General features: G+C 41.0%; 2 protein-coding genes across 15 annotated transcripts; one reads left to right on the top strand and one right to left on the bottom strand.

The window, feature by feature from the left end:
* Nucleotides 1–33,201: 33,201 nt before the first annotated feature.
* On the bottom strand, nucleotides 33,202–118,788 carry LOC129707992 (mucin-2-like). Of its 14 annotated transcripts, XM_055653528.1 has the most exons (68): nucleotides 118,653–118,788; nucleotides 116,970–117,023; nucleotides 116,508–116,582; nucleotides 116,136–116,364; nucleotides 115,055–115,172; nucleotides 111,556–111,634; nucleotides 110,932–111,023; nucleotides 107,582–107,783; nucleotides 107,316–107,441; nucleotides 106,489–106,609; nucleotides 106,266–106,404; nucleotides 106,044–106,136; nucleotides 105,887–105,959; nucleotides 105,661–105,798; nucleotides 103,587–103,742; nucleotides 102,368–102,462; nucleotides 100,662–100,788; nucleotides 98,319–98,565; nucleotides 98,170–98,228; nucleotides 97,982–98,061; nucleotides 95,298–95,446; nucleotides 95,063–95,201; nucleotides 91,189–91,293; nucleotides 90,887–91,075; nucleotides 88,671–88,910; nucleotides 88,419–88,575; nucleotides 86,648–86,773; nucleotides 84,769–84,910; nucleotides 80,648–80,679; nucleotides 79,352–79,426; nucleotides 77,716–77,757; nucleotides 76,993–77,046; nucleotides 76,409–76,459; nucleotides 76,029–76,076; nucleotides 75,777–75,839; nucleotides 75,238–75,285; nucleotides 74,872–74,913; nucleotides 68,788–68,841; nucleotides 67,968–68,018; nucleotides 67,588–67,635; nucleotides 67,336–67,398; nucleotides 66,797–66,844; nucleotides 66,025–66,075; nucleotides 65,607–65,654; nucleotides 65,369–65,431; nucleotides 64,666–64,713; nucleotides 63,779–63,829; nucleotides 63,358–63,402; nucleotides 62,805–62,867; nucleotides 62,320–62,358; nucleotides 61,829–61,870; nucleotides 61,392–61,439; nucleotides 59,047–59,100; nucleotides 55,478–55,513; nucleotides 55,000–55,059; nucleotides 53,328–53,701; nucleotides 51,422–51,593; nucleotides 51,067–51,296; nucleotides 47,844–48,027; nucleotides 46,464–46,677; nucleotides 45,124–45,299; nucleotides 42,396–42,465; nucleotides 42,139–42,245; nucleotides 41,990–42,021; nucleotides 37,545–37,655; nucleotides 35,268–35,319; nucleotides 34,184–34,289; nucleotides 33,202–33,574 (listed from the first exon to the last, which is right to left on the bottom strand). In XM_055653528.1, the coding sequence occupies exons 1-68, from the start codon at nucleotides 118,699–118,701 to the stop codon at nucleotides 33,406–33,408; spliced, it is 6,963 nt and encodes a 2,320-aa protein (XP_055509503.1). In that variant the 5' UTR covers nucleotides 118,702–118,788; the 3' UTR covers nucleotides 33,202–33,405. The 14 variants fall into 14 exon arrangements, with proteins under 14 accessions (XP_055509503.1, XP_055509504.1, XP_055509505.1 ...); XM_055653529.1 differs by lacking the exon at nucleotides 62,320–62,358; XM_055653530.1 differs by lacking the exon at nucleotides 63,358–63,402.
* Nucleotides 118,789–123,731: 4,943 nt separating this feature from the next.
* On the top strand, nucleotides 123,732–126,107 carry dnajb12b (DnaJ heat shock protein family (Hsp40) member B12b). The gene has a single exon (XM_055653563.1). The coding sequence runs from the start codon at nucleotides 125,054–125,056 to the stop codon at nucleotides 125,534–125,536; it is 483 nt and encodes a 160-aa protein (XP_055509538.1). The 5' UTR covers nucleotides 123,732–125,053; the 3' UTR covers nucleotides 125,537–126,107.
* Nucleotides 126,108–144,179: the final 18,072 nt, after the last annotated feature.

Raw genomic sequence — 144,179 nt, 5'->3', positions numbered from 1 at the left:
AAGATAAGCTATCAAAGTAAGATGAATTGAACACCTCAAGGCGCAGTGGAAACAATCAATAGGAATGTCCGAAAGGTGACTGATGGAACCATCGTCACCTGGGTCAGAAAGCACTTTCAAAATCATCATTGAAACATCTGAAAAAAAATGTCCTGTTGACCACATGTCCTTTCATAAATAAGCAAATTACACCACATTTTATACTTAGCAAGTCACAGAAAGAGGACATTCGGGGTTTCTCGCACTTCCAGCAAGGTAATACCGTCGTCCTAATCACCCTTGCCTTGTTCTCTTGCAGCTCTGAAACCTATTCTCTTCTAATTCAACTTCGCCTTTTTGTTTTCTTTGTCGTAACTCACACTGAAGGGCAATTTAAATAACCTACCAGCACATTTCTGGTATGTGGACAAAGCCATAGCATGTAGAGGAATACGACAATGTCACATGAGGAACATGTGACAACTGTATGAGCCACTCACCACCAGTAAGACTTTGGAGGGGTGTCACCAGCATTGCCTCTCAGATATCCTTTGCACCGAATGGGAAGATATCCGCACCAATGTAAACATCCTCATCCTCACTTCTGTCAATCTCAAAGCAGCAAGGATACTCATCCATCAATTCTGCTGGAACAAACAGCATGTTAAATGCTTATTTTCCCCCAAAAAATCTTCTTCGCTTGTTTCTTTCATGTTCAGTGAGCCTATGATCGCCAGAAGAGATGGGATAAAAACAAGCCAGAAGTGTGTTTAAAAAACAAATATAGGCATCTGAAGCTTCAATTGTGCCACATCCTCCCTAATGGTTCCCTGCATTGAGAACATGTTGCAGGAAGGAACTGCAGATGCTGGTTTAAACCGAAGATAGACATAAAATGCTGGAGTAACTCAGAGGGACAGGCAGTATCTCTACCTAGAAGGATGGGTGACATTTTGGGTTGAGACCCTTCTTCTGACTGAGGGTCTCTAGCCGAAAAATCATCCATTCCGTTGGGCGGGTGTAGGGGTTGGGGGGGGTGAGGGGTGTGTGAGCAGGGGGATTAGTGTGTGGGGGCGTGGGGGGGGGGGGTGTGGGTGGTTCTGTGGGCGTGGGAGGGTTGTGGGCTAAGGGTCGAGGGGGGTTGTAGGGCGGGGAATTGTTGGGAGGGGGGTTGTGGGGGCAGGGGGGGTTGTGGGGGGGGGGTTGTAGGGGCGGGGGGGTTGTGGGGAGATTGTTGTGGGAGGGTGTTGTGGAGGGGGGATTGTGGGGGAGGGGTTGGGTTGGGTGGGGGATGTGTGGACAGGGAGGTGTGGGCGGCAGGGTGTGTGGGGGGTGTTGTGTGGCGGAGGGGTGTGGGGGGGGGTGGTGTGTGTGGGGGGATGGCTGTGTGGGGGGAGGGGGTTGTGGGGGGCATGTAGGGGGGTGTGAGGGGCAGGGTGTGTAGGGGTGTATGTGTGTGGGGGGGAGTGTGTGTATGAGGTGTGTGTGTGAGAGGTGTGTGTGGGCGGGGGTGTATGTGTGTGTGCGGGGGGTGTGGGCAGTGGGGATTGTGGGGGGGAGGGGTGTGTGGGTTGGGGGGAGTTGTGGGGGGAGAGAGGTGTGTGGGCAGTGGGGAGTGAGCTCAGAGAAAAGAAGGGGAAGAGCCATGGGGGGGGAGGAGGGGTTTCACGGGGGAGGGGGGGGGGGGGAGGAGCCAGCGAGGGGGACCAGAGGGGTAGTGGCTGGAATTGGCCGTGCAATTTGGACCCACAGTGGGCGCTGGACGCTGGTCGTTCTCCTCCGCCGGGATGAGAGTCTCCGCTTTCCGTTTGGCTACATCGGCCACATCTCCGACTCCGGGCTGGGCTGCTGTTTGGGGTGGGGCTGCTGTTTGTGGTGGGGCTGCTGTTTGGGGCGGGGCTGCTGTTTGGGGCGGGGCTGCTGTTTGGGGTGGGGCTGCTGTTTTGGGCGGGGCTGCTGTTTGGGGTGGGGCTGCTGTTTGGTGGCGGGGCTGCTGTTTGTGGCGGGGCTGCTGTTTGGGCGGGGCTGCTGTTTGTGGTGGGGCTGCTGTTTGGGGCGGGGCTACTGTTTGGGGCGGGGCTGCTGTTTGGGGTGGGGCTGCTGTTTGGGGTGGGGCTGCTGTTTGGGGCGGGGCTGCTGTTTGGGGCGGGGCTGCTGTTTGCGGTGGGGCTGCTCCATGGGGCAGGGCTGGGCTGCTTGGGGCTGGGCTGGGCTGCCTCAGGTCCCTCTGAAAGTCCGGTTGGAAACCGCCGCCAGCCACCCTCAGCTCCACTAAAGACGCGATGGCGCAGGAAGGTCGGACCGTCCCGGGAAGTGACAGGGCAAGAGACTAATCCGCGCAGCGCCGACTGGCAGGAGAAGAGATCGATCTGAGCACGAGCGGTTTTTAAGATTTTTAAACCTCGCTAACTTTTACGACATGCAACTGATCGGAATGAAAATTGGCGCACTTGCAGCACAGGAGAACGGTGAGTGAACTGGTGAAAAATGTGTGTGTGTGTGTGTGCGCGCGTGTGCGTGCATGTGTGTGTGTGCGTGCGTGTATACATGTGTGTGTATGTGCGTGCATGTGTGTGTGCGTGTGCGTGCGTGTGTGCTTGTGTGTGTGCGTGTGCGTGTGTGTGCGTTATGTGTGCAGGGCTGCCAACATTGGGTGAGAGCTGAGAATGAGAAATTGCTAGGGGGCGTAGTGACCGAGGGGGGGAGGGTGTGGGAAGGGGGGTGTATCCCCTCCCACGGTAGGGTGCTTTTACATTTTTCAGGTTGAAATTGTGCAATCTGGTGCATACTGTTGCGAATCTTTTAACTACACTTGAATGCAACATTTATGCTTCAAATTGGATTAGGTATGAATTAGTTTAGGCTAAATTACATTGTTAATTACATTCCACAGAAGAGCCAGGCTCTGATCAACAGGTGCACCACATTAATGACAGTATATTCATGTATGGAAATCAGATTATAATTCATGCTGTTATGCATATATATAGAGAAACAAAAACCTAGAAACAAGGTAAGAGGAGTCGGATTTCCATCACTGCTCTGCACAAATAAATCAATCAACCTTACTCTTTGACTATAGAAACAAGACAAAAATAATGCCACATATTCAACCGTATATGGTTCAATGAAATTAAGATATATATGTAAAACATATATATGGAAACAGGTCCTTTGGCCCACCAAGTCCACACCGACCAGCAATCTACCATACACCAGACAGCACCCATAGTCAGGATCAAATCTGGGTCTGTGGTGCTGCAAGACAGCAACTCTACCGCTGTGCCACCATGCCAACCCATTAAAAAAAAATGTCTGTAATATATTTATTATGCAGTCACGTCAATAAAGATGAAAACATGATTCTAATTTCTGCCCTTAGTTGGATTAAGTACATCTCCAGTCATTGTGTTTTATGGCTGGTTTTCAACCTCTTCAGTCTGAAGGTCTCGACCCGAAACATCACCTATTCTTTCTCTCCAGAAATGCCGCCTGTCCTACTGAGTTATTCCAGCTTTTAGTGTCTATCTTCAGTTTAAACCATCATCTGCAGTTCCTTCTTACACTCTTTGTTAAGCGAAACAGGTTCTATTCTCATAATATTATTCACCTCAACTAAGTCTTTTCCTCACCTCCGTTGCTGCAGAGAATACAATCCCAGATCAAATCTTTCTTCAAAGTGAAAAAAAAATTCCAGCCTCGCCAATAGGTTCATAAATCACCCCTGGATCCTCTCCACAGCAATTGCACCCTTTCTACAGTGTGTCATAGTCTTACAGCAGAGAAGCAGGCCCTTCATCCCAACTTGTCCATGCAGATCAAGATGCCCCAACTAAACAAGTCCCATTTATCTGCATTTGGCCCATATCCCATTAAACCTTGTGTGTGCCTGTGTGTGCCTGTGTGTGGGTGTGTGTAAGGGTGTGTGTGAGAGAGTGTGGGAGTGTGTGTTAGGTTGTGTGTGAGAGTGTGTGTCAGTGAAGCGGCGACAACACCCGGAGTGAACGGAGACTTGGCGATGTCCGGGGAGCATTTCCCTCTCTCCCCCCCTCCACGGGAATGCGGGCTGGCCTAGATGCTCTGTGTCCAGCTAGGGTCCGGTGGAGCTGAGGGTCAGTGACCCGGGTGTCTGGGGACAGTGACCCGGGGGTCGTGCATCGGAGCGGAGCTATAGCCCAAGATTCATCCCCGCGCCTTCCGGAGGTGGCACCGACATCCCCACTCACCCGGTTCGATCCTGGCTCCGGGCCGGGGTTAAAACACTATGTGGTGTGGACAGAGCCGCTGGAGGTGAGGGTGGGAGGTGTGAGCGGTGCCTCGGGGGTGGGGGGGGCGGTAAGGCAGCATCTATCTAGTGGTAGACAAAAATGCTGAAGAAATGCTTTAGTCTGAAGAAGGGTCAAACTCAGACATAGATGCTGCCAGTCTTCATTGCCATTTTAAATAGTGTGCGATGGGCTTAAGCCATTCTTTACTGAGAACCGGCCGACAGAAAACTATTCTCATTGGTGAGTGTGGATGAGTGTGACTTTATTTATTTATTTATTTATTTATTTTTTAAAATTGAGCGTGAGAACTTCTGACATCAGCTTGAGAGCACGAGAATGTCATCAAATGCATATCTCACGCTCAATGCGTGAGAGTTGGCAGCCCTGTTTGTGTGTGTGGGTGTGTGTGTGGGGGGAGGGCGGAAGGAGGGAAGGGAGTGAGGGAAGTCGAGAAAGAAGGGAGGGAGGGAGGGAAGGAGGGAAGGAGAGAAAGAAGGGAAGGAAGGAGAGAAAGAAGAGAGGGAAGGAGAGAAGGGAAAAGAGAGAGAGGAAGGAGTGAGGGAAGAGAGGGAGAAGGCCGGCGGTGGGAGCAGATGCCGGGGTCCCTTGCGAACGCGTGTGAGCTGAGGCCGAGGTTTGTAAACATTGCTGCAAACCCCAGCCCGGCCCTCCCTGTATTTTTCACCGAGTCTCCCCGGGGAGAGAGAGGGTGGAGCCGGGGCTGTGTGCGTGAAGCACGGCGACTGGAGGGGCAAGAGTGCAGCCCTGGGACCGTGAGGCACCTCCCCTACTCCCCCTTCCCCCTCACCCTCACCTCTCCCTCCCTCTCCCTTTCCTCTACCTTCAGTCGGCGTTCCTCGGAGCCAAGCAATCGGTGCCACTGGGGGGGGGGGGGGGGCAGCATCGGCAATCATGTCACCCCATCCCACCTCCCCACAATGAAAATCTCGAATGTTTTTTTGTAAATGAAACCTCTCCCCTATGCCACACCCCACTATGAAAACCACAATTTTTTTTGTAATTGCAATCTCACGTTGGGGGCAGCGTCGGCACTCCACGAAGCCAATCAATCATCCCTACGTTGGGGGGGGGGGGGGGGGGTTGCCGGCAACAGGGCTAACCTCCCCCCCCTCCCACCCCCCAAAAGGAAAGGTCCGCAATAATTTTTTGTAAATGAAAACTCTCCCCCATTCCACCCCCCGGGAATGGAAACACCCACATGGGGGGGGGGGGGGCATCATCGGCGTCACCTCCCCCCCCCCCCCCCCCCATTCCCATCCTCCTCAAGGAAAGTTATGGAATTTGTTTTTGTTAATGTAACCTTTCCCCAAGGATCTGATTAAAACTGATTTTTTTTTAAATCTCACTCGCTCCCTATGTGGAAGCTGGTGATCCCATTGTGATGTCATTTTGGGCTGGAAGACTGTTCACGGGCACTTTATGTAAATGTGATCCCCTTGTGATGTCATAGCTCCAACTGCCACTGCTGTTCTTTCTCAAACTGGATTTTGTAAAGCTAAAATTTTGTGAATAACTTGTAAAATATACCATCAATGAACAAAACTTGTAGAAAACACACAGAGGACAATTGTGAGTAAGGGGGTGCAAAGATTGTAGCTATCGTGTACCGTTTTGGAGTAATGTCAGGATCTCATCACTCAATCACTCAAGACATCCAAACAAGATGAGAGTTTTAGTAATATATAGATGGTCACTATCTCCTAGAGGTTCCTTTACCTTAAGCTCTCTAATCAAATCCGGTTTGTTACAGAACACCAAACCCAGAATTGCCTTTTCCGTAGTAGCCTCGATTATAAGCTGCTCTAAGAATCCACATTTTAGTCGCTATACAAATTATTTCTCTTCCAATCCAGTGTCAACCTTATTTTTTGCTATGTGCATACGGAAGTGCCAACTGGGAACTCGAGTCTTGTGCAGTTTTCTGAGATCATACTTTTTATTAACTATATTGAAACATGAGGGAATATAGCTCTCCATTGGATAGCGGGGATGAAGTCATTTTGCTCATTAATCTAGCAGCTGTCGGCTGGTTTCTGGATTATATGTTATGTAGCCTGATTTGTTCATGGACTGTGCACTATTCTGCTGCACATTACTAGAACTTGTCCCTTACTACAGGTGTTAAAACAGTAAATCTGCAATAACAAGGATTGAAAATAAATGGAATTAAAGCAATGGAAATTTTAGCTTCAGGTTAAATAAAATATTTTCCCAAACTTATTGCCAAAGATGATGCTGAACTTAAAATGTAATTAATTTTTATACATTACAAAGCTCCGATCACAATCAGTGAGGATAGGAGACAAATTATCCTTGATGACAATCCTCAACACTGGTGCTCCACAAGGTGGCATTCTCGGCCCCCTTCTCTACTCCTTAAATATCCACAACTATGCAGCCAAGTACAAATCCAATTCAATCTACTCATTTGTGGATGACTATTGTGGCTGGATATCAATAATGAAGACGGCGTACAGGAAGGAGACTGAGAACCCCATGACCAGGTGTTAAGACAACAACCTTTCTCTCAATGTCAGCAAGCCAAAGGAAATAGTGACCAACTTCAGGAAGCTAAGCAGCACACATACCCCATTTGCATTGACGGCAATTGAAGTAGAGATGGTTGAATGCGTTAAGTTCCTAGGAGTAAATATTACCAGCAACTTGTCCTGGACCACCCATATCGAAGCTATGGCCAAGAAAGCACACCACCGCCTCTAATTCCTTCGAAGGCTTAGGATGTTCGTCATGTCCCCAACAACTTTCCACAACTTCTACTGATGTACCTTTTTGGGATTCTATCGGGATGCATCACAGCATGGTATAGGAACAGCTCCATCCAAGGCCGTGAGAAATTGCACAGACTTGTGGACGCAGCCTAGTGCATCACACAAGCTAACCTCCCTTCCATTGACTCAGTTTACACTTCCCGCTGCCTCGGCAAAGCCACCAACATAATCAAGGAAGAGTCTCACCCCGATCACTCCCTCTTCTTCCCTCTCCCATTAGGCAAGTGGTCCAGAAGTGTGAAAACACACAGCTCCAAATTCAGGGACAGTTTCTTCCCAGCTCCTATCAGGCTATTGAACCATCCTATCAACAATTAGAGAGCGGTCTTGAGCTATTATCTACCTCACTGGAGACCCTCAGGCTATCTTTAATCACAGTTTACTGGAGTTTATGTTGCACTAAATGTTATTCCCTTTATCTTGTATCTGTACACGGATAGCTCAATTCTAATCATGTGCAGTCATTCTTCAGACTGGTATCATGCCAGCTTTTCACAGTACCTTGGTACATGTGGCAATAAACTAAACTAAACAGGATTAGAGATTTTGCAGAGTCATGTAAGGTCATGTCCAATTTCCCACATGCAATGTATCGAGATGATCCAGAATACACTGTACAGATCCAGGATTGCCTCTCGCTATATTCATGTGATTATCGATGAAGTTGATTAATTTGGAAGGCAAGTGAGATGCAAAAAGAAATCCCAAAGCTTGTTCTGGATAATGAGCTAATCATGCTGTCAGATATCAACTTTCTCAGATCAGACTTTATTGGTATTTAACACCATTAAGATGCTCAGCTTTCCAAAAGTTGCATTAGCTGGGCAATTAGGTTGATTGATTCTCTTAAAATGTAACTGGTATATACTGGAGCCTGAGGCAGCTCACAGCACCATCAAAAATGTGTGGTGACAACAATTATATTTAACATTTAACACTATAATTTTAGATGCCAAATGTTTTATCTTTGTACATTTACTTCTAATAAACATAAATTAAAAATAGATTAAAAAAAACATTGGTGGTGAGACTGTCATAATTAAGGTAGAACATTCCTTTCCAGGTAAACTATGGCTTCTATGATGTGAATGGCTTCAGCTTCAACGTTATATACTTTGGATTAATTGTCAAGAACAGGCCATTTCTGCTTTGATCTCTCCCCAATCCAGCTGATCTTCGATACCTTGTTATAACCTATCGATTTTCATTCTTGCTCTTGTACAACCAGCAGAGAATGTCAGGAGCTCCAACATTGCGGAAGGATTGACCAGCCCGGACGGGGGGCCCGATCATCCGGCGCGGTTGACCTGACATCTCCCAATGCAGGAGCCCATCGCCCCAATGCGGAGGGCCCGCCACCGGCTATGGGAGTCAAAATCATCCCGTCAACGGAGGGCTCGAGGCCCCCAACCGCGGGAGAGCTAAGGGAAGAAATTTGAACTTTTTTTCGCCTTCCATCACTGTGAGGAATGTGGAGGAGTCACTGTGGTGGATGCTCATGTTAAAATGTGTTTTGTGTGTTCTGTTGCTTTTTATTTGCATGATTCAGTTGAAATTCCACGTATGTTGCAAAACATACTTGGCTAATAATGTATTATTGTGATTGATTGAACTTAAAGTGTTGTGCCATCATGCTCTTCCTTCGAACAACAAAACACATTTGATTTTGTTTAAAAATACAGTGTGGAAACAGGCCCTTTGGCCCACAAAGTCCACATCGACCAACAATCATCCGTACACTAGTTCTATCCTACACTCTGGGGACAATGTACAGATGGCAATTAACCTATGAAACCTGGATGTCTTCGGAATGTGTGAAGAAACCAGAACACTGGAAAATCCATGCAGGAGAATGTACAAACTCCGAACAGACAGAACCCATAGTCAGGATCAAACCCAGGTCCCTGGTGCTGTAAGGCAGCAACTCTACTGCTGAACAACTGCGCCACCCCTATTCTATCCCATTCAAGTGACAAGATATTTTGAGATGGCTTCTTGGAGTTAATCTGTTCAGAAGAACTCTGTGCACTCCCCAAGGAGAGAAAGCATCTGATTGCAGTCAGTTGGATTGCAGACAACGGTCGGTGGGGGCGCTGTCAACTCTTGTCAATTGACTAACAATTGACATGAATTGTTAGTCAATTCTACTTTTTTTGTTTTTTTTAGTATGTTCAAATGTTTGTTTTAATGTCTCTCACTGTGGCTTGTGTATGTGGGGGTGGGGGGTGGGGGGACCGCTTTCGGTCGCCTCCACCACGGAGAGGCGACTTTTTGCATGTTTCCTCCCTCGCGGCCTAACACCAATGATTGGTGCGGCCTTTCCCGGAGACGGGCCCGGAGCTTCAGCAGCGGGCACAGCGTAAACATTTCATCGTGGTGCTGGCGCGGCGTCCGGAGCCTGGGATCCCTCGTTGGGGACCCCGGAGGAGACGAGCTCCGACCGCCATCCCACGGCTTACAGCAGCTTGAAGCTGCGGTCTGCGGTGCTTCTAGCCGCGGGCGCAGCGGGGACTTACTACTTACCATCCGGAGCGGGATCCCTTGCCGGGAATCCCTGGAGAAGAGCTTCCTCCGCCGGCCTGCAGCCTACGTCATCTTCAACCTGCGGTCACCGGTAGGGAAGCACCGATTTGGGATTTACCTTGCCTATGTATTTGGCTGCCCGCAGCGACGACTGCGGAGATTTATGGTCCCGACCACGGGGAAAAATGGAGGAGGACTGACTGAACTTTGTGCCTTCCACCACAGTGATGAATGCTGTGGTGGATGTTTTGTGTGAATTTTTTTATTGTGTATTGTGTTCGTTTTTATTGTACCGCTGCTGGCAAGTTTATTTCACTGCACTTCATTGTGTATGTGACAAATAAATCAGACTATTGACTGACTATTGAAACTCATTGACTAAGAAAATATCTGAGCAGCCTGGAACATACATTCATAATGAGGAAATGACCATTGCCATTCATCAGAAGCCATGTCAGCATTGCAGCACTCGTGACACAACTGTCTGGTGCAACATTTAAGGTAGAGTGCAGTTCAGGATATAATCTAAGGCATGAATCATTCCAGGCAGATGCTGAATTGTTGACATCAAATCTCTCTGGACTGAGCTGGGGCCATGGACAGAGGAGCAACAGCTGCATTCAATTAATGGGGATTGGATTGGATTGGCCCACCTGCACCTCATCATCACCACTCCTTAAAACCCAACGCAGTTCCTTCTGGGAGGGTAGAGGTTCAGATAAGTCTTGGATGACCAACATGTCAGCTTTAATCAAGACTGAGGTACTGGGATAAGCCGAAGATCACCAGTCTCCTCATATGCCCACAGACAATGAGTGATAGTCCATATGTGGACCTGGACCTTCTTGTCACTATGGTATTTCACTGTAAGTAATCCTTATCACATGAGTTCCCCCTTCCATGAGTGTGATGGTGTAGTCATTGATGACCAGGTGTCATCCTCTTTATTGGTCTGAAGACCAGACAGTTGTACAGCATTGAAGCAAGTTCTTCAGCCCACTGTGTCTATGCTGACCATTGTGTCTGCCTATACTCATCTTGCATGTCTATATTAATTCCATATCCCTCTCTGCCTTGCTCATTCAGGTAACTTCAAATGTATTGGAAATGTTGTTTTTGTTCCTATCTCAAGCACACAGGTTTTTTTTAAAACATTTTAAGCCAAAAGGGTATCAAATGATGAGATAGGAGTTAATTTATTCTTGGAGTCAGAGGAAGTTGCAAGGTCCTAAATGAGTACCTTGTGTCAGTATTCACCAAGGAAAAGAAAATGAGGTGATCAGTGTGCAGTATGCTAGTATGCTGGGACAGTTTGTGGGGCTGAAATGACTAACTAGAGATGGCTAGCATGGCTTTGACCAGCAGAGCCAATTAATTAATGGAAGAAAACAACAGTTTGCTGACAGCGTTGTTAATGTCTTTCTTTTATCATTTGTTGATGTCAGTTGTTTTGTTTTTTTAATTTATAACCAAGATGGTTGAGTTTTGTACAAATGGCATTGGTCCAGAAATGTACACTGTTAATTTATACGAATAAGTACCCGGAAAGCTAGGTCCCATAAACAGACATGTGTCCTGAATTTGCTGGCTGTGGTCCACCAGTGATTTCTCAGCTGTTCCCTACCACTGAGCTCCACATGCATTGATTTTAAATCAATAATGTTTGTTTTTAATTTTTTGACTTAAGAAAAATTAATTTATATTTTTTATTTATTTTGATTACTTTTTAAAAGGTTCTACAAGTCAAGGACAGCTACTGAAGTTGAGGTCATGGCTTTGTCAACTGTGAAAATATTTTGATGGTACACTAAAGGAATACAAGTGACATAATTATGGAGGTTAGGATGATTACTTATGTGATTATTATACTTCTGGCACCAAAACACATGGTACTTGAGGAACTCAGCAGGTTAAGCAGTATCTGGACAGATGTAGGGTCTTGACCTGAAATGTTGACCTTCCATTTGCCTCCACAAAGGGAATTCTGTTTGACCCACTGATTTTCCCCCCAGTTTTTCACTTTACATTCCAATACCTGCACTCTTTTATACTCTTCATACTTCAGCACCAATATCTTGCTACAAGAATTGGGCCATCTATGATTGACCTATTTCAAAATTTGACAGTTTACATCTGAACTACCTTCCAAAAGGCAGTGCATATATCATGGGACTCTTTCCTAACACAATGTCTTGAGATATGAAACATTCGGGTATTGAGCATAGAACAGTACAGCACAGGAATGGGCCCTTCGCCCACACTGATTGTGCCAAACATGACACAACACAAAACTAGTCTCCTGTACCTGACCTAGTTCCCTCCATTCACTGTATATTTAAGTGCCTATTAAAAGCTGCTTAAATTATCTATTATATCTGCCTACAGGCATTGACCAAATAGGAAAAAAAAACACTCCTTTAAACTTTTCCCTCTCACCTTAAAGCTATGCCTGCGAGTCTTTGACATTTCCACCCTAGGGAGAAAGGTTTTGCCTGTCTACTCTATGCCTCTCATAATTGTATTAGGTCCAGCCTTCCTAATAGCTAATACCTTCTAATCCAGGCAGCATTCTGGTAAACCCCTTCTGCACCTTTTCCAAAGCCTCTGCATCCTTCTTGTAATGGGGTGACAAGAACTGCACACAATTCTCCAAGTGTCCTAACCAAAATCTTATAAAATTGTAAAGTAACTTCCTTACTCTTATACTCAATGCCCCGACCGATGAATGCAATAGACAATAGGTGCAGGAGTAGACCATTCGGCCCTTTGAGCCAGCACCGCCATTCAATGTGATCATGGCTGATCATCCCCAATCAGTACCCCGTTCCTGCCTTCTCCCCATATTCCCTGACTGCACTATTTTTAAGAGCCCTATCTAGCTCTCTCTTGAAAGTATCCAGAGAACTGGCCTCCACCACCTTCTGAAGCAGAGAATTCCACTGACTCGCAACTCTCTGTGGGGGAAAAAGTGTTTCCTCTGTTCTAAATGGCTTACCCTTATTCTTAAACTGTGGCCACTGATTCTGGACTCCCCCCAACACCAGGAACATGTTTCCTGCCTCTAGCATATCCAAATCCTTAATAATCTTATGTGTTTCAATAAGATCCCCCTCATCCTTCTAAACTCCAGAGTGTACAAGCCCAGCTGCTCCATTCTCTTAGCATATGACAGTCCCGCCATCCCAGGAATTAACCTTGTAAACCTACACTGCATTCCCTCAATAGCAAGAATGTCCTTCCTCAAATTAGGGGACAAAAACTGCACACAATACTCCAGGTGTGCTCTCACTAGGGCTCTATACAACTGCAGAATGACCTCTTTGCTCCTATACTTGACTCCTGTTGTTATAAAGGCCAACATGCCATTAGCTTTCTTCACTGCCTGCTGTACCTGCATGCTTACTTTCATAGACTGATGAATAAGGACCCCCCCCCCCTCCAAACACCCCCCCCCAGATCCCGTTGTACCTCCCCTTTTTGCAACTTGACGTCATTTAGATAGTAATCTGCCTTCCAGTATTTGCTACCAAAGTGGATAACCTCACATTTATCCGCATTAAACCTCATCTGCCCACTCCCCCAACCTGTCCAAGTTGCCCTGCATTCTCATAGCATCCTCCTCACAGTTCACACTGCCACCTAGCTTTGTGTCATCTGCAAATTTGCTAATGTAACTTTGAATCCCTTCATCCAAATCATTGATGTATATTGTAAATAGCTGCAGTCCCAGCACAGAGCCTTGCAGTACCCCTCTAGTCACTACCTGCCATTCTGAAAGGGGGCCGTTAATCCCTACTCTTTGTTTCCTGTCTACCAAACAATTTTTTTAATCAATTTTTTAATTATGGCATTCTTCCCCCAAGACCATGTGCCATAATTTTGCCCACTAATCTCCTATGTGGGACCTTATCAAATGCTTTCTGAAAGTGCAGGTACACCACATCCACTGGCTCACCCTTGTCCATTTTCCTAGTTACACCCTCAAAAAATTCCAGAAGATTAGTCGAGCATGATTTCCCCTTCGTAAATCCATGCTGACTCAGACCAATCCTGTTACTGCTATCCAAATGTGCAGCTATTTCATTTTTTATAATTGACTCCAGCATCTTCCCCACCACTGACATCAGGCTAACTGGTCTATAATTCCCTGTTTTCTCTCTCCCGCCTTTCTTAAAAAGTGGGATTACATTAGCTACCCTCCAACCCAAGGAATTGATCCTGAATCTATAGAACATTGGAAAATTAACACCAATGCATCCACGATTTCTAGAGCCACTTCCTGTAGTACACTGGGATGTAGATATCAGGGGCTGGGGATTTATCAGCCTTCAATCCGATCTGTCTACCCAACACAATTTCCTGCCTAATGTGGATTTCCTTCAATTCCTCCGTCTCCACAGATCCTCTGGCCACTACTATATCAGGAAGATTGTTTGTGTCCTCCTTCGTGAAGACGGATCCAAAGTACCTGTTCAACTCATTTGCCATTTCCTTGTTCCCCATAATAAATTCACCTTTTTCGGTCATCAAGGGTCCAACTTTGGTCTTAAATGATATTTTTTCTCTTCACATACCCAAATAAGCTTTTACTAATCACCTTTATATTCTTGGCTAGCTTACCTTCATACCTCATCTTTTCTCCCAGTATTGTATTTTTAGTTATCTTCTGTTGCTCTTTAAACATTACCCAATCCTCTTGCTTCCCGCTCGTCTTTGCTATGATTTACATCTCTTTTATTTTTATACTGTCAGCCACGGTCGCCCCTTACTCCCCTTGGATTCTTTCTTCCTCCTAGGAATGAACTGATCCTGCACCTTTTGTATTATTCCTAGAAATACCTGCCACTTTTGTTCCACTGTCATCCCTGCTGGTGTATCTCTCCAGTCAACTTTAGCCAGCTCCTCCCTCATGGCCCCATTGTCCCCTTTATTCAACTGTAAAACTGACACCTCTGATCTACCCTTCTCCCTCTCCAATTGTAGATTAGATCTGACCATATTATGGTCACTACCTCCTAATGGCTCATCAATCTCAAGTTCCTTTATCAAATCCGGTTCATTACATAACACTAAATCCAGAATTGCCTTCTCCCTGGTAAGCTCCAATACAAACTGTTCTATCCATCACAATGGCACTTTATAAAGCCCCTTTCTTGGGGTCCAGTACCAACCTGATTCTTCCAGTCTACCTGCATGTTGAAATCTCCCATAACTGCCACAGCATTACCTTTGCTACATGCCAATTTTAACTCCTGATATAACTTGCACCCTATGTCCAAGCTACTGTTTGGGGGCCTGTAGATAAGTCCCATTAGTGTATTTTTACTTATTAACATATGGCAAGCATACCATATGATTTCTTTAGCATGCTTTCTGCTTGTGTTGCCACATTCAGGGAGTTGTGGACTTGGAATCTACGATCCCCTTGCGTTCAAACTCCCAAAATGCAACACCTCACACTTACTTGGATTAAACACCATCTGCAATTTCTCCACCTTTTTTTGCAGCTGATCTGTATCACTGTATACTTTGTCATTCTTCCTCACTATCCACAACTGTGTTAATTTATGTGTCATCTGCAAATTTACTAACCAACCCATTTACATCCAAGTTTTTGAACATCTATTTATAAATTTTCTACATATAAAAAAACACAGTTTTCAACATATACCCCTGTAGAACTCCACTGGTCCCAGACATTCCAGCCAGAATAACAAACTTCCGCTACCTCCCTCCCTATGAACCTAAGCTTGTTTCAGCACAAATATCATAGGCTGGCCACTGCCATCATATGTAGGACCCACAGCATTGCAAAGATTCTAATACATCAAAGTCAAAGTATCCTTTATTGTCATTCAGACCTTTTGGTCTGAATGAAATTTCATGCCGTGCAGTCATACATATAATAAAAATATCAAAAACACACAATAAACATAAATTTAACATCCACCACAGTGGGTTCACCAGGCACCTCCTCATTGTGATGGAAGGCAAAAGTCTTAAGGTCTTACTACAGCAAGGAAAACCAAGGACAAAGGTATAAAGTTTTGAAAAAGTGATATTGTGGCAAGACCAAACATGAACATTACACAAACAAAGACCAACTGACTGTCAAAATAACTTTAACTCAATGTCTGCAGTATGCTATTTGCACTTTTCTATATTGCACCTTTTATTATTGCACCTTAATAACATACCTCAAAATTTTACTACACTCTGGCACACTGTGAATATTTTATATAATGTATATGTCCATTGTCTATCTTTATTGGTATATAGTCTGTCTGTGTTATAAATATTACTTGCACATTTGGAGTTTGGGGAAACGCAATTTCAATCCTCTGTGTAACTACTTGTTGCATTATTTGAATTGACAATGAAGTTTACTTTGACTTTGTATAAAATCATTTTATTGTAACAACAACATTTAAACTACATTTGTTTCTGGTCGAGGGCAAACAGTTTTTGAGCTCTTGTTAACGTGAAGAGCACCAGCTGGACAACTGTCAACAGCCCATGCACGAGCTGTCACGTGACAGGGTTCCGGGCTCTGACCAGGATTCTGTAATACGCAGTTTAGCCACCAGGTGCCGCTACATGCCCCCCACGCCCCAGAACCAGAGGAAAGAAAACGAGCGGGAGTCTGAATAATGCGGCCGGACCACGTGGACACAGGGCCAGTGAACGGGCACCACAGGCGCAACAGGGAGAGGCAACAGTGGGGTGCGGGAGGGACAGCGGACGACCTCTATGTCGGGGCTGGGCCACCAACACGGGCTATCAACATCAAGATGAGCAGGTTTCAGACAAGCTACCAAAACGACATCCTGCTGGCCCCCGATGTTCAGACCGAAAATCGTGACCTCCGGCTGCAACACCCGGAAGGGACCCTTGTAATGGCATTACAGCAGGGTCCGGAGCAAGTCCTTGAGGGCAGACGGGACACGGGCAGTGGCAAATCCATGGTGAGAGGTCGGGACAGGGGCAAGCTTGCCCACCTGCTTGTGAAGGCGCACAAGCACAGATGAAGGGGGGTGTGGGATTGCAGTTACATTGGAATTGGCCTTGATTTTACAGAATGGCAGCTGGGTTCAAGGGGCCGAGAGGGAAAGGGAGAGGGAGAGGGGAGGGAGAAAGGATGGAGTGAGAGAGGTTGGGAATAAGGGAGGCCCTCGTACTTGCCTTCTGCCGGCAGTTGTTGGAGGTAAGGAATTAAGCGACTTGCAGCACGCCGACCACGTAGAAATATCTGATTGAATCGGCGGTAATGTGTCTAGCCGGAAACTGGACCTCGATGTGCTGGAACCATACTTGACGTTGTGACACCCAGAAAAGGGGCAGCTTTAGTGAAAGTGCGTTTTGTTGGGCCTGGTTGGCGTCGAAGCAATTGGCTGCGTCCATAACATTGGATCCAAAAACATTCGGATCGATTGGGTCACCAATGTAGCAAGACCAAACATGTAGAGTAAAATTGTTTTATTGTAAAAAGAACATTTAAACTACATGTTTAAGAAGAAACTGCAGATGCTGGAAAATCAAAGGTAGACATAAATGCTGGAGAAACTCACCGGATGAGGCAGCATCTATGGAGCAAAGGAAATAGGCGCGTTTCGGGTCAAGACCCTTCTTCATACTGATGTGAGTGGTGGTGGTGGGAAGAAGAAAGGAAGAGGCGGAGACAGTGGGCTGTGGGAGAGCTGGGAAGGGGAGGGGAAAGAAGGAGAAAGCAGGGACTACCTAAAATTGTCGGTCAATGTTCATATCGCTGAGGTGTAAACTACCCAAGCGAAATATGAGGTGCTGCTCCTTCAATTTGGGGTGGGCTTCACTCTGGCCATGGAGGAGGCCCAGGACAGAAAGGTCAGATTTGGAATGGGAGGGGGAGTTGAAGTGCTGAGCCACCCCGAGATCAGGTTGGTTTAAGCGAACCGAACGGAGATGTTGGGCGAAGCGATCGCCAAGCCTCCGCTTGGTCTCGCCAATGTAGAGCAGTTGACACTTAGAGCAGCAGATGCAGTAGATGCGGTTGGAGGACGTGCAGCTGAACTTCTGCCACACCTGGAAAGATGGCTTGGGTCCTTGGAGTCATAGGGGGAGGTAAAGCGACAAGTGTAGCATTTCTTGCGGTTGCAAGGGACAATGCCAGGAGAGGGGGTGGTTTGGGTGGGAAGGGATGAATTGACCTCCCATTCTGAATCTGACCTTTCTGGCCTGGGCCTCCTCCATGGCCAGAGTGAGGCCCACTGTAAATTGGAGGAGCAGCACCTCATATTTTGCTTGGGTTGTTTAAACCCCAGCGGTATGAATATTGACTTCTCCAATTTTAGGTAGTCCCTGCTTTCTCCTTCTTTCCCCTCCCCAGCTCTCCCCCAGCCCACTGTCTCCGCCTCTTCCTTTAAAGTACATCGGTATCTGGTCGAGGGAAAATGTTTTTTGTGCTCTTGTGATAACTGTTAACTGCCCATGCACAAACCTTGTCACGTGACAGGGTTCCGGCCTCTGACAAGGGTTCTGTAATACGCAGATTAACCACTTGGTGCCGCTACAATATAAAGTTAAATTCAGAATTGATCTGAAGACATGTTGAAAATATGTAATGAGAATGTCAAAATTGACAGTTTTATATGCACAGAATATGCAAGATTATACCATCAATTTGAGCAACGCGTTGGCATAATTAAGAAAGCTTCAGTGCAAGGCCTGTGCTATTTGCAACTAATCGGTTGATATCACCCAAGGCCTGCTCCAGTGGGTCATAGATCACCTCACATCACACAAGACTAAGCCGATCCAATGTGTTGATGACTGTCTTCTGTATGCTGTTGCCTGCCATTTTGTTCCTGTGTATTGCTTCTTCAGAGGCTGCAGGATGGCTGCAAGGTATGAAGAGGTAGATATGGCAAATATCCATGTAGAATAAATAGTTATGAGTCAATAGGTGCAGCTTTAATTTGCATTATCTCACCAAGAACAGTCTGGGCTGGTTGGCTGAATGTAAATTAACCTTTGGGAAATTTACCCTGCTGCACAAGAAGGGTGCAGAGTAGAATAGTGGGAACTATAGGCCGGTTAGTCTGACTTTAGTGGTTGGTAAGATTTCAGAGTCCATTATAAAGGATGAGGTTATGAAGTACTAGTAGTTCATGATAAAATAGGCCAAAGTCAGCATGGCTTTGTGAAAGGGAAGTCTTGTTTGACAAATTTGTTGGAATTCTTTGAAGAAGTAAATGGCAGGATGGACAAAGGAGTCGGTAGATGTTGTTTCGTTAGACTTTCAGAAAGCCTTTGATAAAGTGCCACTCATGAGGCTGCTAAGGAAGATGAAAGCCCATGGTATAAAATGGCAGATAGTACCATGGATAGCAGGTTGGCTGGATGGCAGAAAACAAGGTGTGGCAATAAAAGGGGCATTGTTTGGTTGGTTGTAGTGACTAGTGGGGTTCCGCAGTGGTCGGTGCTGGGACTGCTACTCTTCACGTTGTATATTAATGATTTGGATGAGGCTTTGTGGCCAAGTTTGCAGATGATTAGAAAATAGATGGAGCAGCAGGTAGTGTAGAGAAAGCAGGGGTTCTGCAGAAGGACTTGGACAGGTTGGGAGAGTGGGCAGAGAAGTGACAGATGGAATATAGTGTAGCAAAGTGTGGAGTCATGCATTTTGGTATTAGGAATAAAGGCGTAGACTATTTTCTAAATGGGGAGAGAATCCAGAAATCGGAGTTGCAAAGGGACTTGGGAGTGCTCGTGCAAGATTCCCAAAAGGTTAATCTGCAAGTTAAATTAGTAGTAAAGAAAGCAAACTGAATGCTAGCATTTATTTCAATAGGGCTTGTATTGAAAAAACAGGGACGTAATGTTGAGGCTCTAAGGTGCTGATAAGGTTGCATTTGGGAAAATTGTGAGCAATTTCAGGCACCATATCTGAGGAAGGATGTGTTGGCTCTCGAGAGGTTCCAGAGGAGGTTTACAAGAATGATCCAAGGAATGAGTAGGTTAACCTATGATGAACATTTGTCAGCACTGGGCCTGTACTCGCTGGTGTTTAGAAGAATGAGGGGGGACATTGAAAGATACAGAATAGTGAAAGGCTTAGATAGAGTGGATGTGGAGAGAATGTTTCCACTAGTGGGAGGGTCTAGGACTAGAGGTCATAGCCTCGGAATTAAAGGATGTTCTTTTAAGGAGATAAGGATAAATTTATTTAGTGAGAGTGGTGAATCTGTGGAATTCTTTGCAACAAGGCTTTTGAGGCCAAGTTAGTGGATATTTTTAAGGTAGTGATAGATAGATTCTTGGTTAGTACAAGTGTCAGAGGTTATGGAGAGAAGGCAAGAGAATGGGGTTAGGAGGGAGAGATAGATCAGCCATGATTGAATTGTATAGTAGACTTGGTGAGCTGAACGGCCTAATTCTGCTATCACTTATGACCTTATGAATAGTAAAATCAGAAATGTATTCTCATGGCAAAAGGTAGCCAGGAGGTTCTTCCTTGGGAACCTAATGCACTCCACTGGGATAGAGCCTCAGTCATCAGCTGAAGGGCAGTTGTTGACTCTCATGGCAACCTCAAACGCCCTTGCACGCTGTATCTTTGTGCCGTGGCAACAGAGCTGAGGTTGTGTTGCAAGACTCAGCCTTTGCATGACGTCTGCTTGTCATCATTGGAAGATGAGAGATTAACCATCACTGCACAATGATGAAGAATAAGCGGTGAAAAAGAAGTGCCCACCAATTCCATGAATGCAAGGACTTTAGTCACTGCCTAAAGCCATGTCATGGTGAGGAGATGATTCCTGCATGCTGGTAAGAATGCTGGATAAAGGGATGGGAAGTGCTCCAGACTGTAGGGATGCGCATGCATATTAGAATTTCAAATCATAAGAGATTATAAAAGTCAAATGGAGCATTAAAGAAGGATTAATTATGAGCATTCCAATGACCTCCTAGATGGTACAAACCAGAATGCCCCTTGCATCTCTAATGATCAACATTGAAACAGCGAGTTATTCTGCTACTTTTCCTAAACATTTTGCTAATGTTGGCATGTTGTCAGTTTTCTTCTCCAAGAGAAAGGGAAGTGAGTGCCTGTATGTGATAGTCCTGCCTTCATTGAACAGCCTACCAACATGGTGAGCCATCATTGAGTATGGCTGTGTGATGTTGTTGTGAGGCAAATGACTCGGGAAGAAGTCCCTTTAGATAGTCGGGATAAAGGTGCAAGGCTCATTGTGCAGTTGGTAGGAGATGTGATTCGATGATTTTTCTTCTTCATTTGTGAGGTTATTACATTTTTTGTGGCTATACTTTGGGGCTTGTGTGCTCACATTCAACTTGTCTCATTAAGTGTAATTTACATTATATCTAAACTTTCTGGCCACAATACGAGAAGAGGCCATCTCTTAACTTAATCTTGTCATCTTGGAAGTATGAGTTTTTCTTTTGTTCTTGATCAGTCATCACTTTCTACAAAATTGAAAGATCTCGTTCTTGCCAACTGTAACCAGCAAACTTTCCCTTTTAACACTTATAGGCATGCCTGTTCAAATCAAGTGTTTCATTATCATATATACCAGCAGTGGAATTCTTACTTGATGTAGCTTTACAGGCCCATTAATGCAATAACACACAAATAAATATACAATTATGTGCTATTACATTAAGGACAATATGTGTTCCTGCATTAATGGTCAGGTAAAGCTGCAGCAAGTAAGAGGCTGTAGAAAGTGGTAGACACCACCAGAGGTGAGTAGGCCCCTCCAGGTCTCGAGGCCCTAAGCTTAAGCTTGTCTAGCTTATACATAAATCCGGCCCTGAACGGAAGCCAGGGAAGTACTCAAGAGCTGAAGATAGCACTTCCACTGATTAGGCAGTACTTTGGCATATTCCTGTTCTGCTGATGCAAAGTAGGAATTTAAGCAGGATTCTAATCGGCTCCACATTTAATAGCAGTAGATGATTAATTTACACCAAAAAAGTCAATCCTTCTAAACCAGGAACTGCAATGTTCTGTTGAGGCTTTATGCTCGGGCACTTGCCTTTCCAGCTGCCAAGAAGATGTAAGTTTGCTAACTTTGATGCTAACTTTGATGCATGGAGATAATTGGCCACTATTCCTCGGGGATCATGGGGGGCAGCAAACCAGAGAAACATCTGCATAGTGAAATCTACTGGGGAAGTAGCAGAACTGGGAAAAAGACTAAGCAGCCACAGGTCAATGGCTGTGAAAAAGCTACTTATTTTAACCACTAAACCAGGTTCGCTTCTTAATAAACAGACACCACACAAACTGTTTGGTAGACCAGTTCAAAACTTTACTTAACATCGGCCGATGGAAGGGAGGGAGAACTCCAGTCAAGTGAACAACACAGACACTTGACTGTGCTCAGCCAGCTCCTCTGAACAACAGAATTACATTGCCTTAAATAGGGTTTTTTGTCCCCTTAACACCTTCCACAGACATTAATCATATCAGAGGTACAGGAAAAGGTTTCCACAGATTGCATCACATCAAAGGCCTTTTGTTTACATGGTACAAGATATACTAACAACATTGTCCATTTGCTTTATCTCCAAATAGACCACCCTAGCTCTTTTCTTGCTGGAAGTCCTCTGTCATTTGTTCTTGGTCCCTCATAAAAATAGGTCATTTTCCCTTTTAACAAAGATGTGACTGGCTTATTATGGACTTCTTTTATTGCCTCCTCCCCACAAAATATACATTGGTCATTTGGTTATATGGCATCTTACTTCAAAAGAATCAAGTCTAGCTGAGTTCTCTCTGCCTGTCACTTGGGAGACCAATGTTATAGGATTCCACTGATTATCTCACACACCCCCTGCAACCAAAGTAGAAAATCGGCTCTAATTTGACACCAAAATAATAAGCTGTAATGCTCGGGCACCTGCCTTTCCAGCCCAAGAAACCAATTTAATATCTTCTTATATTTTTAACTAAAATTCGGCTTCATCAGCTGGCCTGACTTTGACTCCCACGTTTGAACAAGCATTTACAGTGTTGATTTACTTGGGGTATCAGCTTAGCTAGGATTAATTTTCCTCTGAGAAATGTAACTTGGCATAACTGGTCCAGAAAATACACTTCAATTTCAAAGAGAGGAAACAGGTTGCAGCATGCTGGGCAGAAGATAGAGAATTGAACCAACTGGATTTATTTTGCATGAGGCTGGTGTGGACTTCACAGGTTTCATGGGCATGTTCTATATTATATTATGACATCTTAGGAAAAGGTCTTCAGTTAACATCATTCAATCAATTAGTGATATATTCAGTATGGCTGTAAAGTTATGATTTCAAGAAAATTACTTGGCTTAAAAAGACATTGTATTTCTTTCCCAAATAAATAGGTGAATGATCACAAATTTGTATTTGGTCGCATACAGACACTTCAACAATAGGCCACTCAGAGCAAAGGGCATAATTTTTAATAGGTCAATATTTTCATGACATTTTGTGTAGTATGATATTCTTTTTACACATGACTTTCAATTTTCACATTTAAATTAACATAATCAGAGATGCTGGGGGGAGTTGGTGGGAATGTGGCGGGAAAAAATTGAAATAGTATAGGCTTAGTACAAATGGGTGTTTGTTGGCTTGTATGGACTAGAATAATAAATGAAAGGTACTGCCAACTCATGACCACAGGATATAGTTTGCCTCTAATTACATGGGTGTTCACTTTGTGCTGTCTAGACAACTACATAATCCTCAAAGCACATTTGATTTGCCATAGTTGCGTAATAGCAAAGAATTCAGTAACACAAAATTTGAGATCAATCGCTCATCATTCAAACAACTTCTCAGAATATGCTGCACAAATAGAGCAAAAGCATTGATCTAACAGAATATCTGACTGGAAAGAGAAATTCTTCAACCAATTAATCATATTCTACTCATTACAAACATTTTATTCTTATTTTTTATGTTTTTCCATGTTAGTATAGAAACTCCACACAATATTTTGTTCTTCCACAAAGGCTACCACCAGGCTACTAGCAGATGGTTTTCTGTTGTCTGCAAAAATACGAATTTCCTCTCAAAATGACAGTGATGGATTTGTGCCTTTAGTGCACCACAGACTGCTTGGTACTAACTGGTGTAGCTGTAGACATAGAGTGATGCAGTGTGCAAACAGGCCCTTTGGCCCAACTTGCTCACATTGGACAACCCTACTCACAGCTACTGGACAACCGTTACACTAGTCCCACCTGCCTGCGTTTGATCCATATCCCTCAACATAGCCTATCCATTTATCTGTTTAACTGTTTCTTAAATGTTGGGGAAAGTCCCAACCTCAACTACCTCCTCTGGCAGCTTGTACCATACACCTTCCACCCTTGTGTGAAAAAGGTACCCCTCAGATTCCGATTAATTATTTTCCCCTTCACCTTAAGCCTATGCCCTCTGGTCCCAAAATCCCCTACTCTGGGCAAGAGACTGTGCATCCACCTGATCTATTAATGTATTGTGGAATTTATTAAGAATTTATGTATAAGTTATGTTTTTGAGTCAATGAGTGTGTGATGCTACTGCAAGCATGTTTTCATTGTACCTGGAACTCACCGTATTTCTGCATATGGCACTCAACTTTTTTTTTGGGGGGGGTTTTTTTCCTCTCTCAAAATAACCTTAATTAATCTATCAACAAGCTGACTCCATCTGTGACAAACTGGACCTCAGGTTCCCCTTTAGTCTTTCCATCCTACCCGTGTCCTTTGTATAACTTAAAATTATTTTGTTTTTGTCCTTTTCCCAGTTCTGAGAGGTCTTTGACCTGAAAGACTAATTATGTTCTCTTTCCACAGAGGTTGCCTCACCTACTGAGTGTTTTCAACATTTTGTTTTTTCGTACATGGTTTGTCCAACCTCCCCTCGTGGGTTGAAATATGGAATTCGGGTATAATTCTGGTAATCTTACTGAATTCGATGTAAAATCAATTTAGACTTTCTATCTTTTGTGAGACCCAGAACTGCTTTTCTGGTGCGGTGAGGCCTAAGGTGTGGTCTAATTATGCTTTTTAGTATACCATTTATACATTTGAATTCCTGCCCTCCAGTACTGGTGCGTCGCAATCTGGTGCCATATCATAATACTTCTAGGAAAGCTTCCAATTGTAGATGACTTTAATTTCCAGAATATTTTCAAGCAAACTTCATTAATTGAATGTGGCATGTCGAGCAATAGAGTCATATGTCATACAGCATGGAAACTGGTCCTTTAGTCCAACTTGCCCACACCAACCAACATGTCCTACTCTAACCCTACCTGCCTGTCTTTGGCCCATATTCATCAAAACCTATCCTATCCATGTACCTGTCAAATTGTTTCTTAAATGTTGCAATAGTCCCAGCCTCAACTACCACCTCTAGCAGCTCCTTCCATGTACTCATCACTCTTTGTGTGAAAAAGTTACCCCCTCAGCTTCCTATTAAATCTTATCCCCTTTCACCTTAAACTCATATCCACTGTTACCAATTCCCCTACTCTGGGCATGAGACAGTGCATCCACCCGATCTATTCCTCTCATGATTTATACACCTCTATAAGACTGTACTCGACTAAGTGGGATCTGTTGGGTCCCTGTCACACAAGAGGCTTGATCCCCCAATGCAACCTGCTCCCCAACGCAATATTCCACCACTAACCCATTCCCCCAATGCAACCTGTTCCCCAACGCAATATTCCACCACTAACCCATTCCTCCAATGCCATTCCACCACCCACACAGAGACCCCAACTGCACAGGTGTGGCTCATTTCCATTCATCTCCCAGCACTCCTCCCTATCCTCTTCACCCTACCTGTTCTTTCTCCTCTACTCCTCCCCTCCCCAATCCCTTCTTCACATCTCCCTCCCTCTCCTTTCTCCTACCCTCAGTCACTCCCTCCCCCCCCTCCCTCCCTCCATCTCCCCCCCCCTCCATACCCCCTCCCTCTCTATTCCCTCCATACCCCCCTCTTATCCCTCTATCCCCCCCCCCTCCACTCTCCCACTCTCCTCATCATCTCCCACACTCCCCCTGCCTTCTCCCTCCCTACCCCATCCTCTCTCTCAAATTCCCCCACTCCCCAGGATTTGGAGGTTGCTGCTCCTCTGACCGGAGGCCACGCCAACCGGAGGCCATACCGGGCAGAGAAGGGCGCTGCCCATGACAGTGAACTTGACCATTTGGTGTGGTGATGGTGCAGGAAGGAGTGTTGCCGTCTTGGCGGTAACTGACAGGAGAGGAGACAAATCTGCGCAGGCGTGGTTTTTATGATTTTTAAGCCTTAATAATTTTTAAAATTTACCACCAATCATAACAAAACATGTTGCATTTGCAGCGCAAGAAAATGGTGAGTGAGGTGACAAACGATCGTAGCATTATTGTGTACGTTTTTTACGTAAATATAAAATCAACGCAATCCAGAAGATAACAAGATGATTTTCAGTTATGTTAGAATTGGAATTAGAATTTCCTTTATTGTCATTCAGACCTTACGGTCTGAACGAAATTTTGTGCCTGCAGTCATACATACAATAATACAATAATAAACAACAATAAACACAAATTAACATCCACCACAGTGAGTCCTCCAAGCACCTCCTCACTGTGGTGGAGGCAAAAATCTTAGGGCTGCAGTCTCTTCCCTCCCTCTGCGCTGAGGCGATACCCCACCGGGCGATGGTACAAACAGTCCCGCGGCTCACCGAACTACGGAAACGGGCCGGCTCAAACACCGCGGCCCGGGGTGGTCGAAGCTGCCGCCCTCCAGTCCAGCGGACGCAGCTGCTGGCCCGCGGCTGAACCCCGGACTCAGGTCACCGCCGCCAGAAAGCCGTCCTAGGCACCGGAGCACCGTTCCAGCCCCGAGCCGGATCGCCCTGACGGGAGCGCCGTACCTCCCTCGAGCTGGGCCGCTCCGACGGGAGCGCCGTTCCACCCTCGGGCTGGGCCGCCCCGATGGGAGCGCCACAGCTCCTCACGGGAGAGTCTCAGCCCCGCGCCAGGCCACCCTCACGGGAGCATCACAGCCCCTCACAGGAGCGCCGTTCCAGCCCTGAGCTGGACCGCCCTCACGGGAGCGAGCCCAGGGCAAGTCCTGACTGGCTCTGCCTCCGGAGTTTCGAGGTCGCCAGCTCCGCCATTAGGCCTCAGTGCAGACGGAGGCAGAGAAGGGGGATACGACAAAAAAGTCGCATTCCCCTGAAGGGAGAGACAGCAAGCCCCGTTTCAACCCCCCCACACACATAAACACAACCTAAAAACCAAAAACTTAACTAGACAAAACGAAAAAAAACAACACAAAAAAAGTAAAAACAAACGGACTGCAGGCGAGCCGCTGCTGCCAGGGCAGCGCCGCCACTTCTGGACCAAGTGGGACCCATTGGGCCCCGTACCCGACACTATAATCCATCACTCATCCGTTCCCCCAAAGCAAACCGTTTCCACCACTCGCCCAACCCAATAATCCACCATTCACCCATAGCTCCCACGGGAGGCCTGGTCCCCCAATGCAACCCGTTCCCCAACTTAAGATTCTACCACTCACCCATTGGTTCCTGTCACACGGGAAAGCCTGATTCCCATTGCAACACGTTCACCAACATGAGTTTCCACCACTTACCCGTCCCCCCAACACAACCCGTTTCCCCACTCACCCATAACCCCCAACTGTGTGGGTCATTTTTAACTTTAAAAAAATGTAATTGCACTAAGTTTTAAAGTGATGTAAGTGCCACTGACAAGGCCACCTTTTGTTATCCAAATCTGATCATTAAACTTTGCTGTGCTGGGTTAGGCTGGCAGATTCTTTCCCTGAAGGACATTTGCTGTGAACCACTCAGTCTTCTGGGATAGAAACATTGTAGCCAGTAGGACATAGTGATGTCATAACTGCCTAACTGCCAGTGCAGATTTAAAGAAATCCAACTTTTAAATTTCACTTTAAAACTATTAAATCTCTCCCACTACGTTCTTATCCTTACAACAATGTAAAAAAAACTCTCTGAATTTATGTCTTGGCAGCAGGGATCACATTGAGATACCATTTTCAGTTTTTGAAATGTTCACTGCAGTGTGTGCTTGAGATCCCATTGTGATGCCAGTTTTGGTTTTAGGAATCTTCACGGCAGCTTGTGTAAATTTAGACCCCATTGTGATTAGACAACTGTGAGGTGATGTGGCAAATGGCTGGGAAGGCAAACGAAGGCTGCAGCAGAAAAGGTTCCCCAGTCGTCTCGGACTCCATGCCACTGGATCCTGACACATATCTGTCAAGAAATGTGCGGTGGCCAAAACTGAACACAATACTCCAAATGTGGCCTCACCAACACCTTGTACAACTGTAACGTAGCATCCTAACTTCTATACTCAATAGATAGACACAAAGCTGGAGTAACTCAGCGGGACAGGCCGCATCTCTGGAGAGAAGGGATGGGTGACGTTTCGGTTTGAAACCCTGATAGAAAGGCCTGTGTAGGAATGGGAAGAAAAATTAAAGTGTCCCTCAACCGAGGGGTCAGGTTGGTTCAGGCGTGCTGAGCAAAGGTGTTCCTTGAAACGATCGCCCAGTCTGCGTTTGGTCTCGCTGATGTATAAGAGTCCACATCTTGAATAACGGATACAGTGGATAATAATGGAGGAGGTGCAAGTGAACCTCAACCTTACACATAAGGCCTGTCAGAGTCCGTGGACAGATTTGAGGGAGGATGTATAGCAACAGGTATTGCATCTTCCAGGGGAGGGGGTGGTTTGGGTAAGAATGGGTGAGTATAACCAGGGAGTTTCAGAGGGAAGGTCTCTATGGAAGGTGGAAAGGGAAAATGTGGCTAGTGATGGGATCCCGTTGGAGGTGGCTGAAATTTCGGAAGATTATGTGTTGTATGTAACGGCTGATGGGGTGGAAGGTAAGGACTAGGGAGACTCTGTCTCTGTTGTGACGAGGTGGAGCAAGGGCGGAGTTGTGGGGTACCGAGGAGTGAGGGCCTCATCTATGATTGGAGAGGAGAAACCCCATTCCCTAAAGAATGAGGACATCTCGGATGTTCTAGTATGGAATGCCTCATCTTGGGCGCAGATACGGCGTAGACGGAGGAATTGGGAGTAGGGGACAGAGTCTTTACAGCAAGCAGGGAGGGAAGATGTGTGGTCGAGATACTTGTGGGAGTCAGTGGGTTTGAAATAGTCATCCGTTAATAGTCTATTTCCTGTGCTGGAGACTGTGAGAACAAGAAAGAGGAGATGCTCCAAGTCAATCTCTTCCTGAAGAGACTAAAGAAGATTCATCTGTCTCCTCGGATTCTGGTGAACTTCTACCGCTGCACCCATCGAGAGCATCCTTACCAACTGTATCACAGTATGGTATGGCAACTGCTCTGTCTCCGACCGGAAAGCACTGCAGAGGGTGGTGAAAATTGCCCAACGCATCACCGGTTCCTCACTCCCTTCCATTGAGTCTGTCTAAAGCAAGCGATGTCTGCGAAGGGCGCTCAGCATCGTCAAGGACTGCTCTCACCTCAACCACAGACTGTTTATCATCCGGGAGGCACTACAGGTCTTTCCGTTGCTGGACCAGCAGGTCCAGGAACAGCTTCTTCCCTGCAGCTGTTACATTACTCAACACTGTACCTCGGTGATTGCCAATCACCCCCCCCCCCCCCCCCCCCCCCCGGACATTCCTCCACCAGAATAAAATTGCACTACTACGACTGTATGCACATAAATATGTTTATTTATTGCTCATATTCTATGTCGCTCTTCTAGGGAGATGCTAACTGCATTTCGTTGTCTCTGTACTGTGCACTGCACAATGACAAAGTTTGAATCTGAATCTGAGACGCTCCAAGTCAATTTGAGTGCAGGGTTATAATTGGTAGTGAAATTGATGAAGTCCATGAGTTCAGCATGGGTACAGGAGGTAGCACTGAAGCAGTCATCAATATCACGGAGATAGAGTTTGCGGATAGAGCCAATATGTGCCTGGATAAGGGATTGTTCAACATACCCTACAAAGAGGCAGGCATAGCAGGGGCTCATGCAAGTGCCAATAGCTATGCCTTGGACTTGGAAGAAGTGGGAGAAGTCAAACGAGAAGTTGTTGAGGGTGAGGACCAGCTCTGCTAGGCAGAATAGAGTAATAGTATAGGGAAATTGGATGGTTCTGCGGTCTAGGAACAGACGGAAGGCTTTTAGGCCTTCCTGGTGGGGGATGGTGGTGCAGTGACTGAACGTAAAGATGAGGGAATGGGGGCTCCAAAAGCGGAAGTCATTAAAGAGACGAAGGGCATATGAGGTATCTTCAACATTGGTTGGGAGAGATTGGACCAGGGGGGGATAGGATGGAGTCGAGGTACGTGGAAATCATTTCTATGGGACAGGAGCAGGCATAAACAATGGGTCTGCCAGGGTGCTTGTGGATTTTGGGAAGAAGGTAAAACGGGCTGTGTGGGGCTGCAACACGATAAGGTTGGAAGCTGAGGAAGGCAAACAGCCTTCTAGAGAAATAATCTAGAGGAATATCTATTATCAGAGAGGTCTACTTTGATTGATGACCTTTTGGTAGCTTCTGTAACGGGTCCTGATTTTAAAGAAGGGCACTATCTCCTTCATATGCATGGTGGGTTACTGCAGATAATGGACCTATGACGGCAGGGAACTAGATGTAGGATTGCGCTCAGCTACCGTGCAGACCTAGCCCTCCAGAGCAGTATGGACTGCAGAAAGAAACCAGGCGTTTAAAAATATAAAGAACGCTATGGTTACTGCTCCGGCGCTGCGATTGCCAAATTATAATAAGACAAGAGTGTTGTGCCTACAGTGGCTTGCAAAAGTATTCATACCCCTTGAACTTTTCCACATTTTGTCACGTTACAACCACAAACGTAAATGTATTTTATTGGGATTTTATGTGATAGACCAACACAAAGTGGCGCATAATTGTGAAGTGGAAGGAAAATGATACATGGTTTTCAAATTTTTTTACAAATAAAAAAAACTGAAAAGTGTGGCATGCAAAAGTATTCAGCCCCCTTTACTCTGATACCCCTAAATAAAATCCAGTGCAATCAATTGCCTTCAGAAGTCACCTAATTAGTAAATAGAGTCCACTTGTGTGTAATCTAATCTCAGTATAAACTGTTCTGTGAAGGTCTCAGAGGTGTGTTAGAGAACATTAGTGAACAAACAGCATCATGAATCCCAAGGAACACACCAGACAGGTCAGGGATAAAGTTGTGGAGACGTTTAAAGCAGGGTTGGGTTATAAAAAAAATCCCAAGCTTTGAACATCTCACGGAGCACTGTTCAATCCATCATCCGAAAATGGAAAGAGTATGGCACAACTGCAAACCTACCAAGACATGGCCGCCCACCTAAACTGACAGGCCGGGCAAGGAAAGCATTGATCAGAGAAGCAGCCAAGAGGCCCATGGTAACTCTGGAGGAGCTGCAGAGATCCACAGCTCAGGTGGGAGAATCTGTCCACAGGACAACTATTAGTAGTGCACTCCACAAATCGGGCCTTTATGGAAAAGTGGCAAGAAGAAAGCCATTGTTGAAAAAAAGCCATAAGAAGTCCCGTTTGCAGTTTGCCACAAGCTATGAGGGGGACACAGCAAACATGTGGAGGAAGGTGCTCTGGTCAGATGAGACCAAAATCAAAGTTTTTGGCCTAAATGCAAAACGCTATGTGTGGCGGAAAACTAACACTGCACATCACCCTGAACACACCATCCCCACTGTGAAACATGGTGGTGGCAGCATCATGCTGTGGGGATGCTTTTCTTCAGCAGGGACAGGGAAGCTGGTCAGAGTTGATGGGAAGATAGATGGAGCCAAATACAGAGCAATCTTGGAAGTAAACCTGTTAGAGTCTGCAAAAGACTTGAGACTGGGGCGGAGGTTCACCTTCCAGCAGGACAACGACCCTAAACATACAGCCAGAGCTACAATGGAATGGTATAGATCAAAGCATATTCATGTGTTAGAATGGCCCAGTCAAAGTCCAGACCTAAATCCAATTGAGAATCTCTGGCAAGACTTGAAAATTGCTGTTCACAGACGCTCTCCATCCAATCTGACTGAGCTCGAGCTATTTTGCAACGAAGAATGGGCAAAAATTTCAATCTCTCGATGTGCAAAGCTGCTAGAGACATACCCCAAAATACTTGCAGCTGTAATTGCAGCGAAAGGTGGTTCTACAAAGTATTGACTCGGGGGCTGAATAATTTTGCACACCACACTTTTTAGTTTTTTATATGTAAAAAAATTTGAAAGCCATGTATCATTTTCCTTCCACTTCACAATTATGCACCACTTTGTGTTGGTCTATCACATAAAATCCCAATAAAATACATTTACGTTTGTGGTTGTAACGTGACAAAATGTGGAAAAGTTCAAGGGGTATGAAAACTTTTGCAAGCCCTGTATATCCCTGATGAATCCTAAATATCACTGACCTTGCTGCCAATATTTCCCAAGAAAACTGTTATTTTTACGAGGATGTTTCCATAACCGGCTTCCGTCTCTGCATTAGTTATCTTTGCTCCACTATGGGATCTTTGGTGCAGAGACGGAAGCCGGTTACGGAAATGGGGACTAAAATTACCCATGAACCTGCCCATGACTGTACTACATCTTTTTCGTCGAGTGATCTATCTTGCTCGCTATAGGATCTTTGCTCTTGAGGATGTTTCCAAGGCTGGAAAATTACAAATATTAGCAAGTTTGTTCAGACTTTTCGATTTTATTTGTTCATTTTGTGAGGTGATTTCACTGGCAAACCCGGCCGTTATTGCCTATCGCTAACTGCGTTGATCAAGTTGTGAATCACCTTCATATACTGCTTTCTCTTGAACAAATCCTGTTGTGTTGGCATTTCCAGGATTTAAACATGCCAGATTCTAATTATTGCTGGAAATATGAACTCACGGAGGAAGTTATTCTTCCTGTCCATTTTATTACTCTTTAAATTGAACTCTTTCTTCATTATTGTGCTTTTTAATTGCATACAGAACTTGTTTGATGACTGTTATTTTTCACTTTGTCTCCACTGTACCATTCTCTCCTATACTGTATTTTTAATTCTTTCAGTCGTTTCTGAGACCTGAGTTCAAATAACACTAGCCATCTCCATTAACAGAATGTAACCCATATGTATTATAATGCAGAAGAAATGTGTTAGTGTTATCTCGATGTCCATGAATTTTAAACCCAAATCATGGAAGATGTGTAAAGCCTAACGGTAAAAATAAATATCAGATACACTGAGACAGCTATACATTTAGCGTCTTTAAAAAGCACACAATTTTAGGTATAAAAATCCTTAGGAGTTTCTCAGAGGTGTTCTTCCCTGCCAATTAAAGTAACATCCTTTAGTTTTCCTTCAGTCTTCAATTAAATAATATGAATGGTTACTGAAGTACTGTCTTTGAGAAGCTTGAGTAACCTTTCTGGTCTGTTAAATTCAATAGAGTGACCCAATTAAATGTAATTAACTGGAGATTTGGCACTGTCATTGGGACATGGCGTAGATAAATGTAAACGTTAAGAAAATTACATTCTCTCCTTGATGTACATATGAATTTAAAATAAACAGATATTCATGACAAAAGCAGTGAATCATATGCAGAATTTTTATTTATTTTTCGTTTTGCATTAAATGATCATGTGGATGAAAAATAAGCTCGAAAGATATATTGTAAAAAGCCATGCAGTTAGGAATAAAAGACACTTAGGATTTTTCAAATTTCACTAAGTAATCTTTGCTTAAAAGTAATAAACAGAGGTTAACAATTAAATTGGCATTCAGTTTAAAATTCCATTTCACGGTGTACTACTTTCACAAATAGAGCACTGACATGTTTTTGCAGAAATATACGAGTACTGTTTACTCGATCCATTTCCACACGCCAATGTTACTTCCTTTGTTTCAGTCGTTTGTTCTTCACAGCACTCACAGTTGTGTTTCATTTTATCTATTGTGTAGTCAAATCTAAAACGTAAGACCATCACAATAAAAATCAATCAGTATCATATGGCATCTTATGCATTTTAATTACAACAAAATGCCGCAATTTTCAATGGTATCATGCTGCTGTGGGCCATAGCCTTCATGCATTGCCATAAATATGTAAAAACAAAGTAATTTTAACAAACAAAAAGGTCTGTACTCTCAAAGACAAAGTATGAAAATAATCTAATCAGTATTAAGTTAGCATTATACCTATTTATCAAATAATATCGGTTTACACCATCACTGAGCCATTACTAAGCTCACAAACAATTTTTCATGACCTCTCTATCATTAATACAGGAGGTGTCACCACTGCCTTTTCACTTGCTAATTGAATGGTGGTTGATGATATAAGGCCAGATTGGTGAGTTTTGCCAGCTTCCTGGTTCTTGCTCCATCCTACACCATCATGGTTATGTTTTCTTCAGGAAGTGGTAGTGTGAAGCAGTGTAAATTGGGGAAAATCATATTTTGTAGTAAACACCATCCCCAACCTTTCTCTGAGGTCGTATTATCTCAGTATTTTTTTTTTTTGCTCCATGATGCATGATTCTATTTAACTATCACAAGATTCTTAAATTTACTTACATGGAAAATGAGTTGCAATTTCCTTGACATGAATTAAGTTCAACTGTTGCAGTACAGTTATCCTTAATGATTGTAAGCGATTCTGGATGAACTTTGCATAGTGTCACTGTTGGGAAAAACATGGAAATTAGAGAATTCCACCATTTTATGTTATAAAAACATGTAATTGGAACCAGATTATCTATTTGACATGTATCTATTGACAGGCAGACAAACAGATGAGCTAACAGACAGAAGATGTGAAAGAGACACAGGTTTACCTTCTCAAATAACATATTAAAGTTATTGTCATGCGATACAGTAGATGAAGGCATAATGTTTACATTTACTACTATTATTCGAGCTTAGAGCAGAACTGAACAATGAAAGGCCTGTTCCTAGATATTGATATGCAAAATAAGTTTTCATTGTTAGACTAGGAGTCTTTGTTAAAAATCTAGTAGGAATGTGCAAAGATCTGACAGTAGTAGGACAGAACTTCGGACTAATAATGTGTGCCACAAGCCCAGGTGCAACTCAATGAAATTAAATGTGAATCAGCTGCATCAAATATTTGTAAAATTGATGTCAATATTAACTGAGCATTGAATGTTTTTTTTAACCACCATGCAAATGTGCACTGAGACCTTTGAAAAATATTCATTCACAAACTAAAAAAGTAAACTGCAGACGAGGAAACAGAATATCCCAGTGCATTGACTTTCAAAGCAGTTGCTATTACCCTTGGCTTGGTTGTGGGATGTTAAAAACATATCACTGTCCCCTTTAAATGCTACTCTGCATTCTGGAAAGCTTAATATTATTGGGTCATAAAGCAAACCCATTTGGTTAATGTGTGTAGCCTGAGGAAGTTTGAAATCCACTGCTCTGGTAAACTTTCATGCCCTGGCAGCTTTATCATCTAATATCATAGTTGGCAAAAAAATCTGAGCAGTTCACAGCTTCAGGTACTTTTGAAGTTTGGTCCCTGTTGTGAAATCGGAAACACCTAACATAAGTATGAAGAGATCTAAGCAGGATAAACATTCTGCAGGGGAAATATATTTTTCATATAAATTGCAGTGCTCAAAATGTGACTTCTTACCTCGCTGAGGGCAGTAATAGCAACAGTGACGGTCATCCCATTTTTTGTCAACCTAAACGTACAGGAAAAATGAATTGTTATTTCCCATATTATTTAACTATCAATCATGGTATGCTATCATATTGTAAACATGTAATTTTGTGCAGAACCAGAGGACAAAGGTTTAACGCGAAGTGGAGATTTAATTGGAATCTGAGGGTTAACATTTTCACACAAAGGGGGTTGGATGTATGGAAGAAGCCGCCAGAGGAGGTAGTTGAGGCAGGGACTATCCCAACATTTAAGAAGCAGTTAGACAAGTACATTGATAGGACAGGCTTGGAGGGATATGGACCAAATGCTGGCTGTTGGGACGAGTGTTGCTGGGATATGTTGGCTGGTGTGGACAGGTTGGGCCAAAGCACCTGTTTCCACACTGTTTCACTCTTTGACTATAATTACACACAATATCCAACCTTGGGCAATAATGCCACTGTAACCATAATTTTTTTTAAACATTTGTTTTAGAAGATAGCTAAATGAATATTTATTCCAGTTAGAGTCACTAGAAATAGAAGCAAGGAATTGTTATTGGACTAAATACTGGTTAGACTGAATTTGGATGTCCAAACTTTTAGACATTTAACAACACTTAATTTTGTGCTTTTTTAAGTTGGATCCTGGATTCTGCTGCCTATCTTATTTAATCAACATGAAATTCTAATTACGCATGTTTTAGAATTTTACTTCAGTTTTTTCTTTCTTTTGCATGGCATGTCATTTATCATATGCTCAGTAATTTTAAGTAGATATTATGACAGATTAATCATATTAAAACAGTTGTAGAATTACGTACTTTATTTCTAATCAGTGTCGGTAGTAATTCTTCCCAAAAGTGGATTAATATAGAAAATAACTGTTTCCAATCTCGCCAATGCAATTTTGCTCCAGTTTCAGTTAGCAGCCCATTCTGAACATGAATGGCAGTTAGCATCTTGACATGAATTGGCATATGGCAGAATTTACATGAATTGCTGTGAGAGGGGGCTATTTTACATACAAAATAAGTTGGCATTTGAAGGAGGCTTTATCAAATATAGGTAGGGATTATGTTTGCCCTATTTTGATCCCATAAACTTTTGGTTTCCAATAAATAAAAAAAGTCTTTAATGGGTCTGATAGTTTGCTTTTTCACATTGACAGCATGGCAGATTTAGTTTCACTTCATGTCAAATTAAGTATTTTGGTTTCACTGTTGGCTAAATTGAGATTGGCCAATATTATTTTATGTGTAACATAGCAAGCAGAAAGTATTTATTACATTGGGCTACTTAAAACCTTAGTCACTGAGGTGAAAAAAAAAACTGCATGGTAATTCTTATAAGGTAGTGGTTTAGAATTCTCATATAGATGAGATTTAGCATTTATTTGCCCCCTGCAAAGGCATGTTAAATGGTGGCTGTGTGGCTGGCCAATGAATGTCTTAACCCCAGGGCCTTGTTTTGGTATATATTGGTGCCCAGAGCCACTGGTGAACCATGCCACTCAATTAAAGATAGCTGCCTTACATGATAATATATTTATCTTGCCCAATGAAGGAAGCAGTTGGGTCTTACATCACTGTTGGGCCCTTTGGGTTGTGGGAAAAGGAGAGCATGAGAGTGGGAGCTATTTAGGGAAATGGTTAGTTGCCAGTTTTGTGATCGATGATGAGGGCTGAGGTACAGGACCCCTGGGATCATTGGCTTCCTGGCATCTGTAGATGATCAGAGGACTCTGATTGCCAATTGGTAAGGTAGGTTTGGTCATGAGAAGATAGCAAACATGAAGGGTGGAGACAATAGGTTATTATTAATGTAGGGTAGTGAGGGACAGGTTTTGTGGAGAAGGGGTGTAGTTGAAGGAGAGTGGAAAATATATTTAATGGGGTTTTAGAGGCAGACAAATCTTTAATTCATGCCAAAGCAGGCTTCATAGGTCCATTGAAGCCTGCATCTGCTTGAGTGAACTCTTGGGATACACCTCAGAAGCATTGAGGAAAATTGAAGGAAATCTCCAGAAATGTATTCAAAATGTATTTTTCCAGAAGAATTTGGTCATGTAGTGCAAATGACCATGGTGTTTTGTTGAATAATTTTTAGTCAAATGTTTTAACCCACCCAGCACCTAATCATTGTTTAGAATGATTTTCATGTTCAATTAATTTTAAACAAATAATTATGAAAAGAACAAATCAATATTGCAATGTGAATGTACATCATGATACATGGAACCTGCTACAGTATAATTTGTACAAACCTCATCACAGGTTGAATTATAAAAGCATGATAATTCTGTCTCTATCACCGTGCCTCCTGAACATCTGTAGTAAATACATGTATTATTTTGATCAGACCATTCCTCACCATCCTGAAAAACAAAAGCAGAAATATCAGCGATTGTCAACCTGAGTAGCAAAGAGCTCTCTCAAAGATGCTATGTGGGTTGTGACTGTAAATATTCATGAATTCACATTCAACAGCTCCACTGATTGCCAAAGAAGCCAACCTCAACTGAAGTATTAGTAAAATAATTACAATTATTTGCTGTGGGTTGCGGTGGAAAAATCAGCTATGTTTTTCTGCTGCAAAGTAATGTGTGGATGTCAGACAAAAAAAAATGGATAACTCTGGTATAATTCTCCACATCTTGTTACCATCAGTCAAACTTCAGATATGAATCTTGATCTTTATCAGAAGATGCTGCAGGGTAGGTACTGGCTTTAAAGTAATGCCCCTGCATAAATGAAAGCATTGTGAAAACAATGATTGCAGATTGATAACTGCAACAAAAAAATTGGAAAATATATTTAGAAAAAATTGTGAGAAATTCGTTAAAGCTTTGGATTTCAGCTGAAAAGTGATATTATGCTTTGAAAATCAGTTCATGTTTGAAAGTAATCATTGGCAGGGCATAGCATCAGCTATAACTTATATCTTATTTAGAGTATGCTTTCTTTGCCCAAATGTTCAGCAATAATTCCAGGAGAGTACTTAAGGAAGTGATTATTCTTAATTAACGAACCAAGCTATTCACCATCAGAACTCCTCTGCAGCCAGATCTGGATCAGCCTCTATGTGTTTATCCACAATGTTGACCCTCCGCCACAGATTGTACAATAATAATTGGTAAAGTAAACCCTGGTTGATTTATGAATAGCAGTTTACTCAGGAATTTAATCATGGGTTTTCTCGTGCAGTCAAATTCCGTGGTTAAACCTACGCTGAAGGGATTCACACAATTTCAATCGTGGTTGGACAGATTGACACTGAAGTGAAATCTGAAGCAGCAACATCAAGAAAATTTAGAAGATTATTCAGTGAAAACAGATACTGTACATCGTGTGAGGATCATCTACAGAACCATCTGAATGATCTGTATCTTCCAGCATCTGAATTTAACATCAGTTTTGTGACTGATGTTAAATATAGGATTCTAAATGAAAGAGATACAAAATTGGATATGGTGCAGAGTTTTGTGATAATGCTGAGGACACAGACCCCTTGATCTAAAAGGAGTGCAGAAGAGAGAGGGTTAAAAGGGAGACATAATGACAACTCAAATTACAATCAGTAGATTTATGGTGTAAGCTGCAGAAGACAACAATCTGCCAATACTAGGTAGCATCAGAATGATGGATCTCCCCTTTTTTTTGGGGGGGGGGGGGGGGGGGGGGGGGGGGGGGGGGGGGGGGGGGTGTTTCAAGGATCCAGGCCAGATTTCAGATCAGCAAGTGAGAGGTAAAGTAAAGGAAAGGCAGGAATGATGGACGTAGCGGGGCAACTGGGAGAGAAATTATCAAGGTAAGAGGAAGGAAGCTGAGAGAGAGAGGAGCTCTCCCTGTCACATCCTGCCTCTGTGGAATTGCTGCCCTTTCCCAGGAACTACCACTGCATCTATACCATTTCTTGCCTGCTGCTCAGGGAAAGTCCCTTCATAACAGTTGATGGTTTTTCTACGGGCTTGAGAGAAAGAGGGGCTGTTTGAAGTACTTGGTTGGTGAAGATGGAGGCAGAGCATTCTGAAGGATAGAGATGAGGAGAGGAGAGGAGCGCAAAGTAAGGAAGAACGTCAAGTGAGAGGCTGTAGAGGTTGGTGTGAAGGCTGGAAGGAGATAGTTAAGAAGCAGGGGAAGAAGTGAAGGTCTATAGATCCACGAGCAAAACATGAACTACTAAAGGAACTCAGTGGGTCAGGCAGCATCTGTGGAGACAAAGGGGTGGTCAACTTGATATTTGCTCCTGTTTTCTAGAAGTGATCCAGCGAACGGACCAAAGTGAAGGTGAAGGAGGAAACATAGGGCAGAGGCTTCTGTACATAAACCCACCGCTGTGTATATTGAGTGCATATGTCTTGACAGGCACCTGGTTCTTGTCCACACAAATGTATGACTTAACATTCATGTATCAGGCTTGGTCCCTGTCACTTTGTGCCCCCTCCTCCAACCACTGTGTCAAAACATTACTCTGTAAGTCCACGTTGTAGCTGGGGATGCATTGGCTATCCCAAATTAAAATAAGACACAGATTGATAACTTCCATCCCTCAATATGATGTTGAGGACCTGGACATTCCAAACAGATACAGAACTGGAATACACTTTCCTAGCATTGTCCAAGCATTCAGATATCTGATACTTACATCACTGCTCTGCGGGTGTCCTGATTTGGACAGCATGAAGAATGAGGGCCATCACCATAGTCATAGCCATATAGCATGGAAACAGTTCCTTCAAACCAACTGGTCAATGCCGAACAAGATGCCCATCCCAGCGAGTCCCATTTACCTGCACCTGGCCAATATTTCCCTAAAGCTTTCCTATCCATGTACTTGACCAGATGTATTTTTAATGTTGCCATCATACCTGCCTAAGGAACTTCATCCGGCAGCTTCTTCCACATACCCACTATCCCCTCTGTGTTTCCCCTTAGCCTCATGCACTCCAAGTGCGAGACTGTCCAAGCTTTCTCTATTCCAATCATGTACCGAATTAACCAGTTTTCCCTGGATTCCATGTAATCTAATCTTGCAGAGCAGCCTAGAATGTGGAATAGCCTATGCCAATGGCCCTGTCATCATCAACCTTTTTGGTTACTTCTTCCAAAGCCTCAATCAAATTTTTGAGACACAATTTCCCACATACAAAACCAGGCTGACTATCCCGAATCAACCCCAGTCTTTCCAAATGCTTCTTCAGAATCGTCTCCAGTAACCTTCCTACCACATATGTTAAGCTTAAGGGCCTGTCCCACGTAGGCAATGTTTTAGGCGACTGTCATAGTCGTCGCAGGACGCCGAAAAACCAATGACTGGACTCCCCTACGACAATATCTATGACATGCTACAATAACCTACAACCTAGCCGATGTCCAGCTACGGCAAGCTACCGACAACCAGTGACCCTTTAGGACGTCCACCTACGACCATGCCTACATCAACCTGCGACAAGCTACGACAAGCTACGATCCGGTCAGCGACAACGGAACACTACTGAAGACAATTCAATCACCCGTACCTGTTGTCGTAGGTAGTCGCCAATGGAATTCACCGAAGTCAGCACCTGCGACAACCTACATCACTTGGCGATAACCCACGTCATCCTGGCGACAACCTACGTCATCCTGGTGACAATCTACGACAACACCTATGTCGGGAGAAGTCAAGCTATGCTCATTGGCGTCAAGCCCACTGTCGGCGAAAATCTTTTAAGATGTTGAAAATCCAGCAGCGACCAGAATGACACTACGACTCTTTGGGCGACTGAGGAGACTACGACCATACAGGCGACATCCCGGCGGCAATGTGCCAACAGCATAGTTGCCTGTAGTCACCTAAAAAATAGCCTGTGGGACAGGTCCTTTATATGTCTATTGTTTTCAGGTTTTCTTTTTAATCCTTCATTCGAGGCAAAATATTATCTACCCGCCAATCTTCCAGCACCCTACCTGTGCCATAAGAAACGATTCATATATCTCAGTTAGGACTTCAATTTCGTCCCACAATGTTCCTGGATAATCTGATCAGGCCCAGAGATTTATGTGCCTTTGGGACCAGTAAGCAGGAAAATGAACACTTTTTTAATAGGTTAAGCTATGTTATCAAGAATTAGGTTGTCTGGTGGCTCGTGGACTTCCCCTCTGAAACAAACCTTTGGTAAAGTTCATTTGGCAAGGGAGTAGAAAAACTAACTCTGACTGGGTCCTCCTCCTGGCAAAATACTTGCAGCACACAGTTGACATGACCATGTTTTGACAAGAGCCAAACACAAGACCTTATGGCAATATCCCTGATCCAGATAATAACACCTATTATATTAGATAATCATACGATTGAGAGACCACAAGAACGTCTGCATGACAATCGTTGAGTTCCAATTCAATTAGTAATTTTCAGAGATAATTTTACCAAGTCTGCGAATCCAAAACCTTCAAAGAGCTAGTTAAACATAATGAGCCAAATTAACATAATTATAATAGTGCAATTTTACTAACGGACTATATAACATCAGAGTTCATTATTTAGGATTTAAATGTATGCTCTGACCTCCAAGTAATGAATCTGGCAAATGAAATAAAAATTAAGAAGTGTAATCAGTTTCAACTATCTTAATATGTTCTCCATTCCCTTATGAAGTTTTGCCCACACAAAATAATTTTACTTAAAATAAAAGTATCAGAAAATACGAAATAATTTTCATGCACTCACATTTTTTACGTTTCCTGAGTAGTCTGTGCATCCTGTAGGAAAGAGAGATATGGAATTACTAAATTTGTGTTACCTTTTTGAGTCGCAGGAGGGCTTTAACTGAATTATAGTTTATAATTGTTTTACTGTTTTGTGGAAATATAACTTACTACTACAAGAAGGAACACATTGTGTTTCATCTTCAGATAGCATCAATCCCTCTGGACAGTAGCAACCTTCAGTAGGTTCAGTGAACACTTCTCCAGTTCTCATCAAACTGTAAATAAATATGGTTATCTGTTATGGTACTAAATATTATAGCAAAGAAGTACATCTAATATTACAAAAAAAATGTAAGTTGATGCCAGTTGATCTATACATATTGAAAACATTTTGAATAACAGAAAATATATAACAAAATACTTACTTGTCTGTACAATAATTGTGATTGTTGGTGGCACAGGGTTTATACATGAAACCATGTGGACAGGTGTAGCCTGAAAAGAAAGAAAGAAATAATGATAGGCACAAAGACACCAATCTTAATCCACATATATACATGTCTTTAGAGCTGGCCTGGGTGATTTAATATAAGTTCAGTGTGAAATAAAACTATTACCACAGAATATTGGTGTTACAACTGAAAATACTTTGGGGAAATATTTGGATTTGATTATCAGACCTTAATGGAAGCAGGAGTATCAGGCAATGTCCCATCTCTGTTCATCCAGTTCCACTGATATCCATCAGGCATGGGGGATGACAATTAATGGATAGTGATTGGATTCTCATTCATTACAGGCGATCAACATATATTTTCCCTGAATATCAGTCAATTAAAGTAAGAATGCAGGTACAGCAGGTAGTGATGAAAGCAAATGGCATGTTGGCCTTCATAACAAGAGGAGTTGAGTATGGGAGCAAAGAGGCCCTTCTGCAGTTGTATAGGGCCCTAGTGAGACCACACCTGGAGTATCGTGTGCAATCTTGGTCCCCTAATTTGAGGAAGGACATTCTTGCTATTGAGGGAGTGCACAAGGTTAATTCCCAGGATGGCGGGATTGTCATATGCTGAAAGAATGGAGCAGCTGGGCTGGGTGTGGAGTTTAGAAGTGTGAGAGGGATCTCATTGAAGCATATAAGATTATTAAGAGTTTGGACGTGTTAGAGGCAGGAAACATGTTCCCGATACATAGGGTGCGCCGGAGGAGGGAGATGGCAGCCCTGCCAGCAGTCTGTTCGTTTTTTTTCATCCTTTTTGGTATTTTTAGCGCTTGTTTAAAGTTTGTTTTAATGTTCTTCTGTTTGTTTTATGTGGGGGTGGGGGGGGGGGGGGGGGGGAAGTCGGGGGAAACTTATTTTTTTCAGGTTCTTTCCTTCCTGGAGATGTGATCTATTTTCGGGTCACATTCTCCAAGCTCTGCGGCCTACCATCGTTGGAGCTGGAAGCCGCCTCGTCCGGTCGTAAGCCCCACCGCAGGGTGTGGACTTTCCATCGGAGCGGATCCCTTGCATGGAATCGCTCCCACCACGGCCTGCGGACTTATCATCGAGGCTAGTCGGGAGCTCCAAAGCCGCAGAAGGTTCGTCCAGCCCTGACGCGAGGTTCGATTGCCCGGCGCAGGAGAGCTGACATCCCCCCCCGATGCGGGAGCTGAATGCCTCGACACGGAGGGCCCTAACGCCGCCGGCTACGGGACTCAAGACCGTCCCATCAAGGGTGGCTCGAGGCCCCCCGATCAAGGAAGAACAACAAGGGAAAGACTTGGAACTTTATTTTCGCCTTCCGTCACAGTGAGGAATGTGTAGGAGTCACTGTGATGGATGTTTATTTTAAAATTTGTTTTTTGAGTGTTGCTTTTTTAAATTGTTTGACTGACCTGCCCAGTGAATTTCACTACACCAATTGGTGTATGTGACAATAAATGAACTTATGAACTTATGATGTTGGGGGAATCCAGAACCAGGGGCCACAGTTTAAGAATAAGGGGTAAGCCGTTTAGAACGGAGATGAGGAAACACTTTTTCTCACAGAGAGTTGAGTCTGCGGAATTCTCTGCCTCAGAGGGTGGTGGAGGCCGGTTCTCTGGATACTTTCAAGAGAGCTAAATGGGGCTTAAAGATAGCGGAGTGAAGGGATATGGGGAGAAGGCAGGAACGGTGTACTGATTGGGGATGATCAGCCATGATCACAGTGAATGGCAGTGCTAGCTCAAAGGACCGGATGACCTACTCCTGCACCTATTGTTTATTGTCTATTACTGGATTCAAAACTCTGCAGCTTTTTATCACGATAGAGGGGCAAAACATAAAAAACTTCCATCACAGGTTTATTTTCTTCAGGTAAGTCAATGTCTGATTTACTGCTTATGATTAATATTTAGGTCTGGTTGTCACAGATCTCTATTTCCTGTGAGTAAGATTACATATTTCTGCATTAACTCTCCAACGCTACCATTTTTTTTTTCAAAGTGTTTGTGTAACACAGCACAATTAACATAATATTCTTTATTCCTAATTATATAGATTTATTAGGGCAAATTTTCTTCCTTGCTATAGAAAAATAATGCCGTACTTGCATAACATAGAGGTGAACGATAGAAAGAAATGCAGTGAGTGGGGGTTAGAAACAATGCAAGTTCAATCCTGTATTTTCCCCTCTCCACTTGGCAATTGAAGGATTTGCCAACCATCTCCTTAAACCTCTGATTTTTGTTGTGTGGATAGGCCATCAGGAGTTTGCTGTGATCTTGCCACTCTCCATTATTTGATTTTGGATAAGCCCATAAGATCTCATAAGGCCCCACAGGTGGTGTGGACCAAATGTATGGGTTAAGCACTGAACTGAATTCCTAAGTTTGCCAACTTTAGAAACCATTATGGAAAACCAATGTGTCAAGGCAAAATGGTGGCATAAAATGAGGAAGAGGGTGAGAGAAAATCAAATAATTTTCTATTGAATTCGCTCAAGTAGAAATAAAAGTAAATTATTTGGAACCATGCTTATTGTATTGGCGACTGAAATAATTCTGCCAATTTGTAAAGAAAGAAATGATTTAAACCCACCAGTTCTGAGCTTTGTATATTAGTCTGAAATTATTTTTACATTGATAATTTAATCCTTAAGTGTAACTCCACAGTTCCACAATACTCACTGCATGATCCATATGTAGATTGTCTCCAGTCAACACATAATCCAAGTCCATTACATCTATAGGCAGCTGCTTCCAGGCTGGAACATTCTTCATTTGTTGCATTCCAACAGTTGTCATCCCGACATGCCTCAAAATACTCAGAAAGTGAATTGAGGGCTCTGCAACTTTTGAATGAACTGCATAATACAGACATAAAATAAGTTGTTAATTACTCAAAAGCAAAATCATTTTCTGTTGAATAAAAATATGCAGTGATGAAAAATATATTGTGTGATGAACTGGTGTAAAATCAATCTTGTTGCTTTTTTTCCAAGCATAATGATATATTTAAAAGGATTAATGTTTGTCGTAAAAATTCTGAACAATTGTAAAATCACATGTATTGTTTCATTCGTTTCAGGTATAGCTCATTTGTTAATATTCCTACTCAAAAGCCAAATTGGAGGTGCTCAAATCTATCCCAGAAACTCAAGGTTTAAACTGCTCTTCGTTACTGAGGAATACTGGGCTATTGTAGGTGGTACTTTTTGAATGAGATGAAATATTATGCTCTTTCAAATGGAAAACAATAACGGGATTATACTAGTTTCAGGGAAGGCTGCTAAAATTTTTCCCTATGCCCATAATATTTCTTTATCCAACATCACAGTTTAAAAACTTGGCTGATAAAGCTATTAATAGCTAATAGATCTTTAAAACTTACAATTTCCCATTGCAAATTCTCCTCAATTACTGACAAAGGAATCATCTGAGTTTTAATAATGGTAGGCTAAATTTGAAATAATTTGCTATATGTTTATCAAAGGTACTGTAGGGTCATCACCCAACCCTTCAATTACAGCCAATAAACATGACAGATTAAAAACAGATTTTGATTAAACATTTTCTTTCAGATGCACTGTGGTTGGTGCTGGATTAAATATGACAACAGCATAACAGAACAAAAATATTTCATTTTGTTGTGATTTGCAACAGTAGAGATAGGTAAATATTTTGCAGATGAACTTTGTATCAGTTATAAAATTAAAATCTTTAAGTTTTCTTCAGTCTATCTTTTCAGGAATCCTGAGCTATTTTGTATGATTTTCTTATATGAAACCTTGCCTCAAGAAAATGGATGGCTGGCACATTTTGACCTTATCCAAGCAGGACAGTTAAGATTGATGAGTGATTTATGAAGAAAATCTGAAACCAAGCCAGTTGATAAAATGTAAAGTTGCCCATCACAAATGAATTTGATGAAGAGTTAAGTTAGAAAATATTTACTATATATATTAAAACATGAAATATTTTTTAAAATAAATCTTTGATTTCAAGGTATGACATAAAATATTACATACTTTCCAAAGATAGCATTACACATAGGCGTCTCATATTCACATGGTGGAGGAGGAGTTGGTGGACTACAAGGCTGATATGTAGGTAGATCTGTGCAATGTTTTTTATTTGTATAAGACGTTTTCCATTCATGAGCTGTTTCAGAACAACAGTCAGTTGGCTCTATTTTCCCATTCTTTCTCATGCAATCATCGGTTTTGCGTTTAGAAACAGAACCTATGAAATGGAAATAATTAGCATTAATTAAAACAAATCCTTTGACATTAAAAAAATTAAATGATTTTTTTTGACAAATTAATGATTCAATCATTCAATAAATCAATAGTTCAATGATTTCTTGAAACTTTATTGTCACATGTACCGAGGTACTGTGAAATGCTTTGTTTTGCATGCAACCTAGTGTCGTCACATTTTGGCACGAGGCAGCAGGTTTCCCCTCCCTACCAGGTACCCCTTCTCAGCAGCCCCCTCTCTCCCTGCCGGGCCCCCGACCCTCAGCAGGTAGCTCTCGATGGTCCCCTTGCTTTCCAATTACCTTCCTCACTCTCTGGCAGAGCCTTAGTGAATTGATGGCATTTACATTTGTAAATCGGAAGAAATGTGCCATATATCCAAATATGCAAGTCCCAACCTTCCTGACAGATTCTTGACAGTATGCATACATTTTGTGCTCTTACGCTAAGAAATTTAACTGCACTTATGCTACGGAATTTGCTCTTGGATCATGCAACAGATTAAAGTTGTGTTGCAGGGAAGAAAAAATTAGCTACCATTCTATAAATTATGTATAGATCTGTTATTTTAGCAATATTTTGAAGTGCTTTTTAACTTTTTTTAAATTCAGTCCTTTTTTTATTTTTATAAATATGTTTTTAGATGCCAATATTTGACTGTTTCGATAGACAGCAAAGATGGAGGCATAGCAATCTCATCCATCAAAAGTTTCTGCAGCAGTGTCATCGAATGACCTCATCCTGACCCACCTTAAGACAAGGTAACATTGGGTCTCACTGATGCAAAACCCTTGAATGGCCTTACAGATTCAAACTATCTTGGCGCCAATGATGATTGTTGGCCCTCACTTAGCAAAATGTAAGCTAATATTTTACATCTTAATCTTTGTTTACAATGGCCATGTAGCCCATATGTACAAAAATATTAAAGTTTAGGAAGCTCTAAGGAATATAGGGAAGAAAGTAAAAACATAAAGTACACCATGTTTATGTTAGCTTATACGTCTTAATCTTGCCATTGTATCATTTCTTTGCTAGAGCAATACAAAAATGAGTGTATTATCCTGTACTCTCACCAAGCTTAACCAGTTAAAATGGTAGTCTCATTGATTGTGTTTATATTCTTATTAACAACATCCTATCTCATACCACATTGTCCTTGGAGTTTATCCTTGAAAAACATTTCTGATAATTTAATTCTGAAGTGTTTTCGCGTTGCTGTGATGACGGTTCGAATGGAAGGAATTTGAACACGTATACGGGAAAAGCATTTTGTAATGGTAAATTCTTCTGAATAAACAGGTAGATTGATAGATTCTCCATTGATTTTCACCTGCCAAGAATAGATAGAAATATGTTGAAAATCATTTGAAACCTCTACATGAGAAAATTATTATCACATTATGTCAAAGAAATTATTATAACTTTATAGTCAGTATTCTGGAAGAAAATATGACGGCCTCTGTAATACATGTTGAGTATGTTTTTGTTGGGTATAGTTTGGAAGAGGTTTAAGACAAACTTGCAGCAGCAAAAATAAAGCCTTCTAAGTTTAACTTATGGACCTGATTTTAAATTTGCAAGCAGACATTTCTGTAGAAATCCATTATAACTTCTAAAAAAAATGAATGGCTGACAATTTGTCATTTGTGAGTCAGTTTGACTCAGACCTCTGCACATGCTCTGCTAAGAGTACAAGTGGAAGGAAAGGTGCTAGCTGATCTTATCTCTTACTCGGTCAATGGATTTCCTAAAAGGTTGAGCAAAATAGTGTTGTTGTGCTGTAAGGAGGGACTCGATACTCTTTGCAGTAGAACAGTAGAGCACAGGGACAGACCGTTCAGTTCATAATGTCTGGGCCGAACATTGTGCCAAGTTAAAACTAATCTGCACGTGATCCATATCCCTCTATTGCCTGCATATTCATGTGCCTATCCAAAGCATCTTAAACAACACTAACATATCTGCCTTCATCACCATCCCTGGCAGCTGGTCTCAGGTACCCATCACTCTCATTGTAATAAAACCTGTCCCGCACATCTCCTTTAAACTGCACACCTCTCGTCTTAAAGCTATGCCCTTAAGTCTTTGAAATTTTTATCCTCAGCGAAAAAAAGATTTTGACTACCACATCTACGCCTCTCATAATTTTACATGCTTTAAGATCTCTTTTCAGCTCTGTCCCTCCAGAGAAAACAATCCGTTTGTCCAATATTGCTTTATGGCTAATACCTTCTAATCTAGGCAGCATTTTGGTAAACCTCTTCAAAGCCTCCACGTCCTTCCTGTATGTGCAGACCAGAGTTGCAAATGCGGTCTAACCAAAATCCTGTATAACTGTAACATGACTTCACAACTCTTAAACTCAGTGCCCCAACTGATGAAGGCAAATATACCGTATGCCTTCTTTACCACTCTATCAACTTGTGTTACCAATTTCAGGGATCTATGGGCTTGGACCCCAAGATACCACTGTATATTAATGCTGTTGAGATCTTTCCCTTGACATTCCGAAGAGCACCACTTCACATTTGCTCAGATTAAACACCATCTGTCATTTCTACGCCCATTTCTGTAGTTGAATATCCTGCCGTATAGTTTGACAGCCTTCCTCACAGTCCGAGACTCCAGAAACGCTGGTGTCTTCTGCAAACCTTCTCATTAATCTGTCTACATTAACTTTCAAGTCATTTATATATCCCAGCCTACCAGCCTGTCCTTATGACTCAAACTCAAGTTTATTGAGGAGTTAACAATGATTAAAGAGGGTAGGATGGTGAATGTTGTCTGCATGGATTTTAGTAAAGCATTTGATAAGGTCTCCCACAATTATTAATTTAGAAGATTTAGATTAATGGGCTTCATAATGACTGATTTAGAAGAGTAAGATGACTGGCTTCATCTTGACTTGGTTATATCGATTCAGAAATGACATGAATAGAAGAGTGAGGATTTTGGTAGAAGGACATAATTCAGGCTAGATATCTTTGACCAGTGAGGATTTGCAGGGATCCTTACTGAGACCTTTGTTGTTTGTGATATATACGAATGATTTGGACATAAATGTCGATGGCTTAGTTTGTAAGTGAGCAGGCAACATCAAGAATGCTGGAGTTGAAAACTGTGAGGAAAGCTGTCAAAGTATATGATGGAATATCAATCAGCTACAGAAATGAACAGAGAAATGGTAAATGCAGTTTAACCTTAGCATGTGTGAGATGTTGCTCTTTGGATGTCGAATGTATGGCGGTATATGGTTGATGGCAAAACCTTTAACAATATGATATGCAGAGGGATCCTGGAGTCCGAGACCATAGCTCGATAGTGTGGCAAATAAAGCATATGGTGTACTTGCCTTCATTGGTAGGGATTTTGAGTGTAAGAGTCAGGAAGTCATGATGCACCTTTATAGAATTTGGTTAGGCCCCATTTGGAGCATTGTGTACCATTCTGATTGCGATATTACTTGAAAGATGTGGATGCTTTTGGGAGGAAGCAGAGGACGTTTACCAGACAGTTGTGTGGACTGGAGAGTATTAATTATAAGCAGAGGTTGGATAAACTTAGATTGTTTTCTCTGTAGCATTAGAAGCTGAGGGGAGACCTGAAACAAATACATAAAATTATGACAGGGATAGATGTAGTTGACAGTCAGAACTTTTAACCCAGTGTGGGAATGCCAAAGACTAGGTGGCATAGTTTTAATGTGAAAGGGGCAAAGATTAAAGAAGGTGTGCAGCAGATGTATTTTAATATGGAAGGTGCTGGATGACTAGAACATGCTGCCAAGGGTGGTGTGGAGGTAGAGAAGAAGCTTTTAGATAGTTAAATTGATAAGCAGGGAATGGAGCAGTATGGATTATGTGCAGAGGATGGTACTTTAGCTTGGCATCATTTTCAGCACAGATGTTGTGGGTCGAATTGTATTTGGATGATTGCAACTTGATGGGGATAGGGTGGGGTGGAAGATTGCAACCTTCACGTGGTCCGCCCTGTTTCGACTAATGCAATCAACTCGACGTGCACACACAGAAGATCAAATAGAACAAGTTGTCCTACAACTTTAGGCTGTGCACGCCACATGGAAGAAGAATGGATAGGTTGGGGGGGTGTGATCCAGCTGAGGGAATGCGGACGACTGGAAAATAATTAGCAAAACATTGGATGGCTGAAAAGACCAAGACGTCTGGAGAGAAGTCTGGAAGGAAAATTCAGGTGGGAAATGCAAACAGAAATTCAGGGAACGTATTTGATGATATTGTTAAGGAGATTTTAGAGTACTGTGGAAAGATTTCAGCGCGGAGCTTAAACGATTGATGGGATCAGGCAGGTAATATTCATAGTGAATGTACATACAGATATTAGTACTTACATCATTTTTCTTTGGTGATACATGTATGGTGGTTCCATTGTAAATAATAATTATTGATTTCTCACAGGATTTATATGCTGATGGAGGACAGTTATGATTATCAAGGATCACAGAAAAATTGTATGTTGGGATAATTTCTTCCACAAGAATGTATGAACAATCTTCATGGAACTTGTAGAATACACCGTCGAAGGTACGATAATGTTTTCTTCCCCACACATAGCATACAGCTAAAATTTAAAACAGATATTGATTTTTAGATTCCAATTGAAAAAGCAATGGAATTGCTTGTAATTATTTTTTTCTATTTGAAATTTAATGAGAAAGTAAGATGAATAGTTAAAAATATAGTTACATTGACAATCCCATTCTGAACAGCAGCCATCTTCAGTTTTGACTCTGGTAGGTTTTAATCCACTGTAACATTGTGGCTTTGGAGTTAGTTTACAGGAAACATGGTCAATTTTGTATGTTTCTTCATAAACGCAAGTGAAGGTCGCACAATTTTCCACCCATGTTTCGTTGCACTAGAAAATAATGTAAAACAAATGAATGCATCTTTAAATTTGTAATTTAGTTTGACTGTTTTGAAATAGTATTCATGTAAATGTGTTTGAGGGATATTTTTTTGATTGGTTGAATTAAATTGGTCTATTACAACAATTCAAATAAGTTATGTTTCTGTATGGTTCTGTTTAATAATGTAATTAGTGGAAAACAGCATTTTAATATTTTGATTTTAATGAATGTAATAATCAGAAGGCAGATTTTTGGACCCATAAACATAATCTATTATAATCCTGTTTTTATTTGTGTCCACTATTGGATGAATGGGACATAAAAGTGAATTCATCAAATGCAATCCATTGAATAGCACCATTATGATATTTGATGATGTGTGGGATCAAAAACTGACCCGTGATTTCCAGAACAAATGTGCCCGGCCCACGGTGAACCTTTGGAATGTCTTCCTTTGAAGCTGCGGAGGAGCATTATTGACTAAAACGGAGTTCATATTATTAATTTAGCCTTTGGTATATTTTGACAACCAAATCAAAATAATCACAATTAATAATTTAGTTTGTTCATTTATTTCAACACACTCATGAATTACATATAAGGAAGCAATGGACCATTCTATGCTCCAAATATCATCGCAGAAAAGAAGATTACTTGTATCTTTAGTCACTAAAGGGCATGTTGATAAAATCTTGGTTGGCTCTGGCCAAACCAAAAGACAAGAACTTTGAGAAGTTGTACAGAGGTTTTGTCAGCAATTGAGCTAACACAGGCAGATGATTCAGATCATAAATAGCAGACTAACTTTGAAGCTAGAAGTTTTTAGTTTAGTTTAGTGATACAGCGCGGAAACAGGCCCTTTAGCCCACTGCGACCACACCGACCAGTGATCCCCGCATATTAACACTATCCTACACCCATTAGGGTCAATTTTTACTTTTACCGAGCCAATTAATCTGCAAACCTGTACGTCTTTGGAGTGTGGGAGGAAAATGAAGATCTCGGAGCAAACCCATGCAGGTCACGGGGAGAACGTGTAAACTCCGTACTGACAGCACCCGTAGTTTGGATCGAACCCGGGTCTTTGGCGCTGCATTTGCTGTAAGGCAGCAACTCTACCGCTGTGCCACCTTGTCTAAAAACAGGAATGCTATGGTATGAAATTTAGTTCAGTGATAAGTAGCATGCTGAGATACAAACAGTTCCAGAGAGCATGAGACCATTCAGTTTTTTCATTAAGCTAATTTACTTAGTTTTTTCACCCTGATCATTTCATCTTTTTCCCTCTCCTGTCAGGCAGAAGATACGATAGCTTGAAAGCATGTACCACCAGACTCGGGACAAGCTTCTTCCCCTCTGTTATCAGACTACTGAACGGTCCTCCCATAACATAGGGTGTTATCTCATTATCTCCAACCTATCTCGTTGTGGACATTGGACTTTTTACTCTGGAACTGTATTGATACAAAGCTGTACAACTATATGCTGCCCTCTGATAATTTCCCCTTTGCACTACCTGGTGTACCTGTGTATAGCTTGATTGTAATCATATATGATATGATCTGATTTAATTGAATAGCATGCAAGCCTAAGCTACTCGCCGTATCATGGATCAAGATTAGGCAACATATTAGCATATTTTTGTTTTACCTTGTGAAGAATCATTTGAATAACTTAAGAATAATATTTGTAGTGTAAGCTTACAAAAAATCAAAATTACATAATTAATTAAATATATTTACCTTTCGTGGTGGATTTGAATCACAGTAACATTCTTCTGGTGGAGTGGTGGTGGGGACAGTTGTAGTCATGGTTGTCACTTCAGTTTGCTCACAGCAAACTCTGATCTCATAGTCATTACAAATCTGTCCCACTGCATCCTTAGAAACTGTACAAGTCAGCCCTATGTCTTTTTCACACACCACTACATCTGGTGATAAACTTGGAGGCCAATAAGTATCATTGGCGAGTTGACACTGAATGTTACTGATCTTATCTGAAGGATAGGAACATATTATTTCACGTATTGGAGCCAGCAATTCATTATCATTTGGGCTTTGTGCTGATGGTGTATTATTATTATACCAGGAAGACCATACACCAGGACAGTGGGCCTCTGTAATGGAAAAAGAGGACATCATTAGAATCACATTCGAAGAGGGGAATGATAGATATAACTGTATCAAGCTGCATTGATGAATTTTAGATAATGTCTCATTAGATGCATGCTAAATGGACAAAAGAAGGTGATTAACAGGTGTGTTGTTTCCAGAGAATGGGTGGTGTAGGATTCATTACAAGGAAGACCAATGCAAGAAGAAAATTAACAATGCTGATTTATAACAATAAGCCTCAAGATGGCAGTGGTGGAAGGTCCAAAGGAAAGTCGGTGGCTGTGAATAATCTGCCAGCTCATCTCCCGACCCTCAGAAAGCATCCTAAAGCTCTGTGGGCATTTCAGGAAGCAGGACATGGTGACCTTGGTGCATGGATGACATGGCCGTTGTGGTCATAGTGTTAGTGGAGGCAGCCACAGGAAGCCCTATAGCCAGGTGAGCCAGCGGTACGGGAATGACATGAGTGGTACTAAAATGAACCAATGGCACGGCGTGGGTCGGACCGACCACTACATCATCAACATTCTCAGCCTGTGTACTCCTTTAATTTCCTCTCTCAAGATTATTTCCCCCTAAAGATGCTTGCCAACTTTCTAACAAATGCATATGTGTGCAAATGAAGCTGCAACACAGGTTGGGAATGTTGCTAATCGTCAATGAAAAACATAATCAGTCACTTGAGGGAGAAGTGTATTCACAACCACTACATGCTACCTGAGGTGTGACTGTAGGGAGATTCAACATGTGTAATTATATTCAACAAAACTGTGAAAACATAGAAACATAGAAATTAGGAACAGGAGTAGGCCATTCGGCCCTTCGAGCCTGCACCACCATTCAATATGATCATGGCTGATCATCCAACTCAGTATCCCGTACCTGCCTTCTCTCCATACCCCCTGATCCCCTTAGCCATAAGGGCCACATCTAACTCCCTCTTAAATATAGCCAATGAACTGGCCTCAACTACCCTCTGTGGCAGAGAGTTCCAGAGATTCACCACTCTCTGTGTGAAAAAAGTTCTTCTCATCTCGGTTTTAAAGGATTTCCCCCTTATCCTTAAGCTGTGACCCCTTGTCCTGGACCTACCATGTTTGTTAATAAAGCCAGAAAATATGCTGGAAAAATTAAGTTATGATGTTAGAAATGTCCAATCAGAAAAATTGCAAAAAACTATGTGCTTACGACACGTATCTTCAAAAAACAGTACTGGAAAAAATAAAATTCTGGAGCTTAAGACATTTAAAATGTCCACTCAGTCTTAAGGTCTGCCATTACTAAAAGGCATTTGACTCACCTGTTGTGGAACTAACGGTAGGCTCAGTCGTGACAGTTGTTGCTGTTGTTGGTGTTGTTTCTGGTGAAAGAGTACAAATGAGTTTACAACCACATTATACAACTTGAGCAGAAATTGAAATGTGTAAGAATCAGCATTTATTAAGGAGCCAGTCCCAAATTATTTTGATCTTGATCACATAAACCTAATGTGAATTTATCTAGAATGTTTGTTTGGTCAATCACAATGACAGCCCCACAATCAAATGCACCCTGTTTACTAAGCAGATGATCCATGTGACAATGAATTTCCAAATCTACAGTGACATTTATTATATGGACAAACATGTAATTGGAAAAGGACACTTTTGCGAAGACATGCAATGACAGAGTTTCACAAGATTGAGGTGCATAAGTTAGAGCAAGGAATGTTGAAACTAATCATCCATGATTTCACTAATATACACATGCTAACATACTTGAATGATTCTATAACTAACCTGATGTGGTGCTTGTACTCGTCTCTGTTGTTGTTTCTAGTGAAAGAAAAGAATGACATACTCAACAAAGGCAACCAAGTTGAATTGAAACCCAGTTGAGAAACGTTTAACAAGACTTGACAATAATTGAGTAGCTGGCACAGTTCATTAAAACATTGTACCATATGTATTATTTTCCTAATCATAAGATTATTGCAAGGCAATTGTCTATAGACAATCCTGTTTATATCAATGGGACGATGGTGGACAGTCAAAGACTTCAAATCCCTGGGCGTCCATATTTCCAACTATCTTTCCTGGACCCAGCACACTAATGCAATTATAAAGAAAGCACATCAGTGCCTCTACTTCCTGAGAAGATTACGGAGATTCGGTATGTCAAAAAGGATTCTGTTCAATTTCTACAGGTGCACAGTAGAGAGCAAATTGAATGGTCGCATCATGGCCTGGTTCGGCAACTTGAACATCCAGGAGCGGAAACTACTGCAAAAAGTTATGAACACTGCCCAGCCTATCACCGACATTGACCTTCCCACCATCAAAGGGATTTATTGGAGTTGCTGTCTCAAAAAGGCAGCCAACATCATCAGAGACTCACACCATCCTGGCCACACACTCATCTCACCACTGCCATCGGAAAGAAGGTACAGGAGCTTGAGAACTGTAACATCCAGGTTCAGGAACAGCTTCATCCCTACAGTCATCAGGCTATTAAACACTACAAACTCATAAGCTCTGATCTACAATAAACTATTATTATTATTATTGCACTGTTATTGTTTGTTTATTTCAGTGTGTATGTGTGTGTCTCATTTAATATATAATTTAATATGATTCCATATTCCGTTGTGCTGCAGCAAGTAAGAATTTCATTATTCTATCTGGGACATATGACAATAAAACACTCTTGACTCTTGACTGCTACAGTTCTTTGTCTTTGTAATTCAACAGATGAGTATTTCAGCGTCAACAGGAAAAATATTGCTGTAAAATTATTCCAGAAACCTCAGGCTGTATGGCCAACTTTGACTGTATGTTAATCAGAACTGCCTAACCTTGCACATCCACACCACTACTAGTATAAATGGACTTGGTTATTGGCAAAGAAAGAAGTGGTCCTTTTCTGAAAAATATTTGACCTTAAATATAAATTTGTGTATACTCAAATTAAAATAATGACATTGCATGAGGGAATATGCATCATGTGCAGGCAGCTGATATTAATTTATCTTTTAAAATGTTCAGCAGTAACATTGCGGGCTAAAGAGCCTGTTCCTATGCTATGTGTTCAATGTGCTATGTATACTTAATGGATGCCACATATTTATTTAATATGTCTGATTTGTTCAGAATCATGTTATTAAAGGCCATTTAATTAAAGGATGATAGGCTTAAATAATTTGAATATTATCCTGACCTATGTTCAATAATATTACTATTCTTAAATGCCACTAAGCTTGATATACACAGTTTTTAAAATGGACTCACAGACCCTAGCTGTGTAATATTGACCCATTGACTTATTTCAGTGCTGCCGTTGACAATCTTTTGCTCTTAATGCACCAATTATAGATTTCATGGAAGTTCAACCGTGTTTTCCAAAGACTGCATGGTCTGGTTCTGTCTGTCTGTCTGTCTGTCTGTCTGTCTGTCTGTCTGTCTGTCTGTCTGTCTGTCTCTCTGTCTGTCTGTCTGTCTCTCATCTTATTTGTTTGTTAGTTTGTAAGCATGCGTGCGTGTTCTGGAAACTCCACCAAAACAGTACACAATAGAGCTATAATTTTGGCCCACCTTACTCACCATTGTCCTGCGGTGTGCATTAGCCAAGTTTAGTTCTGATTAATGTTATATTTTACAAGTTATTGACATTTTAAACTTTACAAAAACACTTTTCCACTTGCCCTGCCCATTAGCCATGTTTGACATAACAACAACGTCACAATGGGATTTTAAACTTTAAAAATTCACTTTTCATTTGCCCTGCCCTTTAGCTGCATGACCGCACGTGCGCAGTGGGCCCGGTATCTGCGCATGTGGATTTTTAAATAACAAAGTCTCCCCGCGCGTGGGCATTGGGCCTGGTCTCCCCGCGCGTGGGCATTGGGCCTGGTCTCCCTGCGCGTGGGCATTGGGCCTGGATTTGAAATAGCCGTGAGGCTGAGGCTAGGTCTGTGCGTGGCGGCGCTGCTGCTCTGGCCCCTCGGGGAAGGAGAGGAGCGGGACCCAGGTCAAGGACTGGGCCTCCCCCTCCCCCAGCTCCAGGCTGCTCGGCCCGGCCACCCGTCAGCCCCCACCTCAAATACAACTACATCGCTGATGTGGAGGAGAAATCAGAGCCGGCGGTGGTTTACATCAAGATCCTGGGGAGGTGAGAAGAGGGAGTATGGATGGAGAGGAGGGCAGTGGGGGGGGTAGAGAGTGGGTGATAGAGGGAGAGGAGGGCAGTGGGGGAGGTGGGGAGGGTGATTGGGAGGGATAAGAGGGAGAGGAGGGGAAAGAAGAGAGATGGTGAAGAGGAGGGGGAGGGAGCGGTGGGGAAGAGGATAGGGGTAGGTAGAGGGATGGTGAGGTAATGGAAGAGGGGAGGGGGAAGAGAGAGGAGGGGAGGGGGAGTGAGTGGAGGATGCAGAGGAGGTTTGTGGAGGATGGGGAGAGGGAGGATAATGGAGGAGGGGAATAGGGGACTGAAGAGAGAGAGTTAGATACATTCACATTGATCTTATATTTTACATTATTGACATTTAAAACTTTAAAAATATCGCAGTCGCGGTCCCACTTGCCGGCTGCGCCTGCTCAGTTGGGTGAGGGTTGCCGTGACTCGCGTCATAACGGGGGTCTCTGGCCTCATAACTAGACCAAGTGTGGACCCATTGGGCCCGTTTCCCCGACACAATATTCCACCACTTACCCATAGCCCCCAACTGCACATGCGCGGCTGACAGGTTCCCGTTTAGGAAACTGAATGGGTCCATACTTGGTCTAGTTATTACAAATAGTGTGTGATGTGTTTGCAAACAATTAGCATTTGTGTTCCATTTGTCCAAAAGTACCAGACCCTCACTTGCGCAAAATGTGCTGATTCTAATCACGCTTTAAATTTAACAAAGTGCTGAACAAGGAACTGCAGATGCTGGGTTACACAAAATGACCCAAAGTGCTGAAGAAATCAGCACGTCAGGCAGCATCACTGGAGAAAGTGGATAGGTGATGTTGCGGGTCAGGATCCTTCTTCCGGTTGGAGAAGGAGCCGATCCTAAATAATACATATCCATGTTCTCCCTAGAGCCAGCCTGACTCGCTGATTACCTCAGCACTATGTGTCATTTTGTGTAATCTAGCATTTGCGGTTCCTTGCTTCTGTTCCTCCACAATTCCTAAGATTTTTGAAGATTACTTTATAACTTGGTATAATTGGATTGAGCCAAACATTGAAATCTTGACATGTACATTTTCGCCTTGTACATCAATAATGTAAGCAAAGAAGCAAGAAGAGGAAAGAGCAGATGTTAGAAATGTTGACCGTGTTGTCTTAAGATTTGCCACTGTTTACAGTGAGTGGTTTGACTCGCCTGTAGTGGTGGACTCAGTTGTGCCAGTTGTTGAAGATGTTGTTGGTGTTGTTCCTGGTGAGAAAGTAAAATGCGTTTACAACTTGAGAGTAGGCTGAATTTTATAAATATTCCATGACGAAATTTAGATTTAAATTTAGAAATTTAGCCAAATTCTGCTTTGTGTGCTTTACTTATCATTTTCTTAGGATGGGATCCAATAAATTCTGAACTTTTCAGTGCATTTTTATCCCCCTCCACAGTGATATACAGTATATCAAATAGATTGAAGGGTGAACAAGAAAATATACATTTCTGAAGACAAATATTGACTTCTGTTCTTTCAAAAGTTCACAGTGCTAATGCACAATACATTGCAACACATCACTATTTTACTAACTAGTATGTATCCTGAAATATAGACTAACCTATCCATGAGCAAACGCTCTCAGATTTAGAGTAAAAGTCTGCTGGGCAAAGGGAAGAGTCTTTTCTCTCAAAAGGCACTGCTGCTGAAATTCATATCCATGTCTATTGAAAGCTCAATGCTCCTTAAAAAAATATTGCTGACAGTCAGAATGTAGGCCCCTTGCAGTCAGAAACAGGTGAGTTGATCATGGGGAACAAGGATATGGCAGACCAATTGAATAACTACTTTGGTTCCGTCTTCACTAAGGAAGACATAAATAATCTGCCGGTAATAGCAGGGGACCGCGGGTCAAAGGAGTTGGAGGAATTGAGTGAAATCCAAGTTAGTCGGGAAGTGGTGTTGGGTAAATTGAATGGATTAAAGGCCGATAAATCCCCAGGGCCAGATAGGCTGCATCCCAGAGTACTTAAGGAAGTAGCTCCAGATATAGTGGATGCATTAGTAATAATCTTTCAAAACTCTTTAGATTCTGGAGTAGTTCCTGAGGATTGGCGGGTAGCAAACGTAACCCCACTTTTTAAGAAGGGAGGGAGAGAGAAAACGGGGAATTACAGATCAGTTAGTCTACCATCAGTAGTGGGGAAACTGCTAGAGTCAGTTATTAAAGATGGGATAGCAGCACATTTGGAAAGTGGTGAAATCATTGGACAAAGTCAGCATGGATTTACAAAAGGTAAATCATGTCTGACGAATCTTATATAATTTTTCGAGGATGTAACTAGTAGCGTGGATAGGGGAGAACCAGTGGATGTGGTGTATCTGGACTTCCAGAAGGCTTTCGACAAGGTCCCACATAAGAGATTAGTATACAAACTTAAAGCACACGGCATTGGGGGTTCAGTATTGATGTGGATAGAGAACTGGCTGGCAAACAGGAAACAAAGAGTAGGAGTAAACGGGTCCTTTTCACAATGGCGGGCAGTGACTAGTGGGGTACCGCAAGGCTCAGTGCTGGGACCCCAGCTATTTACAATATATATTAATGATCTGGATGAGGGAATTGAAGGCAATATCTCCAAGTTTTCGGATGACACTAAGGTGGGAGGCAGTGTTAGCTGTGAGGAGGATGCTAGGAGACTGCAAGGTGACTTGGATAGGCTGGGTGAGTGGGCAAATGTTTGGCAGATGCAGTATAATGTGGATAAATGTGAGGTTATCCATTTTGGTGGCAAAAACAGGAAAGCAGACTATTATCTAAATGGTGGCCGATTAGGAAAAGGGGAGATGCAGCGAAACCTGGGTGTCATGGTACACCAGCCATTGAAAGTAGGCATGCAGGTGCAGCAGGCAGTGAAGAAAGCAAATGGTATGTTAGCTTTCATAGTAAAAGGATTTGAGTATTGGAGCAGGGAGGTTCTACTGCAGTTATACGGGGTCTTGGTGAGACCACATCTGGAGTATTGCATACAGTTTTGGTCTCCAAATCTGAGGAAGGACATTATTGCCATAGAGGGAGTGCAGAGAAGGTTCACCAGACTGATTCCTGGGATGTCAGGACTGTCTTATGAAGAAAGACTGGATAGACTTGGTTTATACTCTCTAGAATGTAGATTGAGAGGGGATCTTATAGAAACTTACAAATTTCTTAAGGGGTTGGACAGGCCAGATGCTGGAAGATTGTTCCAGATGTTGGGGAAGTCCAGGACAAGGGGTCACAGCTTAAGAATAAGGGGGAAATCCTTTAAAACCGAGATGAGAAAAACTTTTTTCACACAGAGAGTGGTGAATCTCTGGAACTCTCTGCCTCAAAGGGTAGTTGAGGCCAGTTCATTGGCTATACAAACATGTTTATGATTTTAATTGCAAGCACTGCAGCCACATAGCGCCAGATACCCGCTTGCTATCCTTATTTCCCATGCTGTCTGTGTGGAGTTTGCAAGTTCTCCCATTTACCATGTGAGTACACTCCTGGTGTTTGACAGATGTTGTTACTAACCTGATGTAGTGCTTGTCGTGGTCCCTGTTGTTGATGTTGGTGTTGTTTCTAGTGAAAGAAAAGAATGCTATGTTCAACCAAGGCAGCCAAGAGGAATTGGTAAGCAGTAAAGAGACCTCCAACAGGAATTCATCAGCTGGTACATTTTAATAAATTGTTTTAATTTGGACATTTCCTTCATTGTAGAATCAAGTGGGAGGGTATGCTTTGCTGTTACATTTCTTCATCTCTGTCAATCCACAGATGGCTATTTTGCTGCCATCTAGAACAATCCTACACTCTTGACTCTTCGATTGCGGATTTCATGTAGAATTTACAAGGCCCTTCTTAATTCAGAAGTTGTTCTACTATTTGCCCAGTGACTGTTATGATTTTTTTGCGGCAACACCATGAACAGGCAAGAGGGAAATGTAGAGCTTCACATTAACGCTACTTACCTGATGTAGTGCTGGTAGTTGTCTCAGTTGTTGGCGTTGTTTCTTGAAGAAAAAGAGAGAGTTTTATTCAACCAATGCAGCTGAGAAAAACTAGCATGCAGTTGAAAAACCTTCAATAGGAATTTATTAAGCCGGGAACTTTCATCAGAATGTTTTATCCTGTTATTTTCTTCATTGCAGATTAAAGTTGTAGGGCCTACTAAACTTTTACCTTTCACTCTTTGTCAAATCAGCAGCTGAATATTTCAGTGCCATCACAAACAATTACGCTCTCTTTAACTGCAGCTCGAATATGTCTTTCAGAAATTGCACCTGATCAGGCATTTAGTAAGATTGAGTTGGCACAGTTGTTTAGCTGGTAGAGCCGCAGTGTTATAGTTTAGAGATTTGTCGCCTATCCTGACCTCGGGTGCTGTCTATGCTGGGATTCCACGTTCTCCGTTTCACTGCCTGTGTTCCCTCCACATTTTTTAACAGAGGATGATCCTAACCTGATGTAGTGGTGGTCCCAGATGTTGATGTAGTTGTTTCTAGTGAAAGAAAAGACTGTTATGTTCATCCAAGACAGCCGAGGAATTGTTATGCAGTTAAGAATCCTTCAACAGTAATTCATCAACTGGCACCTTTTAATAAAACATTTTACACTTGACATTTCCCTGATCAAAGAAAAAAACTGGGAGGATATCTTATGCTGCTAAATGTCTTTATCTCTGTCAACTGGCATATTAATATTTCCCTGCCATCTTAAATAATCCTGATCTCTTGACACATTGATTGTGAATATCCCTGAACATCGAACCATGTCTTCCATAAACTGTATGGCCTTCTTTATGCCATGATCACTAACAATATAGTTGCACGATTCATGCCAAGAATGTAAGCGAAGATACAAGAATGGAGCCTCAGAGCTGATGTTGGAAATGTAGACACATTGTCTAAAGATTAGGCAATGTTTACTCATAGTGGTTTGACTCACCTGTTGTGGAACTGGTGGTAGACTCAGTTGTACCAGTTGTTGAAGATGTTGTTGGTGTTGTTGCTGGAGAGAGAGTACAAACATGTTTACGGTTTTAATTGCAAGACCTGCAGACAAATAGCGCCAGAGACACGGATTCTATCCTGGTTTCCCATGCTGTCTGTGTGGAGTTTGCATGTTAGAAACATAGAAACATAGAAATTAGGTGCAGGAGTAGGCCATTCGGCCCTTCGAGCCTGCACCGCCATTCAATATGATCATGGCTGATCATCGAACTCAGTATCCCGTACGTGCCTTCTCTCCATACCCCCTGATCCCCTTAGCCAGAAGGGCCACATCTAACTCCCTCTTATATATAGCCAATGAACTGGCCTCAACTACCCTCTGTGGCAGAGAGTTCCAGAGATTCACCACTCTCTGTGTGAAAAAAGTTCTTCTCATCTCGGTTTTAAAGGATTTCCCCCTTATCCTTAAGCTGTGACCCCTTGTCCTGGATGTTCTCCCTTTTTCCGTGTGGGTTCACTCCAGGTGTTTGACAGATATTGTTACTAACCTGATGTAGTGCTTGGAGTGGTCCCTGTTGTTGATGTTGGTGTTTCTAGTGAAAAAAAAAGAATGCTATGTTCAACCAAGGCAGCCAAGAGGAATTGGTACACAGTTAAGAAACCTCCAACAGGAATTCATCAGCTGGCACATTTTAATAAATTGCTTTACTGTTAACATTTCCTTCATCGTTGAATCCTGTGGGAGAGTATGCTATGCTGCTAAATTTCTTCACCTCTGTCAATTAACATATGACTATTTTGCTGCCATCTCAAACAATCCTACATTCTTGACACTTCAATTCCGGATTTCATATGGAATTTAATTCAGAAGTTGTTCTCCTATTTTACGAGTGAGAATTATTAAATATTTGTGGCAAGACCATGAACAGGCAAGAGGGAAATATACAGCTTGACTTTAACGTTACCTACCTGAAGTGGTGCTGGTAGTGGTCTCAGTTGATGATGTTGTTGGCGTTGTTTCTTGAGGAAAAAGAGAAAGTATAATTCATACAATGTAGCTGATAAAAATTAGCATGCTGTTCAAAAACCGTCAAAAGGAATTTTTTTGTGAGGATGGGATCCATTAGATTCTGAACTTTTCAGTGCATTTTTATCCACCTCAAAAGTGACATACAGTATATCAGACTGAAGTGTGAATAAAAAATATATTTTTCTGAAGAAAAATATTGCTCTGTCAAAAGTTCACAGTGCTAATGCACAGCACATTGCAACATCACTATTTTACTAACTAGTCTGTATCTTAGAACATAGACTGGTTACTAACTATCCATGAGCAAATGCTTTCAGAGTTAGAGTAAAAGTCTGCTGGGCAAAGGGAAGAGTCTTTTCTCTGAAGAGACGCTACTGCTGAAAATTGTTATCCATGTTTATTGAAAGCTCAATGCTCTTTTAAAAAATACCACTGATAGTCAGAACCACAGAACTCACGGATACTTTCACAATGTGAAACGTTAAATTTTAACAGCAAAACTATGAACAGGGAAGACTGAAGTATAGTGCTTTACTTAAATTTACATTGCTTCATTTGAATGTCAAAATTAATTGGTATGCAGTTGAGAAACCTATACTAGGAATTCATGTGCAAATGTTATTGAAATGTTGTACTAAGTGTTATTTTCTTAATCATAAATACAGTTGGTGGGCATACTAGACTACTACATGTCTTTCACTCTGTAGATAGCTGGTAGAGCTGTAGCCGCATAGGGCAGAGACTCTGGTTCAACCTTGACTGCGTGCACCTTCTCCCTATTACAGGATGGATTTCCTCCAGGTATTTGATAATTGTTGTAACTAACCTGTTGTAGTGCTGGTAGTGGTCCCAGTTGTTAATGTAGTTGTTGTTTCTAGTGAAAGAAAAGAAAGCTATGGCCAACTAAGGCAGGCAAGAGAAATTGGTATGCAGTATTGAATCTTCAACAGGAATTCCTGAACTGGAACATTTGATGAAAATGATTTGGAGTTGACATTGTAGAAGAAAGTGGGACTGCGTGCTGACATGCTGCATTTCATTCTCGCTGTCGATCAGCAGGTGAATATTTCATTGCCATAAATAATCCCGCTTTCTTAGGGCATCAATTGAGGATTTCATGGATGTTCAACCATTTCTTCCAAAGACTATATGATTTACTTTATGCCATTATTACTAATAGTATGTGATGTATCTGGGAACAATGTGTATTTATGTTTGTATATCCAAAAATGACATGTTCCACAACCTGCACAAAATTTGCTTTTGCTTGTTCCTGCTGAATATATATGGAAATAAGAAGCAGTAAACACCGACTCATATTCTTCCACATTTCTAAGTTTTTCTAAGATGACATCATAACTTGATATAATTAATTTGAGGCAAACATTGAAATTTTGACATGTATGTTTGCACCATCTATCTCAATAATTTCAGCAAAGATGCAAGAAGTAAGCCAGGGAACTGATCTTAGAAGTGTTAACCCATTGCCTTAAGATTTGTCACTGTTTACAGCAAGTGATTTGACTCACCTGTTGTGGAACTGGTGGTGGACTCAGTTGTGCCAGTTGTTGAAGATGTTGTTGGTGTTGTTTCTGGAGAGATAGAGAGCACAAACATGTTTACGATTTTAATTGCAAGAGCTGCAGCCACATAGCGCTGGAGACCAGAGTTCGATTTTGGCTTCAGATGCTGTCTGTGTGGAGTTTGCAGGTTCTCCCTTTAAACATTTGGGTTCCTTCCAGGTGTTCGATATATGTTGTTACTAACCTGATGTTGTGCTTATAGTGGTCCCTGTTGTTGATGTTGGTGTTGTTTCTAGTGAAAGAAAAAAATGCTATGTTCAACCAAGGCAGCCAAGAGGAATTGGTACACAGTTAAGAAACCTCCAACAGTAATTCATCAGCTGGCACATTTTAATAAATTGTTTTACTGTTAACATTTCCTTCATCGTAGAATCATGTGGGAGAGTATGCTATGCTGCTAATTTTTTTCACCTCTGTCAATCAACATATGACTATTTTGCTGCCATCTCAATCCTACATTCTTGAAACTTCGATTGCAGATTTCATGTGGAATTTAATTCAGAAGTTGTTCTCCTATTTTCCGAGGGAGAATTATTAAATATTTGCGCAAATCCAAGAACAGGCAAGAGGGAAATATACAGCTTGACTTTAACGTTACCAACCTGAAGTGGTGCTGGTAGTGGTCTCAGTTGATGATGTTGTTGGCGTTGTTTCTTGAGGAAAAAGAGAAAGTATAATTCATACAATGTAGCTGATAAAAATTAGCATGCTGTTGAAAAACCTTCAATAGGATTTTTTTGTTAGGATGTGATCCATTAGATTCTGAACTTTTCAGTGCATTTTTATCCACCTCAACAGAGATATACAGTATATCAGACTGAAGTGCGAATAAGAAAATTTACTTTTCTGAAGAAAAATATTGCTCTGTCAAAAGTTCACAGTGCTAATGCGCAGCACATTGCAACTCATCACTATTTTACTAACTAGTCTGTATCTTAGAATATAGTCTTTACTAACTATCCATGAGCAAATGCTCACAGAATTAGAGTAAAAGTCGGCAGGGAAAAGGGAAGAGGCTTTTCTTGAAAAGGCACTGCTGCTGAAAATTGTTATCCATGTCTATTGAAAGCTCAATGTTCTTTTAAAAAATACCACTGATAGTCAGAACCACATATACTCTTGCATACTTTCACAATGAGAAATTTTTAATTTTAGGAGCAAAACTATGAACAGGGAAGAATGAAGTATAGAGCTTTACAGTTGTTGGGCATACTATACTACTACAAGTCTTTCCCTTTGTAGATAGCTGGTAGAGCTGTGGCCGCATAGACCAGACACTCTGGTTCCACCTTAACCGCGGGAGGTGACTGCGTGCACGTTCTCCCTTTTACAGTGGGGCTGGCCTCCAGGTATTTGATAGATATTGTTACTAACCTGTTGTAGTGCTGGTAGTGGTCCCAGTTGTTAATGTAGTTGGTGTTTCTGGTGAAAGAAAATAATCCTATGGTCAACTAAGGCAGGCAAGATAAATAGGTATGCAGTATTGAATCTGCAACAGGAATTCCTGAATTGGATCATTTGATGAAAACGATTTTGAGTTGACATTATATTAGTGTGTGATGTTTCTGAAAACAATGTGCGTTTATGTTCGCATATCCAAAAATGACATGATCCACAACCTGCACAAAATATGGAGGTTATAATTACGCTTTTGCTTGTTCCTGCTGAGTATATGTGGAAATGAGAAGCAATAAACTCATGTTCTTCCACATTTCCTATGTTTTTATCTATGATTACATCATAACTTGATATAATTGATTTGAGGCAAACATTGAAAATTGACATGTATGTTTGCATCATCTATCTCAATAATGTTAGAAAAGATGCAAGAAGTATGCCAGGAACCTGCGCTTAGAAGTGTTGACGCATTGGCTTAAGAATTGTCACTGATTACTGAAAGTGGTTTAACTCACCTGTTGTGGAACTGGTGGTGGACTCAGTTGTGCCAGTTGTCGAATATGTTGTTGGCGTTGTTCCTGGAGTGAGAGTACAAACATGTTTATGATTCTAATTGCAAGAGCTGCAGCCACATCGCGCCAGAGACCCACATCGCGCCAGAGACCCGCTTGCTATCCTGGTTTCTCGTGCAGTCTGTGTGGGGTTTGCACGCTATCCCTTTTACCGTGTTGGTTCTCTCCAGGTGTTTGGCAGATGTTGTTACTAACCTGATGTAGTGATTGTAGTGGTCCCTGTTGTTGATGTTGATGTTGTTTCTAGTGAAAGAAAATAATGCTATGTTCAACCAAGGCAACCAAGAGGAATTGGTACCAAGTAAAGTAACCTCCAACAGGAATTCATCAGCAGCCACATTTTAATAAATTGTTTTACTGTTGTCATTTCCTTCATCGTAGAATCATGTTGGAGGGTTTGCTTTGCTGCTACAATCGTACACTCTTGACACTTCAATTGTGGATATCATGAAGAATTACAAGGCCCTTTTTATTTCAGAAGGTGTCCTCCTATTTTCCGAGTGAGAATTATTAAATGTTTGCGGCAACACCATGAACAGGCAAGAGGGAAATATAGAGATTTATTTTGACATTACCTGATGTAGTGCTGGTTGTGGTTTCAGTTGATGATGTGGTTGGCGTTGTTTCTGGAGAAGAAAATATTATATTAAATCAAGACAGCTAGGTCAATTGGTACGCATTTTAGAAACCTTGAACCGAAGCACATGAGCTGGCACCTTTTATTAAAACATTTATTCAGGTGTTATTTTATTCATCGCATAACAAAGTTGGACTGCCTCATTTTTTTCTCTTTGTCAATCAGCAGCTGATCATTTTAGTGCCAATCCTACACAACATTTATCCATGTTCTCCCGAGATGCTGCCTGACCCGCTGATTCCTTCAGCACTTTATGTCAATTTGTGTAATCCAGCATTGGCGGTGCCTTGTTTCTGTTTCAACTCAGTTAATCCACAATTCCTAAGCATTTTGAAGATTACATCATAACCTGGAAGTTTGCACTGCCTATTGATTTCTTTCTCTTTAAACTCTTGACATGTATCATTTTCAGCCAATCCTAAAATGTAACATTTATCCATGTTCTCCCCAGATGCTGCCTGAGAAATGGTGATACTTCCAGCACTTTATGTCAATTGTGTAATCCAGCATTGGCGGTGCCTTGTTTCTGTTTCAACTCAGTTAATCCACAATTCCTAAGCATTTTGAAGATTACTTCATAACTTGGTATAAAATTGTATTGAGCCAATCATTAAACTCTTGACATGTATATTTTCACCTTCATACGTCAATAATGTAAGCAGAGAATTCAGAATAGGTAAGCCACAGAGCTGCTGTTAGAAATGTTGACCCGGTTGTCTTAAGATTTGCCACTGTTTACAGAAAGTGGATTGACTCACCTGTTGTGGTGGATTCAGTTGTGCCAGTTGTTGAAGATGTTGTTGGTGTTGTTCCTGGTGAGAAAGTAAAATTGAATTGTAAGAGTCCATAATCAGCTTCTGTATGACAGCACATTTTCATGAGAGTAGGCTGAATTTTAGAAATATTCCATGGTGAAATTTAGCAAAATTCTGCTGTCTCCTTTGCTCATCATTTTGTTAAGATGTGACTCATTAGATTCTGAACTTTTCAGTGCATTTGTATCCACCTCAACAGTGATATCTATCACTGTCTATCAAATAGAATGAAGATGGATCAAGAAAATATACTTTTCTGAAGAAAAATATTGATTCCTGCAGAGCATACATGTACCGAAGGATAAGCTAATATGATTAATAGGTGATGTTACTAACCTGATGTAATGCCAGTAGTGGTCTCAGTTGTTGGTGTTGTTTCTAGACAAAGAAAAATATATATATTTAACCATTGCCGGCAAGATGAATGTCAAAATGAATTGGTATGCAGTTGAGAAACCTTTAATAGGAATTCATGTGCTGGCACATTTTATTAAAATGTTGTACCAAGTGTTGTTTTCTTAATCATAAATGCAGTTGGTGGGCATACTAGACTACTACATGTCTTTCCATTTGTAGATAGCTGGTAGAGCCGCATAGACCAGAGACTCTGGTTCCTACTTGACCGCGGGAGCTGTCTGCGTGCACGTTCTCCCTTTTACAGCGGGGATGGCCTCCAGGTATTTGATAGATGTTGTTACTAACCTGTTGTAGTGCTGGTAGTGGTCCCAGTTGTTAATGTAGTTGGTGTTTCTGGTGAAAGAAAATAATGCTATGGTCAACTAAGGCAGCCAAGATAAATAGGTATGCAGTATTGAATCTGCAACAGGAATTCCTGAATTGGATCATTTGATGAAAACGATTTTGAGTTGACATTATATTAGTGTGTGATGTTTCTGAAAACAATGTGCATTTATGTTCGCATATCCAAAAGTGATATGATCCACAACCTGCACAAAATATGGAGGTTATAATTACGCTTTTGCTTGTTACTGCTGAGTATATGTGGAAATGAGAAGCAATAAACTCATGTTCTTCCACATTTCCTATGTTTTTATCTATGATTACATCATAACTTGATATAATTGATTTGAGGCAAACATTGAAAATTGACATGTATGTTTGCATCATCTATCTCAATAATGTTAGAAAAGATGCAAGAAGTAAGCCAGGAACCTGCGCTTAGAAGTGTTGACGCATTGGCTTAAGAATTGTCACTGATTACTGAAAGTGGTTTAACTCACCTGTTGTGGAACTGGTGGTGGACTCAGTTGTGCCAGTTGTCGAATATGTTGTTGGCGTTGTTCCTGGAGTGAGAGTACAAACATGTTTATGATTTTAATTGCAAGAGCTGCAGCCACATCGCGCCAGAGACCCACATCGTGCCAGAGACCCGCTTGCTATCCTGGTTTCGCATGCTGTCTGTGTGGAGTTTGCACGCTATCCCTTTTACCGAGCTGGTTCTCTCCAGGTGTTTGGCAGATGTTGTTACTAACCTGATGTAGTGCTTGTAATGTTCCCTGTTGTTGATGTTGATGTTGTTTCTAGTGAAAGAAAAGAATGCTATGTTCAACCAAGGCAGCCAAGAGGAATTGGTACCAAGTAAAGTAACCTCCAACAGGAATTCATTAGCAGCCACATTTTAATAAATTGTTTTACTGTTGTCATTTCCTTCATCGTAGAATCATGTCGGAGGGTTTGCGTTGCTGCTACAATCCTACACTCTTGACACTTCAATTGTGGATATCATGAAGAATTACAAGGCCCTTTTTATTTCAGAAGGTGTCCTCCTATTTTCCGAGTGAGAATTATTAAATGTTTGCGGCAACACCATGAACAGGCAAGAGGGAAATACAGAGATTTATTTTGACATTACCTGATGTAGTGCTGGTTGTGGTCTCAGTTGATGATGTGGTTGGCGTAGTTTCTGGAGAAGAAAATATTATATTAAATCAAGACAGCTAGGTCAATTGGTACGCATTTTAGAAACCTTGAACCGAAGCACATGAGCTGGCACCTTTTATTAAAACATTTATTCAGGTGTTATTTTATTCATCGCATTACAAAGTTGGACTGCCTCATTTCTTTCTCTTTGTCAATCAGCAGCTGGTCATTTTATTGCACACAGAGAGTGCAGCTCTGGAACTCCTACAGAGGGTAGTCAAAGCATTCATTATCATGTTCGCGCCAGAGACCCGCTATATTTAAGAGGGATGTTTTGTGTAGAGCATGTGGCCCTTGTGGCTAAGGGGATCAGAGGGTATCCCAATTCACGTACTGAGTTTCGATGATTGGCCAAATCATATTGAATGGCGATGCAGGCTCGAAGGGCCGAATGGCCTATTCCTGCACCTACTTTCTACGTCAGCATTTATTCAGAGAATCAGAATTTGTTAATTTATTCATCGCATAACGAAATGTTGGACTGCCTCATTTTCTTTCCAACTTTTCAATCAGCAGCTGATTCCATTTTAGTGCCAATGAAACATTACATTATCCATGTTGTCCCGAGATGCTGCCTTGAGCTGATCACTTCAGCACTTTGACATGTCAATTTGTGTAATCAGCATTGGCGGTGCATTTTCTGTTCCAGAGAATTCAGAATTCCTAAGCATTTTGAAGATTAAGCTGCTGTATAAATGTATAATTTGTCTTGAGTGATCCATTAAACTCTTGACAGTGCATTTGCCACGTCAATAATGTAAGCACAGAATTCAGAATAGGTAAGCCACAGACTGCTGTTAGAAATGTTGACCCGGTTGGTGGATTCACTGTTTACAGAAAGTGTTGACTCACCTGTTGTGGTGGATTGGTGTGCCAGTTGTTGAAGAACGGTGTTGGTGTTGTTCCTGGAAAAAGTAAAATGAATTGTAAGAGTCCATAATCAGCTTCTGTATGACAGCACATTTTCATGAGAGTAGGCTGAATTTTAGAAATATTCCATGGTGAAATTTAGCAAAATTCTGCTGTCTCCTTTGCTCATCATTTTGTTAAGATGTGACTCATTAGATTCTGAACTTTTCAGTGCATTTGTATCCACCTCAACAGTGATATCTATCACTGTCTATCAAATAGAATGAAGATGGATCAAGAAAATATACTTTTCTGAAGAAAAATATTGATTCCTGCAGAGCATACATGTACCGAAGGATAAGCTAATATGATTAATAGGTGATGTTACTAACCTGATGTAATGCCAGTAGTGGTCTCAGTTGTTGGTGTTGTTTCTAGACAAAGAAAAATATATATATTTAACCATTGCCGGCAAGATGAATGTCAAAATGAATTGGTATGCAGTTGAGAAACCTTTAATAGGAATTCATGTGCTGGCACATTTTATTAAAATGTTGTACCAAGTGTTGTTTTCTTAATCATAAATGCAGTTGGTGGGCATACTAGACTACTACATGTCTTTCCATTTGTAGATAGCTGGTAGAGCCGCATAGACCAGAGAATCTGGTTCCTACTTGACCGCGGGAGCTGTCTGCGTGCACGTTCTCCCTTTTACAGCGGGGATGGCCTCCAGGTATTTGATAGATGTTGTTACTAACCTGTTGTAGTGCTGGTAGTGGTCCCAGTTGTTAATGTAGTTGGTGTTTCTGGTGAAAGAAAATAATGCTATGGTCAACTAAGGCAGCCAAGATAAATAGGTATGCAGTATTGAATCTGCAACAGGAATTCCTGAATTGGATCATTTGATGAAAACGATTTTGAGTTGACATTATATTAGTGTGTGATGTTTCTGAAAACAATGTGCATTTATGTTCGCATATCCAAAAGTGATATGATCCACAACCTGCACAAAATATGGAGGTTATAATTACACTTTTGCTTGTTACTGCTGAGTATATGTGGAAATGAGAAGCAATAAACTCATGTTCTTCCACATTTCCTATGTTTTTATCTATGATTACATCATAACTTGATATAATTGATTTGAGGCAAACATTGAAAATTGACATGTATGTTTGCATCATCTATCTCAATAATGTTAGAAAAGATGCAAGAAGTAAGCCAGGAACCTGCGCTTAGAAGTATTGACGCATTGGCTTAAGAATTGTCACTGATTACTGAAAGTGGTTTAACTCACCTGTTGTGGAACTGGTGGTGGACTCAGTTGTGCCAGTTGTCGAATATGTTGTTGGCGTTGTTCCTGGAGTGAGAGTACAAACATGTTTATGATTTTAATTGCAAGAGCTGCAGCCACATCGCGCCAGAGACCCACATCGTGCCAGAGACCCGCTTGCTATCCTGGTTTCGCATGCTGTCTGTGTGGAGTTTGCACGCTATCCCTTTTACCGAGCTGGTTCTCTCCAGGTGTTTGGCAGATGTTGTTACTAACCTGATGTAGTGCTTGTAATGTTCCCTGTTGTTGATGTTGATGTTGTTTCTAGTGAAAGAAAAGAATGCTATGTTCAACCAAGGCAGCCAAGAGGAATTGGTACCAAGTAAAGTAACCTCCAACAGGAATTCATTAGCAGCCACATTTTAATAAATTGTTTTACTGTTGTCATTTCCTTCATCGTAGAATCATGTCGGAGGGTTTGCGTTGCTGCTACAATCCTACACTCTTGACACTTCAATTGTGGATATCATGAAGAATTACAAGGCCCTTTTTATTTCAGAAGGTGTCCTCCTATTTTCCGAGTGAGAATTATTAAATGTTTGCGGCAACACCATGAACAGGCAAGAGGGAAATACAGAGATTTATTTTGACATTACCTGATGTAGTGCTGGTTGTGGTCTCAGTTGATGATGTGGTTGGCGTAGTTTCTGGAGAAGAAAATATTATATTAAATCAAGACAGCTAGGTTAATTGGTACGCATTTTAGAAACCTGGTGAACCGAAGCACATGAGCTGGCACCTTTTATTAAAACATTTATTCAGGTGTAATTTTATTCATCGCATAACAAAGTTGGACTGCCTCATTTCTTTCTCTTTGTCAATCAGCAGCAGGTCATTTTAGTGCATATCCTAAACAACATTTAACCATGTTCTCCCGATATGCTGCCTGACCCACTGGTTACTTCAGCACTTTATGTCAATTTGTGTAATCCAGCATTGGTGGTGCCTTGTTTCTGTTCCAACTCAGTTAATCCACAATTCATAAGCATTTTGAAGATTACTTCATAACTTGGTATAATTGTATTGAGCCAATCATTAAACTCTTGACGTATATTTTCACCTTGTACGTCAAGAATGTAAGCAGAGAATTCAGAAGAGGTAAGCCACAGAGCTGCTGTTAGAAATGTGGACCCGTTTGTCTGAAGATTTGCCACTGTTTACAGAAAGTGTATTGACTCACCTGTCGTGGTGGATTCAGTTGTGCCAGTTGTTGAAGATGTTGTTGGTGTTGTTCCTGGTGAGAAAGTAAAATTGAATTGTAAGAGTCCATAATCAGCTTCTGTATGACAGCACATTTTCATGAGAGTAGGCTGAATTTTAGAAATATTCCATGGTGAAATTTAGCCAAATTCTGCTGTCTCCTTTGCTCATCATTTTGTTAAGATGTGATCCATTAGATTCTGAACTTTTCAGTGCATTTGTATCCACCTCAACAGTGATATCTATCACTGTCTATCAAATAGAATGAAGATGGATCAAGAAAATATACTTTTCTGAAGAAAAATATTGATTCCTGCTCTTCCAAATGTTCACAGTCCTAATGCACAGCACATTGCAACTCATCACAATTTTACTAACGAGTATGTATTTTGGAACATAGACTAACATATCCATGAGCAAATGCTCTCAGATTTAAAGTCTCCTGAGCATAGGGAAGAATCTTTTCTCTGAAAAGGTACTGCTGCTGAAAATTGTTATCCATGTCTATTGAAAGCTCAATGCTCTTTTAAAAAATACTGCTGATAGTCACAACCACATAGACTGTCGCATACTTTCACAATGAGAAACTTTCAATTTTAGCAGCAAAACTATGAACAGGGAAGAATGAAGTATAGCGCTTTACTTAACAGAGCATGCAGGTACAGAAGGATAAGCTAATATGATTAATAGGTGATGTTACTAACCTGATGTAATGCTAGTAGTGGTCTCAGTTGTTGGTGTTGTTTCTAGACAAAGAAAAATATATATATTTAACCATTGCCGGCAAGATGAATGTCAAAATGAATTGGTATGCAGTTGAGAAACCTTTAATAGGAATTCATGTGCTGGCACATTTTATTAAAATGTTGTACCAAGTGTTCTTTTCTTAATCATAAATGCAGTTGGTGGGCATACTAGATTACTACATGTCTTTCCATTTGTAGATAGCTGGTAGAGCCGCATAGATCAGAGACTCTGGTTCCTACTTGACCGCGGGAGCTGTCTGCGTGCACGTTCTCCCTTTTACAGTGGGGCTGGCCTCCAGGTAGTTGATAGATATTGTTACTAACCTGTTGTAGTGCTGGTAGTGGTCCCAGTTGTTAATGTAGTTGGTGTTTCTGGTGAAAGAAAATAATGCTATGGTCAACTAAGGCAGCCAAGATAAATAGGTATGCAGTATTGAATCTGCAACAGGAATTCCTGAATTGGATCATTTGATGAAAACGATTTTGAGTTGACATTATATTAGTGTGTGATGTTTCCGAAAACAATGTGCATTTATGTTTTCATATCCAAAAATGACATGATCCAGAACCTGCACAAAATATGGAGGTTATAATTACGCTTTTGCTTGTTACTGCTGAGTATATGTGGAAATGAGAAGCAATAAACTCATGTTCTTCCACATTTCCTATGTTTTTATCTATGATTACATCATAACTTGATATAATTGATTTGAGGCAAACATTGAAAATTGACATGTATGTTTGCATCATCTATCTCAATAATGTTAGAAAAGATGCAAGAAGTATGCCAGGAACCTGCGCTTAGAAGTGTTGACGCATTGGCTTAAGAATTGTCACTGATTACTGAAAGTGGTTTAACTCACCTGTTGTGGAACTGGTGGTGGACTCAGTTGTGCCAGTTGTCGAATATGTTGTTGGCGTTGTTCCTGGAGTGAGAGTACAAGCATGTTTATGATTTTAATTGCAAGAGCTGCAGCCACATCGCGCCAGAGACCCACATCGCGCCAGAGACCCGCTTGCTATCCTGGTTTCTCGTGCTGTCTGTGTGGAGTTTGCACGCTATCCCTTTTACCGTGTTGGTTCTCTCCAGGTGTTTGGCAGATGTTGTTACTAACCTGATGTAGTGCTTGTAGTGGTCCCTGTTGTTGATGTTGATGTTGTTTCTAGTGAAAGAAAAGAATGCTATGTTCAACCAAGGCAGCCAAGAGGAATTGGTACCAAGTAAAGTAACCTCCAACAGGAATTCATTAGCAGCCACATTTTAATAAATTGTTTTACTGTTGTCATTTCCTTCATCGTAGAATCATGTCGGAGGGTTTGCGTTGCTGCTACAATCCTACACTCTTGACACTTCAATTGTGGATATCATGAAGAATTACAAGGCCCTTTTTATTTCAGAAGGTGTCCTCCTATTTTCCGAGTGAGAATTATTAAATGTATGCGGCAACACCATGAACAGGCAAGAGGGAAATACAGAGATTTATTTTGACATTACCTGATGTAGTGCTGGTTGTGGTCTCAGTTGATGATGTGGTTGGCGTAGTTTCTGGAGAAGAAAATATTATATTAAATCAAGACAGCTAGGTCAATTGGTACGCATTTTAGAAACCTTGAACCGAAGCACATGAGCTGGCACCTTTTATTAAAACATTTATTCAGGTGTTATTTTATTCATCGCATAACAAAGTTGGACTGCCTCATTTCTTTCTCTTTGTCAATCAGCAGCTGGTCATTTTAGTGCCAATCCTAAACAACATTTATCCATGTTCTCCCGAGATGCTGCCTGACCCACTGGTTACTTCAGCACTTTATGTCAATTTGTGTAATCCAGCATTGGCGGTGCCTTGTTTCTGTTCCAACTCAGTTAATCCACAATTCCAAAGCATTTTGAAGATTACATCATAACTTGGTATAATTGTATTGAGCCAATCATTAAACTCTTGACATGTATATTTTCACCTTGTACGTCAATAATGTAAGCAGAGAATTCAGAATAGGTAAGTCACAGAGCTGCTGTTAGAAATGTTGACATGGTTGTCTTAAGATTTGCCACTGTTTACAGAAAGTGGATTGACTCACCTGTTGTGGTGGATTCAGTTGTGCCAGTTGTTGAAGATGTTGTTGGTGTTGTTCCTGGTGAGAAAGTAAAATTGAATTGTAAGAGTCCATAATCAGCTTCTGTATGACAGCACATTTTCAGAGAGTAGGCTGAATTTTAGAAATATTCCATGGAGAAATTGAGCCAAATTCTGCTGTCTCCTTTGCTCATCATTTTGTTAAGATGTGATCCATTAGATTCTGAACTTTTCAGTGCATTTGTATCCACCTCAACAGTGATATCTATCACTGTCTATCAAATAGAATGAAGATGGATCAAGAAAATATACTTTTCTGAAGAAAAATATTGATTCCTGCTCTTCCAAATGTTCACAGTCCTAATGCACAGCACATTGCAACTCATCACAATTTTACTAACGAGTATGTATTTTGGAACATAGACTAACATATCCATGAGCAAATGCTCTCAGATTTAAAGTCTCCTGAGCATAGGGAAGAATCTTTTCTCTGAAAAGGCACTGCTGCTGAAAATTGTTATCCATGTCTATTGAAAGCTCAATGCTCTTTTAAAAAATACTGCTGATAGTCACAACCACATAGACTGTCGCATACTTTCACAATGAGAAACTTTCAATTTTAGCAGCAAAACTATGAACAGGGAAGAATGAAGTATAGCGCTTTACTTAACAGAGCATGCAGGTACAGAAGGATAAGCTAATATGATTAATAGGTGATGTTACTAACCTGATGTAATGCTAGTAGTGGTCTCAGTTGTTGGTGTTGTTTCTAGACAAAGAAAAATATATATATTTAACCATTGCCGGCAAGATGAATGTCAAAATGAATTGGTATGCAGTTGAGAAACCTTTAATAGGAATTCATGTGCTGGCACATTTTATTAAAATGTTGTACCAAGTGTTCTTTTCTTAATCATAAATGCAGTTTTTGGGCATACTAGACTACTACATGTCTTTCCATTTGTAGATAGCTGGTAGAGCCGCATAGACCAGTTGTAGTGCAAAACATAATAATACTTTATTAGCCAAGTATGATGTTGATTCTGATTATGATACATGCCTCCATAAAGAAAAGTCCTGATCACTCAATATTTGCAATCCAATGCATAGAAATATGTAAGCATGAATCTAAGATTCCCAAAACACTCGGAATGATGCAGTTGCATCATCTTGTTGCCACCTATTTATCTATATATTTTATGTTTTATGCTGATGGAAGTTACCATCAAATACATGTAATTTGGTTATCAGGTGACTGAGAAGGTCAAAGCACTCAGAGCATTTCCCTTCCAGTTAAGAAATAGCAAGAGTGTCTTATTTGTCATATGGACCATATAGGAACTAGTACAGTAAAATTCTTGCTTGCTGCAGCTTTACAGGCACCATAGATGTATCAACAGCAAAATAAAATGTACAATAAATTACCAGTTTTTCAAAGTAAACTACACCATGATAGTGCAATAATCAAAGTGTATAGAGCATTTGCAGTAAATACATTCACAATATAGTGAACTTATAAGGAAGCTTGAGCGTCTTGAAATGTTTACAACCTTAGCAAAGTGTTCACCCAGACAGTTGTGAATCTGTGGAATTTTCCGCAACTGATGGCAGTGGAGGCCAATTCACTGTATGTTTGCAAAAGAGAGTTAGATATTGCTCTTAAAGCTAATGGATCAAGGGATATGGGGAGAAAGCAGATACGAGGGACAGGTTTAGGATGATCAGCCATGATCATATTGAATGGTGGTGTTGGCTCGAAGATCCGAATGGCCTACTCTTGTACCTATTTTCTAGGTTTCTATATTTAAAGTTAGAGATGATTTTCTTAGTAATTCAACAGCTGAATATTTCAAAGCTTGTTTTCTCTGGAATGGCTGAGGTTGAGGAGAGATCTGATAAAAGTATATAAAATTATAAGAGGCATAGATAGATAGTCCGAATTGTTTCCCAGGATGGAAAAGTTAAATGCGAGAGCGCATACAAATATTATCTTAAGGTTAAAGCTGATGTGCAAGGCAGGTACACAGGGAGCTTTGTGCTTGGAATCTTCTGTTGGGGGTGATGGTGGAGGCAAGTACATGGCTATACATGAGTTATGGATTATGTGCAGGCAGATAAGTTGGTCTTGGCATCTTAAATGTCTGGCATTGTCGAAGTTGACTTGGGTACGAGATATTCATGGGAATAACACAAACCTAATTTAAGTTTAAATTGTTAAGTCATAAGTATTCACAGTTACTGCAACTTTGCACACTGAGATTTAAGCCACTTTCATCTGGTAAAATTGAAATATTCAGCCAAGATTGTGGCATTCATTTTCAAATCTGATTCTTTATTAAAATAGAAAACTAAGATGTCTTTACCTGTAATGGTGGTTGAAGAAATTGTGGTTGTCGATGGTGTTGTGACTGTTGTTGTAGCAGTTGTGGTTGTTGTTCCTGTTGTAATAAATATACACACAATAAAGCAGGAGTCCTAATTAATTTGAGACATTTGACTAGCTCTTATTAAGCAGAAGTATAAGCATTGTTTTATATGAGGTACATTGTTTCACATGAGGTACAAAAAATGTGTTATCTCAATCAGAGTGCGACATAAATCTCCAGGTGACTCAACTGCTATTGTGCTTCATGCTGGGGAATAAAGCTGATATCCCATATCCATTTCAGGAGAAAATGCCGATTGAATGAACTGAGTCAAAATGACCAATGGGAGAAGTCAAGTTTTATTCTGTATTATTACTGTGTTTATGATTTTTTATTATTTGGTTGGTTCCAAGTGATTAATCAGATTACTGACGAACTCCAGTATAATTTGGATGGTTGCTTTCTAACGCTCCATTCCCTGTTGAGCCTGGGAATTTACATTAATATACTTCATTGCATTCAGAACACAAACAATCTGCCATGTATAAGACCACTATAGTTATGTTGGAAGTTGCAGGTGGCTCACTAAAACCCCTGCGATAATATCTCCAAAACCTATGGCCTCTACTAACTAAAATGATAACTGCAATGAGAGCACCACCACCTAAATAAATCCCCTCTCACATTTACTCCAATTGGCCTGGAAATATGGCTGTTCCCATTGCTGGATTTCTTGGCCTTAAATGTTGACTTCGCTGTCAATACTCATGCCACAAATAAATAAACAAAAACATCACAGATGTGTTGATCCTTCAAAAGAATGGGTGCATTTGTGATATGAGAGCGTGAATAAGAAGTGACATGTAGTGATTTAAATTGACATTAGCATAAACTGTTTATGGTCAAGTTTATCTGCCACAACTTCAGCAGAAGAAACACAACAACACAAGAATTATGGTATGATTATTTGGTGTGGTTCATTCCTTGTTCATGTTTATCATGGATTTCCTTGCAAACATTGATGGAGAAATAGAGAACCAAAAGATAGAACGGGATCTTAGTAGAGAAATATACAACTACTGCAATGCTATCAACTCATTTGTATTATTTTTGCTGTAGATTTATTTGATAGCTAATTAGTATTTGGAAAGTATTTTTGAAACATTCAGGTTAATTGATAATAACATTATTATTGCATTGTTGACAAGATCAATATTAATATGATCTTAAATATGATAATTAATTCCATAATTTTGGTCTATGAACAAGTGAATGCTAAACAAAGTTACTTACGTTGGCACGTAGTGATTCCATCTTGGCACATACTGTAAAACAAACAAGATATTAAAACTACAAATGACTCAAAATAGATATTTATATTAACTACATAGAGGATAGTGAGAACAGTGTAGGGAAAACTAACATGCTGGGGGCTCTTTGAGATTAGTCTCTTTATTCACCTTAATATTAAAGTATTAAGGTGGATAAATCCCCTGAGCCCGATGGAATCAATCTCAGGTTATTGAGAGAAACAAAAAGATACGATTGCAGGTACTTGACACAAATTTTATATCCTCTCTCGCCACAGGCACGATCCCAAAGAACTGGAGAGAAGCCAATGTTCTTTTGTTAAGAAGAGAAGTAGATATAGAAATTATAAGCCAGAGCCTCACATCAATGCTTGGGAAATTATTAGGAAGGATTCTTCGAGCTAGGATTTACTCGCAATAGGAAGGGAATGAGATAATTGGGGAGGATCTGCATCATTTTGCCTGTGGCAGGTCATATTTTACTAACTTGAATGAGGCTTTGAGCAGATGATAAATGAGGGTAGGGCAGGGATGTTTACATCAATTTTAGTAGGCTTCTAATAAAGTTCCTCGTGGTACACTGATCCAGAATATTAACATGCAAGGGATTCACGGTGGCTTGGTAGTTTGGATATAGAACTGGCTTATTCATGGAATTCAGGTTTGTAAACACATACAGTGGCTTGCAAAAGTATTCATACCCCTTGAACTTTTCCACATTTTGTCACGTTACAACCACAAACGTAAATGTATTTTATTGGGATTTTATGTGATAGACCAACACAAAGTGGCGCATAATTGTGAAGTGGAAGGAAAATGATACATAGTTTTCAAATCTTTTACAAATAAAAAAACTGAAAAGTGTGTCGTGCAAAAGTATTCAGCCCCCTTTACTCTGATACCCCTAAATAAAATCCAGTGCAACCAATTGCCTTCAGAAGTCACCTAATTAGTAAATAGAGTCCACTTGTGTGTAATCTAATCTCAGTATAAATACAGCTGTTCTGTGAAGGCCTTAGAGGTTTGTTAGAGAACATTAGTGAACAAACAGCATCACGAAGCCCAAGGAACACACCAGACAGGTCAGGGATAAAGTTGTGGGGAAGTTTAAAGCAGGGTTAGGTTATAAAAAAAATCCCAAGCTTTGAACATCTCACGGAGCACTGTTCAATCCATCATCCAAAAATGGAAAGAGTATGGCACAACTGCAAACCTACCAAGACATGGCCGTCCACCTAAACTGACAGGCCGGGCAAGGAGAGCATTGATCAGAGAAGCAGCCAAGAGGCCCATGGTAACTCTGGAGGAGCTGCAGCGATCCACAGCTCAGGTGGGAGAATCTGTCCACAGGACAACTATTAGTCGTGCACTCCACAAATCGGGCCTTTATGGAAAAGTGGCAAGAAGAAAGCCATTGTTGAAAAAAAGCCATAAGAAGTCCCGTTTGCAGTTTGCCACAAGCTATGAGGGGGACACAGCAAACATGTGGAGGAAGGTGCTCTGGTCAGATGAGACCAAAATCGAAGTTTTTGGCCTAAATGCAAAACGCTATGTGTGGCGGAAAACTAACACTGCACATCACCCTGAACACACCATCCCCACTGTGAAACATGGTGGTGGCAGCATCATGCTGTGGGGATGCTTTTCTTCAGCAGGGACAGGGAAGCTGGTCAGAGTTGATGGGAAGATGGATGGAGCCAAATACAGGGCAATCTTGGAAGAAAACCTGTTAGAGTCTGCAAAAGACTTGAGACTGGGGCGTAGGTTGCCTTCCAGCAGGACAACAACCCTAAACATACAGCCAGAGCTACAATGGAATGGTTTAGATCAAAGCATATTCATGTGTTAGAATGGCCCAGTCAAAGTCCAGACCTAAATCCAATTGAGAATCTCTGGCAAGACTTGAAAATTGCTGTTCACAGACGCTCTCCATCCAATCTGACTGAGCTTGAGCTATTTTGCAAAGAATAATTAGGCAAAAATTTCAGTCTCTAGCTGTGCAAAGCTGGAAGAGACATACCCCAAAATACTTGCAGCTGTAATTGCAGCGAAAGGTGGTTCTACAAAGTATTGACTCAGGGGGCTGAATACTTTTGCACGCCAAACTTTTCAGTTTTTTATTTGTAAAAAAATTTGAAAACCATGTATCATTTTCCTTCCACTTCACAATTATGCACCACTTTGTGTTGGTCTATCACATAAAATCCCAATAAAATACATTTACGTTTGTGGTTGTAACGTGACAAAATGTGGAAAAGTTCAAGGGGTATGAATGCTTTTGCAAGCCACTGTATATTGCAAAAACGCCTGATTGTTGTCCATAACTGCCTACAAGTGGCTGCACATGGTGAATGAGTTTGAATAAATAAGGCATAGGATGTGCTACATTTGTTAGGACAACGAGTATAAGAGTCAGGAAGTTATGTTGCAGATTTTCAAAACTTAGGTTAGGCTGCAGTTTTGTCGGTTAATTGGCTTCTGTAAATTGCCGCTAGTGTGTAGGACGCGAAACTGGAATAACATAGAACTAGTGTAAGTGGGTGATTCAGTTTGTTGTGGACTCTGCTGACCAAAATGGCCTGTTTCCAGGCTGTATCTCTATTTCTAGTCTCTCTTGACTCTTGTAGTTTACAAGAATGATGTGGAGGCTTTGGAAAAGGTGCAGAAGAGGCTCATCAGAATGCTGCCTGGATTAGAAGGTATTATCTATAACAAAAGTTTGGAAAAACTTGGATCCTTTGATTCTTCTCGGACATCGGAGGTTGAGGGTAGACCTGATAGACGTATGTAAACTTTTGAGAGGCATATATAGGGTAGATAGTTGGAACCTTTTTTTCCAGAGAGGAAATAGTTGTGGTGCCTGTAAGGTGCTGCTAGGGGTGGTGGTGTAACAGATACAATAGTGATGCACCACAGATACAACAGATATAATAGATATAATAGTGGTGTTTAAGAGGTTTTTAGATCGGCACATAGATATGCAGGGAATGGAGGGTTCTAGATCATATACAGGCAGAAAAGATTAACCTGGCATCATGTTTGACAGACATTATGGGCCAAAGGGCCTGTACATTTGCTCTACTGCTCTGTTATATTTTCTAAAAATTATGAGTAACCAATGGACATTAAGTCAGCAGAGAAAATGAAAGGTCAGTTCAAACTCTGAAATCATTATCAAAGCTTTTAAAGTGCAGGTTAGCGCATAACAAAGGAGAATTATGAGGGATTTTACTTATAGGAATCAAAATTAACAAAAGTAGATATTGCAGAACAAAATCACAGACGCAGTTGAAGGAAATTAAATGCTTAATCTTAATAAATCATAATGCATAATAAAGGACGAGTCGCACCCTGGCCACTCCCTCTTTTCCCCTCTCCCAAGGTATAGAAGAGTGAAAACGCACACTACCAGATTTGGGGACAATTTCTTCTCAGCTGTTATCAGGCAACTGAATCATCCTACCACAACCAGAGAGCAGTGCTGAACTACTATCTACCGCTTTGATGACCCTCAAACTATCCTTGATCGGACTTTGCTGGCTTTCCCTTGCACTAAATGTTATTCACTTATCATTTGTCTGTACTCTGTAAATGGATCGATTTTAATTGTATATTGTATTTCTGCTGACTGGTTGTATGCAACAAAAACTTTTCACTGTACATTGGCACACATGACAATAAACTAAACTAAACTGAACTGAAACTGAACTGAATATATGAAGGAGTTTGAAAACTAATGAGAATCTTGAAGTTGGGAATTAGTACAGGCTGTATTTTTTTAATTGTCAAAATATCTATTTTATAATCTAGTGCTTCAATATGAATCGAGAAACATTTTTTATTCAAGAATATAAAACTTCCATCAAAATTTGGTCATTGTCAAAGATAAATATATTTTTTATATTTATCTGGTGTGTTTGCTGTTTAAAAGAAAAACCTTTTCTTCTTTAAAGGGCGATGAAACACTAAGTGAAATCCATTACACCATTAAACTGAACAGTTTAATGTGTAAAAGATTCCAGACCCACCTTCATGACAAGATTATTGCTTTCAACATAAGAATCAAGATGAATTAAATAAAATGCTCTCTTTTGAATAATTTACCATTCTTCACAACCATTTCTTGTAGTTTCATCGGGTTGCAATATCCTTCCCTCATAATAGCATGTACACTGAGGTAATGCAACGCATTTCATTGTATTTTCATCCAAATAAGGAGCACTCTCTGGGCATTTGGCATAGCAACCTTGAACATTGAGAAGTAAAAGTCACTATAAAGATAAACAGGAACTCTGTGAATGCTGGATATTTTGAGTAACAACAGAATCAGATCCACCAGTGACAAAACTCAATGAAAACAGTGATTAAACAAAATTTAAATCCAATTCATTGAATCCAGTTAAATAAAGTGAAACACTTAGATTTTGCCACAACTGAGCCTAAATTAGGGAATACCAAGAGAGTATTGATATATTTGTTGATTTTGCATCTTGTCTGCCATCTTGTGCATGTAAGTAGGAATACCAGTCCACCTGATTCTTTGAACCGGCTCTTTTATGAAGATTGTGAATGATCTTCCACCTTGGAGTAATTTTCCAACTCTATCATCTTATCGTTTGATTTCTGTAATGTCCAGAACTCTTACAATCTATGAATAAATAGCATTATCTAACCATTTGATAGAGAACTCCAACGGTTCAGTGCCCTCTGAATGAAGAATTATTTGTCCATCTCAGTCCTAAATTGCCTGTCATTATTTTCAAACTGTGCCCTCTGGTTCTAGACTTCTCAGTCAGATAATATGTCTTCCTTGCATCCAGCCTGTTGAGCTACGAAATAATCTTGTACGTTTCGATGAAATTTGCCATTCTTCTACACTGCTGACTGTACCAGTCCTCACACACCAAGCTTGCCATCTCCTATCATTCTAGAGCAGCCCACCACCCCACAGCAAGTACATCCTATCTTAAATACTGTACATAATCACTCTAGACATGGATTCATCAAGGGCCCATATAATTACAACAAGACTCCTTTACCCCTGTGATAAAATTATTTCATTATATACAATATTTCATTTATACAATTTGTCTTCTATTCCCCCTCATTGTATTCTGATTGATAATTGGTTTCAATCCATATTTGTATATTATCTTTGATTCCTGTGCTCTTATGTTATTGACAGCAAGCAACAGGCTGGGATGCTCCTGGCAAGCAGGCTCGACTCGCCCTCTGCGGACTGACCTCGGAGGACGACTCACCCGCTGAGGACTCCGGTGGGTCCAGGAACCGGACCGAAGACTCGTTAGTCTGCCCAAAGGCTCATGGTCAGCAGGACCTCATGGTCGGCGGGACCTCAACCAAAGGCTTGGCTGTCAACGGGATTGGGAACCCGCCCAAATGCTTGGCAGACAGGATAACCGGGAGGGAGTTCCAGATGTCATCCCGTGGAGCAAGGACTGATAGGAGGGTGAACTAGGGTAATGCCTCCAGTGCCTTCAGGTAGGCTGCAGGAGGCGCACCCACGATACAAAGATGGCCGGGTGAAGAGAGGAGAGAGACATCGCGGAAACTGCTGGAGCACATCGGGCACGCAGGCGGACCGAGCTTTGGACTTTGAATAATGGTGCCACAAACAGCGTATGATATATGCAAAATGATATATGCGTGATATATGCAAAATGAATTTCACTGTGCTGTTGCATATGTGACAAATAAAGCACTAATAACTATTGACTATTGGACTTTTTCAAAAGCCTTATTGAAATCCAAATGTATTACATCCACTGGCTCCACTCATCTACTCTGTCAATCACTAACTATATTACTTATGCATTACTGATTGTTAGAAACTGGGATTCTTTACAAATCTTTATCAAAAGGTACAAATAATATAACAAAAATTAATTAATATTACATTAGATACAGTAATTTAAAACATTTTGGAATGGGTCATGAAATTTGAAAACAATCTATACGGCACCTTCAAGAATTGCCGAATACTTCTTTCCGATGAAATGGCCGGTACATGTTCTTGTTGTTATGGTTCCACACGGCTGATAGTGCCAGCTGCATTCATTGGGAGCATTATAATAGTCACAGTACACAGCTGTAATGTGAAATAGTATTTTAAAATGGTATTTTTAATTGCTCCTTTAATACACTTAAGCAAGATGATCTTTAATCTGGACTGTTGGACAAAGTCTGTCTTGGCAGAGTTTCAATCCCAACATTCACTAACACTCATCTTGTTCCTCCCCAAATGTTTTTATTGCAGTTAATAAATATTACTGGGGTAGGCAAAGGAGATACAATCATTCTTCTCTGCCCTCCTCCGTTACATAAAGTTGATCAGCAGCAACATTAGGAGTTAAGATGATACATGCATTTACTCCCAATGGCAGAGAACACAAAGAGGATGGAAGCTGGATGATGGCCCCTATTACAAATTGCAAATAAAAATCTACAAATGAACCCAATAATGGGATATTGTTCTGTGAAAAGTTCTGAGTGTGAACATTTAAAAAGTGCTGCAGTGCTGATCTGCCTTTCACTGACACGGCTGTAATCACTTGTAAGAAAAAGAGCGGTGACGATTTTGATTATTTTGAGGTCACAGATCATTCACAAGGTCGTAGAGTTCTACAGCGTGGAAACAGGCTCTTTGGCCCAACCTGCCACACCCGGTGTCAACATGTCCCATCTACACTTGTCCCACCTACCTGTGTTTGGCCCTTATCCGTCCAAACCTGTCTTATCCATGTACCTGTCCAAATGTTTCTTAAATGTTGCGATTTAATGCGCAAACAATTGCCTCTAAGTATCTTCCCCATCCTGTTCAAGAAGAGGATAGGGGATCTTATCATCCTCGAGTCACACAGTACAGAAACAGGCTCTTTGGACAACTGTGTCCACACTAGCCATCCATTACCATTTACACACATCCCTTTTTTTAATATAGAACGTGAATGTCAGAGTAACTCAACGGGTCAGGCAACATCTCTGGTGGACATGGACATTCATGTTCTCCAGAGATACTGCCTGACCTGCTGAGTTACACAAGCACTTTGTGTTCTATGCATGATTTCAGCACCTGTTCCAATTTTTTTTAATTCTCTCCACATTTCCATCAACTTCCTCAGGATTCCACAGTTTATCAAAATAGGTGGAACAATTTACAAAGGGCATTTAATCCAAAATGCAGCACATTTTGGGATGTGGATGGAAATCAGAGCACCAAGAAGAAACCCAGTGGTCACAGGGAGAACATGAAAACAGACAGCACTGGAATTTAGAATTGGGCTCTAGTCACTGTGAGCTGTGAAGATCACGCTATTATTAGCTGCAAAAAAAGGTGGGAATATGAAAAAGAAAATATTGTTTATTTGTTTGCTGTCGTTATAAATTGTGCTCAAGATAACAGAAATGAGTATCAGATTTAAATAGTGATGTTACTTGTTGGTCAGCATGTTACATGTGCAGGAGCCAGGAGCAGTTGCATTGTGAACAATTGGTGTTCTGAACTTTAAAAATGTGCTGCCGTGCCCTTGATGAATAGGACAGTAATTGTATTTAAGAAAAAAATGAGTGAAAAATGCTGATCACATGGAGGCTGGAGGTAACTGATCACTTAATGCACAAACAATTGCCTGCGTTTATTTGGAACCATGTTCAAGAAGAGGTGATGATCTCACTGTCGTAGAGTCATCCCTCAATCCACTGTGTCTGTTCAATATGCATAAGGTTACACTTACGACAAAGTTCAGGGGTTCTCCAGCGAATACAAACTTCAGCTTTATTACAAGCTTCTGCATACACAGCTACAGCAGTACAGAAACCAAGATACTTTCCCTCCATATCACAGGCACAAGCTTCTTGAATACAAGCATCATAAAATGGAATTGGATCAACCTGATAAAGTAACAGTCAGAAAAAGAATGATGGAAATGCAGCTCATTTCATATTATATATCAAATGCGTTATATCTCAAATGCATTGTCTTTTACCTTTTTATGGCACGCTTGAAAGATTGCGCTATGAATTAAGTTGCACCTCTTCTGCGCCCATGACAAACAATATGGATTGTTATCACATGGATAAATCTCATTTACTGTATCAGAGCAAAGCTGTGTGGATTTCCAGCAGTTCCCAAATTCCAAAGTGTTGGTCAGCAAGGTGTTCCCCTTTGATGTTAAGTCATCTTCAAGATCATCATTGAAATTTCCACAAAGTCCACAAACTTTATTCTTTAGCACACAGGAGAAACAAATTGATGGTTACTATTTAAAAATTACAATTACTAGTTAATACTATTCTTCGAAATAAAATAAAAATCTAACCCAGCGGAGAAAATTGGTCAATAAAGCACTTTATAATCTGTTAAAGTTGGGCACTACAAATGTGAATTTATCAATCTATATTGAATATTCAATTGCTTTTTTGTCGTGTTTTTTTTTGTCTCTATATTTATGTACAACATTCTGTGGAGCTTCAAGAGATTTTCCTGAAGTTGTGAGCAGTCCTAAATAAATACAAGTATTTAAAGTTTTTTTATGACATGAACCATGACACGATTACATAGAATAAAATAGTCCATCGAGTGATGTGGTAAAATCCCTGGTTATTTTCTAGAAACCACCAAATCCTTGGACAAGAAGTCCTCAGCATGGTTCTGGATGGATGCATTACCTTATAGATGGGGTGGTAAATATAATGAGTAAGCTTTTGTACAGATTTTTTAAATTCTAGGTTTAAGAAAAGGCTTTTATTATAGACATAAAAGGGAAAATATATAGATTTAAAATAGAACATGATTTGAGTTGGAAGGAACTGCAGATGCTGGTTTAAACCGAAGATAGACACAAAAAGGTGGAGTACCTCAGTATCTCTGGAGAAAAGGAATAGAGGACGTTCGGAATTAACCCTGCTTCATATTAATGTCTGAAGGAGGGTCTCAACCTGAAAAAGTCACCTATTTTTTCCAGAGATACTGTCTGACCTGCTGAGTTACTCCAGCTTTTTGTGTTTATCTTCAGAACAAGATTTGAGCCTGGTTTATTAAACTTTAATGAAAGCTTCCATCCTCTATTCAACTTACTGCAGCTCTCGATTCCTCCACATCTTTGCTATGTACATTTCCTGCACAGATTACTGCTGGATTGTTTACTCCTCACAGTTTAACACCATTCACATCATAATTTCTGGTTCATATGCGTACATGATTCATATATATGGTGTAGGACGGAACTGGAAATGCTGTTTAAACCAAAGATAGACACAAAATACTGTAATAACTCAGCTCTCTCCAGAGATGCTGCCTGCCCCGCTGAGTTACTCCAGCATTTTGTGTCCATTCATACATATGATTTAGCTCTGTGCCTGACAATAGATGGCAGTACAAGAAAACATTTCTGAAACTGCCCTTATTTCCTCGCTTTCAAGGAAATAATTTGCATTTTATACAGTTGATATATTCCCACGTGGATTTTGAGTCATGATCATTTCACAAAGTATTACTTTCTCACACTGCTACTTACAACCACTTGGCATTCGGCCATGTTGTAAGCCAGCTTTAAAATGACAAAGTTTTCCCAGCCTTACCCTGGCCGTTTCAGCCTCAGGTTCTGAATGCTCACTCCCATTTTAACAAGTCCCAACTCTTACTCAGCAAATCTGTTGTAAAAACAGTGAATTCCTAATCATCAACATCTAATCCAATTTTTTTTTCCACAATTTAAATTCTGACAGCTTTCCTTTCTTTTTTGAATAACTCATCCCTGCCCAATATATACTGTAGATCATCGAATATTAAGCATCTATCTCTTTGTCTTGTTTTTCAATATTGTTTCACATATATATAGAAATATATTGCCCAACAAAATATGTTATGAATAGGTAATTATATCATGTAATAGATGGAAATAAATAATTATACCATGTAATAGACGGAAATTTAGAATATTGATGTTATTGGTGTTTTATGGATTCTATACTTCAGATCGTCTAGAGTGATTCCTTCATTTACCACCAAACCTCAGCTTTGCCATCCCAGTCATTTTTCTGTGCTCTATCAAACTTTACAGATTCCTTCCCATCTGTATTCTGTGAGTTTTTATGTAAATATATATATATATGAAATGAATCAAGCTTCCCAATAATTCCAATATTGGATTATACTTTCTGTATTATTAAGCAGAAACTTTAATTTTCAATCCCCACTCACCTTCCATTTTGGATCCAATGTGATTGAAAGTCGTGTCCGTTTATCCCAAACCAAAGTGATCCCATTGGAAAATGACAGGATTAAGTAGAGTCCAACAGTGTGAATTGTATATGAATTATCTGTGCACTGGCTGTATTCAGACGACACCTCACGTACTCCAGTTGCACTCGATAAAGTTAGTTCTCTCTTCTGTAAGGATGAATTTGAAAATAAATTATTTTATAAGATGAATAATTTCCGATTAGACACGGTAACTGCATAACCTACAGTTCCTCTTATATGTAATAGATTAAAAGACGTACCCCAATCAAGATTCTGATTTCTCTTGAACATGTCACTCCATTTTCACAGCAGGGAACACTTTGTGTCAGTATTTGGAATGTACCAATCTCTCGTCGACATTTGTCCTAAGGTTAAAATATCTTGAATTAATATGTGCAATGAGAGACACCTAATTTGTCATTACGCTGCCAGTTCAATGTGGATAATTTTCCGATTTTAGAATTGTTTACACACTTTATTAGATTCAAAGAATTTCAATCACTGGAATAGTGATTTGTTTGGTGTCATTATCTCCCAAGCTAGCCATTTCCTGTGCGTTATAGTGTAACTAAATCCGACACACTTGAACAATGGTAGAGTTGCTGCGCTACGGCAACAGAGACCCAGGTTTGATTCTGACTACAGGTGCTTTCTGTATAGAATTTGTACATTCTCCCTGTGACTGCATGGGTTTTTCCTCGGTGCTCCAGTTTCCTATCACATTCCAAAGATGTGCAGGTTTGTAGGTTAAATGGCTTCTGTAAATTGTCCCTTATGTGTAGGATAGAACGGGTGATCATTGGTTACCGCAGACTTGGTGACTGTATCTCTAAACTAAACTAAACTGAACATTCAATTTTAATTTACATGTATTTCAAACTAATGAAATAAATACAATTTCAACCATATGCCTCAATCACAGAACACCACTAAGTTGCTAATATTAACCAACACACATTTTCAAAGATATATCTTCAGAAAAATGGAGATTGGAAAAATAACTTAATACATCTGCAATTAGACAGAATTGACAGTGGAAACAGCCATGTTAAATGTTATCTCTTTATCTAGAACGGTTGGGGGGAGGTTGGGGTTGGGGGGAGGGACTAGAACGTTGGGGGGAGGGACTCAAATAGAGAAAGCAAGTAGACAGTGTGTGAGGCAGGAGGCAGAGAAGGGAAGCACTCAGACCCAACATGTAGGGGGGAAAGAAGAAAAAAATAATAAACAGAGAATAAGAGGTGGTGGGGTTCTTAAATGTGTGAGCAGAGAGAGAGGGGTGTAAAATGAGGGTAGAAGCAATAGGTAGCAAGGTGAAAAGTAAAAGTGGCAGGCAGACAAATTCAGGGCTAAAATCAAAAAGGGCAACTTTTCAACATAATTGTATAAGCGGTAAGAGCGTTGTAAAAACAAGCCTGAAGGCTTTGTGTCTCAATGCAAGGAGCATTCGTAATAAGGTGGATGAGTTGAATGTGCAGATAGCTATTAATGATTATGATATAGTTGGGATCAAGGAGACATGGCTCCAGGGTGACCAAGGCTGGGAGCTCAACATCCAGGGATATTCAATATTCAGGAGGGATAGACAGAAAGGAAAATGAGATGGGGTAGCGTTGCTGGTTAGAGAGGAGATTAACACAATGGAAAGGAAGGATATTAGCTTGGAGGATGTGGAATCGATATGTGTAGAGCTGCGAAACACTAAGGGGCAGAAAACGCTAGTGGGTGTTGTGTACAGGCCACCTACCAGTAGTGGTGGAGTTGGGGATGGCATCAAACAGGAAATTAGAAATGCTTGCAACAAAGATAAAACAGTTATAATGGGTGACTTCAATCTACATATAGATTGGGTGAATCAAATTGGCAGGGGTGCTGATGATAAAGGATTTCTTGGAATGTATGTGGGATAGTTTTCTAAACCAACATGTAGAGGAACCAACGAGAGAGCAGGCTATTCTGGACTGGGTATTGAGCAATGAGGAAGGGTTAGTTAGCAGTTTTGTTGTGCGTGGCTCCTTGGGCAAGAGTGACCATAATATGGTTGAGTTCTTCATTAGGATGGAGAGAGACATTGTTAATTCAGAAACAAGGGTTCTGAACTTAAAGAAAGGTAACTTTGAGGGTATGAGACGTGAATTGGCCAAGATTGACTGGCAATTGATTCTTAAAGGGTTGACGGTGGATATACAATGGAAGGCATTTAAAGACTGCATGGATTAACTACAACAATAAAGGGAAAATAGATTATGAAAGAAAACTGGCAGGGAACATAAAAACTGAGTGCAAATGTTTTTATAGATATGTGAAGAGAAAGAGATTAGTTAAAACAAATGTAGGTCCCTTGCAGTCAGAAACAGGTGAATTGATGATGGGGAACAAGGACATGGCAGACTAATTGAATAACTACCTTGGTTCCGTCTTCACTAAGGAAGACATAAATAATCTGCCGGAAATAGAAGGGGAGCATGGGTCAAATGAGATGGAGGAACTGAGTGAAATCCAGGTTAGCCGGGAAGTGGTGTTAGGTATATTGAATGGATTAAAGGCCGATAAATCCCCAGGGCTGGATAGGCTGCTTCCCAGAGTACTTAAGGAAGTAGCCCCCGAAATAGTGGATGCATTAGTGATAATTTTTCAAAACTCTTTAGATTCTGGAGTACTTCCTGAGGATTGGAGGGTAGCTAATGTAACCCCACTTTTTAAAAAGGGAGGGAGAGAGAAAATGGGGAATTACAGACCAGTTAGTCAAACATCTGTAGTGGGGAAACTGCTAGAGTCAGTTATTAAAGATGGGATAGCAGCACATTTGGAAAGTGGTGAAATCATTGGACAAAGTCAGCATGGATTTACAAAAGGCAAATCATGTCTGATGAATCTTATAGAATTTTTCAAGGATGTAACTAGTGGAGTGGATAAGGGAGAACCAGTGGATGTGTTATATCTGGACTTTCAGAAGGCTTTCGACAAGGTCCCACATAAGAGATTAGTATATAAACTTAAAGCACACAGTATTGGGGGTTCAGTATTGATGTGGATAGAGAACTGGCTGGCAAACAGGAAGGAAAGAGTAGGAGTAAGGTCCTTTTCAGAATGGCAGGGAGTGACTAGTGGGGTACCGCAAGGCTCAGTGCTGGGACCCCAGCTATTTACAATATATATTAATGATTTGGACAAGGGAATTGAATGCAACATCTTCAAGTTTACGGATGACATGAAGCTGGGGGGCAGTGTTAGCTGTGAGGAGGATGCTAGGAGGCTGCAAGGTGACTTGGATAGGCTGGGTGAGTGGGAAAATGCATGGTAGTTATGTGGATAAATGTGAGGTTATCCACTTTGGTGGCAAAAACAGGAAAGTGGACTATTATCTAAATGGTGACTGATTAGGAAAAGGGGAGATGCAACGAGACCTGGGCGTCATGGTACACCAGTCATTGAAAGTAGGCATGCAGGTGCAGCAGGCAGTGAAGAAAGTGAATGGTATGTTAGCATTCATTGCAAAAGGATTTGAGTATAGGAGCAGGGAAGTTCTACTGCAGTTGTACAGGGTATTGGTGAGACCACACCTGGAGTATTGTGTACAGTTTTGGTCACCAAATCTGAGGAAAGACATTCTTGCCATAGAGGGAGTACAGGGAAGGTTCACCAGATTGATTCCTGGGATGTCAGGACTTTCATATGAAGAAAGACTGGATAGACTCAGCTTGTACTCGCTGGAATTTAGAAGATTGAGGGGGGATCTTATAGAAACTTACAAAATTCTTAAGGGGTTGGACAGGCTAGATGCAGGAAGATTGTTCCCAATGTTGGGGAAGTCCAGGACAAGGGGTCACAGTTTAAGTATAAAGGGGAAATCCTTTAGGACCGAGATGAGAAAAACATTTTTCACACAGAGGGTGGTGAATCTCGGGAACTCTCTGCCACAAAAGGTAGTTGAGGTCAGTTCATTGGCTATATCTAAGAGGGAGTTAGATGTGGTCCTTGTGGCTAAAGGGATCAGGGGGTATGGAGAGAAGGCAGGTACAGGATACTGAGTTGGATGATCAGCCATAATCATATTGAATGGTGGTGCAGTCTCGAAGGGCCGAATGGCCTACGCCTACACCTATTTTCTATGTTTCTATGTTTCTATCTTACCTCCAGAAAGATATATTCACAGTTGCCATCAAATTTGTATCGTTTTCCATCAAATGTTATGTAGTGACCATCTCCATAAACTGTGCAGGTCTTTGGACATGAATTATCAGTGCATTCCCATTCTCCACCATTGCATGTGCTATAATGTAGAGTATAGAGATATATCATTTTACAATTGTATGCAGTTAGTGTTATATTTTATGGGGTCATTACTCTCAGTATTTGTTTCGCTCACCATGTATTGCAATCAATGGTGATTGTTTCTCCACCACCAAAGGTTTCACTTCCAAATAAACAGGGACATCGGGATGGTTCAATGCATCCTCCAGTGGAATCCTGCACCAAACCATCAGGGCAGACACAACCTGGGACACATGGGTTTGGCTTTATATAGAAAAAAAACATTGTATCAATTGGCAGAATGAACAATATATAACATATGTAACAATCGGTTGAGGATAGGGGACAAATAATCCTCTATGATAATCCTCAACACTGGTGCTCCACAAGGATGCATTCTCAACCACCTTCTTTATTCCTTGTACACCCACGACTGTGCAGCCAAGTACAAATCTAATTCAATTTTCAAATTCGTAGATGACACCACCATTGTGGGCCAGATATCAAATAATGATGAGATGGAGTACAGGAAGGAGATCGAAAATCTCGTGCCCTGGTGTTGAGACAACAACCTTTCTCTCAATGTCAGCAAGACACAAGAGATAGCGATCTACTTCAGGAAATGAAACACTACACATACCCCAGTTTGCATTGACGGTGCCAAAGTAGAAAACTTCAAATTCCTAGGAGTCAATTTCACCAACAACTTCTCCTGGACCACCCATATTGAAGCTACGACCAAGAAAGCACACCAATGCCTCTATTTCCTTGGAAGGCTAAGGAAGTTCGGCATGTCTCCCACAACTCTCACCAACTCTCTGCAGATGCACCATCAAAAGCATTTTATCAGGATGCATCACAACTTCTTTTGGGATCAGCTCCATCCAAGACCACTAGAAATTGCAGCGAATTGTGGACGCAGCCCAGACCATCATACAAACCAACCAACCTCCCTTTTATTGACTCCATTTATACCTCATGTTGTCTCGGCAAAGCCAGCCGCATAATCAAAGACGAGTCACATCCTGGCCATTCCCTCTTTTCCCCTTTCCCATCAGGCAAAAGGTATAAAAGTGTAAAAACGGACACCTCCAGCTTCAGGAACAGTTTCTTATCAGGCAACCGAATCATCCTAGCACAACCAGAGAGCAGAGCTGAACTACCATCTACCTCATTGATGATCCTCAGATTATCCTTGTTCAGATTATCCTTGTTTGGACTTTGATGGCTTTACCTTGCTCTAAATATCCAACACACACACACACACACACACACACACACACACACACACACACACACACACACGAGGCTTCAGCGGCTTCAGCCGTGGTCCCTGTGGACGGTAATTACAGGTGTGTCGGCCCAGGTTTGCAGCCGGCGCGGAGGAGTGGCGCTGGATCCGGCTTGGCTCTGCCTGTCTCGCCGGGTTGACCTGCAGCCCTGCCTGGACTGACGGGACACCAGTCTGGAGCCGTGGAGCTGGCGCTGGTGGGTTAACAGGCGGAGTTGAGCTGGATTTAGCAACGCTTCTTCGCGCTGGCCACGGGCCTGGGCCGTCGTTCCCGTGAATCCAGGCAGGGCTGTAGGTTGGCTTGGTGGGACAGGCAGAGTTGGGCTGGATTTGGCGCTGCTTCTCTGCGCTGGCTGTGAGCCTGGGGACACCGCTCCCGTCTGACTCCCGATTTCTCTGGCCAACCTCGGGCGTGTGGGTGGTGGGTGCACTCGGGTGGGGACGGGGATGGTCCAGTGGCGGTTCAGCAGCGATTGCAGTGCCAGAGACCCGGGATCGATCCTGGCTGCCGATGAGGCGCAGGTCTTTGTCCAAGGTTGCCGAGAGTGTTTTTTACTTGTGACCCTATGACCTTGGCATGCAATTCAAGCTCCGCTCTATGATCTTTGCTCCACCAGGACGTCTCCCTCCTCCGATCACCGCGCTCTATCCTCAGTCCCACCCACCCTAATTCCGCCTCTGACCTACACCTCCATCCTCCAATCATCGTGCTAAATCATCATGGCCCCCCCACCCCATTGCCTGGTGACCGACGTCTCTCTCATCAATTGGTGCCCTCGATCAGTCCCACCCGCACTGTCTCGCGGAAAGCGGAGATTTCACCGGGTTTTAAAATCAAGATTACAAAAAATGGGGGGGGGGGGGGGGGGAATCGTCCCCCTCCTCTTAAAAACAGGAGGGGGGGACGTGGATTTCCGCCCCTGGGCCATTCGACCCTTTGAGCCAGCACTGCCATTCATTGTGATCATGGCTGATCATCCACAATCAGTGCCCCGTTCCAGCCTTCTCCCCATATCCCTTGACTCCGCTATCTTAAAGAGCTCTATTTAACTCTCTCTTGAAAGCATTCCCTTATCATGTATCTATACAATGTAAATGGCTCGATTGTATTGTATTGATCATGTATTTTCTTTCTGCCGACTGGATAGCAAGCAACAAAAACTATTCACTGTACATCAGTACACATGACAATAAACTAAACTAAATTGAAAACCGAATAACATATATAGATAATCATCACATATAAAAAAAAATCATAGTATTATCCAGTATATGCTAAGTTGGACTATAATATCATAGAATTTGTGCTGTTTGTTTTACAATATAGAAACAAGGAACTACAGATGCTGGTTTTATAACTTGTACTGAATATCATAATGTAGACTTCTAAATGGGTTGCATGTTTCATTCTACAATGATCATGTTAAATAAAATAGACTGAATATATTGTTCAATTTATAAAAGAAGATACGTAAGCACCAAGCTAGTATTTGTGCATGTTCACTTACACATGGTTTGTTTAGAGTTTCACATGTCCTCTTACATAAACTGGTATTGGTACAGTCTGAAAATTGTTTATCTTGGCAATCTAAAAAAAAACAAGGTGTTCTTTTATATACACACGTTAATTATTATTTTGATGATAAATTTAAATGTTGCACCTCAATAGTGGAAAAAAGTTTGGAAAATTATTAACCTTCTGAAATGGGCAGGCTGTTTTCATCAAGACAGGAAGGGACTCCATTCTGGCAGACACTGAGAGAAAAAAATTACATGGTATCACTTTTTTATTGTAGACAACAAATAACTGGATTCAAACTGTGCAGCACAACATAAAATGCTCACCAATTCATTCCATTTGATGTAATAATTTCACCTCTGTATGCAATGATCCCATTAACGTAACAAGGGCATTCTGATATTTGTACACATGTTGCTTTGTCGTCCATGTACGTTCCCTCAGGGCAACCACAGCCATCAACTGGAGTGTCTTGAAACTGACATGTAAAGTCAAACTTTGACAGAAATTCACAGGTGCGATTACAGGCTCTCATATTGTAATGGTAAACTTGTGTGCTGGGGCAAGTTATTGCTTGAAAGAAAAGAATTACAATGTTAGCATATGATTTTAGCCATTTGCCATATAGTGGAATGCTAATATTAAGATATTTTACGAATAAAGACACAACAAAATTATTTTATTCTCTGCAGTCACATCCAAATCAGATTATTCTCTTCTCTTGATGCCATTTTTTGATAATGTAGAGTACCCATATCTATTATGTCTATGACACCCCCTTTGCATTTGCTCTTTGATAAAATATATTTAATGTAAAATATTATTAATGATATTTAACATTCTACTGACATTATATATTGTCCAGTGCTTATATTATTTTTTTCTTTCAGTATTTTAGTTTAGTTTAGAGATACAGTGTGCGGAAACAGGACCTGCAGCCCACCGAGTCCACGCTGACCAGCGATCCCTACACATTAACAAAATCCTACACACACTAGGGACTATTACATTTATACCAAAGCCAATTAACCTACAAACCTGTACATCTTTGTAGTGTGGGAGTAAACTGAAGATCTCGGAGAAAACCTATGCAGTTATGAGGAGAACATACAAACTCCGTACATATAGCGCCTGTACCCTGGTCTCCGGATCTGTAATGCAGCAACTCTACTGCTGTTCCAACGTGCTCCCCAGTGGGAAGCTGGGTTATTAATTCATTGTATATTTTCCCCTTACATTCGTTCTCCCAAAGTGATCCATATCCCATTGTATAATTTGACAGCTCATGACTGCTTCAAAGTCATCTGCAAACTTACTAACTGACCTGTCTACATTTATGTCCATGTCATTTATTTCTATCACAAACATCATAGGTCATCAATCAGCTCCAATCCCTGAGTAATTCCACAGACCCCCAGTTGAATATTGTCCTTCCACCATAATCCTCTATCTGGTATAAGTAAATCAGTTCTGAATCCATACAACCGTCACTGTTAATCCCATGCACTTTAATCTGCTGGATCAAACACCTTACTAAAGTAGTCTTCTGTTAAAATATTGTTAGAGAAAACTTGAGATATCCCTGAAATCACATAAATGTATCAAACTCATAAGTATTATTCATTGCTAAATGAAAGTAAGTGTATATTTAAATAAGTCCACAGCCACGGCAACAAGTGAAGTATTCGTAGAGAAATTGTGTGGATGTTACTGATTTAATGGATTAATATAAAATATAATATTCAAAAGACATGCCTTGTAAATGTGGTTAAATGATGGATCAAATCTGTGATATTTATCATGCTTCAAAATAGTCTACATTAAGTGGAACCATTTTATGAGCTAGGGTTTAACTGAAGTTGATAATATTTTTAAGTAAATGGACTGTTGCTAAGACGTCATAGGAACTTTCCATGGGTATAACAAAGACTTTGTACAGACCTGATGGAAGCATTAATTCTGCATTCAAGGCTTTAATATGTTAGCAATAGATATGTTGCTTAGGGGGTGAAGATTAGATGAATATGTTAGACCCCCAAATAGAAAATGGAAATAAACTTCTGTTATGAACATGTAATTTCATAAGGTACCCAAAAATGCTGGAGAAACTCAGCGGGTGCGGCAGCATCTATGGAGCGAAGGGAATAGGTAACTTTTCCGGCTGAAACTGATGGGGGGTGGTGGGGAGAAGAAAGGAAAAAGGAGGAGGAGGAGCCTGAGGGCTGAGGGATGGGAGGAGACAGCCCGATGGCTGAGGAAGGGGAGGAGACAGCAAGGGCTAACAAAATTGGGAGAATTATGTAATTTCATAAACTGTTCCAAAAGATAAGTGTAATTGTAAAGGTGAAAAGATTAGATCAATGTAATGCTTGGAATGGTTATTTGCCCCCTCAGTGGGATAAAAATGAAACATGTTTTACTCATGTTACATTTGAAACAGCCTTCCTTATAATTCTGTACACACTGGAACAGGTGTTGCTTTTGCATCTAACTGACATATTTTCTTAAGCGTATCATGGAAAATAAAGTAAAAGTGGGGAAATGGAGTAGAATTAGTCAGCAATTATGTAATTGAATGGTACAGAATAGTTTAGCAGCTGAATGGCCTTTTCCTGTTGTAAGTGAACCGTTTCTTTCTATAACGAAAATTATAACCAAAAACTACATACCACAAACAGATCTCCTCCAGTTCATCACAACGATGCCCTTTACGGAACAAGCATGAACATATGCTTCCATTGCCGCACACACACAGTCATCGAGTTTTATACAATTACATGAAGCAGCTTTACACATCTAAAGACACAAACACAATTTGTTATAATTTTAAATGTTTCAATAGTGGATATTATCATAACTTTATAATCGTTAACCTGAATTGAAAAAAAAATCATTTAAACTTATTTCCATAAACCTAAATCTCTCAAAGTTTGTTATTTCCAACACAGGGGTGCAGTGGCACAGCTGACACAGCTGCTGCTCACAGCGCCAGAGATCTGGGTTTGATCCTGACCTGCGGTGCTGCCTGTATTGAGTTTGAAGAATCTCCCAGTGATCGCATGGGTTTCCTGCAGGTGCTCTGGTTTCATCCCACATCACAGAGATGTGTGGGTTTGTAGATTGAATGATCTCAGTAAATCGCCCCTTGTATGTAGGGTGATTAATGGTCAGTGTGGACATAGTGGGCTGAAGGGCCAGTTTCCCTGCTGAATCTCGCAATCAATCATCAAATCCAGCTTTATGTTTTACCATAAAATTGCATTGTTATGATTCATGAAAGTGGGTGGCTTTGGTGTGTCAGAATTATTGGCAGTGAAAGCCGATTTCCAAACCATGGGAAATGTTTATTCAAGTTGCAAACCATGGGAAATGTTTATTCAAGTTTATACAGTATGTAATCCCAACTGTGAGGGATACTTTATTCAAAATCTGCATAAAGGAGAAAAGTGTGAATGTAAATCGGTATTGAATTTAATCTGCGCTGGATTTGGGATAATATACAAAATTCTATCATAGAAACATATTTACTTAGAAATTTCACTTTGCATCCAAAATAACGCATTGCTTCAAGGAGAGTCAATGTCATCACACCCATTCCAAAAAATCTGTTGCAGGTCCAGACAATAATGTAAATGCAGATCTCTTGCAACGCCCAACCGAACAGAAGAATGTGGTGCTGCAAAGTATATTTGTCAGATTTGAAATCGGAAGGTTTGACTCAACATCAGAAGTAGAGAAATTGAAAACAGCATCAGGAAAGGAAGATTGGAAGCAACATTAGGAGAAGAGGATGTGAAATGTCATTGGGAGAGAGGGGTGTGGAATGGGATTAGGATAGACAGATGAAGAGTTGTGTTGGGAAAGGAGGATTGGGTTCTTCATCAAAGATCACCATCACAAAAGAGGGCAACATCTGTAAAGGATTAGAGAGAGAAGCATTAGGAAATGGGGATGAGAGCAACTTTGGGATGGAGAGTAGCTCAAGGAGAGAGGCATGGACAGCAGCATCAAAAGAGAGGAACATAAGGAGAGATTGGTGCGAAATAAAAACAGGAAAGAGGAAATCAGAAGAGTGATATTAGGTAAGCCAGCATTGATTGGGGATGAGGCCAGATGAATCTAAATGTTCATTTTCAAAAACATAAACAAAAGGATTTTGCTGTTGCAGGGCTTTACATTGGTGTGTTAGGGGCATGTGGGACATCACTCCATGCATCATCGGGGTAACAAGGATGAATCACAACAGGAAGTGCTGAGTCAAATTTTGTAGTTGCATAGTTTGATGCTGAAATTATTTATTTTCTGAACTGCTTTAAGCTAGTTAATTTGATAAAATATTTTCATCTGCAAAAATGTATACAAAATCCTGACTTACTTCATAATACACCAAATACTCCACTGCAGAATGACAGTTGGAAAAAGCCCCCGTTGGGTCTTTTATATACGCACATTGCTCTTTGGCATAATTTTCTGCAATGAAGATGTAAGATACGATTATTTAAAAAGTGAAGAGCCCAGATCATTCCTGATCAGTGTAGTGACTAATGATGACTGTGTATCTGAGTTTGACAAGCAATCAGTATCTGGCACTATAGTTTCATCATCCCTTTCCTTATTTTAATCAAGGTGGAACTTTGAGATCTTTGCAATCAAATCTACAAATAATAATGGTGCAATTTACAATAAGAATATTGCTCTAAGTTAAATTCGGTATTCAAGAGGCTGGAATCAAATTGTGCTTTCAATATTCATTTAAGTTAGAATTGCTAAAAATGGTGACAGTTAGGAGATCAATATATCAGAAGGCTTGGGAACCGTTCATTGTCACTGAACCTAGCCAATTCTTTACACAAGAATTGGGCAAATAAGGCGTCTGGTTAATTTGGAACAGAAAACCATTCTATCTCCAAGTAGAGAGCAGTCCTATCGTCTATCTCATTGGAAACCCTCGGACCATCATTAATTGGACTTTACTGGACTTTATCTTGCACTAAACAATATTAACGTTATCTTCTATCTGTTCATTGTGGACAGTTTGATTGTAATCTTGTATCATCTTTCTGCTGACTAGACAGCACACAACAAAAAAGCCGTTTCACTGTACCTCCGTACACGTGACAATAATCTAATTTAAACTAATTTCAGATTGCTATTTAGCCTAAGACATCTACAGGACAAAGAATATCTCTGTTCCTATTACATTATTTTCTTATAAACAATATATTCTGAATAAACTACTTTTGCAGTTACTCTAGCAATGTATGCTTAAATTCATAATCCTTTTCTCGTTTTATGGCTTTCGACTTCAGTTTTGTTGACCCAATTGAGAATTTTGATAGGAAACATTTACAGAAAAATGGCAGGTCAAATTATAAGATGTATCTGTAACAATGCAGAGGCTGCAGAAGGAGATGAGGGTTCATGGGATAAAGTGACAATTATGCATGAATATATTGATCTCCTGCAAATAAAGATAAAAAGCCTTAAAATAGAAAGTTATATTATTTGACTTTTGCATTTCACAATAACTTATCTTAAAAGAAATATCATAAATATTGTAAAATATGGTAAGGAAGATTCTGTGAAAGAATTACCATGTTCTGAGCTAACACAGGTTGGATTCACTATTGGTGAAGGACATTCATCATTGGTTTTCCATGATTCACTGAAAGGAACATATATGTACTCAACAATGCCCTGTGACGATAGGAAGTCATCTTCTACATTGTCGTTGTAGGTGCCGCACAAACCTAGGAAAAGTACAGTTCAGTTGATCAAAAGAGAGCAGTTCTGTTCTTATATCATCTGTTATCAACTCTTAAGAAAACTATTCCATTAATAAACCACATTTCATTCCTTTGTTACAAAACGATATATTATTTTCTTTAAACAGACAACATTAATCCAAGTTGATCATTGAGAAACTGGCAGGGTCAAAAGCAAGGCTGATTTATTTCCCCTGCTAGAATTTACTCGCCAGCAAAGTAAATGGGACATTTTACTGGGAAGCAAAGCTATTTTTGTCTATCCTGTCATGTCAGTTTTTTTTTAATGTAGGATGTGTTAAAATTCTTCCAGGTAGGTTTTGGAGAGTCTTTATTTTTTACTCTTTTTCAAGTTCAAGTTCAAGTGAGTTTATTGTCATGTGTCCCTGTATAGGACAATGACATTCTTGCTTTGCTTAAGCACACAGAAAATAGTAGGCATTTACTACAAAACAGATAAATGTGTCCATATACCATGATATAAACATATACACACATGAATAAATAAACTGGTAAAGTGCAAATAACAGAAAGTGGTTATTAATAATCAGAGTTTTGTCCGAGCCAGGTTTAATAGCGTGATGGCTGTGGGGAAGTAGCTATTCCTGAACCTGGTTGTTGCAGTCTTCAGGCTCCTGTACCTTCTACCTGAAGGTAGCAGGGAGATGAGTGTGTGGCTAGGATGGTGTGGGTCTTTGATGATACTGCCAGCCTTTTTGAGGCAGCGACTGCGAGAAATCCCCTCGATGGAGGGAAGGTCAGAGCCGATGATGGACTGGGCAGTGTTTACTACTTTTTGTAGTCTTTTCCTCTCCAGGGCGCTCAAATTGCCGAACAAAGCCATGATGCAACCGGTCAGTATGCTCTCGACTGTGCACCTGTAGAAGTTAGAGAGTCTTCCTTGACAATCCGACTCTCCGTAATCTTCTCAGGAAGTAGAGGCGCTGATGAGCTTTTTTGATAATTGCGTTAGTGTTCTCGGACCAGGAAAGATCAAACCACCACACAAAATCTCTCACAGATATAACAAAATATTTCTCATACAGAGAATGTAAATTAACTTTTACAGGTGACTTAATGTGGTTCCACAAGTAGTTTTACAGAAGTAACTGATCCATGGGCTGTGACAATGATGATGCTGTGCATGGCCTACTTGTTTCTGGTGAATCCACTTACTTGATTACATCAACAGGAAGAACATCAACTCAATATTAAAGCAGCTTTTAATGGATCTGATGTATGGATTGTAAATTTTAAGTTTGAAATTGTTCTGGTTCTTCATAATTTCAATGGGAAACCCAAAGGATGAAAAAAATCAACTCATAATTCCTTATATTCGGAAATTCATGGAGAACATATCACATGGATAACACAATGTTGCTTTGTATCCTACTCTTTGGTTTGTATATTTTGTTACTTCAGTCTGTGAAGGTCAGAGAAGCAAATTATAAAGTAAAGAGCTAGGCGAGATGATGAAGAATGTGACTGCTACATTAGAAACATAGATAGAAACATAGAAATTAGGTGCAGGAGTAGGCCATTCGGTCCTTCGAGCCTGCACCACCATGCAATATGATCATGGCTGATCATCCAACTCAGTATCCCGTACCTGCCTTCTCTCCATACCCCCTGATCCCCTTAGCCACAAGGGCCACATCTAACTCCCTCTTAAATATAGCCAATGAACTGGCCTCAACTACCCTCTGTGGCAGAGAGTTCCAGAGATTCACCACTCTCTGTGTGAATACATTAATTCATGAAGCTATATAGAGCAAACTTGAAACAGATTGTGGAAAAAGTTCAACAGTCGTTTATTCAGCAAATGTCCAGAAGTTCCATCTCATAACAAAATGTTCACAGTCAATGCATTATTCATTTCTAGGAAGTACATAAGTAATTATACCTTTAGTGGTTCCTTTGGCAGTTTTGGGCAGTGACATGTAAAGCTGCATGATGGGAGATATCAGTACCTGTATCTTCAGACCATCTTTTGTGATCAATTGAATGTACAGTGATGACTGTTGAAATATCATTATTTCACCTGTGCAAAAAGATTAGAACAGGATAACTTCACTTTAATTATTATCTGTTTTGTTGCTTGAGAGATGAACTGATAAAAAGCTATTTACCATTTCCAAAAGGCAATCCCACTTGGTTGTCATTCTGATGAATAGTGCCTTCTTTATTGATTGAATAGGAGTTCTAAAATGGGAAGATGCATGTTATAAAATGCATGCAAAAAAAACTGGAACAGGAAAGGTGTAAATGAAAGTCATTAAATTCTACCTGAAATTTTGTGAATGTTACTCGCTGTAGACATGTCTGTCTATATGCTGAATGGCATGGATGCATTTCAATTTTCACTGACCAGTCCGTTGTCTGTGAAAAGTAATTCAAAATGCAAAACAGAAATATATTCCACAGATAAATGTGATTACAGATACAAAGTATTTTTGAAAAGTAAGTAACAATAATTAAAATCAATTGATGCAGCAAGAGCTCACGTACGACAATTGCATAATACGAGCAATCTCCGATCAAATTAAAGTATTTGCCATCAAATGTTGTGATATGAGTTCCTTCTTCAATTTGGCATATTTTAGGGCAGTTAAGGTCAGTACACTCCCAGATTCCACTTTTGCAGGTGCTAAAACATAAGAACATGTATTTATATAAAGTGTTTCTGCTAAAAGCGTTAACTTATTGATAACTACATGATTTGAAACATTACCATGAATGGCACAAGGAATTGTGTGTTTCTCCAGAATTATATATTTGTCCATTATATTCACAAGGACAATCCGTGTAGTTGATACATGTGTTATCACCTCTGACATTATCAAGGACAGTCCCTGAAAAACAATGAAATTAATGTCTAAGTATTTTTCTAACAATAAACATCAAAACCAGCAACATTCATCTGAAGATTAGGTAGAATTTGTTGAGGCAAAATGAAACGTTCCAATAAAAGTGAGTTATTTCCAGATGCCCATAGAACAGAATTATGAATTAATTGAATTCATAATAGTCTAAACCAAAAATGTAGGATTACACATTCTCCACTTTTTTTTACTAATATATTTAATACCATTTACTTTCTCAATATATAATTTTGGCATTAACAGAAGTACACAGAATGAAGACTACTGAATAATCTTAGATAAATAAGTGCATATTGTCTTGAAGGAGGAAATACTTAATCAAAGAAATACATTAAATAAAACATAACTTGTTTAGAAATCGCATAATGCAAACTTTGTTCCAGTTTTTGAAGTAATTTTTTTGGTTGTACATGATACAGGTGTCTTTAACAATTAATATGTTTTGTTTCAGAAACATTAATCAGAAATAAAAATTAAAAATACAAGCAAATATATCTGGGGACAAAAAGGTTGATTCAGACGTTTTCATCTTGTTATGCTTTTTGTAAAAACTAACACCTCCATTCCAAAATGATTGCTATTTAACGAAAATATATGTTGACAATTGGTGAGAAGTATTTGATAAGTTGTTGTTTAAAACAAAGTTGAAATGCCAATAAATAGTCAATATAATTACCTTGTGGACAATCACATGTATTCACACACTGATCACACCATTGTTCAGAATTTGGGTCGGTGCAGGTTGACATACAAACAGGACCACAATCTTTGTAAACCTGATTCCCTGGACAAGTGGGCCATGCTGAAGAGGAAGAGTCATTGATTTTATAAGTTGAATTACAAATTATTGTTAAGCAGCCAAATATTACATATATATATTTACTCAGACTAGAAATTGAAAAAGTCTATTGAATTTTAAAAGGAGTAGGTTAAATAACATACTGCATTGGACAGAATCTTTCCATGTGTTCCAGTTTGATGCATCTACAAGCTCACACCCTTTTGATGCTTCATTAAAGGCAGAACAAAGGGATTTCACTGCTTCATTATTAGTGCAAACATCCTTCTGACACATTTCCACAAATTTATCGTTGATGGCAGGAGAAGAGCATGCTGCGAAAAACTTGCGGATTGCTGAACAACTCTGAAGTACAGGAATAAAAGAACAATAATTTAATGAAACAGATTTCCTGAGTTGTAATATACGAAAGCAAACTAAGTGATTTTGCTAAAACTAGTTTGCTGTATATATCATAAATGGGTCACGCAAGTAACAACGGTAATTCATCTGCAGCAAGATTACCAGTCTATGCAATGTGAATTTTAGTGCTGTGAAATTTTGGATAGAGGGTGGGATGAGGAGGAGTGGTAGAGGTGAGAGAATAGATATGTCTATTGACTAAATGGTTAAAATTCAAATTGGTACTGGTGATTTGCAATGTACATTTATTTATGTGCCTATCGAGTCTATTGCAAGATGTGAAAGTAGTTAATTCTACATATTCAATAACATGTAATTATAGAAACATACAATGCAGAAATGAGCTCTGAGGCCAAACACATCTTTGATGGTGCCTATCCAGGCCAATGCTATTCTCCTGAACCGCTCTCCTATCAAGCTTTCTGTCCAAAGGCCTTTTAAATGTTGCAATATAAACTGCCTCTACTACCACCTCTGGCAGCTTACTCCAAATATTCATCACTCTCTGGATGAAAACTTACCCTTCGACCTCCATGTCAGTAGCAAGCAGCTGGTGGTAACCTAGTGTTTGCACTAAGGGCTACTGTTTCGTTTGTTTCAGAGTGGTGAAATGATGCCGATTGAACTCAAGCTTCCAACATATAAAGGGCAGATCATATAAAGGGTGGAAACTTTGTGGCTACAAATGTATAGAAGTTACACTGAAAACAATATGTTACTAAGTAAAAGTAGACACCAAGATTTTTTTATTGAGCACCAAAGTGATGGAGCTTGATGGAGAATTGTAATTAACCAATATTATATAGAATACTGCCATATTAAAATGAAATATGTTTTATAAAAGAGATATGCATCATGGGGCCTTAATACGATGGAATATTGCTGGATCTGGTTCTGGAGAATGTAGAACATAAACATGGCATAGGACAGGAATAGCCCATTGCATATGCTGAACATGATGCCATGATTAACATCCATCTATCCCTGCATATTCATGTGCCTATCTAAAAACATTTTCTTACCGAATATCTGTAACTTATCTATATCCCGCTGTATTCTTTGAGAGCCTTTCTTACTCTCCGCAATTCCAATTTTGGTGTTGTCTGCAAATTTAGTAACCAACCCATCTATATTTATATCCAAGTTGTGTGTATATGTTTATATATATATATATATGTTACAAAATACATGGTCCCATCATACATCTCTGCAAGCACATCACTTGTCATCCTGCCAGAATAACAAAACCCTCCTATGTGTAAGCCAGTTCTGAATCTAAACGACAAAGTCACCATGGATCCCATGCAACTTTATCTACTGGATCAGCCTACCATGCAAGACTTTATCAAATGCCTTACCAAAATCCATGTGGATAACATCAACTGCTTTACCCTTATCAATCATCTTCATCACCTCCTCAATCAACTTAGTAAGATAGGATTTGTCACAGCCAAACCCATGCTAACTGTACCTAATTATCCCAATCTCCGGATAAATGTGAGTAAATCATATTCCGAGAAATCTCTCGAATAATATCCTTGCCTCTAACATGAGGCTCACCGGCCTATAACGTCCTGGATTATCTCTACTTCCCCTCCTTAACAAAGGGACAACATTAGCTATGGCCCAGTCCTCCAAGATCTTGCCTATGACTAGAGAGGACACATATATATTTATCAAGGCCCTGCACTCTCCTCTCTTGTCCTTCTCAATAACTTGGGATGGATCCCAAAAGGCCCTGGGGATCTATTCACGTTGATGCTTTTCAAGAGACCAAACACCACCTTCTTCTTGATCTGAAACAATCCAAGCATACAGGTATTCCCCGCCCAGATGTTACTACCCTCCCTGTCCTTCGCTTTGGTGGCCACAGATGCAAAATACTGGTGTAGTGCCCTGTCTACATCCTCTGACTCCAAAAACATCACTTCACTCTCTTATCCTTGAGTGGTCGTAACTTCTCCCTCATTACCCTCTTACTTTTAATGTACATATAAATACCCTTGGAATTTTCTTTCATCCAACTTGCCAATGACATTTCATGGCCCCTTTTAAGCCTTCTAATTCTCAGTGTTCTTTCCTGCTTACTTTATATTCCTCAAAAAAAATGTAATCTTCCTAAACCTTGCGCCTTTCACTTTCCTAAATCTTCCTTTTTCTTTTTGAACAAATTTACAACCTCTCTGGCCATCCACGATTCCATTACTTTGCCATTGTTATTTCTCTTTCTTACTGGAATATGACGATCCTACAATTAATCAGCCGGTCTATAAATGGCTCCTACATGTTACATGTGAATTTACCCATAACAACTGCTTCCATTTAACTCTCCATAGTTCCTGCCTAATATTGTTGTGATCTGCCTTACTCATGGAAGGAGATAGGACGAGAAACATTTGGTGTTTTCTTGAAACAGAGTAATAATCATGTTGTTAGTTTTAGATTTGTACTCAAGAAGAACAAGGAGCAATTGAACTAGAATTTTTTAATATAAAAATGTAATAGGAGACCTAAGGAGGAGATGCTTCAGATACAGTGCAGGTGCTTTCCTACGTGAAGGAAAAACAGGAGAACCAAACTCATGGCTCCTTGGATGATGAGGTGGATGGAGAATGTGATGAAATAAAAAAGTTATATTAAGCATGGGAGGTAGTTTTTTTTTCAGTGAGAACCATGCAAAATATATCAGACACATGTAAAAGAAAAAAAGCTGGCAAAGAATGAGTATGTCAGTAAAGTGGCAGCTAATATTAATAAGATCGGCATGTAAAAAGTAAACTGGTATAAAGGGGTCGGATAGGATCTGACAAGGATAAAGAACTTAGTATATCTTTAGAAATACAGGATAAGATCAGAATATATACCAAATGCATTATGTTATTATTAGTGCTTACTCAAGAATGGGGTGCAGTCAAAATATTGGTGGAAGTGAAGAACATGAAGATTATTATCGTGGTAGGTAAATATTTGCACAATTTACAGCATCCAATAATTTTCATGAGGTGATAGGACATTTCTTCACCAGATACATTTTTAACATTTTTGCTTTAAAGAGCTGCAATTCAAGTACTCCTGGTACAATGCAACTTACATCAGCTGATGCGCAACTATTTATTTTGGAGAAATGGGTGGTGCAGTCTGCATTCCATGCATCCAATTTGTACTCGTAGATGTAGTTCAAATCTAAAGTAAAGCCAAGTCAAGAGTTAAAAATGGTTCATTGTCATGTGTCCCAGAACAATGACATTTTTATTTGCAGCAGCACAACCGATATGTAAATATAGTTTTCTGTAAAAACCATAATAAACAAAAAAATGTTCAGTATATATATAGTGAACATTTTTTGTTTAATATGGTTTTTACAGAGTACTATGTTTACATATCAGTTGTGCTGCTGCAAATAAAAATTACATGTCGATATATATATGTATATATTATACACACAAATGAACAGACAAATAAATAAACAATAATAGTGCATAGTCAAGACTAATGCCCACAAATCTGTAGCTCAGAGGCTGTGTGGAGATTGTAGCGTATAATAGCCTGATGGTTGGAGTGTGAAACTTCTCCTGGACATTATAATTTTCAGACTCTGATACCTTCCCAAAGGCAGGAATGAAATGACGGCGAGGCCAGCGTAATGAACAACTGTTTTCCATTCATCGAAATATTATTTTATATTATAAAACAAAGAACATTGATTTATCATTACCGTAGGTTGTTGAGATGCTATCATCAAAGGGTCCACAGAGGCCACATAATAGTCCCTTATATTGAGAATCAACTGTTATCTGAAAAGTAAAGAGCATAACAAATTAAAGAGAATGTTAATGGAAACAGGTATAGGGAATAAAACCTCTTGAGCCTGCTCAACTATTCATTAAGATGCTGACCATTTTGCTGTCAGATCCTCAAATTCTCTGATTTCCTTAATGTGCGAAACTCTTTCAGCATTGTATACTGAACCACTGAGTATCTGCAGATATCTGAAGTCAAGAATGGCAAAATTCTGCATCAAGAAATTTCTACTCATAACAGTCTTAAACGACTGACCTCTTATCCTGAAATGATGTCCCATAATGTTTTGGCTCATCAGCAAGAGCAAGATTTGCCCTGAAAATCCATGTTGGCTATGTCACAGATAGAGGCCAGCCTAAACCTGTCCTCACGAGCTAACCTTCTCAGCTAACGAATGAGTCTAATGAAGCAAGTGAATCCACATTGCACTGGTTCCAAGCTAGAAAGACTCAAATTCTGTACAATTTCAGCAAAACGTCCAACCTTTGCAATAAAGACCATCAGATCCTTTGCCTTCTTAATAGATGGTGTATTGCTGTTTATTTTCAGTCTGAAGAAGGGTCTTGACCCAAAACGTCACCCATTCCTTCTCTCCAGAGATGCTGCCTGTCCCACTGAGTTACTACAGCTTTTTGTGTCTATCTTCGGTGCAAACCAACATCTGCAGTTCCTTCCTGCACAATTTGTTTGCTTTCTGCATCTTGTGTATTAGTATTTCAGTATAACTCTACACACCAGCATTTTATAATTTCTCATTATTTTACAAAAATTCTGCTTTATTATTCTTTCTATCAATATGCATAATATAATATGTATATACTTTATGCTCCAATTGTTCTCCATGGCCATTGCCTATATTAGCTGTCTTTTTATTTTCTAACAACTTACCTTATCATTTAGCATTTTGTCATAATCAGTCTAATATGTTTCACTGTATCTTTTCTTTGTTGGCTTTTTATATAAATCACGTGTGGCCGAGGGCTGAGAACTAACCCCTGTGGTATGTCAGCTGTAGCAGTTTGTCAAACTAAAGATTAATACTTCTTTGTTTATATTCGTGTCTTTAACTAGTCCTCTATTTGTGTTAATTTGAATCTTCCAATAACATAATTCTGTATTTAATGTAACAATCTTTATTTGGTACATTATGAAGTGCCTTTTCTAAATCCATAAGTGCTATATCCATTGCTTCCATCTTATCCACCTATTTAATACTTGCTCAAACATGTTACAATAGTTGTAAACCTGTGTTGGTACTGCCGTCATTCTGGCGTAGATTTTCTGATGAAACATCACTGGTTTTGCTCTGTTGATGGACTCCCAATAGACAATAGACAATAGACAATAGGTGCAGGTGTAGGCCATTCGGCCCCTCGAGCCAGCACTGGCATTCAATCTGATCATTGCTGATCATCCACAATGAGTACCCCGTTCCTGCCTTCTCCCCATATTCCTTGACTCCGCTATCTCTAAGATCTCTGTCTAGTTCTCTCTTGAAAGCACCCAGAGAACCAGCCTCCACTGCCTTCTGAGGCAGAGAATTCCACAGGCTCACAACGCATGTAAAAATGTTTTTCCTCATCTCCTTTCTAAACAGCTTACCCCTTATTCTTAAACTGTGGCCCTGGTTCTGGACTCCCCCAACATCAGGAACGTGTTTCCTGCCTCTAGCGTGTCCAAACCCTTAACAATCTTATATGTTTCAATGGGATCCCCTCTCATCTTTCTAAACTCCAGAGTGTACAAGCCCAGCTGCTCCATTCTCGCAGCATATGACACTCCCACCATCCCAGGAATTAACCTTGTAAACCTACACTGCACTCCCTCAATAGCTAGAATTTTACCACTTTTACCAATGTTACCACTTACTTTTACTTATTTTATTAATTCTCACTAGAATATTAAGGTAATGGGAATGTTAAATATTCTTTTAAACACCTGACATTGTTGATCCATTAACAGAACTACTCGAATGATTTAATCCACTTTACCGAGTAGGTATCTCATAACTACATACAGTCTTATGTTAAAGTCTACATAAAGTCTTCCATTGTTTAAAACTCATATTTCTATATTGAGTTTCAATCTCAAATTTCTAGTGAATTGTATGAAGAATGCAATTCGATTGTATCACTTCAAGCATAACATAAATAATTGGGAAAAGCTGCTTAGTTTAGCTAATTTTAATTCATGTTCATAAGTCATGGAAGCAAAATGAGGCTATTTGATCAATTGGGTCTACTCCGCCATTCAAACACGACTGATCTATCTATCCTTCTTGTCCCCATTGTCCTGCCAGTGAACTGTAACCTATGACCTCCTTATTAATCATGAACCGATCAATCTCTGCTTTAAAAATACCCAAAGTCTTAGCCTCCACACCTGTCTGTGGACATATTCTTAACAGGCAATTTCCATTGTTTTTGTTTAAGAATGCTGAGAATATCATCTCCAGTTGATGGAGTTCGGTTCACGATGAGATGGCAGTGTGCCATCAGAATTGGAAGATTAAATAAATCTTAAATGTATGAATGTAGGAATTAATTGCAGTTATAGGCTACTCATCCTCTTCAGCCTAATCCACGATCTCATAGGATCGAAGTTGATCTGATCTGAATAACAATTCTGCCTGGAGTAACTCCATTATATTTTGTCTATCTTCGATGCAAACCAGTATATGCAGTTCCTTTCTACACATCAATTCTGCCTTTCTGTTTACTTATTAAGAATCTATCTACTTACGCCTTAAAAATATTTAAAAGTTCTGTTTCCACCACCCTTTGGGAAAGAGAGTTCCACAGATTCATGATTCTTTAAGAGAAATAACACGATCATCTCAATCTTCAGTGGGCAACTCATTATTCTAGATGTTCCTGGGTGAGGAAACATCTCCATATGCAACTTATCAAGACCCATCGGGATCTTCTATTTCAAGCATGTCCCTACTCAAACCTCTAAACTCCAGTGGATGCAAAGCCTAACTTCTCAAATCTTTCTCCATAAGATATCCTGCTCTTTCCAGTATTAGTCTAGAATACTTTTTCTGAACATCAACCAATGTACTAACATCCTTACACAAATAATTCCAATATAGTACATAATAGTTCACATATTCTCACAAAAGGTCAACAAAATTGAAGCATAACTCTCATCTTCAGTATTGAATTCCCTTCTCAATAAATCATAACAGCGAATGGCTCCCTGGCTCGCTTTGAAATTCGAAGTAGGAGTTTTTTCCCCAACTTTTCTATGAGAAAGTTCCTTCAAAATTTTAATTAAAATTTAACAGTAGGTTTACTCTGTTGACGACGTTATGACAAAAAACACACACAATTTTAAATTCAACTGAAATATTATCAATACCTATTGATTCTTCATTTTGAATAAATTACACATTCTTGAAATGTTCTTACCGACAATGCATCTTCATGATTCCAGACCACAGATATAGTGTGCTGCCTGTTTTTAATGCGCACATTGACTCCATATTGCTGAATTGTAATCACTTTGTTCTCATAAGGCAATAAAACTCTGTTAAGAAGGAAAAGCAGTAATGGATAAAAAAGTATTGACGCAAAATATTTGGACTGATCAAAATGTTAGAGTTATTGTGAGCAGTGCTAATATTTATTTAGTTTAGTTCAGAGATACAGCAAGGAAACAGGATCCTCGGGCCCCCGAATCTGCACAGGCCAGCGATCTCCATACACTAGCGAAATCGTACACAATAGGGACAATTTACAATCTTCAAAGCCAATTAACCTACAAACCAGTACATCTTTGGAGTGTGGGAGGAAACAAGAGCATGGTGAGAACGTCATGTGGAAAAGGTACAATCTTCGGACAGACAGCACCCATGATCAGGATCAAACCGGGGTCTCTGACACTGTAACTCTACAAATGTAATTATGATCTATTTACTGTATTTATGCTGAAATATTTGGTACAAGGGAATGAATGCAACCAATATGAAATCATTCTCATTTAAAATTAATAATTTTGATTACATTCTCATAAAATAAGTTACATCTTGGACTGCTCTATGAAAAAGTGGACATGTGGATGATTATGTGTATGCATAACAATGAAAGTAACAGACACTCTTAAATTCCTGAGCCTTGGAGGCAAAAAGCAAGAGCACTGTGGTGTTGGAGACGGGTGAGAGACTGGTATATTGGGCAGTATCAGGTTCTAACACGTTTCCACTCAATGAGGTGTTCAGCAAGTTACTCATTTCTATAAAGACACAGCTCATAATTAACAGCATAATTGGTCTGCTGGATTTTCTGGAACTCAGCGAGTCAGACAACAGCCGTGGAAAAAAATGGACAGTTGATGTTTTAGGTGGAGGCCCTTCCTATAGAATCCAGAGAAAGGATCTTGACTGTTCATTTCCCCCCACAGCTGGTGTGTGATCTGCACCAGTTTGCATTTTGCTCCAGGTTCCAGCATCTTCACTCTTTTGTATTAGTAAAATTGATCTGTTTGACTTACTTAACGTCGTTCACCTTGTATGTATCATTCGTCACAACTATCATAACACCGTCAGTTTTTATGAAAATGTGCTCCAATTTGCCATTTGGATCACTACGAATTTCCACATTAAAATCTTCAGTACCACCTTGGCATTGGCGACTCAGAATATGGTTGCATGTTGATTGAAAATGATAAAATTCGTTGGTATATGTCTTGACTGCCTTGTTACCCCATATACTGCAGGTATCTGAAGAAATGTGAAGAAAAAATCCCCTTTGTTATGGTAGCTCTGAACATACTCTCTCGATTATCTCGGTATTGTTTGCGAAATAATTAGAACAAGTAATTTAATATTCATATATCTTGTAATCTATTGATGAATATACTTACGAGTTCCTTCATCTGATGCGCTTGAAAGATCTCTTGTAAACCTAAAGTTTTGTGTGATTGCAGATCCACTCAGATCTAACAAAAAATATGTTCAAGTTACATTTAATTCACACTGAACATGGAACATTTTACTTTTATTTTTAATCAATTATTACTCCTTTCCATTCAGCACTCATTTTGCTTTGTCAGATTAACTGTGGCTATAAAATTCAGGAACTAATATTTTAATTATATGCCAGATGTTTACCATCAGATCACACAATGGCTTCATATGGAGAGTTTAACATGTCAATATAATTGTTAGTAACATTACAATATATTTGTTATGTTAAAGCTTTAACCAGGCATTCATTAATTACAATGTATAAGGAAGGAGACATGGTTTCTAATCTCTCAAAGAGATACTCATTGGCCATCAGCTCTATTATAATAGCAATTTAAGCATTCAAAATGCTAACTTACCATATGTAGTTTGTGAGTATTCCCGTTTGGCTCGATTGTGGGCAAAAGCATCCTCTGCATTAAACAATGATCAGTTTTAGTCAAATGTTATAAGATATTTAAAGTTTGTATTTTTGCATTGATTCAAGGTTTGTTTTTAAAATCCTGTATCAAGAGTTATAAATGATTATGAAGAATTAAAGCGAAATAGAGTTTGCCATGAAATATCAACTAAATTGCTCTCCACAATTACTTTTTAAGACATCAATCTGTTAAATTAATTGGAAAATTGTGCCCTCTTTCTGTATCATACAACATGAATTTGGGACTTTCAAATTTAGGTTTTGATCACCATAAATGTTTATTTATTGTGATCAAATTTGTGACGCATTGGTGTAATAATAAAAGTTTTAAAGAACTCCCAGAAAATGATGGAATAAATCATTTCACGTAAATAAACTTCTGTACTATCATTATGATCTAAGCCATTGATGCACCTCTACATTGGCATACAATTTCTCCTCCAATAAGTGACGGAAGAAAATGTGGATAAAGTCAGAATAAATGTGTCCCAGTTGCACACTAATAATTTTCACTAACTAATCTTTTACTGGATATGGAAAATATATTAAAATATTGTCATGGAGCTCTCTTGATGGGAAGGGGGAAGCTTTCTTACCTCCTGTCAAATAGAACGGCAAAAGTTAAAATGGGATTATGGTATATATGGTATTTGCTCTGTTGAGGGAAATCAGGAAAATATTTTGCAAATTCTATCCAAAATTATTTAACCAAAGTTTATTTAACCAAATTTAACCTAATTCAAAGGAAATACCATCGTGGCCTTGAAAATGTGAGAAAGTAAAATATGATATTCTTCAGATTCAGATTCAGCTCAAATATTGTCTCTCTGTAGATTGATGTGCTTGTTACTGTTGCTTGTTACTGTTTGTAGAACAATGACAATAGCATCCTGACAATTTAAATAAAATATGAACAGAAATTGATGGAAATACTCAGGAGTAAGACAAAAAAATGGTTAATGTTTTAGGTCAACAATCTTTGTCAGAATGACGAAAGAGAGAAAATGTAACTTAGTTTTAAGTTGCAGTGAAGATGTGAGAGGGATAGATGGGACAAGGGGAACATCTCATGGACTGGAGGAAGTCCAGGCTGTGGACTCCCTCCAGTCAATGGGGCAATGTGGATAGTTAGTAAGTGTTCAAACCAATATAGAATCATAAAATGTTGCAAAATACAGAGTGATGAGGCATGCCCTGCATGCTAGACTCTGCTAATGGAGAGCAAGAGAAAAAAAATGATAATATCATGAACTTGTAAAATTTAAAATGTTTCCTAATTGCATTAGGCAGAATATTGTTGTGTTCTAACTTGATGAATATCATCAATACATTGCCACACTTCTTTATTGGCAGCAGTACTGTGTTCTTAGTTAAAATCTTGATAAATTAGATGCAATAACTTCCCATAGAATAAATGAAAATCCAGTTGAAACCTCATGTATTTATTTGCTTAAATTGAGTTAGGTTAACTTCTTGGATACTGATTAGAAATTATGTTCTATTCAAAAGTAGGTTACAGTGTTTGTTATATGCACACATCATATCTCAACAAAATATATAAATATGCCAATCTGCTACTTTTCTTCAATGACTTCAAAATAATGTATATGAGAACGCTTACCTTTGAAGAGGAACAAAGCAAAGACAATGACAAGCATGTTACACTTCATTGTTTTGAGCTAAACGTAGATCATATTACGATCTGGTTCTGGTAAGTTCAGCTGACTACTGAGTGTGCAGGCACTCATGCATTTTATACCTTGCTGTCAAATGTGCACATTAGAATAAAATGAGGAAATTACTGTAAGCTGATGATTTTTTTTAAATCATCAGATGTTGTAACCATTTCAGGACTGAAACAGGTAGGTTATGACCTGGCCCCTCCTTTAGCCCAATAACAATAATTCTCCCAATGAGAATTCACATATTGTGATTTCATCAGAGCAATACAACAATGCCATTAGCATAAGAATACAGTAACAGCAATTTTCCTTTATAAAAAATTGTCAAATGAAAATATCCATAGGTTTGGTAAATGAGTAAAGGAAAGGTAGTAGATATTAATCTATAAAAACTTTTGGAATTCTAAAACTCGAGTTGAGATTTGTGAGAAGAGGTGAAAGGTTTGTCACTGGTGTAGGTGGTGAAGAGGGGCTGCAAATGAAGTGTTTGAGGTCTGGACAGCCAAATGATGCCAATGCTTGGCAAGCTGAAACTGAAGGGAATGGATAGGACAAGTCCATTGAGGGATATTAAAAGGAGAATGAGGAATTTAAAAAAGTATATTGAGTAACCTGACTGCCTTCGTCACAGTGAGCGTTGAATGAGAGACAAATGCATCTTATTTTGGAGCATGGCACTGTTCTAGAATTTAGCATGGTATGTTGTTAGCGAAAAGTCGAAGCTAAAATGGAGGGTCGTGGAGTAATTGAGACAGGGGTGAAGAAAACAAAATATCATTGATCAAAATATTAAATGGTACCCACTGATTTAACCAGTGTTTTATTTAGTGCTGAGACAGACTTACAAAGATAGTCCTGAGAGGGCCAGAAAGGAAACTTGAATGCTGCAACACATGTTGAACCATGAAGGAAAAAATGCGAGGTAGAGTTTAAAGCATATTTGAAGCAGGGTATTCATGAAGCGGGTTCGATGGCAGGAAAGAGTGCTCTCAAGGAAAGATAAAAATTAATAGTATCAATGAGTAAGGATACTTGGAGGGGATGATGTGGGTTTGGGAGTTGGATGGGATTAAAGACACAGTAAGTGGATTGCAATGATGCAATGAATAGGACTTTGGCATTCAGGAGAAGATGGATGAGAGATGAGAAATCAGGGCAAGTACACAGTGCATTCAGAAAGTATTCAGACCTCTTCACTTTTTCCACATTCTGTTACGCGATAGCCTTCACTTTTTTTATCATCAATCTACACACAATACCACAGAATGAAGAAGCGAAAACAGGTGTTTAGAAATTTTTGGAAAGTAATTAAAAAGAAATAACTGAAATATCACATTTACGTTAGTATTCAGACCCTTTGCTATGACACTCAAAATTGATCTTGGGTTCATCCTGTTGATTATCCATTGATTATCCTTGTGATGTTTCTACAACTTGATTGGAGTCCACCAGCGGTAAATTAAATTGATTGGACATGATTTGGAAAGGCACACACCTGGCTATATAAGGTCTCACATTTGACAGTTCATGTCAGATCAAAAACCAAGCAATGAAGATGAAGGAATTGTCCGTAGACCTCCGAGACAGGATTGTGTCGATACACAGTTCTGGGGAAGGGTATAAAACAATTTCTGCAGCATTGCAGGTCCCGAAGAGCACTGTGGCCTACATCATTCTTTTTATTTTTTTTAATATTTTATTTTATTAGAAGTAAGTACAGTCATATGGCACCAAAGTGCCTAATATATATTTTCATAATACATTTTATGTACAACTTTTTTTTTTTTTGTTACATTGAAAAAAGATGAGAATAAGAAAAAGAAGTTAGATAGTAAAGGATAGAAAGATGTGAAATATATGGTGTGTGAAGAAAGAAAACGAGTAAATGAAGAAAGTTGAGAGAGAAAATAGTGAAAAGAAAAGGAGATCATTATTTATAATCTTGACCAACCCTCGTCCAGTCCTGAAACAGTTATTTTTTACAATTGTGTTGCACCATATGATTCCAAAAAAACGACGAATGGAGACCAACTCGTTATGAATTGGTCTGACACTCAAAATTGATCTTGGGTTCATCCTGTTTCCATTGATTATCCTTGTGATGTTTCTACAACTTGATTGGAGTCCACCAGCGGTAAATTAAATTGATTGGACATGATTTGGAAAGGCACACACCTGGCTATATAAGGTCCCACATTTGACAGTTCATGTCAGATCAAAAACCAAGCAATGAAGATGAATGAATTGTCCGTAGACCTCCGAGACAGGATTGTGTCGATACACAGTTCTGGGGAAGGGTATAAAACAATTTCTGCAGCATTGCAGGTCCCGAAGAGCACTGTGGCCTCCATCATTCTTAAATGGAAGAACATTGGAACCACCAGGACACTTCATAGAGCTGGCCGCCCAGCCAAACTGAGCAATCGGGGGAGACGGTCCTTGGTCAGAGAGGTGACCAAGAACCCAATGGTCACTCTGACAGAGCTTCAGAGTTCCTCTGTGGAGATCGGAGAATCTTCCAGAAGGACAACTCTATCTGCAGCACTCCAATAATCAGGCCTTTATGGTAGAGTGGCCAGATGGAAGCCACTCCTCAGTAAAAGGCAGATGGCATCCTACTTGGGGTTTGCCAAAAGGCACCTAAAGGACTTTCAGGCCATGAGAAACAAGATTCTCTAGTCTGATGAAACCAAGATTGAGCTATTTGGCCTGAATGTCAAGCGTCATGTCTGGGGGAAACCAGGCACCGCACATCACCTTGCCAATACCATACCAATGGTAATGTGTGTAGCATCATGTTGTGGGAATGTTTTTCAGCGGCACGAACTGGGAGACTAATCAGTATTGAGGGAAAAATGAATGGAGCAAAATACAGAGAGATCCTTGATGAAAACCTGCTCCAGTGCTTTCTGGACCTCAGACTGGGGCGGAGGTTCACCTTCCAATAGGATAATGGCCCTAAGCACACAGCCAAGACAACGCAGGAGTGGCTTTGTGACAGGTTTGTGGATATCCTTGAGTGGCCCAGCCAGAGCCTGGACTTGAACCCGATCGAACATCTCTGTAGGGACCTGAAAATAGCTGTGCATCGACACTCCCTATCCAACCTGACAGAGCTTGAGAGGATCTGCAGAGAAGAATGGGATAAATTACCCAAATACAGGCATGCCAACCTTGTGGCATCATGCCCAAGAAGACTTGAGGCTGTAATCACTGTCAAAGGTGCCTCAACAAAGTACCGAGTAAAAAAGTCTGAATACTTATGTAAATGTGATATTTCAGTTATTTCTTTTTAATTACTTTGCAAAAAACACACCTTGTTTCGCTTTTTTATAAAGGGGTATTGTGTGTAGATTGATGATTAAAAAAGAGAGAATTTAATCCATTTTAGAATAAGGCTGTAACGTAACAATATGTGGAAAAAGTGAAGGGGTCTAAATACTTTCTGAATGCACTGTAAGCGGAGGGAAGTTGAGTAGTTGCTATGATTGGAGAGGGAGGTTGTATATAACTGGAAGATAAGAGCAAGTGGTAAATGAGCGAGATGGACATGCAGTTTGTAATTGGAATTGCAGTTTGAGATTGGGAATGAATATGAGAGAACAGGATGCTTGGGAGCAGCAATAACTTGATGGGGGATTGGGAATGAGAATGAGAAGATGGGAGTGCTTGCGAGTGAGAGTAAAAGAATGAAGAGATTGGAAATGAGAGTAAGGAGACGAGGAGCTTGAGAGTGAGTCTGAGAAGGTTGGGAATGGGAGTGGCAAGATGAGGAGAAGCGAAGGAGTGATCTATACTTCCACCATCATTGGCTGTTATCTTTGCTGTCTTACTGGGTATAATTTCTTTGCTGGTACTTGGTGAAAGCCTGCTTAATTTAGTTTTGTTTTGAGATGCAGCATGGAAACAGGCCTTTCGGCCCACTGGGTCCATGCCGACCAACGATCCCTGCACATTAACACTATCCTACACCCACAAGGGACAATTTTTACATTTACCAAACCAATAAACCTACAAACCTGTATGCCTTTGGAATGTGGGAGGAAAATGAAGATCTCGGAGAAAACCCACGCAGGTTACGGGGAGAACGCACAAACTCCGTACAGATAGCAACCGTAATCTGGATCAAACCAGTGTCTCCGGCGTTGCATTCGCTGTAAGACAGCAACTCTACCACTGCGCCGCTGTGACTGCCCACCACGTTCTCCCACCATGATTTAAATTATATATTCAAGCACTAGCCTACAAGTACCTGTGCATGCAGATCCTAATTTCACAACAGGGAGGCGTAGGAGAATTGTCTAATTTTCTGTCAGTATCCTCGAGGAATACTTGACCTACTCTTGGCATGCTACCAAATTCGTAAATGTAAATCACTGATTAAAGGTTGTGCTTGATGTGCGTTTTTGCTGTCAAGTAATTGATGGATAATTATCTATTAAGAAACTAAGAATTAGTACTAAATGAAAACGCAGGTTGTTTTTGCTTCATTCGGTCAAACATAATTCCAAATGGTCAAACAATAAAAGGTTTCAAAAAGGTTTTGATCTTCTAAATGTAGGAAAGGGATTCAAACCATATATGTCCAACATAGATGTTAATAAGTAGATTGTGAATTCTTCTCCAACTTTGAAATTTGATTGATTAATTTTTGAAATGCCAGACTTGCTATTAGTATATAATAAACGGCATTTTATTGGAATAGGCAAAACATGATTTATTGTGGTTTAAGTGTTTTTTTAAATCCAATTGGGCCTTCTGTAAGGTATATCCATATATATCCAAAAAAAGGTATAAAAGAATGTTATACATTTCGAAGGTAGACAAAAAAGCTGGAGAAACTGAGCAGGTGAGGCAGCATCTATGGAGTGAAGGAATAGTTAACATTTCGGGACGAGACCCTTCTTCAGACTGATGTCGGGGGGGGGATGGGGGGGGGGGGGGGGGGAAGTAAGGAAGTTATGGAGACAGTAGGCTGTTGGAGAGCTGGGGAAGGGGAAGGAATGAGAAAGCAAGGATTACCTGAAATTGGAGAAGTCAATGTTCATACCGCTGGGGTGTAAACTACCCAAACAAAATATGAGGTGCTGTTCCTCCAAATTGCGGAGGGCCGCACTCTGGCCATGGAGGGACGCAGGACATAAAGGTCGGATTCGGAATGGAAAGGGTTGGAGTGCTGAGCCACCGGGAGATCAGGTTGATTATTGCGAACTGAGCGGAGGTGTTGGGCGAAGCGTTCGCCAAACCTACGCTTGGTCTCACCGATGTAGAGAAGTCGACACCCAATGCAAGCGGATGCAATAGATGAAGTTGGAGGAGGTGCAGGTGAGCCTCTGCCTCACCTGGAAAGACTGCTTGGATAGAGGCAAGGGGGGAGGTAAAGCGACAAGTGTAGCATTTCCTGCGGTTGCAAGGGAAAGTACCAGGGGAGGGGGTGGTTTGTGTGGGAAGGGACAAATTGACAAGGGAGTTACGGAGGGAACGGAAAGCAGAAAGGGGAGGAGATGGGAAGATGTGGCCAGTGGTGGGATCCCGTTGGAGGTGGAAAAAATGTCAGAGGATTATCTGTTGTATGTGATGGCTGGTAGGGTGGAGGATGAGGACAAGGGGGTCTCTGTCCTTGTTACCAATGGGGGGAATGGGGAGTGAGAGCGGAGCTGTGGGATGTAGAGGAGACCCTGGTGAGAGCCTCATCTATAGTAGAAGAGGGAAACCCCCGTTCCCTAAAGAATGAGGAAATCTCCAATGCCCTGGTTTGGAACACCTCATCTTGGGTGCAGATGTGGCATCGACGTAGGAATTGGGAGTAGGGGATAGAGTCCTTGCAGGAAGCAGGGGGGGAAGAAGTGTAGTCCAGATAATCCAGGCCTGGTGCTCGACTGTGGGGTCATGGTCCAAGGTTAAGTAGGAGGAGATGTCTGAGAGTTGGCGCCTGGCCTCAGACGGGTAGAGGTCAGCGCACCAGACTACCATGGCACCTCCCTTGTCGGCAGGTTTGATCACCCAGTCATGGTTCATATCTTTTTTCTCACTGGTACTTTCTCCTATCATTGATCAATAACACAGTTGGCTCTCATTGTTGCGGCGAATGCGGGCCAGAGGGCAAGGACTCAGCAATTCGAAACCTGCATTGCGCCACCCAGCAAAAATAAATAAAATGTCGTTTTTTATTATTTTCAAATAACTAGTGAGGTAAATTCATTTCAAGCAGAGAGTGCACCTGCTACAAGGAGTGCTGTGCCGGATCCCTTTGCCCTCTGATACTGGCTGCTTGCGTGTGTGTGAGGAATCTGCTCATTTCCTGGTTGGGTCGCCGGGCGAGGCTTAAAGGGGTTTAAAAATGGAAGGGAACAGCGACAAAGTGGATAAGTGCCTGAGAATAGCCCGGAAAGCGCTGCAGAATGCCGAACACGACAAAGCGCTGAAATTCTTGAACAAAGCGGAGAAATTATACCCAAGTATCGAGGCAAAAGCATTAATAGACGCCATCAGCAAGAACGGAAGCGCCGCTGGTGGTCCAGGACATCGAACTGAGTCAGAGAAGCCCAACCAGGGCAAGTCCATGGGTCTGGCGCAGAACGAAGCCACGCTGGAGACGGAGAAGAAGGTGGACATGAAGGCCTACACCAGCGAGCAGTTTGACGGGGTCCAGAGGATAAAGAAATGTAATGACTTCTACGAGATTCTGGGAATCGTCAAGGATGCATCTGAGGAGGATCTGAAGAAGGCGTACAGGAAGCTGGCACTGAAGTTTCACCCGGATAAAAACCATGCCCTGGGGGCCACTGGGGGCGATTGGAAACGCCTACACCGTGCTCAGTAACCCAGTGAAATGACTATGTTTAAGTAAATTAAGGAGAGCAAAATTGGCATTGCAAAGTAAAATTAACCAGAGCCAGGGGCTTTCCAATGAAGTGACTCTCTGTGGTAGGTGCCATCTCATTACACAATTGTTGTGCAAGAATCAGGAATATTTCCTTCAGGCTAGAGATGTAGTTGGAGAGCGACTAAAACAGGACTATGAATAAAGTTCTTCTGAAGTGTTTGAAGTTGGAGATTCAATCAAAAAGCAGAACCTCGGGGGTAGTCATCTCCCAATTGTTTATGAGAAATGCACCATTTGGCAAGGGGACAGATCTGATAGTAAGTGCATTATTCAAAGCGTAGAGTTCGGGAATATACTTTCATTTAATGGAACATGAGCAGCAGAAATATGTTAAGAAGACAATGGTTCTGTTGGGATGTGCTCCACTTCAAGATGTGACAGTGGACGAGCAATCTTGATTTCATAGAAGAAATACTTGCAAATTCTCAGGAAAATTATGAGTAGTGAATCCTCCACAAAGAAGTGTGCTAGCTGTTTAACTAAATAAGTTAAGGATATCATTGAATTAAAAGACCAGGGATAGAATGACGTGATAAAGAGTAATAACCTTGAGGAATAGGAAGATATTTAAAAACATCAAAGTAACAGAAAAATTATCAAAAGACTAGAAATAAAAATGTGTGAACTTGTGTGAAGCTGTAAGGACATCTACAGATATTAAAAAGGAAGAAGTTAGTGAAGGTAAATTTGGTTCCTTGGAGAACAAATCAGAACATCATGATCGTGAATTAGAAAATGGTTGAAATGTTAAATGCGGATTTTGTAATTATTCTCACAGAAGGAAACACAAGAAGTATTCACTGCGAGTGAATAACCACAGTTTGAACAAATAATTAAAAATAAAGATTATTCAATTGGTCAATTAGTAAGATAAAAACCAGAGAAATTAATTGGACAAAAGGAAACAAACCCCCAAATTAATAATCTCAATTTTAGATATTTAAAGAAGAGGCCACTGAGGAAGTGATCTACCAAAAAAAAAATGTTTCTGGAATGGCCTCCATAGTTTGGAATAAAGGAAATCTAAAATAACTATTTAGGCTGTGAGCCGAGGAGCTTTTTTGTTTAGTTTCATGATCCAACTCACAGAATTACCTGAATTTTTAACATATTGTGTAAAATATTACATAAATCAAACCTGAAACTCATCAAGACCAAAACCTGCACAATTTTAAGAAATATGAGAAAAACCTCAAATTTTCTGAGTAGTTACTGCCCAATCAATGCACGTTTGACATTGAGGTTGGACGCAAATTGGCCAATCCCACGCTTTGTTTTATGGTCGCTAGGCAGCGAGGACTGTAGGATCATGGTTGCCTCCTCATTACATAGAAACATAGAAAATAGGTGCAGGAGTAGGCCATTCGGCCCTCCAAGCCTGCACCACCATTTAATATGATCATGGCTGATCATCCAACTCGGTATCCCGTACCTGCCTTCTCTCCATACCCTTAGCCACAAGGGCCACCTCTAACTCCCTCTTAAATATAGCCAATGAACTGGCCTCAACTACCTTCTGTGGCAGAGAATTCCAGAGATTCACCACTCTCTGTGTGAAAAATGTTTTTCTCATCTCGGTCCTAAAATACTTCCCCCTTATCCTTAAACTGTGACCCCTTGTTCCGGACTTCCCCAACATCGGGAACAATCTTTCTGCATCTAGCCTGGCGGGGAGATTTGCAAAGGCTACTGCGGAGATTTTAAACTAGAACGGTTGGGAGGAGGGACTAAATAGAGAAAGCTAGTAGACTGTGTGTGAGGCAGGAGGCAGAGAAGGAAAGCACTCCGACCCAACATGCAGGGGGGAAAGAAGAAAAAATAATATACAGAGGATAAGAGGTGGTGGGGTTCTTAAATGTGTGAGCAGCGAGACAGAGGGATGTAATATGAGGGTAGAAGTAATAGGTGCAAGGTGAAAATTAAAGTGGCAGGCAGACAAATCCAGGGCAAAAATCAAAAAGGGCCACTTTTCAACATTATTGTATAAGAGCGTTGTAACAAGCCTTAAAGCTTTGTGTCTCAATGCAAGGAGCATTCGTAATAAGGTGGATGAGTTGAATGTGCAGATAGTTATTAACGATTATGATATAGTTGGGATCACGGAGACATGGCTCCAGGGTGACCAAGGCTGGGAGCTGAACAACCAGGAATATTCAATATTCAGGAGGGATAGACAGAAAGGAAAAGGGGGTGGGGTAGCGTTGCTGGTTAGAGAGGTGATTAACGCAATGGAAAGGAAGGACATTAGCTTGGAGGATGTGGGATCGATATGGGTAGAGCTGCGAAAAATTAAGGGGCAGAAAACGCTAGTGGGTGTTGTGTACAGGCCACCTAACAGTAGTAGTGGAGTTGGGGATGGCATCAAACGGGAAATTAGAAATGCGTGCAACAAAGGTAAAACAGTTATAATGGGTGACTTCAATCTACATATAGATTGGGTGAACCAAATTGGCAGGGGTGCTGAGGAAGAGGTTTTCTTGGAATGTATGCGGGATAATTTTCTAAACCAACATGGAGAGGAACCAACGAGAGAGCAGGCTATTCTAGACTGGGTGTTGACTAACGAGGAAGGGTTAGTTAGAAGTCTTGTTGTGCGTGCCCCTTGGGCAAGAGTGACCATAATATGGTTGAGTTCTTCATTAGGATGGAGAGACATTGTTAATTCAGAAACAAGGGTTCTGAGCTTAAAGAAAGGAAACTTTGAGGGTATGAGACGTGAAATGGCCAAGATTGACTGGCAATTGATTCTTAAAGGGTTGACGGTGGATATGCAATGGAAGGCATTTAAAGACTGCATGGATGAACTACAACAATTGTTCATCCCAGTTTGGCAAAAGACTAAATCAGGGAAGGTAGTACATCCGTGGATAACAAGGAAAATCTTGGATAGTATCAAAACAAAAGATGAAGCATACAAATCGTATGTGCTCGTATTCAGTGTTTGACTGAACCAGGCTAAAGGGGGAAAGTTTAGGATCGGAATTACAGAAGCATCATGAACTTTGCTATTGATTTGACTGTGAGTCTGGACTAATGTCTCTCAGCAGCTTTGCCCATCAGATATTCTTTAACTTTTCTGCTTGTTCATTAATGTTTGCCATTTAAACATAAATGTTTTTTTTTCCTTTTGCAATTACTGGTGTTGTTTGCCATGTAACCTTACCTTTCATCACATTGTGTGTTTTATTTGTTCTTGGGTTGTGGGTGACACTGACATGGCCATGTGCCTTGCCCATCGTTCACAGACCTGAAGGCATAATGAGTCAACCACTTAGTTTGAAACTCAAGTCACAGGCATGCCAGATTACAGAGGAGTGGTTGCCATCCTTGAAAAACATAAATAATTTAACAGATTTGAAATAATAATGCAACAGCTTCCATCATGAATCTGTTGGCAGCCCGCGTCAACCTGTTTGTTAATTTTCAGCATTACTATTGAAGTAACCAAACACAGCAGCAATATTTACAACCAAAGAATAGTCCCCTGTTACTTTGAGGTAATGCTCAACAAAATAAAGTAACATCGTTGAAGAAATAAACAAAGTTCATATTCTATGCCAACAAACTTCTCCCACTTAGGAAACCTGAACGGAAACCTCTGGTGACCTTGCGCCCCACCCAAGGTTTCTGTGAGGGTCCCGGAGGTTCCCAGAGGTTTTGGTCACTCTCCCTAATGGTCGAAAGTGGTTTCCGCATAGTCGAGGCTTCTTCTATGTTCCTGCGATTATTTCAACAAAATCAAAACCAGCCTCGACTAAAAATAGGTTGCCGTTTGGTCGAAGCCAGTGGAGTGGGGTTGCTATTTACTTACAGGCAGTCGAAGGCAATCTCCTTCGCTGACCGGCCATATTGATTGGCTCATTGTAGTTTTCAGCAAATATCCTATAGGATCTTTGGTTTTCAAGACCTGGATGATCCGCCGGAAGGTAAAATGCCCGCTAACTTTATTAAACTTCTTAAAACTGTCTCCATTCCTTCTCCCCCCCCCCCTCCCCTTTCTCTCGCCCTTCTCTCTCCCTTTTCTCCCCTTCTCTCTCCCCTTCTCTGTCCCCTTCTATTTCCCCTTCTCTTCCCCTTCTCTCCCCCCCTCCCGTGCTCTCTAAAGGACTTACCATGCTCTGTGGCAGCCATTTACCTTCCTCTTCATCGCGCAGACAGCGCTCCTCCGCTGTCCCTGGCCCCCACCTTCGCGATGTGTTTGTGTGTGTGTGTGCGGTCGGTAGCAAAGATCCTGTCGGATCTTTCGTCAGTAGATGCAGCTCACGCTTCAGTCGAGGCTTTCCAGGCGAGTGACCAAAACCTCTGGTGACTCATGGAAACCTTGGGTGGGGTGCAAAGTCACCAAAGGTTTCCGTCCACTTTTCCTAAATGGGACGGGAGCATAACTCTATGTTTGGCAGAATTTATCTAATAATTAAAACAAATAAAAGCAATGTTTATTATTTTATTTTGAATTTTCAACGTTTCATAAAATGAAGAGCATGGCAACTGAATACATCAAAAAACGAATAACATAAACATTATTAATTCCCTGTCCAAAAAAAATGCACATAGGTACATCATTGTAAACAGAAAACGTTGGAACTACTCAGCAGGTCAGGCAATATTTGTGGAGAGAGAGGTAAAGTTAACTTTTTTTTATTGGGAAGAAGAGGAAGGAAGTTTCCAACGTGAGTTCAGACAGTTAGGAAGAAGACTGAAAAGCAGGACTTCTAGGGTGGTTATCTCTGGATTGCTTCCACTACCTCGTGCTAATGAGGACAGGAACAGGGAGATAGTGGATCTGAATGTGTGGCTGAGGGGCTGGTGCAGAGAGCAAGCATTTAGATTTATAGACCACTGGGATCTCTTCTGGGGTCAGGGTGACTTGTACTAAAGGGACGAGTTATACCTTAACTGGAGGGGGACTGATATTCTGGCAGGCAGATTTGCTAAGGCTACACGTGTGGGTTTAAACTAAATCATGGGGGGGGGAGGGATTGACAAATTGGATGTATAAAGATGGAGTTGAAGGGGAAGCGAGTAGAGGAAAAATTACAAAAGATTCTCAAATTAATGGGAAGGAAAGTTCGAGAAGGGATAAAAAAAATAAGGTCAGGGCCAATTGCAAGCGGTGCGAGGGGGAGGTGAATACGGAGGTCAAAGTGTTGTATATGAATTTCTCTCCTCCCCCTTCTCTCTCACCATCTCCACCCGAGGGCGCGTCCCACTTTCACCGACCGCGGTCGTGGGGAGGGGCTTGGGAGGGTCGGAACTCACTTTGGTGTGGAGGTTGGGGTCCGATGGAGGTGCATCGCGGTCAGTGACTGTGGGACGCTCCCATGGGTGGAGACGGAAGAGAGTGAGAAGGGGGAGAGGGGGAGAGAAGGGGAGAGAGAGAAGGGAGAGAGAGGAGGGCGGGGAGAGATGGGGGCAATAGAGCAGGGAGGGAGAGAGGGGGGGGAGGAGAGGAAGAAAGAAGAGGACATAGGGAAGAGTGGAGAGTGAGAAGGAGAGAGAGAAGAGGAGAGAGAGGAGGAGAGAGAAGGGAGAGAGGAGAGAGAGAAGAGGAGAGTGAGGAGGAGAGAGAGAGAAGAGGGGAGAGAGAGAGGAGAGAGAAGGGGAAGAGAGGAGGGAGAGAGAGGGGGCAAGAAGAATGGAGAGAGAGGAGGAGAGAGAGAAGTGAGAGAGAAGAGAGAGAAAGAAGGGAGAGAGGGGGGAGATGGGAGCGTGGGTTCATTTTCCCACACAAGCCATAGGTGACTGGGCAATCTGAACCCAAGCACCAAGTTGAAAGCGGCCAAAGGTGTGCATCGCTCGGTACAGCCCCCACTCTCCCACGGCCACACTCACGGGCTGCGGGTCGGGTGGAGCGGAGATTTGGGACAATGTTCATGCCTTCACAGAGATGTGATGGACGCTGGGGTCTGGACCAATCGCTGACAAGTCCCGCTTCCCAGCAACGTCAAGTCCATGATTGGACTTTTCTGTTGAGCGGCAGTCAGTCCTTTGGCCTGTAGGCGACGCCGCCTTTCGGGTAGGTGGCGTTTCGACAGAGCGGCCATTCGGTAAGTTTGCTTTTAGGTGACGCAGCTTTTTGGTTCCTTGGGTTTTAGGCGTCCCGCCCTTTCGGTTAGTTTGCATTTAGACGTCCCATCCTTTCGGTTAGTAGACGTTTCGTCTTCGGACTCTTTTGGATTATTGTCGTTTCGGCCTCGTTTCCATTCGGTTCTTTGGCTTCGACTTCTTTGCTTCGGCCTCTCGTCCATCTGCTCCACGTCCTCACACGGGCTGCAAGAGGGCCAGGGCTGGGAACTGAATTATCAAGGGTATACCTATCAAAAAGACAGACAGGTGGGCAGAGGGGGTGGGGTAGCTCTGTTGGTGTGGTATGAAATTCAGTCCCTTGCAAGGGGTGACATTGAAACAGGTGATGTGGAATCAGTATGGATAAAACTAAGGAATTGTAAGGGTAAAAATACCCTAATGGGACTAATAGACAGGCTCCCAAACAGTAGCCTGAACAGAGGGAGCAAGTTGAATCAGGAGTTAAAATTGGCATGTAGTAAAGGTAATGCTACAGTTGTTATGGGAGATTTAAACATGCAGGTAAACAGGGAAAATCAAGTTGGTACTGGACCCCAAGAAAGGGACTTTGTGGAGTGCCTTCGTGATGGATTCTTTTTTTTTTAAATATTTGTATTAGAAGTAGTGTACGATAATATAAGATATGAATAACATATTACATTTTGTGTACAACTTCTTATTTTTAATTTAATTGGAAAAAAAGAAAGAATGAGAAAAGCAAGAATGAGGAAAGCAGTTTGTATTGTTGCCTACCAGGGAGAAGGCAATTCTGGATTTAGTGTTATGTAATGAACCGGATTTGATAAAGGAACTTGAGGTTAAGGAACCATTAGTAGGTGGTGACCATAATATGGTCAGGTTTAATCTACAATTGGAGAGAGAGAAGGGTAGATTGGAGGTGTCAGTGTTACAGTTGAATAAAGGGGACTATGGGGTCATGAGGGAGGAGCTGGCTAAAGTTAACTGGAAAGAAACCATAGCAGGGGTGACAGTGGAACAACAATGGCAGGTATTTCTAGGAATAATACAGAAGGTGCAGGATTAGTTCATTCCTAGGAGGAAGAAAGATTCCAAGGGTAGTAAGGATTGACCGTGGCTGCCAAGGGACGTCAGGGACAGTATAAAAATAAAAGAGAAGAAGTACAACGTAGCAAAGATGAGCGGGAAACAAAAGCATTGGGTAATGTTTAAAGAGCAACAGAAGATAACTAAAAAGACAATAAGGGGAGAAAAAGATGAGGTACGAAGGTAAGCTAGCCAAGAATATAAAGGAGGATGGTATAAGCTTCGTTGGGTCTGTGAAGAGGAAAAAATTAGTTTTGACAAAAGTTGGACCCTTGAAGACTGAAAAAGGTGAATTTATTATAGGGGAACAAGGAAATGGCAGATGAGTTGAACAGGTACTTTGGATCCGTCTTCACTAAGGAGGACACAAACAATCTTCCTGATGTAGTAGTGGCCAGAGGATCTGTGGAGACGGAGGAATTGAAGGAAATCCACATTAGGCAGGAAATGGTGTTGGGTAGACAGATCGGATTGAAGGCTGATAAATCCCCAAGGGCTGATGGTCTGCATCCCAGGGTACTTAAGGATGGGGCTCTAGAAATTGTGGATGCATTGGTGATAATTTTCCAATGTTCTATAGACTCCGGATCAGTTCCGGTGGAGTGAGGGTAGCTAATGTTATCCCACTTTTTAAGAAAGGCGGGAGAGATAAAACAGGGAATTATAGACCAGTTAGCGTGACATTTGTGGTGGGGAAGATGCTGGAGACAATTATAAAAGATGAAATAGCCACACATTTGGATAGCAGTAACAGGATCGGTCCGAGTCAGCATGAATTTATGAAGGGGAAATCATGCTTGACTAATCTTCTGGAATTCTTTCAGGATGTAACTAGGAAAATGGACAAGGAAGAGCCAGTGGATGTAGAATATCATTTGAAAAGGTCCCACATAGGAGATTAGTGGGCAAAATTAGGACACATGGTATTGGGGGTAGAGTGTTGACATGGATAGAAAATTGGTTGGCAGACAGGAAACAATGAGTAGGGAATAACGGGTCCCTTTCAGAATGGCAGGTAGTGGGGTACTAGTGGGGTACCGCAAGGCTCGGTGCTGGGACCACAGCTATTTACAATATATATTAATGATTTAGATGAAGGGATTCAAAGTAACATTAGCAAATTTGCAGATGACACAAAGCTGGGTGGCAGTGTGTACTGTGAGGAGGATGCTATGACAATGCAGGGTGACAGGTTGGGGGAGTGGGCAGATGCATGGCAGATGAAGTTTAGTGTGAATAAATGTGAGGTTATCCATTTTGGTAGCAAAAACAGGAAGGCAAATTACTATCTAAATGGCGTCAAGTTGGGAAAAGGGGAAGTACAACTGGATCTGGGGGGTCCTTGTTCATCAGTCTATGAAAGTAAGCATGCAGTTAAAGCAGGCAGTGAAGAAAGCGAATGGCATGTTGGCCTTTATAACAAGAGGAGTCGAGTATAGGAGCAAAGAGGTCCTTCTGCAGTTGTACAGGGCCTTAGTGAGACCACATCTGAAGTATTGTGTGCAGTTTTGGTCCCCTAATTTGAGGAAGGACATTCTTGCTATTGAGGGAGTGCAGCATAGGTTTGCAAGGTTAATCCCGGGATGGCGGGACTGTCATATGCTGAGAGAATAGAGGTGCTGGGCTTGTACACTCTGGAGTTTAGAAGGATGAGAGGGGATCTTATTGAAACATATAAGATTGTTAAGGGTTTGGACACATTAGAGGCAGGAAACATGTTCTCGATGTTGGGGGAGTCCAGAACCAGGGGCCACAGTTTAAGAATAAGGGGTAAGCCATTTAGAACGGAGATGAGGAAACACTTTTTTTCACAGAGTGGTGAGTCGGTGGATTTCTCTGCCTCAGAGGGCAGTGGAGGCCAGTTCTCTGGATACCTACCAGAAAGAGCTAGAGAGGGCTCTTAAAGATAGCAGAGTCATGGGGTATGGGGAGAAGGCAGGAATGGGGTACTGATTGGGGATGATCAGCCATGTTGACATTAAATGGCGGTGCTGGCTCGAAGGGCCGAATGGCCTACTCCTGCACCTATTGCCTATTGTCTATTGAAGTGGAAAGATTTCAAAGTTAGGAATGTTGTAAGCTGCAGAGAAATGGAAGGGGTTGGGAAAAGAATAAAAAATTATGAGATAAATGTATGGGGCTAAATGCTCACAGGTTCCTTGGACTTGATGTCCTGCATTGTAGAGTCTAAGAGGAAGAGATGGGAGCTGCATTAGTTGTGATCAACTTAAATTTGTTTGATTTTGGAAAGGTCTCAAAGGATTGGAAATAAAAAAGGCAACTGTACTTTTCATAAAGGAGGGAGGCAGAAAGGAGATGTCTAACCAGTCAGCCTAATAGTAAAATACTGTACTGAAATCAATGATGCAGGATGGAATAGCAGGATAATTAGAAAAGCAGACAATTTAGCTGAGTCAACATCGTTTAAGAAAGATAACTCATGTTTGACCATTTTCCAGAGTTTTGAAGATGTAATCCACAGTGGATAAAAATGAACTAGTAGATTTTGTGTATTAGGTGTTTAGAAGACATTTGATAAGGTGTTTAAGAGGGAGTTAGATGTGGCCCTTGTGGCCAAGGGGATCAGAGGGTATGGAGAGAAGGCAGGTACGGGATACTGAGTTGATGATCAGCCATGATCATATTGAATGGCGGTGCAGGCTCGAAGGGCCGAATGGCCTACTCCTGCACCTAATTTCTATGTTTCTATGTTTCTATGTGTCACATAGATGATACATTTGCATGGATAGGGAGTGACTATCTGACAGAATACAAAGAGTTAGGACAAAGGTGTCATACTTGGATTGCCAGTCAGTACCTAGTAAATTGCCACGTGCATTAGTGGTAAGACCTCAACCAGTTCCAATATATCTTCATAATTTGGATGAGGGGATCGACTGTACTTTGGGCAAACAGAATGTTGACCTTATTTAAAAGGGATATGGGGTTTAGAAGTTTGAAAGTTTTATTGCAACTGTATAGGGTATTGATGAGATTGCACAGTATTTAGTCTGTATTTTTAAGGAATTATAAATTTGCATTGGAGATGTGGAACGATAGATCACCAGGTTGATCCCTAGGATAACAGATGATGTAGGAAATTCAGTAAGGATTACAACGAAGATGAGTAGTTTGTAATCTGTTGAATCCAAGATTTTACATACTGGGAAAGCATGATGGTAGAAGAGGCCAATATAGGGAATTTAAGGATGGTACTGAGGCAATAAATAGATTTATCATGGTATTTAGACTTCACAACGGTTGCAAAGACATTGATCATTGATGAATTATTGCAAAAATGTAGAATCCACACGTAGCCATTGTGTCATGAGAATATAAAAATGTTGTAGGTGCTATGAATCTCTGAAACACTTTGGGTTGCCTTAGATGTTTCCCATTGAGACTTTTAAAGGCTTGAATAAACCGATTTATTTGCGAAACTCACCACTGTTCGAGATGTTTATTTTTTGCCTGTTCCTATCTGAGGCATAATTAAGAGGGTAACTGTGCCCCAAGTGAAAGACAAAGTCAGGATACAGGTTAAACATAATATTTCCTCCAACAATGTGATTGAGGTGTGATGGCAGGTTAAGCCATTTAGATCTAAACTCACTAGAAATAAATGAATGTTAACACTAATGAGATACTGAGAAGGATTAACAGAATGGATGCTGAGAGGATATTTTCTCTAGAAAGTGCATCTAAAATTTGAGGGGATAATTTTGGATTAAGTGGTTGCTCATTTCAACCTAAGAGGATAAGGAGTTGCTTCTCTCAGACAATTGTAATTCTTTACATTTTTAACCCCAGAAAGCTGTGGAGGAAGAGGCAGTGAATGTATTCAAGACATGACCTGACAAGCCATTTGAACTACAAGAGAGTCAAGAGTGTGGGAGAGAGCAGGGAAGTTGTGTAAGCAAAATACAGCTAATGCTGGAAAGGTGCAACAAAAACTGCTTATCAGGAATACCAAATACCAGGAAGCAACCACAGGGTTAGAAACACTCAATAAGTCAGGCAGCAACTCTGCAAAGTTAATGCCACAGAACGTAGGCACAAAATGAAGGAATTGGCAACATTTCGGTTTGAGAACCTTCTTCAGTCTGAAGAAGGGTCTCGACCCAAAACGTCGCCAATTCCTTCTCTCCATAGGTGCTGCCTCACCCGCTGAGTTTCATCAGCGTTTGGTGTCTACCTTTGATTTTACCAGCATCTGCAGTTCTTTCTTAAACATTATGCTACAATACATCAGAATGTAACAAATCTCTGATTGTACTTGGAGTCCTACCATTTGTTAACATTGTAACAGGCAGCACAAGTTTTAAAGTGAGTTTTTAAAGTGAAAAGTGATTTTTTAATGTTTAAAATGTGAATAATGTAAAATATAACATCAATCTGAACAAAACATAATGCAGCTAACCACAGGACAATGGTGAGTAAGTTGGGTCAAAAATTGTAGCACTATCATGTATTGTTTTGGCTTAGTTTCAGGATCAGACTCACAGACATAGTAACAAACTAGATGAGAGTTTTTGTAATATATATACTTGACCAAGTGCGAAACGATGGGCACCGTTCCCCCACCGCAACATTCCATCACTCACCCCAAGCCCGGAACTGTGTAGGTGCGGTTCATTCCCTTCTTATCCGAGCACTCCCACACCCTCCTCTTCACCCTCCCTCTTCTTTCCCCTCTCCTCGTCCCCGCCGCACTCCCTCCCTCACCTCTCCCTCCCTCTCCATTCCCTTACCATCCATCCGTCCCTCCCTCCATAACCCCTCTCCCCTTCCTAACCCCTCATCTCCCTATCCCTTCTCCCCCACAGCTCACCTCCCACTATTCCATCCCTCCACTAAAGGCAATGTTTAAATAACATTAAACAACAATCCTCGCCCTCTCATCCTCCCCATTCCCCACTTCCTCCCTCACCTTACAACAATGTTTCACATCTCTCATTGTGCTGGGAATCCTGTCATTTGTTAACATTGTAACGGGCAGGGCAAGTGGAATTGGATTTTTATATAGTGAAAATTGGATTATTTAAAGTTTAAAATGTGAATAACATGTAAATGAGATTCGGGATCCCATTGTGATGTCATACGCTGAAAAAGGGCAGTGCAATGGAAGTTAATTTTGTCAAAGTGGTTTTTGTAAAGTTTAAAATGTGAATAACTTGTAAAATATACCATCAATCTGAATGAAACTGGCTAATGCACACCACAGGACAATGGTGAGTAAGATGGGCCAAAAATTGTAGGGCTGTCATGTACTATATTGGCATAATTTTGCGATCATACTCACAGATCACACACATACTCACAGACATACTCACAGACACAAAAAAAAGATGAGGCTTTTATTAATATACTAGACCAAGTGGGACCTGTTAGATCCTGTTCCCCCAATGCAACTGGTTCCCTCAACACAATATTCCACCACTCAACAATAGCCCCAACTGCGCGGGGGTGGCTCATTTCCCCTCATTCACCAGCAGTCCTTCCCCCTCCTCTTCACCCTCCCTCTTCTTTCCCCTCTCCTCATCCCCTCCCCCACTCTCTCATCTCATCCCCTCCTTCAGTCACTCCCACCCTCACTTGAAAATCCCTCCCTACTCCCTTCCTTTCTCTCTATCTCCCTGCTCCCCCACTTCTCACCTTCCCCTATCCCATTCCCCCACTAAACATAATGTTTAAATAACATTAAACAACAATCCTCACCCTCTCCTCCTCCCCTCCCCACCGTCCCTCTCCTAACAACAATGTAACAAATCTCTAATTGCGCTTGTAGTCCTGTCATTTTTTAACATTGCAACGGGCAGAGCACGTTTTAAAGTGAAATGTTTGATTTTTTAAAGTGAAAAGTGTTTTTTTTAAAAACATTTTAAAATGTGAATAACTTATAAAATATAACATCAATCTGAATGAAACTTGTACGTCTAACCACAAGACAATGGCGAGTAAGTGGGTCATAAATTGTAGCACTATCGTGTGCCGTTTTGGCATAGTTACAGGATCAGACTTACAGACATAATAACAAACAAGATAAGAGTTTTCTAATATATATACTAGACCAAGTGGGAAAGATTGGGCCCCGTTCCCCCAACATGCCACCACTCACCCATAGCCCTGAACTGCGTAGGTGCGGTTCATTCTCTTCCTTCCCCAGCAATCCCACCCCTTCCCCTTCACCCTCCCTCTTCTTTCCCCTCCCCTCATCTCCTCCCCCACTCCCTCTCTCACCTCTCCCTCCCTCTCCTTTCCCTTACCCTCCATCCTTTCCTCCCTCCATAACCCCCTCCCCTCATCTCCCTCTCCCTTCTCCCCCACACCTTACATCCCCCTATCCCACTGTTCCACTAAAGATCATATTTAAATAACATACAACAACAATCCTCACCTATTCCTCCCCATTCCCCATCCCTCCCTCTCCTTATAACAATGTAACAAATCTCTCATTGCACTGGGAGTCCTGTAATTTGTTAACATCGTAACGGGCAGGGCAAGTGGAATTGAGTTTGGTGGGCCAAAATTGGTAGGGCTATCGTGTACAGTTTTGGCATAATTTCAGCATACACTCACAGACATACTCACAGACACACAAACAAGATGAGATATACTAGACCAAGTGGGACCAATTGGGGGGTCCTGTGGCAATACACCATCACTCCCCCAACGCAAACCATTCTCCAACACAATATTCCACCATTCACCAATAGCCCCCAACTGCACATGTGTGGCTTATTTCCCTTCATCCCCCAGCACTCCCTCCCCTCCCACACCCTCCCTCACCTCTCCCTCCTTCTCCTTTCCCTTACTTTCAATCACCCCCTCCGTCCATAACCCCTCTCCCCTCTCTACCTCCTTCTGTCCCACTTTCTCCCTGCTCCCCAACTCCTCACCTTCCCCCTTTCCCACTCCCCTACATCACAATGTTTAAATAACATCAAACAACAATCCTCAACCTCCCCATCTCCCCTCCACCACTCCCTCCCTCTCCTTACAACAATGTAACAAATCACTCATTGCACTGGGAGTCCTGTCATTTGTTAACATCGTAACTTCCGGGTTGAGTTTTAAAGTGAAAAGTTTTTATTTTAAGTAAAAAGTTTTTTTTTTTTAGTTTAAAACTTGTAAAATATAACATAATCTGAATGGAACACTGCTGTGTTTTTGAAAACTGAGTTTTTATATGTAAATGACACCCCATTCTGATGTAATTGTGGGGTGGAACACTTCTGACGGGCAGTTTATGTAAATGAGATCCCATTGTGACATCTTACACTGCTAACGGCCAGTGCAGATGTTAGAGATTTTAGTCAGTGTTTTTTTTTAAGTTTAAAATATGAATAATTTGTAAAATATACCATTAATCTGAAGAAAACTTGATACAACACACCACAGGACAATGGTGACCAAGGTGGGCCAAACATTGCAGCACTATCATGCACCATTTTGGTGCAAATTCAGGATCTCATACGCAGACACACATACAAACAAACAAACAACTCACCTGATCCCCCAACGCAACCCGTTCCCCCAATGCAATATTCCACCACTCACCCATGGCCCCCAACTGTGCAGGCGTGGCTCATTTCCTCTCATCCCCAGCACTCCCTCCCCCTCCTCTTCACACTCCCTCTTCTTTTCCCTCTCCTCCCCAGCTCCACTCCCTCCTTCACCACTCTTTCCCTCTTCCCTTACCCTCAGTCACTCCCTCCCTCCTTAACACCTCTCCCCTCACTTCCCCCTCCTCTCCCTCTATCTCCCAGTTCCTTCACTCCTCACCTACCCCCATCCCACTCCCCCACTGACCACAATGTTTAAATAACATTGAACACCAATCCTCACCCTCTCCTCCTCCCCTCCCCCATTCCCCCCCTCTCCTTACAACAATGTAACAAATCTCTCATTGCACTGGGAGTCCTGTCATTTGTTAACATTGTAACGGGCAGGACATGTTTTAAAGTGAAACATTTGATTATTTAAAGTGAAACGTGTTTTTTTTAAATGTTGAAAATGTGAATAACTTGTATAATCTAACATCAATCTGAACAACGCTTGATACAGCGCACCACAATAGTGAGATAGGTGGGCCAAAAATTGTACTACTATCATGTACCATTGTGCCGTAGTTTCATGATCAGACTCACAAAGTAGTTTGAAGACTTGTTCATTTGCATCAATGCTTATTACATGTTACCGTCTACACTTTCTGACTATTGCTGCTATTCCCAATCACAATATTACTAGCTTCCACTCTCATTTTTGGGTTACAGGTGGCGAATGTGGCCACTGTGGGAACCTCAGATTCTTTCATACAAGAAGTTGCTGATAGAACAGGTGTGCCAGCATTTTGTGAATTGGTGCACTTCTCTCTGCCACTTCCATGTGCTCCAAATGGATGGATTTAAGGTTCCCGGCATCATTCAAATGACTTCTCCATTTAGTGTAGTCATGGGCCAGATGTTTTCAGGAATCAGTGGGGATGTTGCATTTCTTCAAGGAGACTTTGAAAATGTATCTTGTTCAATCTTGCTCTTGTCTGCCTGGGCAGGCAAAGCTTGGAATATTACAATTGCTTTTGTAGCCTGGCATCCAATGCTGCAGTCTACCCTGCATAACTAACTGAGTGTACAAGGGCCTTAATGTAGTGATGTTGACCTGGAGGAGGACACTAATATTCCATCCAGAAGGATTCCAAATCTTTCCAGTACATTTGGAGCAATTTGAAGAGTTTGCATGAGTGTTGTCTTGAGATGCCGGCACGAGGTAATCCTGTCAGAAGCGTATAAAAGCCAGGTATCTTTGCTGTTCATTAGCCTTGAGGCTCTCACTAGATCTAACGTCTGGAATTTAAAATACACCATTCTTCAATCAACCAGGCATATTAAAGGCAGAGGGGTCAAGGAAAGAGAGTTCACATCGTAGCTGTCTTTCCACTCATCTTTCCACCACCACGCACAAGAAGCACAAGTAGCGTAAGACAGACACCATTGTATGCAGATGTCAAGAACTGTGTTCAGTTCTGGCTGAACAACTTCTAATCTTGTGTGTGGACACGATAAGAAGAAGATTAAAGGCAGAGATAAATTTCATCATTTACGTTTGCTTTTGCTGAGAAGTGGTTCTAATATATATGTGGCCAAAATGTGCATGCAATTTAGTAACCTGGTTGAAAAACCAAGAGTCACTGCAATTTTTTTTTGTTCATCACTTCTTATGTTCCTGAAATATTATAGCTCCTGTAATGTGCAAATGATATGTTCATAACTGATAAAATGTTAGCTAAGTAATTTCTGTACTGCTGAAACCAAATGCCTATAAGTACCTTGAATATTGTAATTGAGAAATCTCAGCATCATGACTGAGGTATTCATGAGCGATCCTTGACTTGTGCTCACACCTGAAACCTTTGTCTATTATCAATGGCATGTCAATGTTTATTTTATATAGAAAATGGAAATCTGGAAAATCTTAGGTTTTCATGCTTTACCCCCACTTCTCCCCGGGCACTATCATGAATCAGCTCTTCGATTAGGGCATTGTTGTCTGTAATATATGTGGCTGTAATATATATATATGTGGCTGTAATATATATATCAGAACTGCTGTAGATTTGGGAGGAACAGCAGCGGCAGATTAGCAAGAGATACGACTGATTGGCTCTAGCCCAAGTGGGAGGAGAGGGGTGAAAACAGTTTGAGTAAAGGCCAAGGACAGGTAGTCTTTGTTCAGAACTGCTGTAGATTTGGGAGGAACAGCAGCAGCAGATTAGCAAGAGATACGACTGATTGGCTCTAGCCCAAGTGGGAGGAGAGAAGTGAGTCAGAGGGGTGAAAACAGTTGAAAACTGAGGAATTTGCTTTGTAAATTGGTAAATCGGGCAATTTAAGCAAGACAGCTCTTAGCGAGCAGCAGCAGCAGTGAGTGAGTGGCCTTGTGAGGGAAGTGCCCTGTGAGAAAAGTGTGAGTCTTTGGCTCGAGAGTCTTCGGCGAGGAGGCTGAGGAGAGGAGACCACGCAATACGCTTGAGAGGCAGAGACGAAAGAAGGAGATATCAGGCAAGCTGATTCAGTGCGATGCTTGCAGTATGTGGGAGGTCAAGGACACCGCTGGTGCCTCTGGCTGCTACAAATGCGAAAAGTGCATCCAGGTTGAGCTCCTGAAGGGCCGTGTTGCGGAACTGGAGAAGCAAGTGGATGACCTCCGGTTCGTCCGAGAAACGGAGTCGTTCCTCGACAAGTCCTACAGTATGATTGTTACACCTAAGGTACTGGAAGTGAGAAGGTGGGAGACAGTGGGAAAGGGAGGGAAGCATGGAATGCCAACGTCCCCGGGTGGTGTACCTCTTGTAAACAGGTTCACCCACTTAGAAGCTGTTGGGACAGAAGACATGTTTACATTGAGCAGCGGACTGGCTTGTGATGCGAATAGGGCTGTTGAGCCAAAACCAAAAAGGCCTAAGGCAGGCAAGGCCATTGTAGTGGGAGACTCCATTGTGAGAGATACGGACAGGGGTTTCTGCGGCAACAGACGGGATGCAAGGATGGTGTGCTGCCTTCCCGGTGCCAGGATCCAGGATGTCACGGACAGAGTGCAGAAAATCCTCAAGGGTGAAGGGTGAACATCCGGAAGTGGTAGTGCATGTCGGCACAAATGATGTCGGAAAGAGGGGGATGAATATTCTGCAGCGTGACTTTAGAGAGCTCGGAAAAATGTTGAAAAGCAAGACCTCCAGGGTTGTTATCTCCGGTTTGCTTCCAGTTCCCCGTGCTGGCGAGAGCAGGAACAGGGAGATACGGGACCTGAACGTGTGGCTGAGGAACTGGTGCACGGGGCAGGGATTTAGATTCTTAGATCACTGGGATCTGTTTTGGGGTAAGGGGGAACTGTACAAAAGGGACGGATTGCATCTTAACAGGTGTGGGACCAGCATTCTGGCAGGCAGGTTTGCCACTGCTACACGGGTGGCTTTAAACTGAATAAGGGGGGTGGGGTGTCGAATGGGATAGTGGAGGATGGAGTTAAAGGGAAAGGGTTTCTTAAATGTGTGAGCGTAGAGACCGTGGGGTGTAAAATTAGGGCAGAAGCAACAGGTAGCAAGGTGAAAAGTAAAAGTGGCAGGCAGACAAAACCAGAACAAAAATCAAAAAGGGCCACTTTTCAACATAATTGTATAAGGGGTAAGAGTGTTGTAAAAACAAGCCTGAAGGCTTTGTGTCTCAATGCAAGGAGCATTCGTAATAAGGTGGATGAGTTGAATGTGCAGATAGCTATTAATGACTATGATATAGTTGGGATCACAGAGACATGGCTCCAGGGTGACCAAGGCTGGGAGCTGAACATCCAGGGATATTCAATATTCAGGAGGGATAGAGAGAAACGAAAAGGAGGTGGGGTAGCGTTGCTGATTAGAGAAGAGATTAACGCAATGGAAAGGAAGGACATT

The sequence above is a fragment of the Leucoraja erinacea genome, chromosome 22 (genome assembly GCF_028641065.1).
Source record: "Leucoraja erinacea ecotype New England chromosome 22, Leri_hhj_1, whole genome shotgun sequence".
Lineage (NCBI taxonomy): Eukaryota > Metazoa > Chordata > Chondrichthyes > Rajiformes > Rajidae > Leucoraja > Leucoraja erinaceus.
Note: the sequence above shows the minus strand (reverse complement) of the source record. Positions and strands in the feature narration are given on the sequence as shown.

Excerpts from the sequence above, each read along its gene's own strand:
- LOC129707992 (XM_055653528.1), bottom strand. The coding sequence starts at position 118,701 with ATGAAGTGTAACATGCTTGTCATTGTCTTTGCTTTGTTCCTCTTCAAA. Across the intron at positions 105,960-106,043 it reads TAACATTCACAAAATTTCAG|AACTCCTATTCAATCAATAA; the intron begins GTAGAATTTAAT and ends TTCCCATTTTAG. Across the intron at positions 76,460-76,992 it reads AACTGAATCCACCACAACAG|AAACTACGCCAACCACATCA; the intron begins GTGAGTCAATCC and ends TTTCTTCTCCAG.
- dnajb12b (XM_055653563.1), top strand. The coding sequence starts at position 125,054 with ATGGAAGGGAACAGCGACAAAGTGGATAAGTGCCTGAGAATAGCCCGG.